The 144,179-nt window shown below is 35.4% G+C and overlaps 1 protein-coding gene and 1 long non-coding RNA gene across 4 annotated transcripts; both read left to right on the top strand.

The window, feature by feature from the left end:
- Window positions 1-62,782: 62,782 nt before the first annotated feature.
- SYT10 (synaptotagmin 10) lies at window positions 62,783-129,284 on the top strand. Of its 3 annotated transcripts, XR_009617348.3 has the most exons (8): window positions 62,785-63,601; window positions 81,698-82,055; window positions 96,121-96,688; window positions 118,234-118,354; window positions 122,187-122,358; window positions 125,115-125,244; window positions 127,745-127,882; window positions 128,250-128,347. XR_009617348.3 is itself a non-coding variant. In XM_060657945.3 (7 exons), exons 1-7 carry the CDS (start codon window positions 63,451-63,453, stop codon window positions 128,319-128,321), a joined length of 1,572 nt encoding a protein of 523 aa, XP_060513928.2. In that variant the 5' UTR covers window positions 62,785-63,450; the 3' UTR covers window positions 128,322-129,284. The 3 variants fall into 3 exon arrangements, 2 of the variants coding, with proteins under 2 accessions (XP_060513929.2, XP_060513928.2); XM_060657945.3 differs by lacking the exon at window positions 127,745-127,882 and having other exon boundaries at window positions 128,250-129,284; XM_060657946.3 differs by lacking the exons at window positions 125,115-125,244; window positions 127,745-127,882 and having other exon boundaries at window positions 62,783-63,601; window positions 128,250-129,284.
- Window positions 64,000-65,122, top strand: LOC132694535 (uncharacterized). The gene is made up of 2 exons (XR_009617349.3): window positions 64,000-64,394; window positions 64,937-65,122. It is a non-coding gene; the product is annotated as an uncharacterized LOC132694535 (long non-coding RNA).
- Window positions 129,285-144,179: the final 14,895 nt, after the last annotated feature.

Genomic DNA, 144,179 nt, shown 5'->3' with positions numbered 1-144,179 from the left:
TCAATAAATTATATTAATTCTGACCTTTTCTGCCTTCTTAAACACATGCAACTAATTTGCCTAAAAGCTCACTTGGCAATCTTGACTTCTGGAGGTTGAATTCCCTCAGTTAGCTCTGGTGAAGACACCAAAACTATAGTTCTTTAGTTCATTTAGGGTCCGTTATACAGTTGTTCTCACTTATCCACAGGGATATCGATATGTTCCAAGACTTCCAGTGGACACCTAAACTATGGATCATACCAGACCCTGTGTATACTATGTGTTTTTCCTATACACACATAGCTAATGATAAAGTTTAATTTACAAATTAGGCACAGTAAGAGATTAGCAACAACAGCTAATAATAAAACGGAACATTTAGAACAATATACTACAATAAAAGTTATGTGAATGTGGTTTCTCTCTCTCAGAATATCACCCTTTTTGTGATGTGAGTTGATAAAATGTCTCAGTGATGGCATTAAGTGAGGTGAATGATAGAGTGTTAGGCTACTATTGACTTTCTGATAGTGTCCTCAGAAGGAGGATCACCTGCTTCCAGACACTGGTGGACCACCACTAACTGAAGCTGGGGAAAAGGAAACCTTGGATCGGGGGCGGGTCGGTGGGCGGGGATGTCTAGTGTATTTGCTATTCTCACACCTGTGTGTCCTGAAAAGTTTACCCCTTTCCAGACTTTCATTTGTAACCCTGACAAGGCTGAGAGAAGCCTTTTGGAAGTGTTGGCCATTCTTACTAATTATAGAGACCCATATTCCCACTTGACATTGCTCATGAGGATGCCTACTAGGACTAAGTTCTTTTGTGTACCTTACAAAATAGTGATTTACCTCCCTCTTGTTAGAGAATGTTTGCCAAGCACGTTTCTGTAAGGTTACTGACCTTTTGGCTCATTCATTCAAAAATTATGCACGTGCACGAAGTTTAGTCCTGAGAAGAGGACCCTCATGCAGCCCACTAGGTTCTTAGAAACCATACTGCCCAATGGCCAGTATCTGCAAGGCATGCCCTTACCTCTGTCTGAGCTCTTAACAAAGGGTTTTATAATCACACTCATAAGACTTTGGGGTTCATCTTTATGTGGATAGCATGCTCTCCTGATAGCACTCAATTAATCATTGTCCTGATGCCTTTCTTACTTTTAGAATTTTCTGTTAGAAGAGACTGGGAATAAAACATAATTTTATTTTCTAACCCAGCAAGTCCTGGCTCCTTTAAATTATCTTTAAATTCCTTGTAATGAGTAAACAATTACTTTGTTACATCATCTCTCTCCATCTGTATTATATGATTATCAACTAAAAGAAACAAGTTGACATTTTTGACATTATGTCTGGAATTTTTTTTAGCCAGATCCATTAATTGAGCAGGTGAATTTCCTATTTTTCATGTTACTTCAGGTGAGAGGTTTCCTATATTTTCTACCGCAATGTAATAAAGAATGTCTAAGATATCTCCTTTGCTCACATATTAGGCACCTGGGCCAGGGTGTAGGGAACAGCAGAGGCTAGATGAACATCTGATCCTCTCTTCATGTCTTTTCCACATGGAAGTCTGGGCTTCCCCATAGCACAGTAGTCTCAGATAGACTTATTTTGTGGTAACTGTCTTCCCCAGAGAGACTATTCCAAGAGATGGTAATTGGAAGCTACCATTTTCTTAAGGCTTGGGTCTAGAAACTACCATGGAATCATTTCCAGCATATTCTACTTGTCAAAATAGAGAGCCTGTCCAGACTAAATAGGAGAGAAAATAGATCTCTCAAAGGTACAAGTGTCAAAGAATTTTTAGCTATCTATAATCTACAATATTTAATCTATGACCTCCCCTCTCCATTTCACTGAGTTTTAGAGGTCTGTATCCATCCATGTAATTGGCAGCTCCACATGGACATCTCAAAAGCATCTGACCATATCAAAAACCAAACCATCTGATGTTTCCAAAAGCAGTAAAGGGCTCTGTCACTTACCAAAACCCTGAAAGTCACCTTTGACACTTCTCCCACAAACTTTATGTAATGCATCACCAAGTTCTGATGATTTTACCTCATAAATATCACTATTTGCTATTTTAATCTATTAAGCATACATTTTACAGTTCAGATTTCTTAAGAATAATCATTCAGATATAAAAAGAACAGTAAAAAATTAAAATCACCCTCTCAGAACTGCCTATTTTTTGTTTACAAATCTTAAGCCAGCAAGGACCTACACATCTCTTCCCCTCCACTTTAATTAAAAGCTGCATAATTTTAATTAATGTCTTATAACCATATGAATAAGAAAATTGTGGGAGGAAGAAAAGATGGTGTTTTTCTATAAAAGAATAAATTACCACTTGTCATCTTTGGGACAATGAAAGCATACTCTGTAATACAGTTTACAGAAATCTTTAAGATATAGGACTGCCAATTTCAGAAAGCTGAAATTGTACCACTGAACTTATGTAATTTTAAGGCATGACCTCAATTTTAGTCTTCATTTAGATGATTTTGTTTTTCTATTATACTGTTATGCAGCTCAATGTTTTTTTCATTGGTCTTGGGAATGCACTGAATTAGACTTACTTCTGGCACTGGAGAGGACATTAACCATCCAACAGTTCAACATTAATCTCCCTTCCTTCTGCCAATACATTTCTTACCAGGTTTAGGTCTAGTTTTTGATCCCTGGCCTACACTTTTCCTCTATGATGGATATACTGCCTTCTAACTCTTAGGGAGCAAGGGTATCTCAACTGCTATTAGGTTTGTCAAATCCCTAATATACCTGTCCACAAAATGGAATTTTCTTAGTTTAAAGGAAATTAATATTAAACGTGTGTGTGTGTGTGTGTATATCTAGCTTATTACATAACAAAATCTCTTTATTTCTTTAAACTTATTTAAATTTATCTTTATATTTAAACTTATGTTTAAATTTTATTTTTTTTAATTTATAAGTTTATTAAAGATTATACCTTCAGTTTAATTTTTTATTTTGTTTAAATTTATGAAATATTATGCTTTCATCACAAAAATAACAATAACTGCTATTAAATGATTACTTTGTGTCTAGAACTCACAGAATATTGCAATATCTTCATTATGCTATCATTTTTACAAATGGAAATACTTAGCCTTTAAACAACTTTCACAAGTCACATAGTAAATGGTGATCTTGGAATGGCCATTACAAGGAGTGCTTTTCATCATAAAACACAGAGTCCCACAAAATTACAGGGCATTGTGTGTCTGTCCTAGCAAATCTCACCATCTGCCATGTACTTAAATTATTAGAACACATGTTTTTCTTTCCAATGTATTTTGGATTTTGGAGTCGAGGACTCCCTACTGTATAGCTTTTTCACATTGGGAAGTGATTAGCCTCCCTATTCCTCATTTCTCATGTATGTAAAATGAGGGGGTTGAGCTAGAAGTTCTCTGTGGTCTCTTTAGGTGCTAGTATTCTGTTATTTCTGTGACTGTGAGCTCCTTGAAAGGAAGTATTTACTAATCTTATATTATCTACAATACATAGTTGAGCGCATTGCACCTAGTAGCTACTCCACAAATGTCTACTGAGTGCAATGAGTAGATTTTAGAATGTCTAAATAATTAGCATTTAAAGTTAGAAATCCACTTATAAATACATGCATTCATCTTTTTCATTCCTTACTTACTTGAACAATGCAGTCTATTAGGCACATTATTATAAAAAGATAAAGCATTACCTCTACCCTCAAAGAGTTTCCACTTAAAATAATAGCCTTTGATCCTTTTTACAAATAACTGATATGGAATTCATAAAAGAATCAGAAGTTAGTCTTAATGAGAATGAGTCAGCAGACCTAAAAAGAAATTTTAAAACGCTTCTTGTTGTCTTTTCCATCTCATGTTGGCTTGATTTTCTTCTGTGTTGCTCAATGCTTTGAAGACAACTCAGAGTTTATCAGCTCTAGGCAAATTTTCAGCTGTGTATTGAACTGGGGAACAAGAAGGAAATGCTAGAAATGAGAAGACATGAATTTTTCTTTTCCTAGGCACATTTTCTTTTAAAGATATTGACACGGCTATCTGTGTAGGGAAAATTATAAAAATGGTAAAGATTTATTTTCTATAAGCCTGGGATATAGCCTCACTGTAGGAATAACCTTGGTTTATTTCTAATATAAGTCAACTTACAGACCAGGTTAAAAATTTTAAAGCAACAACAGCAATTGCTGAGTCGAATGTTACTGCACTTCAATTACTTCTACAATTTTTTTTTATCACCAAGTTTAGTAAACAAAGGACCTAACTAGTGCTATTATTGACTTATCACTGGTTTTTGTTCTGATACTTAAGATTTTCATGCCTTAGTTTTGTTACTTATAAAGTGAAAAAATAGATGTCATTTTATTGCACAAGTATATAGCAAAAGCACTTAAACTATTCTGTACTAAATAAAATATCTGAGCAAACAGGAGAGTGTACATAAATAACTGGAAAAATTATTCAGACCTAATGTTACTTGAAAATATGACTTATTTGAGGGAGGAAAATTGTAACTCCACTCAGCTAATTCTAGAAGGGCCAAAAGTGCCAGGATATCATTTTGTCTGACCCAAGAATTTCCAATGCAATTGAATTTTAAGGATAGCTTTCATTCCAGGAGGCCAGCATTACCCTAAGATCAAAACCAGAGAAAGATATTATAAGAAAAGAAAGTACAGATCAATATCTCATGAATATAGATGCAAAAATCTTCAACAAGTTATTAGCAGAATGAATCCAACAATGTATAAAAAGAATTATATACCACAACTAAGTGGGATTTATACTAGGTGTACAAGACTGGTTCAACATTCAAAAGTCAATAACTGTTGTTCATCACATTAACAGACTAAAAAAAAAAATTACACATTATCATATCAACAGATGCACAAAAAGCACTTGACAAATTCCAACACCTATTCATGATAAAAACTCATAGTAAACTAGCAATAAAGACAAACTTTCTCAATTTGATAAAGACTCTCCACAAAAAATCCTACAGCTAACATCATACTTACTGGTGAGAAATGTAAAGTTTTCCTACTAACATCAGAGACAAAAAAAGATGTCCCCTCTCATCACTGGCTTTCAACATTGTACTGGAAGTCCTTGTTAATTGCCATAAAGCCAGAAAAGGAAATAAAAGGCATGTAGATTGAGAAGAAAAACATAAAACTGCCTTTGTTTACAAGTGACATGATTACCTATGTAACAAGTCTCAAAGAATCAACCAAAAAACTCCTGGAATTAATAAGCAATTAGAACAAGCTTGCAAGATACAAGTTTTATTTACAAGAATAAACTGTTTTCCTATATACTAATAATGAGTAAGCAGACTTAGAAATTAAGAACACAATACCCTTTACATTAGCATGCGAAAAAATGAAATACTATGGAATAAATCTAAAAACACATATACTAAACTATATATATATGTACAAAACTCAAATGAATTAAAGAACTAAATAAATAGAGAAAAGTCCATGGCCATTGATAGAAAGGCTCAATATTGTCAACACGTCAATTCTTCCTAACTTGATTTATAGATCCAATGCAATCACAATCAAAATCCCAGCAAGTTCTTTTGTGGATATCAACAAACTGATTCTAAAGTTTATATGAAGAGGCAAAAGATCTAGAACAGCTAGCACAATATTGAAGGAGAAAAAAAAACTTAGCATTACTTCTTTACACTAAGACTTAAAATGAATCTAGAGTAATAGAGACAAAAGAGCCCAAGAGCCCAGATATTTATATATATATATATATATATATATATATATATATATATATATATATATACACACACACACACACACACATATAGTCAACTAATCTTTGAGAAAGGAGCAAAGTCAATACAATGGAGCAAAGGCAATCTCTTCAACAAATGGTGCTGAATTAACTGGACATCCACAGGCAAAAAAATAAATCTGGACACAGACCTCACACCTATTACAAAAATTAACTCAAAATGGATCATAGAGTGTAAAATACACTATAAAACTCCTAGAATATAACATAAAAGAAAACCTACATGACTTTGGATTCAGTGATGTCCTTTTAGGTACAACAACAAAAACATAATCCATGAAAGAAATAATTAATAAGATGAACTTCTTTAAAATTAAAAACTTCTGCTCTGTGGAAGAGAGTATCAAGAGAATTATAAAACAAGCCATTGGCTGAAAGAAAATATTTTCAAATGATATATCTGATAAAGGCTATTATCCAAAATATATAGCTCTTAAAACTCAACAATAAGAAAACAACCCAATTTAAAAAATGGGCCAAAGGCCTTACAAGACATCTCACCAAAGAAGATACACAGATGGAAAATAAGCAAATGAAAAGATACTCCACATCACATGTTATCATAAAAATGAAATGATGAGATACCTATTAGACACCTATTAGAATGGCCAAAATCCAGAACACTAACAACATCAAATGCTGGTGAGGATGTGGACCAGCAGGAAATCTCATACATCGCAGGTGAAAATGCAAAATCCTACAGCTATTTTTGAAGACGGTATGGTGGTTTCTTATAAAAGTAAACATATTCTAACCATACAGTCTAGCAGTTGCTCTCCTTGGAATTTACCCAAAGAAGCTGAAATTTTACATCCACTCAAAAACTTGCACACAGATGTTTTATCAGTTATATTCTTAATTGCCCAAACTTGGTAGCAATTCAAATGTTCTTTAATAGGTGAAAGGATTAACAAACTGGGGTGCATCCAAACAATAGAACTAAAAATAAATGAGCTATCAAACCATGAAAAGACACGAGGAACATTCAAGAAAGAAGCCCTACATACTGTATGATTACTGCCATATGACATTCTGGAGAAGACAAATAAAAGATCAGTGGTTGGGAGGGCAGTGAATAGGCAGAGCACAGAGGACTTTTAGAGCAATGAAATCTATTTGTTCAAACCCACAGATTATACAAAGTCAAGAGTGAATCTTGAGGTAAACCAAAGACTCTGAGTGATGATGACATACAAATGTAGGTGCATTCTTGGCAAAAAAAGGTGCCATTCTGGTGAGTGATGTTAGTAGTAATAGTGAAGATTATGCATGTGTGGGGGCAGGGGACATATGGGAAATCTCTGTATCTCTTGATTTTGTTGTAGACCTAAAATTACTCTAAATAAGGAAAATCATTTTTTAAAAAAAGAACATCTTTGACTCTTTATTTCCATGGTATCTCAATGTGCCAAAAAAAATCCAGTCTTATCAGATTATGATTATAATTTTTTTTTCTATTCTGTAATTGTTATTTATTTGGGGCTGGTATTGGCTAGTATCTTTAAAACTGTTTTTAAGTCTCTGCTCTGGCTATTCTATTTGCTCTCCAGAGAGCAATTTGTTCCCATGGAGTAAAGTAAGAACTGTGTGAGCAGCTTGGCTTAATATTATGTTTTGCTCTATTTTGATCATAGTACATCCATTAAGCAAAGCAAAAACGACATTTAAAACTTGTTGCCATATACATTTGCCTGCTGTACAATTTGCATAAATTAGATTTTTTTAATACAGAAGTTTCTCTGCTTCAGTTTTAAATATGTGAAGAACTTTGATTTAATTAAATGTGTGACTCATCATTCTGAATTTATAAATGCCCACTTTTTCAAACAACAAGAACATTAAAGATGTTCTTTCTCCACTGAAGGACAATAAACTATAAAATTCACACTGATGTTACAACATAAATAAAAATTCATTTCATCAGTGGAGTCCAGAGAATGGATAGAAAATTATACTAAAATTTCTATTATAAATTATTATTTTGCAAGATCACTAATTCTTACCTCCCCTGCAGACCAATACAAAAATTAAATAAAATAATGATACAGTTTTCTTTCACTTAAAATATGTTCATTATAAAGAGAAGAAATTTACAGTAATTATTCAGTATTCTTACTTTGGTTGTCTTTTTTTTATAATCAACCACTTTGTCTTAATCTGAAGCTGAAGTCTTCAAAATAACTTTAGTCTCAAATTTATAATACTACACAACCATTACAACTGCCTTACTAAAAACAAAAAGACTAGCTTCTTTATTGAATACTCATAAAAGCTTGTTATTTGAGCCATTAGAAGTCTTGCTATCTCTACTAAGTGCAATGAAATAAAGGAGCTTTATCTTTATCATCTGGCTTATGGCAGAAACAAAGCTAGAATGCTCCCATATCATACATATTTTAATGAACTTGTACAGAACAAAAAAGAGTGTCAATTTCTGAGCCCTGACAAATCCATTTATTATGTGTAGAGACAGAAAGATTTAGTTTATTAAAGAGCTGTTAAATTTTTTATCATAGCTGGATACCTAATCCATATAAATGAGCAAGCTACATTGTCACCAAATTATAATAGGTTACTTGCATTGTGTTTTGAAAGAACAAAGTAGTCATTTTGAAAATTGCAATAGAAACAGAAGTTTCCACAAATTCATTATAGTGTAAAATACTGTCTTAAAAAATGTTGATAAGTTCATCAGTTACTCATGTCTAATCATCTTATGTAAAACACAGGACATGTTTAAAGCTGTTTTCCATGCCTTGAGTACTTCTTTGCATTAGAATTTTTGGTTGTTTTTCCATGATGTGCTCCAGTGCCCTCTGCTGAAAGCTAAGATGAAGTTGCTATTTATTTAATAGATGATGGTAAAATTTACTCAAAACATTATAAATTATAACTTTTATATGAAGTTGATTATTCCAAGGTGTTGTACAGGTAATAACACAAATAATGCTGGTGATTTAAGGAATTTTATTAGGAAGGAAGTAGATGGGGTGCCTAATGGCTCAGTGGGTTAAGCAACTGACTCTTGATTTCAGCTCAGGTCATGATCTCACAGTTTGTGAGTTTGAGCCGCGTGTGGGGCTCTGCACTGATGGTGCAGAGCCTGCTTGAGATTCTCTCTCTCTCCCTCTCTCTCTGCCCCTCCTCTACTCTCTCTCTCTCTCTCTCTCAACATAAATATTTTTTTTTAAAAAGGAGTGGCATTCATCATATAAGAAGCACCTGTAACTATTTAATACAGATGTCTTAATTATTTTATTATCTTTCTCTCCATAGGAATTTGGTCTCTTGTGATTCTATGTATTGTTACTTATTTGCACAAACTTCTCTACTATATACATTCATCATAAAATGCAAAACTAGAAATTACCTTTAAATTATCTTGCTTACAGAGAGGTGTCCTCTCAAGCTGTTAACAGTTTTAGAGCTTATTCTGTGAATCCATTAGTATATTTCTTTTTTACTTATTTCAATTTTTCTAGCTTTTTTTAAACTTTGGAGTATTTTTATGCATAATTTTCAGGTGTACAACATTACAATTTGCCACCTGTATACACTACAAAGTGATCACACCCAAACATCTATTACCATCTGTCACCCTACAACTGACCCCCTTTTTTCTCACCTCCCAACCCTTTTCCCATCTGGTGGCCACTAATCTGTTCTCGGTATCTGTGAATTAATTTTGTTTTGTTTTTGTTTTTGTTTCTTTGCTTTTGTAGAGATAAGTGAAATCATATGTTATTGGTCTTTATCTTTATGATTTATTTCATTTAACATAATATCCTCAAAGTCCATCCATGCTGTTGAAAAGGTCAACATTTCATTCCTTTTTATGGCCAAGTAATATTGTATTGTATACAATAATAAGTATACCAGAACTTCTTTATCCATTCATCCATTGATGGATATTTAGGTTATTTCCATATGTTGGCTAGCGTAACTAATTCAATAAACATAAGGGTGAATGTATCCTTTCAAATTAGTGTTTTTGTTTTCTTTAGATAAATACTCAGAAGTGGAACTGCTGAATCATATAGTAGCTCTTAAATTAAAATTTATGAAGAATCTCCATACTGTTTCCCACAGTGAGTGCACCAATTTGCAACCCCACCAACAATATACAAAGGTTCCCTTTTCTTCACATCCTCATCATCACTTGTTATTTCTTATCTTTTTTAAGGTTTATTTATTTATTTTTGAGAGAGACAGAGACAATGTGAGTGGGGGAGAGGGGCAGAGAGAGAAAGGGAGAGAGAGAATCCCAAGCAGGCCCATCGCTGCCAGCCCAGAGCCCACAGCAAGGCTTGAACTCAAGAGACAAGGAGATCATGACCTGAGCTGAAACCAAGAGTTGAACACTCAACTGACTGAGCCACCCTGGCACCCTCATTTCTTGTCTTTTTGATAATAGCCATTCTAATATGTATGAGATGATATTTTGATTTGCATTTCCGTAATAGTTAGTGATACTGAACATCTTTTCATGTGCCATTTGGTCCTCTGTATTTCTTCTTTGGAAAAAAATATTCAGATCCTCTGCTCATTTTTTATTAGGTTGTTTGTTTTTTGTTGTATAAGTCTTTACATGTTTTGGATATTACCCCTTAGTGGGCACATGATTTGCAAAAATCTTCCCGCATTGAGTAGTTTGCCTTTTCATTTTGATGATGGTTGCCTTTGTTGTGCAGAAGGTTTTTAGTTTGGTATTGTCCCATTTGTTTCCCTTGCCTTTGGAATCTGATCCACAAAAACACCACTAAGACTGATGTCGAGGAGCTTACTGCCTATGTTTTCTTTTAGAAATTTTATAGTTTCAGGTATTACATTCAAATCTTTTAATCCACTTTGAGTTAATTTTTGTGTTTGGTGTAACACAGTTGTCTAGTTTCATTCTTTTGCATGTGGCTGATCAGTTTTCCCAACACCATTTATTAAAGAGGCTGCCCTTTCTTTATTGTATGTTCTTGGCTCCTTTGCCATCCATATATGTGGGGGTTTATTTCTGGGATCTCAATTCTGTTCCGTTGATCTGTGTGTCTTTTTTTGTGCCAGTACCATACTGTGTTGATTACTATAGCTATGTAGTATACTTTGAAGTCAGGAAGTGTGATACCTTCAGCTTTGTTCTTCTTTCTCAAGATGCTTTGGCTTTGGGATCTTTTGTGGTTCCACACAAATTTTAGAATTATTTCTAGTTTAGTGAAAAACGCTGTTTGTGTTTTGATAGAGATTTCATTGAATCTGTAGATTGCTTTAGGTAGTATGGGCATTTTAACATTAATTTTCCAATCCATGAGCACTGAATATCCTTTTATTTATTTTTGTCTTCTTCAATTTCTTTCACCAGTGTTGTAGTTTTCAGTGTGCAATTCTTTTACTTCCTTGGTTAAATTTATTCCTAGGTATTCTATCAGATGAAATTGCAAATAGGATTGTTTTCTTAATTTCTCTTTCTGATAGTTTGTTATTAGTGTATAGAAACACCACAAATTTTGTATTCTGCAGCATTACTAAATTCATTTATTAGCTCTAACAGTTTTTTGGTGGAATTTTTAGGATTTTTCTATATTTGGTATCAGGTCATCTGCAAAAAGTGACAGTGTTATTTGTTATAAATTATTTTTAATCCATTGCTTTTTCAAATAGTTTATACTAAGTATTTTTATTTTAGCACTTATTTAAAACTCTGTTGTCTCAACTAGAAAATAGACATGACATGTGTGTTGTATTTAGTTCTGCACCTAACTTCAAAATGTCTCCAGTATCTTATACTACAAAGCAAAGATAGAGTTCATGAACATCCACCACAGAGGACTCTTCAAGGGAAAAATGAGATAAAAGTTAAATCCTCTCACAAGTTATAACATAATACTACAGTATGATGGATACTATAATCTGCTTCCCTTAAAACAGGTAATTCTATATTGTTTTGGATAGCTATCACGGACACCAATTGTTGTTTTCAGGCAGATTACATTTGCACTGGACACTTAAAGCAAGGAGAGCAGAAAAATGTACTGATCGCATTTGAATGATCCAGTTATTTTCTACATGAATCCCAAATAGCCATGCATAGAGAAATGGTAAAATAGTTGTCATTGAAACTTCCCATATAAAAGGTATCAAACTTATTCTGATCTATTTAATATAACATCTGAATGTAATCTCTAAGTTGGAATATTTAAAACATCATCAAATTATTTCCCAGAATGCTAGCATTAAAAACAGTATTCTTAATTGTGGTCTATCTCTTAACCTCTTACTGTTCTTTTTAAAGCAGAATAATAAACAATAATATATTCAATTTTTATTAATAAGGTAAATACCATAGTAAGCAGTACTAAATTTTAGCAGTTACATTCAGGTTTCAAAGCAAAGTTTCCCCTTCTGAATTTCATCTACTTCCACAGACATAGATATAAAGAGAGAGGGAGGGAGGGAGGGAGAGAGAGAGAGAGAGAGAGAGATGATATAGATATAGATAGGATATAGATGATCAAGATAAGATGGAGATAGAGAAATAGAGATGAGAGAGAATGAGAAAGAGACAGAGGCTGGAAAAAATATTCCCCATAATTCTAATTTCATAATCCAAGGGCAAATGCTACTACATTCCAATTTCTCATTTAATCTATGACTATTACAGCCATATCATTAAAATAGTTAACAAAAAGTTTAGATGCAGTTGGGTCCAGCCCAGAAAATGGAAAATATCTACATAGTTCCACAAAATAACTTTAATATAGAAAAATGGTTACATAAACTTTGGAGTGTCGAAAGAACACAAGAGGGATGCTTAAATAACTCAGAGATAATAACTGTAGCAATCAGCTCTGACCCTAAAACTGGTGGCATAAAAGAATAGATTGGAGTTCAGAGGTGAGGCTTTGTGAATTAGGTGCTCAGATTTTTGATGGAGAGAAGGGTCTTGGGTGCTACTAGTACCTTAAGAACTTGAAAGAGAGTTCTCAGACTTCTGAAGGAGAGGTAGTGGCACCACTAAGCTTTTGCTGATATCTTTAAGGGGATACAAAAGAGTGATTCTAGAAGTCCCTGAAAGAGGCTGAAAACAGGGGCCAACTGCCCCTGCTGGGAGTGAATGCTGCTCTTCAGGTGTCAGTGAAGGAAGATTAAAGCAGGAGGAAATACCTTCTACCTGACTACAGTCCTTTGGCATAATCATTCTTAGTCTTAGCTTCTCATGAGAATCATTTAATCTTTTTTTTTTTTAATGTTTAATTTATTTTTGAGAGACAGAGCGAGACAAAGCATGAGCAGGGAGCAGCAGAGAGAAAGGAAAACACAGAATCTGAAGCAGGCTCCAGGCTCTGAGCTGTCAGCACAGAGCCCAACGTGGGGCTTGAACCCACAAACACAAGATCATGCTCGGAGCTGAAGTCAGACGCTTAACCAACTGAGCCACCCAGGCGTCCCAAGAATCATTTAATCTTAAAAAGCCCGATACCCAGTCCTCACCTGCAAATAAAGAAATCTGAAATTGTGGACATGGAAGTTAGGCACTGATAGTCCTCAAACTTTCCCAGGTGATTCCAATACACAGCCAAGGTTAAGAAGCACTGCCCTAGTGCCTCTTATTGGCAGAAGCCTTCTGGCAAATGAGTCTGGGTAATAGTTTGCAGTCATTGCTCCAGAACCACAGGAAAGAGAATATAAATGTAAATTTGGAGCAGAGAGATAATAGTTAACGAATCAGTAACAAGGCGACCATTTTTTCCTGGTAAATAAACACAGATAATTTACATAAATAGTAATAAAGGAAAACTTTCATAATGTGTAGCAACATGTTTAACATATTGTACAGGATCTGTCATAATGACTCAATTTAAAACTCATATAATCCTCAGACTAGAATATTTGGAAATACATTTTATGACATACTGACTCAAACCTACATTTTAAAATTAGAGAAATCCAGGAAAAGTACTTAAGATGTAATAAACATGACTATAATAATTATCTTAGTTTCCATCACATATCTCTAAAATTAAATAATCTGTCATACAAGTCAACTTTTAAAAATCTAAAATATTGGCACTTTTCAAAATAGAAGAAGCCATAGATCAATGGCTCAAACAATAATAGTACAGAAATAACCAAAATAATAATTATTATAATATTGATCTTTAAAAGTTTCAAAAATGACATTATCATTTCCCAAAATATTTTGGGGTACTAAACAAGTAACCCCTCCAAGTCCTTGGATATAAATGAATAATATTGCCATTAGGAACACATGCTCCAAATTCCACACACACTGAATTAAAAATAGGCAAAAAGATATAATGACACCCACAAGATTAGTTGAATGTATTGGTAAATCTTAAGAAGTAACGCATCATTCTAAGTGGAGTTTGGTCAACCAGGATTCTAGATAATTAGTCAGCAAAGTACTTAGAGTTGGTACTTGCAAATGTCTTAAATTACTATAAAACTATTTGATCTCATTGACTTCATTGCATAGACCCCGGAAATTTAGTCTATTAAACATAAAATCTTATTTGTAGCTTCCATTGTTTGGAGCCTATGAGAATCCCCTAAAAGAAAATCCTACCAATAGTTTAGCTTCCCATGTAGTTTTTCTGGTATAAAGAATATACTGCTCAAGATGATTCACTGGGAATTATTTGTGTCATTGCAAATTAAAATAAATAAATTGGCATTCTACATTACACACTAAAAAGTCATGATTTTGGTGATAGTGAATCATTGAGCCACTCAGGACCAAGATTCTAGGCTTGAAAGACCATCCCTTGGAGATTCCTGAACCTGCTGACAGCCTCTGCATTTAAACACCTTTACTGATAAAGTTAATTATTTTAAGCTTTGATTAATAGTGTTTTAAGCTTTATGCAGGTGTCCTAACATAGTATGTCATTTTCTTATCTCCTTAGTATATTATAAATGACAAGAGGTCAGATACTCTCCTGTACAAATCTGTAACATAGATGGAATTACAGAACAAGAAGAGATTTCCCAAGTCAAAGTCTCTCTTTTATGAAGTGGTAATCTCTCTGATGTCATATATTGTGGTAAAACTTGAATGCAGGTCTTTAATTCTACTGGCCATTTATCAAAGTGAATATATCTTTTACCAGATGATATATAAATTCTTGTTGAGAAAATGAGTGAATATATGAAAAGATATCAGTGAAATAATGAATGAAATAAGATAAACATTTTAAACTCACACAATATAGAAATTCAGTTCCCATAGCGATAAAATTTAACAAGCTCCCGAACATTATCATTCATGACCCTGTCAGCAATTATTGTTTAATCATATATCAATTTACTTTATAATACATAGCATAGATTATTCAATCTGAATACCAAGTAATCTTAACAATTTCAGATAAGACAATATTTCTTGAGCTTGATATAAAATGTGAGACTGGAATTCTGTTATCTTTTCAACTGCCTGTCTCCTTGTTAGCCTGAGAAAGTTAAGGGCAATAGAAATAATGCTATTTCCATTCAAAATACATTACACACTTATTCTTTGATGCATTATTAAAATAATAATGTTATTATTGTAATTGTTAAAATTTTGGTATAGGCATAGGTGTTTAAAACTTTAGGTCCTCTTTTGAAGGAGAACCACTATAACAATATTCAGCTAAAAAACATCTTACTGGAACACAATAGAAAATAACAATTCACAAAATTTCAGCCCAAGTTTTACATTTCATTGCAAGATACTTGGCAAGATATGTTACTGAATGAAATATTTTCTGTCCCCTTTTTACATATAATGGGTGCTCAATATACCTTAAATTTAAAAAGATAATGTTAATTCTTCCAGGTTTTTCTTATTAAAAATATGTATTTTATTTTTTATAAAGTAGGTTATATTTTACACAAAAAGATAGTAATTCAATAAGTGCTATTCTAATGGAATGAATAATTTAAAATGGTGAGAGATAATCCATACTTGTTATTAGTGATGAGCTAGTTTTTTTATATCAATCCTCTCATAAAAAACAAAATACTTCATAAAATATCATCAAAACTCCTTTAAAAATTAATGAGGAAACAGAATAATAAAGAACCATCAGATGAACATTAAGAAAAATTAAGACCCTAAGGAAAATTGGTATTGCAGAATACCAAAACTTAGATTGATGAAGATCTTTTTCTCTTTCTTTCAGTGCTATATCATTGGAATAACTAACATGTTGTGAAAATTCAGAGAAAACTGCGATTCATTGCTATGGGTAGAGGACAGGAAATTGCAAAATATTATAACAGGTGGCTTTTATGTGGGTCTTCAAGTATAGGCAAATCTTGAAAACTATTATGCTTGGTTTATATAACACATAATCATAGAAAAATTACCAAATGTTGATCAGCAAAGAGACTTAGTCCCATAAAAAATTTGCTAATCCTACTACTTAGAAAAAAAAAACATTTTTTCTAGTTTTATTGAGAAATAATAATGTATAACAGTGTATTAGCTTAATGCATACACATAATGATTTCATAGATGTACATATGGTGAAATTATCACCATAATAAGTTTAGTTAACGACCACCACACATAGTTACAAATTTTATTTTTTGTGATAAGAACGTTTAAGATTTACTCTCTTAGCAACTTTCAAATATATAATACAGTATTATCAAGGATAGTCATCATACTGTATATTGCATCTCAAGAACTTATTTATCTTATAACTGGAAGTTTGCACCCTTTGACCATCTTCAGCCATTTCTTCCACTGACCACCCCCACCCCAAATCTGGCAAAAATCAATTTGTTCTCTGTATTCATAGGTTTGGATTTTTTTTTTTTTTTGGTTCAACATATATGTCAGCTGATACAATATTTGCCTTCTTCTGTTTGAGTTATTTTACTTAGCATAATGCTGTCAAGGTTCATCCTTTTGTCACATATGACAGGATTTCCTTGTTTTTGATGGTTATATATAAAATATTTTTTTTGTCCATTCTTCAATCAGTAGACACTTAGGTTGTTTTCATGTCTTGGCTATTATAAATAATACTGCAATGAACATGGGGATATCATTTAGAGATAGTAATATTGTTCTTCCAAATATATAACTAGAAGTTAAATTGCTGATTCATATGGTAGTTCTATTTTTAATTTTTGAGGACTCTCCATACTATTTTCCATAGTAACTGCACCAATTTAAATTCCAATCAACAGTGCACAAATGTTCCCTATTGACTACATCATCACCAACACTTATCTGTTATCTTTTTGATAATAGCCATTCTAACAGGTGTGAGGTCATATCTCATTGTGCTTTTCACTTGCTTTTCTCTGATAATTGAATGAAGTTGAGCACCTTTTCATGTACCCGTTGCTTATTTGTATGTCTTCTTTGGGTAACTGTCTATTCAGGTCCTCTGCCATTTTCTATTCAGATTGCTTTTTGCTGTTGAGTGTATGAGTTCTTTATATATTTTAGATACTAGTTACTTACCAAATATATGATTTGAAAATATTTCCTCCCACAGGTAGGTTGCCTTGTCACTTTGTTGATGGTCTTTGCTGTGCAGGAACTTTTTAGTATAATGTAGTCATACCATTTATTTTTGTTTTCGTTGCTTTTGCTTTGGGCATCAAATCCAAAAAATTCATTAACAAAACTTATGTCAAGGAGTTTACTCTCTCTGTTTTCTTTTGGGGTTTTTATGGTTTCAGATGTTATGTTAAAGTCTTTAGTCCATTTCGAGTTGATTTTTGCTAGTGGCTTAAGATAAAGATCCAACTTCATTCTTTTGCACATGGCTGATCAGTTTTCCCAACACTATTTATTGAAGAGACTATCCTTTCCTCATTGTGTATTCTTGGCTCATTTGTTGTAAATTAGTTGACATAAATGCATGGTCTTATTTCTGGGCTCTTTATTTTGTCCCATTAATGTATGTATCTATTTTTATGTCAATATTACACAGTTTGGTTACTAAGAACTGTAAAAAGCTTTGTAATATAGTTTGAAATCAGAAAGTGTAATACTTTCAGCTTTGCTCTCCTTCCTCAAGGTTATTTTGGTTATTTGGGGACTTTTCTGGTTCCACACAAATATTAGTATTTTTTTTTTTCTATTTCTGTGAAAAATGCCATTGAAATTTTAATAGGCATTGTATTGACTCTCTAGATTGTTTTGGGTGGTATGGACATTTTAACATTATTAATTCCTCCAATCATAAACATGGAATATTTTTCCATTTATGATTATCTTCTTTATTTCATCAGCGTCATAGTTTTCAGAGTACAGGTCCATCACCTACATGACTAAATCCATTCCTAGGTATTTTATTCTTTTCAATGTGATTGTGAATAGGATTGTTTTATTAATTTCTCTTTCTTATACTCCATTGTTACTGTATAGAAATATAAAAAGAAAGAAAGAAATGCAATTGATATTTGTACATTAATTTTCTATTCTGCAATTTTACTGAATTCATTTTTTAGTTCCAGTTTTTTTTTTTTCATTTGTGGAGCCTTTAGGGTCATATCATCTGCAAATAGAGATAGTTTTCTTATTCCTTTCTGATTTTGATGGCTTTTCCTTCTTTTTCTTGCCAATTGCTGTGGCTAGGATTTCCACTATTATGTTGAATAAAAGTAGTAAGAATGGGCATCCTTGCCTTGTTCCTAATCTTAGAGGAAAAGCTTTCATCATTTTACTTTTGAGAATGATGTTAGTTGTGGATTTATTATAAATGGCTTTTATTATGTTGAGGTACTTTTTCTCCATACTCAGTTTTGTGAGAGTTTTTATTGTGCATGGATGTTGAATTTTATCAAATGCTTTTTCTGCACCTTAAAATGAACATGTGATTTTTATCCTTCATTTTGTTGATGTGGTGTATCACACTGATTGATTTGTAAGTGATGAATTATTCTTGCATACCTGGAATAAATCTCACAGCATATAATCCTTTTAATGCATTGTTGAATTTGGCTTCCTAATATCTTTTTGAAGATTTTTGCATCTATGTTCATCAGGGATATTGGTCTGAAGATTTTTTTTGTTTTGTTTTTTTTATTTTTTTCTTACAATGTCTTTGTCTGGTTTTAGTACCAGTGTAACAGTGGTCTAGTAAAATGAATTTGGAAAAAATCAAAAGACAAATCAAAAATATCTTGAGATGAATGAAAATACAAACACCAAAACTTACAAAATGCAGCAAAAGCAGTTCTAACAGGGAAGTTCATAGTGATAAACACTTATATTAAGAAAAAAAAAGTTCAAATTAAAAAAACTAACTTTACACATCAAGGAGTTAGAAGAAGAAGAACAAATGAAGATCAAAGTTAATAGAAAGGGGGAAATAATAAAAATCATAGTGAAAATAAATGAAATAGAGACTAAAAAGACAACAGAAAAAAAACAATGAAACTAAGAGCTAATTTTTTAAAAAGATAAACAAAATTGACAAACCTTTAAAAGCTAGACTTACCAAGAAAAAAAAAAAGAGGACTCAAACACATAAATTAGAAATGACAGAGGAGACATTACAACTGAAAACACACAAATAAAAGAAATCATGAGACTACTATGAACAAGTACAGTACCAACAAATTGGACAACCTATAAGAAATAAAAAATTCCTAAAAACATACAACCTATCAAGACTAAATCATGAAGAAATAGAAAATCTGATCAGATCAATTACCAGTAAGGAGATTGAATTAGTAATCAAAAACCTCATAACAAAGAATGTCCAGGAACAGATGGCTTTACTGGTAAATTCTACCACATCTAGGAAATAATTAACACCAATTAATCTGCAACTCTGAGGAAGATTATCTGATAAAGCAAGATCAAGAATAGATTCTTCAACCTCAAGAAAAGGTGGGCTTTAGTATTGGTGACCTCATGGAACAAAAGACATAATTCAAAGCCCTTGCCTATGCCAGGAAAGGTGCTATTGCTTCCCAATTGGTTGAGCTTTTACACTCCATATTACAAAGCCAGAGTCCCTCACTGAATAGCCTAGCATACTGCGCAACTTTATCAGTTTGCACTGCTCCTGAGCAAGAGACAGAAAAAAAATCTGCATATTTGCTACCATTCCATTCTCTCTGAGCTTCTGCAAGTGAACACTGTTCTAGGCCTAATACGTGTGCTGCATTGATACTTGTCATATTTAATAAACATGTGACTCTGCTCAAAATTATGCAGTCCTCTCCCAAATTCTCCTGGGGTTGAAGAGAAGAATGTAAATTCTGATTTCAATTCTTATTATAAAGCTACAAATCAAGGTAAAGGGATAGATCAACAAAACACAATTGATATACAACAAAGTTTGAGTACATACAAAACGAAAGATGATATATGGATAGAAAACAAACACATGTAATAATGCTAAATATTATTAGACATTAGGGAAAGACAAATTAATATCACAATGAGATACCACTACAAATCTATTAGAATAGTTAAAATGATACAGATGGTGAAAACCTGGAACTTTCATAAATTGTGATGATAATGCAAAATGGTATAGTCAAATGGAAGCATTTGGCAATATCCTATATAGTTAAGCATATCATTACAATATGATCTTACAATACCATATTTAGGTATTTATACAAGTATAATGAAATTTATGTACATGTTAAGAACCGTATATGAATGTTTATAGCTCTTATATTCATAATTGCCAAAAATTATGAACACCTCAAATGTACTTTGACTAGTGAATGGTTAAACAAACTGTGTACCTCATTCAATGTAATACTAATCAGCAATAAAAATGAATAAACCATATACAACATCATGGATGGGTCACAAATGCATTAAGATAGGCAAAACAGGACAAACTCAAAAGACCTACATACTATCATTCCAGAAAAGACAAAACTATAGGAACAGAAAACAGATTAGTGTTTTCCAGAGCCTGGAACTGAGAAAGGAACTGACTATAAAGTGACAAGAGGGAATTCTTGGGGGTGTTGGCAATGTTTCATATCTTAATATTGGTGGTGGTAACATGGCAGTATATGTTTATGAAAGGTCATAGAATTCCACACAAAAAAGGATGAATTTTACAATATAGTGATTATACCTCAAGAAAAATAAAGCCATAAGAGTCTGCCAACATAACCAATTTTCCACCGAAGGACTGACCAAAAGAAATTCTTAAAGGTTTACTTTAGGCAGAAACAAAGGGCTGATAGAAGAATCTGAGCTGCAAAAAAAAATAACTGATGTAGAAAGTTATATAACTACAATTAAATGAACATTGACTGTATAACACAATGTATTTTGTGGGATTAAAGATATCTAATGAAGATGCATCCCAACAATAATAAAACATTTGAGAGGAGTTAGTGGAATAGTCAACATGATCTTCTCAGGGGAGGGTAAGGGAGAAAGTTTAGATTTTAACAAGTATTATGTTTTAATTTCTATTATACTTAAGAATAACAAGAAAACATGTAACTTCAAAACTTATTAAAGAATTAAAATGACAAGAAAAAAATTATACAATCTGTTCAAAAGGAGAAAAATATAAAAAACAATCCATAGAAGTAGATGTTTTACTTTTAGCAAAATATACGATAACACAAACCATTGTTCCTACTGTAGCAAAAAAACTAAAGAAATGGCGGGGCGTGGGGGGGGGGGGCAGGTAAGAAAAAAACAAAACTTAATGACTAGAATTTAGTAGCTATACCCTTCACTGTAGAGCAGAGAACTAATGTTCCTGCAAGCTGAATTACTCCACTGAATCAAGGAATTACTAGCCAGAGTTTTTAATGACAGTGTGAGTCGATGGGATGAACTGAAACTTGTAGAAACTGAAAATACACAGCCAATTCCACCATCCCACTGATTCTCCCCAATAGTACATTTACTAAGAGTGTGGGAAAAGTTGAATGGAAACAAAGCATTAAATGGTTATAACAAGTAAATATTAATTTCCTGATTTTATATGGATGCATTGTGTTTATAGGGGAATATCCTTTTATAGAAAATACATACTAAAGTATTGGGGCATGATACGGCATCACGTGGGCAACATATTCTATAATGTCTTTCTGAAGTTCATTATTTTGTTCTTACCATTTTTTGTAAGCTTTGTATTGTATCAAAATAAAATTTAATATTTTTAATTCATTGGATGAGTTAAGAGCTGAATGACGACCAGAAAGCTCTAAGGTAGCTCAATAGAAATTATGCAAAAGGAAATACAAAGAGGAAGAAAGAACGAAAACTCAGAACACCAGAGATCAATAGAACAATATAGAATAGTGTGATAGAGAGACCCAGAAGGAAAAAAAAATGACAGAGAATAAAATAGAAGAAATATCAGAAGAAATAATGACTGAATATTTTCCAAAATTAATGAAAGATATCAAGCTCCAAACCTTCAAGAAATTCAGCAAATCTGCTACGGGATTAAAAAACACACATGTAGTCATCATCATAAAACTGCTGCTAAGCCAAAGATAAAGTGAAACAAGAAAAGACATTACATTAAGAAAAGCAAAATTAAGATTAACAGTAAAAATAGTGGAAGGCAAAAGACAAGATAACAGCATCATGAAAGTACTTGGGGGGGGAGGGGTGCGGGGAATGCCCAAGCCTAAATTCAATATCCAATAAAAAATATAATTTAGAAATAAAGTGAAAAAACATAATGATGGTGATATGTCAAAGGGACATAGGAACCAAATGAAATAGTACCCTTTGGCCAAAGCTAGAATAATTTCAGCCAAAAAAAATAATGTTTGGGTTATAACCAGAGTATAAAAAAGTCCCCATGATCCAGACTGATATAAATAAAAGATTAAATAGGTAAACAGAAGAGAAAAGACAAATCTTCCATATGGAAGTATTCTCCCATAAAGAAGATTCCAAATAATTCGGAAAATAGAAAATACTGTGACTTTGGTGAGGTAAGATAAAACTCCCTAATCCTTCATGTTCCTATGCAGCTTTCACCCTAATAGAAAACTTAGAAGAGGGAGGTTTTAAGAATGAACTTTGATTATTGGAGTTACTTCTGGAGATACAGTTCACACACACCCTTTCCCCCACTGCCATTCTAAATCTTCCTCCCCTTAATTATTACGTTAGCAGTTTCAGTTGACTTATCCGGAGGTATAAAGCAAGCCTTCATTCCTGCAGGGTCTGAACCCTTGTAATCACATGCTTCTCTGGTCTAGTTACATGTGTTTGGCCACAATGACAGTGGGTCAAGATAGTACCAAAAGGCACTCAAGTAGATCATGCAAGTAAATGCACATGGATTCCTCCCTGCCCACATTGTATAAAAACAATCCTACCAACCTCTGTTGATCAATTACTCAAATCAGAATGGTGCCTCTTCTTGTCTGCTGTTCAATAGATATTAAAAGTACAAAGTTCCCTGGGAAGCCATAGCTTGTGGCTAAATGGTTACTTGCTCTTTCTGGGCAGTGTCCTCTTTAGGAACCAGTACGTTCAACCCTCAAGAGCCCAGAGTTGCAAGGATGAAAAACAAAAGGGGCCTGACCACTCTTATCTTTGAGAGTGTTGTTAAGTAGGGCCAGTCTTCCACCCCTTGTTTTGTAGCCCTATTTATTGAGACCATAGGATCATATTAGAAGCCTCTGATTCAATTCATGTACCACCTTCTAAAGGATAGCATCCCATTCTCTAAGAGTGTAGTCTTCAGGTGGTCCTTTAGGTGTGCCTTTAAAAGGCTTTTCCAGAATTCTATGAGGTCAGCTACTTCTGAATAGTATGGTATGCGATAATGACCAATGGAGCCCATGGTCATGGATCCACTCTTACACCTCCTTCAGTATGAAGTGGGTCCCCTGGTTGAGTGGTGTACTCTATGGGATTACATACTCATAGATTAAGCATTCCATACACCCTGGCTAACAGTGTTGGCTAAGGCTTTGTGTAAGAGCAAAAGTCATACCTGGCCTATGCATCTATCCCTGAAATGACAAACTGCTCACCTTTCTAAGATAGAAGGGTCCCATATAGCCAATTTGCTCCGAGTGCTTGGTTCAACTTCTCAAGGTATAGTGCTCTATCAAAGACAGCCCTCAGGTTGAACATTTAGAGGTTGATTGGCCTTGGCAAATGAGAACCTATGCTGTTGAATTCATACATAATCTCTACCTTTTCCACTGTGGCCTCTATGTTCATGTGCCCATAATGCCAGATACAGGGTAACTTGCAATAAATACTGGCTAAACTCAACAAACTCCATCATTCTGTCTACTGGTTCATTAAGTATCTCTCCTAGAAGATGTATACCTTATTAGAACGATATTCAGAGAAATTAATTTATAAGTTAGATTTAGCTTATAAAAGAAATATCATAATTTTTGAATAGAGAAGTTACTTAAGTGTACATTAAATTTAATAACCTTACAGACAGAATTTTATATTATTTTTATTTTTTATAGTATCATAATCTTGTAAAAACAGGCAATACATGTATGATTCACAGGTTCATTATAGCTACATTCTGGAAAAAAGCATATTCTCTAAACTTACCTAAGATTTGCAAAATGTTTTGGGTTATTCAGTTAGTCTTATGCAGGGTATTAAAAGCAAAGATGAATGTGATAGTTATAGGCAGTATTCAATACTGATGAGATGTAGACACATGCCTCATCTTAGCTAGCTTTGCTACTTATCCTGTGGTCACTCACTTTAATACCAGTATTGTTCTATTTAACAAGTGATTTTGGAATCTGCTAAGAAGATTAAAGCAATAGTGGCTAAGGATATGGTCTTATATCCAAATATTTATTTTGTTTATTAAAAAATTATACCTATCTGGCCAATTAATACACACAGATACATAAATCAAAGTGTGGCCATATGCTTTTGGGAATGCTACCATTCAGAGTTTTTTCATTAAGAAACAGTATCTATAAAAGGTGATCACTTTGTTTTTGTTTGAATTGTGATTAAAACATATTGTATACAAACACACACACAAACACACACACACACACATATATATAACTTGAAATTTATCATTTTAACCATTTTAAGTGGATAACTTTATTTTTCATTAACACTCTTTGTGTGATTTTTAAAATATGCAAAGAAATATAAGAAATAATGTAATAAATTACATGAACTCATTACATTATCTTAAAATAAAAAGGATTACAAATAAATTGAAGCCTTGTATATTCTACTCTGATCTCATATTTTCTCCTTCTCAATATATATGGAACTTCTTAATTTTTCTCATAACCTTGTATTACTTTATGATCTTACTACAATGCAAATATACTTAAGAATTTATTGTAATGTTTGACTGAATGTTACTATTACATAAATTATATCATTGTATGTAATCTTCAACTGGCTTTTTTTTTTTTACTCTCTATATATTAGTGATACGGTTCATTCCTCTGCAATGTATTTTAATATTCAGTTAACCATATTGCAACATATTTGTTTTGCTCATCTGGTAGGCATTTATTTTATTTCCATTTGTTGAGATTACAAACACTGATACTTTAAACATTCTTAAAAATATCGATTTGAATAGTACTAGAGTCTGTGGTATATGTCAAAGACAGTTCTTCCCATGTCAAAGGGTATATGAGCCTTCAAATTTATTAGTCTTTTCCAAATTTAGAGTTCAAATTTATACCAGGAGTGTATAAAAATTTTTTGTTGCTCCACGTTTTCACCACCACTTATATTGACAGACTTTTTAAACTATAGCTAACCTAATGAGTCTGAAATGTGAATTATTGTGGTTTAAATTTGCACTTCTCTGATTAGGATGGTGTAGGTCATTTTTTCATATTTTATGGCAATTTATGTATTTTCTTTAGTGACATCTGTTTAATAGTTATATTTTAATATTTTAATATTGTAATATTATATATAATGTATAAAAATATTTGTCATATTTTTGTGTTGAAAACAATTTGCTTTCCAGTATAGTTATTTGTCTACTTCTTAAGAATGTCTTTTGATGAATGTGGGGGTTTTTAATTTTTATTTTAGAGAGACCGAGAGAGCATAAGTGGGTGAGGGGGGCAGAGAGAGAGAGAGAGAGAGAGAGAGAGAGAGAAAGAGAGAATCTTAAGCAGGCTCCATACTCAGCACAGAGACCAACACGGGGTTCAGTCCCATGACCCTGAACTCATGACCTGAGCCAAAATCAAGAGTATGACACCCAGATGACTGAGCCATCCAGATACCCCAATGAATCTGTTTTTTAATCTAATAAGAGTTATCAAATATTTATTTAAGGTATTGTGCCTTTGTGTGATGTCCTTTCCCCATTCCAAGGCCAGGAAGATAATTTCTTATATTTTCTTACACAAGTCAAAAAGCTCTGTCACATTTAAACTTTAATCCATTAAGCACTGACTTATTTAATGTTTATTTATTTTTGAGAGAGAGAGAAAGAATGGAAATGGGGAGGGGGGTACAGAGGATCTGCAGTGGGCTCTGTTCTGACAGCAGAGAGCCCAATGCAGGGCTCAGACTCACAATGAGATCATGACCTGAGATGAAGTCAGATGCTTAACCAACTGAGCCACCCAGGCATCCCAAGCACTGATTTTTTTTCACAAATAGTATCCCAGTGCTATTTATAGTAATATTCAACTTTTTTGTACCATGTGCAATGCTACCTCTGTTACATATTACATTTCCACATCTTCATAGGTCTTTTTCCAAGCTATCCTGTGTTATTGGATCATCTGTAACTGTATGAATAACACTCCTATATGTTTAAAACAAGTCTGAAATCTTTGGAACAAATCCCATTTTCTCTGACTCTCTATCTTGTTCTCTATTCTTCTACTAGAATCAGCATTAGAATAACCCATTAGAAATTTGACCACATGCACACACACACACACACACACTTGAATGAATTTTATATGAAATTGGTTAAATTTTTAGTTCCTTTCGGGCAAATTTGATATTTTAATGGGCTCCAAGTCCACAAACATGGTATGTTCTTACATTTAATTAAGTCTCCTTGATTATCTTCATTTTAAGATTAACTCATTAAATGTTTTACAAATTTTGGGGGCGCCTGGGTGGCTCAGTCGGTTAAGCGTCTGACTTCGGCTCAGGTCATGATCTCATGGTCTGTGAGTTCGAGCCCTGCGTTGGGCTCTGTGCTGACAGCTCAGAGCCTGGAGCCTGCTTCGGATTCTGTATCTCCTTCTCTCTCTCTGCCCCTCCCCTGCTCATGGTCTGTCTCTCTCTGTCTCAAAAATAAATAAAAACATTAAAAAAAATAAATGTTTTACAAATTTTGTTAGGGTTATTCCTAAATATATTTTCCATTCTTATTATTAATGGTATACTTAAAATTATACATTTTTGGTTCTTTACTTGTTTTATGTAGCAATGCCATGAATCTTTTACACTGTTTCTATAATAATAAAAATAGCTAACATTTATATAAAACCAACCACATGAAGGCACAATTTTAGATTCTTTACTCAAATTAAATCATTTAAGTCTTAGTAACATTTATATAATTATTATCTACCTTTTTTAAAAAGTAAGCTCTATGCCCAACATGAAGCTTGAACTCATGACCCCAAAATCAAGAATTGCATGCACTACTGACTGAGCCAGCCAGGTGCCCTTATCTACTTTTTTTTTTTATTACAAAACTAACACAGAGAATTTAAATAATCTTCCCAAAGCCACGATTACACTTGTGTTGTCTTTCACTCAGAATAAGTAATTTCAGTGAACTCCTTATTGACTCTAATAATTTGTTAGTCTCTTCTGGGTTTTCTTTCAGACAATTATATTATATATTCATAACATATTTTTCTTTTGCTCTTCATACCTTCTGTTTGTATTTTCTTGTCTTATGATATTGCCTAGCACCTCTACTACAAGGTTAAATAAAAGTGGGGAGTGCAGACTTCTTTGTCTCATTTTAAATGTAAGTTTAATTTTTCCATGAAAATTCATTTCTATTCCTAGTTTGCTAAAATTCTGTTTTTAATCATTAGGTTTTATTGATTTTTTTTGTTTATTCAAAAAGTATTTTTAGAGACAAATTAAAATGGAAATATGTTTCAAACTACACAGAATGCAGCAAAAGTGATTTTAAGAAGGAAGTTCATAACATTACAGGTGTACCTCAAGAAACGAGAAAAATATCAAATAAACTATTCACCTACACACCTAAATGAAGTAGGAAAAACAACAACAATAAACAAAGCCCAGAGTTAGCAGAAAGAATAAGATCAGAACAGAACTAAACAAAATAGAGATGAAAAATAGAAAGGATCAATGAAACTAAGAGTGGGTTCTTTGAAAAAATAAACAAAATTGACAAATTTTTAGCTAGACTCACCAAGAAAAGGAAGGGGAAGGGCTGAAATAAATAAAATTAAAAATGAAGGAGATGTTACAACTGATATCACAGATATACAAAGGATCATAAGAGACTACTAGGAACAATTACACACCAACAAACCGGACAAGCAAGAAATGGACAAATTCCCAGAAAAAGACACCTTCTAAGATTAAATCCTGAAAAAATAAGAAATTTGAATAGATCGATCAATTAATAGTAAGGAGACTGAATCCTCCAAAATCTCCCAACAAAGAAATTTCGGGATCAAATGGCTTCACTGATGAATTCTACATATATAGAAATTCACATATATAGAATTCAAACATATAAAGAAAAATTAATTCCTATCCTTCTCAAACTCTTCTAAAAAACTGAAGAGAAGGAAATGCTTCCAAATTCATTTTATGAGGCCAGCATTACCCTGATACCAAAACCAGGCAAGAAATACCTAGAAATAAATTTTACCTAGAAATAAATTTTACCAAGGAGGTGAAAGACCTGTACACCGAAAACCGTAAGACACTGACAAAAGAAATTGAAGAAGACACAAATAAATCAAACAATATTCCATGCTTATGAAGTGGAGGAATTAATAATTCTGTAATTTCCATATTAATCAAAACAATATACAGATTCAATGCAATCCCTATCAAGATGTCAATGGCATTTTTCACAGAAAAAGATTGAACAATCCCAAAATTTGTATGAAATCACAAAAGACCCTGAATAGCCAAAGCAATCTTAAGAAAGAAAAAAATCCGAAGACACCATGATCCCTTATTTCAAACTATATTACAAAGCTCTAGTAATCAAAATAGTATACTACTGGCACAGAAACAGCCACATAGATCAATAGAACAGAGAGCCCATAAAGAAACCCATACATATATATTCAATTAATTTGTGACAAAGGAGGCAAGAGTATACACTGAGGAAAGGTTATTCTCTTCCTTGGGAAAAATTGGTAGTATTTGGAAAACTGGAAAGCCTACATGCTATATCACTATCTTACACCATAAACAAAAACTAACTCAAAATGAATTAGATTGAATCTAAGACCATAAAATTCCTAGAATAAAACAGGGGGTCAGGACCTTGACATCAGCCTTGGCAATGATTTTTTTTTATTCCAAAAGCAAAAGCAACCAATATAAAAACAAACAAGTAGGAACACATCTAATTAAAAAACTTCTATACAGAAAAGGAAACCATCAACAAAATGAAAAAGTCACCTACTGAATGAGAAGAAAATATTGCAAATCACATATAAGTGGCTAATGTCCAAAATATATTTTAAAAACTCACACAACTCAATAGCAAAAGAAAAAATCTGATTAAAAACTGAAAAGAAGCTGAATAAACATTTTTGCAAAGAAAATATACAGAAAGTCAATTAGGCACATGAAAAATGGCTCAACATCACTTATCATGAGATGATGCCTTTCTCTCCTGTCCTGCAACTCTCATTGTACACATGTTGGCATGTTAATGCTATCCCACAGTCTCTTATGCTCTGTTCAATTTTCTTAATTCTTTTCTTTTTCTACAAGCAGATTGGATAATTTCATTTGACCTATCTTCAAATTCACTTCTTCTACCTTTCTTCTATCTGTTCTTATCTGTTATTGACCCCACTAGTGAATTTTTATTTCAGCTGTTGTATTTTTTCAACTCCAGAATTTCTGATTCTTTTTTTAATATAATTTCTATGTCTTTATTGATATTCTTTATTGGTGAGACATCATTATCCTGATTTCATTTAGTTCTTTTCCCATGGTTTTTTAGCTTTCTTAGCAAATTTAAGACAGTTGGTTTAAAGTACTTGTCTAATAAATGCAATGTCCATGCTTCCTCTGGGACGATTTCTGTTACTTTTTTCTGATGATGTGCCATATGTTATTTTTTCTTTGCAAACTTAAAAAAAAGCACGTTTGGTTGAAAAAAATGGGCATTTAAATATTATCATGTACAAAGAACGAATTTAATTTAAAAAGATAATCCATAGGTCATTGCAGATTGGCTCTGGGTTGGGGGCACTCTTTTAACACTTGGCCAAGCATTTGCAACTCTGTCTTAGGCTTCACTTCCCACATGTGCTGAAACTAAAAAGAAGCCAGCAGTCAGTCTGTGGTCTTTTTAAAGCATGCATCCTACCCTGGACATATGTATGGCTTTCTAATTTCCCTGGTATATTGAGAAAACCCTTAGTCCTTAAAGATTCTCACTCCCCCAATTTTTCTATAGCTTTCCGTGTTCCTTATTTTTTGCCCACATGACAGCAGCTTATTCATTTGACTTCCAATGTTTCCAGGGAACATCTGTGTAGTCATTCTATCTATTTGCCCCTGAAAAAGTTCCAAGTTAGTAAAAAACAAAGGAAGGTTATGCAGGTCCTTCAGGGAACCCACAGACAGGACAAAACAGACAAACATAATCCTTTGGGTATAATGTTTGCTCTGCTTCTTCAAGGATGAAATACCTACACTGAGAATGTGAACTGCCATTTTTTCCAATGTTTATTTATTTTGAAAGAGAGAAAGAGATCATGCAAGTAGAGGAGGGACAGAGAGAGAATCCCACATAGGCTCTGCTTTGTCAGCACAGAGCCCACTGCTGGGCTCAAACTCAAAAACTGCAAGTTCATGACTGAGCCAAAATCAAGAGTCAGATGTTTAACCAACTGAGCCACCCAGGCATCCTGCTGCCATTTTCAAGACGGCCACTGCTGTAGGGAAGAAAGTAAGTTAAAATACAAAAATTTATCCCACCTTAAGTGTCCCTTCTGGTTAAGCATTAACTGGATTGCTATAAATTTTTGTCTTCCAGAATTCTGATAGGGTTAAATCTCTACCAAAGTTTTTCAAATAGCATTTCTTCCTTTACTAGTAAAAATTACACTGCTTTTTTTCTTTAATCTATTAATGTGGGAATTACATTGCTATATTGTTTTTCCTAACGTTAAACCATTCTTGAATTACTAAGATAAATTCAATTTGGACCTGTCGAGTTTCCATTTTTACTTACTGCTGATTTGCTTATATATTCTTTTGCATAATGGGACCTATGTGAATGATTAATTGTGGACTACAATTCTTAATTCTCATGCTCGTTGTATATAGTTGTGTAGCAAGGTAATACTGGGCTTGTAAAATAAATATGAGAGAGCTTCTACTTTTTAAATTCCGTGGAATTTATAGAAATTTTTGGATTACATGGTGTATTTTGAGTTTCTGGATTTTTAGATCTTCCTTTAACAATATTAAACTTTTTTAATCAGGCAGTTAACGAAAAGGCAATCTACCAAAAAGGAGAAGGTGTTTTAAGTTAAGTGTGATCCTTTCAAGATTAGTTTTTTAGCATTGCTAGGAAGGGCAAAAATAGCTGCCTTTAGTATTGGGCCAGTTTATCACTACTATAAATATTTGACCCTATGAAGGCCAAGGTTCAAAATGCACCTTCAGACAGAAACATAGGGTATTTCGCAGGGCTCATCTCTTGTTTCCCTTCTTTCAGGAAGAATGGTCTTTTGATGCCTATTGCCCAATATCTGAAAACAGTTATTTCATATATTTTGTGTGATTTTCTAGTTTTTCCTTTTTTTCCAATAGGAAGACAAATCTAGTAGCATTTACTCCAACATGCCAGAAGTAGAAATTCTCTGTTTCACTGCATTTTTATTCTTCTATTTTCTTCTTTCTTCTATTCACTGTATTTGTTGTGTTTTCTTTTTTTCTTTTGGTAGATACCCATCTTATAGGTTTTGAGTAATTTTTCCTATTTTTCATATGCATTTGAGATTAAGTATTTCCTTTGTTGTACTATTTTGGCTACATACAAGCATTTCAATAAGTGGTATTTTCAATATACTTTTTGTTTTGCCAATACATAACAGAAACTATTTTTTAAGTATTTTTTTAATTTCCAGTTAGTTAGCATACAGTATAATATTAGCTTCAGGTGTACAATATTAAGTGGTTTGACACTTCCATACAACACCTGGTGCTCATCACAAGTGCACTCCTTAATCCCCTTCACCTATTTAACCCATCCCCCAACCACCACCCCTCTGGTAACCATAAGTTTGTTCCCTATAGTTAAGAGCCTGTTTCTTGGCTTGCCTCTCTCTTCCCCCCACCCCATGTTCTCTTGTTGTTTTTTAAATTCCACATATGAGTGAAATCATATGATATTTGTCTTTCTCTGACTTATTTCACTTATTTAGCATTGTTGCAAATGGCAAGATTTCATTCTTTTTGAGGCTGAGTAATATTCCATTGTATATGTACACCACATCTTTATCCATTCATCAACCAATGGACAAATCCAATAATACATTTAAAAAATAATTCACCATGATGAAGTGGGATTTATTCCTGGGTTTCAGGTGTGGTTCAATATCTGCAAATCAATCAATGTGATACACCACATTAATAAAAGAAAGGGAAAGAACCATATGATCATTTCAATATTCTTCTGAATATGTTATCATGTGCATTAGAAATTCTTTGCAATGTAAGGCATTTGGATATATATTATCTTTAACATCGGAAGTTTCAATTAACTGATTTATAGTTGAATTACATCTGTATGGTCACCAGTTTTTGAAAATTTGAGGCTTCATTTATGGCATATTAATCATTCAATTTGGTAAATATTTCATGAATACTTAAGAAGGATATGAGCTGTTCAAATTTTAATTACATTATATCTACTTTATCAAGCTTATTAATTTTGTTCCATATCCTTATTAATGTGTGCTTGTTTCATCAATTAGATAGGTATGTTGAAATCTCACATGATGATGGTTAATTAGCACACCAATGTTCATAGTTATTTGAATTTTTTCTCATATAACCTGAGATTATGCTATTATAATCTTAATGTTCAGAAGTAAATTATGTTCAGGGAGGCCTGAACCTGTTGAAATTATAGTTTGACCTTTCCTTAACAGTCTTTGCTATAAAACATATTTTATATTGACATAGCGATACAAATATAATTTTAGTGTTTAAAAACACCGAATATTAAGTAGTACTAACTTATTCTCACCTATTCACCAGGTCAAGCCTTGTATAAAGCCTGATTAGGGGAGACTATGACTATGTTTTATTTAAGAGTAGAAAAGAGATTATTTTCCCACTATAAATATTATATCCTCAAATGTCAGACTCTTGTATCCTCCATCTTGGTATTGAACCAAAGAATATTTATCAGGCACTGACACAAATGCATACACATAGAGTAAGACACGCATAAAAACACCATTAAAAATATCTCAAAAAAGCAAAAGAGGATCTATTTGTATTTCAGTTAAATATCAGAAAATATGTCACATTTGTGGTCAAATATTCAGATTTGTATGTATTGGGTTATATTCAATAGTACCCATGATCTGTTGATTATCTGCCATACATCAGACATTAAACTATGCATTATACACGGATGACCTCAGTAAGTGTGTACACTTCGGTAGGTTATTTGGTTTTATCTCTGCCCCAATTTCCTCATCTTTAAAAGAACACAGTAATATCAATTTGTTTTCTGAGTTGCTTTTTGGTATTATAAATTTATTAGTAATACCCTTTTCAGTGAGTTTCCCTGAGGAGAAGAGAAGCCTGTGTAAGTTAAAACAAACAAACCCTAAGTCCTGTAATACTATACTAAAGGCATGTGAATCGATAAGGGGAAAAAGCAAGCATTCAATAGGTAGCTTTTCTTCTTTAAAAAAAAAAAAAAAAACAGTGCACACACGTACACAAACATACACAAACACACAGAACTAACAATTTTATCTTTAAAAGTGTTTCCAAGTAATGAGCATACTGATAAAAGGGCAATTTAATAACAACAGTAACTGATGGGCTTCTAGCCAGAATTTTATTGATCTACTTGCCTACAAAAGTAAATCTCCCTTCACACTACTCATCTGTTTGTTTTATTACAGTACTTATAAAATTTTTCTCTTTTCTAAATGTTTTTATATCTCAATAATTAAATGTTCTCCTTTACTTGGTCTTCAGATTTAAAATATCCATGCAACTCATAAGAGCACTTTATATTAGAAATAGAACATAGCCCCTATTAAATAAAAAATTAATTATTACGCTTACTGTTTTTCATTTTCTGTATCTTATGATTGTGCAAAGTATAGCCTTTGTCTGAGTTTCACTTTTAATTAAGCTTTGTATATTTTTCAGACTCATCAACAAAGAAAGAAAGAGCAATCATAACACTGGTAAGAGCCAGCATATATAGCACACCAGGCTTGAAATTAGTGGTGACAAAGATAATTAACAGATAATGTCAATGCAATGAAGTGTTGTCACAAGATAATGGCCTCCTGCTGCTATATAAATGTTGAAGTGGAGCCAATTTTTCAAAAACAAATGTCAAAGTTGAGACAGGAATTTTTATCTCATAAAATAATAACCTTTAAACAATGTTGTATTGCAATAATTTATTTTGGATACATTATACCTTGCTCTAAAAATGCTAGAAAAAGTAATTATTTTATAATAGGGATGCTATAATTGTGTCCTGACCGTTATTTGTTATTATATTCAATGTTATGGTTATTCAAAATCTGGCATTTTTATTTTTAACAATTTAGAAGTGTTTATTTCAGTGTATTTCCCAGCACAACTACTTTACATCTTACACAGTTAGCCTGTATAAGCTTTACTTGAAAAAAATGATTTACACCTGAGGGTCTAAGTAAAAAATAATGTACTAATTTATTATCAATAAGCATGCTGTACTGATAATGTTTTTAAATTCACTGTTACATTTTTATTTAATACCTTCAGTTGAATATTATAGTTTAATATGCCTATTTTTTAACTAACCTACATTTTTTTCTAAGGAATATATCTTTCCAGTTCTCATATGATTGGAAGTAATATCACAACCTCAAATGACAACTAAGTAATCATGTATGAATTATTATATGACTCATGAATTAATATCAGAAGCTATTGCCAAACTTAGAGAACTCTGTGTAAATTATTTGATCTAAACTTACTTTGTTAAAATAATTTTGTGCCAATTAACAATTTATTTTTTCTCAGCTGAAAACCCTTTTTAATAACTTCCTCTCATGCAATAGTGAAAACAATAATGTAACCTTGTAAACACTTTCCTTTGCCAGTTGGCACATATTAGGCTTTGTTAGTGCAGAGTGCTGCAGGGACCCAGCAGGAGTAAGGGTCTTTTCTTGGTTTCAGAATGCTCCTCTTGGTAAACTACTGCAGTGCACAACAGCCAACAGCACTTCTTGGGCAGTGTCCCCCAGCAGGCAGTTTTCCAATTCACATCCTTGCAGGAGGATTACCAGTAAGTTCCATGGCCCAGGACCCTCAGAGAACATTTTCACCATTGTATGAGCTACTGCTACACCCTCTCCAACAAAGTAAAGGGCTCAGCCTTGGGAAGAAGGTTCTTCCATATTTGTTCCTTCTTTCAGGGCTGTCTCGGCCAAAAAGGTAGGGGCTCCTCCTTATGACTGCTCTTCTATTCTTCAGAGTTCTCCTTTCCTATTAGTAGGTAGTCCATTATAATTCTTTACATTAAACCTTCCTTGCTAAAATTACTATATAGTTTCTATCTTTTTGACTGGACCCTAACTAGCACAACTTTCAGTTTTATCCCATCATTTAAAAAAAAAGAATGTACCAGAATATAGTGGATTTTTTATTTTCTTATTGAGGTACAATTTATTTAATATGAAATTAACCATTTAAAAATATGTCATTCAGTGCATTTAATACATTCTCAATGTTGCTCAAACACCACATACCTCTATCTAGTTCCAAGATATTTTTATCACCCCAAAAGAAAACCTTTTCTCATTAAGTGGTCACTCTCCATTTTCCCTTTGCCTCCTTCCTAGAAATCACCAATCTGCTTTCTGTTGTTATATAGGTTTACCTATGTTGATTATTTCATATAAATGGAATATACGTGACCTTTTGTGTCTAGCTTCATTCACATAATGTTTTCAAGCTTCAGCCACATAGAGACATGTATCAGTATTTCATTCCTTTTCAAGGTAACATTTCATTCTATGTGTACACATTTGCTTATCCATACATCTATTGAAAGACATTTGAGTTAGTTGTACCTTTTAGTTATTGTAAATAGTGCTGCTATGAATTTTAATATGCAAGAATTGGTATGAGTCTCTGTTTTTAATTCTTTGGGATATATACCTACAAGTATAAATATTAACCATACAGTAATCCTCTATTTAAACTTTTTGATGAATCACCAAACTGTTTTCCATTGTGGCTGCACCATTTTATATTCCCACCAGCAATGTACAATGGTTTCAGTTTCTCCACATTTTTGCCATTTGCTATTTTTCATTTATTTTTAAATTTTTTCACGTTTATTTATTTTTGAGAGAGAGACAGAAAGAGACAGAGACAGAGACAGAGCATGAGTGGGGGAGGGGTAGAGAGCGAAGGAGACAAAGAATCCAAAGTAGGCTCCAGGCTCTGAGTTATCAGCACAGAGTCCAACACGGGACTCAGACTCAGGAACCTTGACATAATGACCTGAGCTGAAGTCAGACCCAGGCACCAATTTTTTTATTTTTATTTTTTTTTATTTATAGCCATCTTAGTGGGTGTAAAAGAGTATCTCGTGGCTCCAATTTGGATTTCTCTAATGATGTTGATCATCTTTTGTGTTTCTTGGCCATTATATATCTGCTCTGGAGAAATCTCTATTCAAGTCTTTTGCTCATTTTTAAGTCGGTTGGAAGATTTCTTTTTATATTCTGGATAATAGACTTTTATAAGATAAATGATTTACAATATTTTCTCCTATTATGTAGGTTTTCTTCTTACTTTCTTGATAATGTCCTTTGATGCACACAAGTTTTAAATTCTTATGTAGTCCAGTTTATCTAGTTTTTCTTGTGTTGCTCATGCTTCAGTGTCATATTGAAGAATACATTGCCATATCCAATGTCATGATTTTTCCTTATGTTTTCTTGTAAGAGTCTTATAGCATTAGCTTTTATATTTACATAACTGACCCAGTTTGAGTTAACTTTTTGTGCACTGTGTGAAGTCAGCATTAACTTCATTCTTTTGTATGTGGATAACCAGTTGTGCCAGCACCATTTGTTGAAAGACTACTTCCTCATTGAATGGATTTGCCATCCTTGTCAAAAATCAGTTGCACACAGGGGAGCCTGGTTAGCTCAGTTGGTACAGTCTGCAACTGTTGATATCAGGCACATGAGTTCAAGCCTCACGTTGGGCATAGAGCTTACTTTAAAAAATCAACTGCACACAAATGTATGGGTTTAATTCAGGACTTTCAATTGTATTCCATCTATCTGTCTATTCTAATACTGGTACCACACTGTTTTGATTAACTGCAGCTGTATACTAAGTTTTGAAATCAGAAAGTGTGAGCTCCAATTTTTTTTCCTTTTTCATTATTGTTTGGGCTAGTCAGAACTCTTTGCAATTCCAGATGAATTTGACAACTGGCATTTCTAAATTCTGCAAAAAAAGATGTCAGAGTTTTTCTAGGGATTGCCTTCAATCTGTAGATCACTTTGGGTAATACTTCATAATACTTCATAATAACGTCCTCCAACCCATGAACCCAGAGTGCCTTTCCTTTTATTTAGGTGTTCCATAATTTCTTTCAGCAACATTTTATAATTGCTGTTATATAAGTCTCTTACCTCATTGGTTAGCTTTTTGTGTAGATATTTTATTCATTGGGTAATATTAAAAATAGGATCATTTTCATAAATTTCTTTTCAGATTGTTAATTGCTCTTGTATGGAAACACAACTGATTTTGTGTGTTGGTATGTTCCCCTGCAATTTTGCTAAATTCATTTGCCAATTCTATTAGTTATGGGGGATTTTCTATATATAGGATTATGTCATCTATAAATAGAGATAGTTTTACCTCTTTTCTAATTTGGATTCCTTTTATTTATTTTTGACTATTTGTCCTGACATGAACATCCGGTACAATGTTGAGTTGCAGTATTGAAAGCAGACATACTGGTCTTATTTCTGATCTTAGGGGGAAAGCTTTCAGACTGTCACCACTGAGTATGATGTCAGTTATAGGCTTTTCACAAATGCCTTTTATTATGTTGAGGAAGTTACCTTCTAATCTTAGTTTACTGAGTGTTTTTACTATAGAAGGGTGTTGAATTTTGTCATATGCTTTCTCTGAGCCAACTGAGATAATCATGTTTCTTTTTTCTTTTTGTTCTATTAATGTGGTTTTTCATTTTGATTTTCTCATGTTGAACCACCCTTGCATGCCTGGGATTAACTCCACTTGGTCATAGTGTATTGTCCTTTTTCACGTGCTTTTGGATTTGCTTTACTAGTATTCTGTTGGTGTTTTTGTATATTTATTCATAAGGGATATTAATCTGTGGTTTTCTCTTCTTGTGGTGTCTTTCGCTTTGATAATAAGGTAATGCTGGCCACATAGGTTATGAAATATTCCTCTGTCTTGTAGTTTTTGGAAGCAGTTGAGAAGGGTTGGTATTAACTCCTCTTTAAACGTTTGGCAGAATTCACCAGTAAAGGCATCTGGTCCTGGCAATTTTTTTTTTTTTTTTTTTTTTTTTTTTTTTTTTTTTTTGCAGGGAGGTTTTGACTACTGATTGAATCACTTGATATTTGTCCTGGATCTGTTCAGATTTGTTACTGCTTTCTCAGTCAGCTTTGATAATTTGTATGTTTCTGGGAATTTGTCAATTTCATCTTGTCTAATTTGTTGATGTACAGTTGTTTATAGTATTCTTATAATCCTTTTAATTTCTGTAAGGTCAGTAGTAATGTCCACTCTTTCATTTCTGATTTCAGTTACTTGCAGGTTCTCTGTTGTTTTTTTTCCCCCTGTAATCAATCTAGCTAAAGTTTTGTCAGTCTTGTGAATCTTTTTCAAAGAACTTATTTTGTGTTTCATTGATTCTATTGTTTTTTTTTTCTGTTTTGTTGACTTCAACTTTAATTTTTGTCCATTTAATTTGCTCTTCTTTTTCTAATGCCTTATGGTGTAAAATTGGGTTAAAGATTTGAGATTTTTATTCTTTTTCAATGTCCTCATTTAAATGTATAAATTTTCTACAGAACACAGCTTTCACTGAATGCTATAAGCTTTTGTATACTGTGTTTTTGCTTTCATTCATCTTTAATTATTTTCTAGTTTTTCTCATGATTTCTTCTTTGACTAATTAGTGAAGAGTGTGTTTCCAGATATTTACAAATTTTCTAGTTTTTCTTCTATTATTGGTTTCTAGTTTCATTCCATATGGTCAGAGAAGATACTTTACATGATTTCAATCTTTTGAAAGTATTAAAACTTGTTTGGTAGCCTTTTATATCATGTTTCCTAGACAATGTTCTTCTACATTTGAGAAGAATGTGTATTCTGATGTTTTTAGATAAAGTGTTCTATATATGTCTGTTAAGGCTAGTTGTTTTATAGTGCGTTTTAAGTCCTCAACTTTCTTATTATTCTTCCATCCAAATGTTCTATCCATTACTAAAACAGGGGTTTTGAAATTTCCAATAATTATTGTACCACTCTCTATCTATTTTTCCCTTCAATTCTGCCAGTGTTTGCTGCATATATTTTAAGGCTCTGTTGTTTGGATATGTTTATAAATTTTATATCGTCTTTATTGATGTTGATGTAAACTTTCCATTTCATAATAGCTACCTTGGCTCTCTTGTTCCCATTTGCATCCTTTTTTCCCATCCCTTCACTGTGAACTTATTTGTATCTTTGAAGCTAAAGTGAGTTTCCTGCATTGTGTGTTCGTATTTATTTATTTAGAGATTGTTTTCATTTATTTTTTTAATTTTTTTTTTAATTTATATCCAAATTAGTTAGCATATGGTGCAACAATGATTTCAGGAACAGATTCCTTAATGACCCTTACCCATTTAGCCCATCCGCCCTCCCACAACCCCTCCAGTAACCCTCTGTTTGTTCTCCATATTTATGAGTCTCTTATGCTTTGTCCCCCTCCCTATTTTTATATTATTTTTGTTTCCCTTATCTTATGTTCATCTGTTTTGTCTCTTAAAGTCCTCATATGAGTGAAGTCATATGATATTTGTCTTTCTCTGACTGACTGATTTCACTTAGCATAATACCCTCCAGTTCCATCCGTGTAGTTGCAAATGGCAAGATTTCATTCTTTTTGATTGCTGAGTAATACTCCGTTGTATATATATATACCACATCTTCTTTATCCATTCATCCATCAATGGACATTTGGGCTCTTTCCATACTTTGGCTATTGTTAATAGTGCTGCTATAAACATTGGGGTGCATGTGTCCCTTCGAAACAGTACACCTGTATCCCTTGGATAAGTACCTAGTAGTGCAATTTCTGGGTCATAGGGTAGTTCTATTTTTAGTGTATTGAGGAACCTCCATATTGTTTTCCAGAATGGCTGCACCAGCTTGCATTCCCACCAGCAATGCAAAAGAAATCCTCTTTCTCCGCATCCTCGCCAACATCTGTTTTTGCCTGAGTTGTTAAGGTTAGCCATTCTGACAGGGGTGAAGTGGTATCTCATTGTGGTTTTGATTTGCGTTTCCCTGATGACAAGTGATGTTGAGCATTTTTTCATGTGTCGGTTGGCCATCTGGATGTCTTCTTTGGAGAAATGTCTATTCATGTCTTCTGCCCATTTCTTCACTGGATTATTTGTTTTTTGGGTGTTGAGTTTTATAAGTTCTTTATAGATTTTGGATACTAACCCTTTATCTGATATGTCTTTTGCAAATATCTTCTCCCATTCTGTCGGTTGCCTTTTAGTTTTTTTAGATCTATTCTGTCAATGTCTATCTTGAATTGGTGAGTTTAATCCATTTAAAGTGATTACTGATTAGAACTTCTCTATTTTGAAATATGTTTTCTGTATGTCTTAACTTTTATTGTTTTACAATTTATCTAATACTGTTTTTTTCTGTTTGATGATTTCTGGTGTATCATTTTGATTTCGTCCTCATTTTCTTTTCTGTATACTTTTAGTAATTTTCTTAATGTTTTCCTTGGGAATTACTATTAGCAACATAAATTAGAAGAGTCTATTCTGAATTGATACTAACTTAGCTTCAATAGCATTCACAAACTCTGTTTCTTAGCCCCATGCCCCCTTTATGTTATTACTGTCAAAAGTTACATCTTTGTACATTGTGTGTCTCTGCTAATGATTACAATGATTGTTTTATGCATTTACCTTTCAAATCATATATGAAAAGAAAGAGGTGTTACAAACTAAGAATACCATAATACCTACTTTATATTAACCTGTGTAGTTACTTTTACTGGAGCACTTTATTTCTGTGTATGCCTTTAAGTTATTTTCTACTATCTTTTCATTTCACCATAAAGGACTCCTTTGACATTACTTGTAGGGCAAGTCTACATCTTTTGTTCCTCTATTAATACTTTTTTTCTCTGTAAGATAGTTTGCCCAGATATGAACTTCTTGGTTGACAGGGTTGGTTTTTTTTTCCTTTTAGTAACTTAGATATGTCATCCACTATCTGCTGGTCTGTATGATTTCTAATGGTAATTCAGTTATTAATCATATTCAGGATCACTTGTAGATGATGAGTCATGTCTCTCTTGCTGCTTACAAGATTGTTTTTGATTTTTTATAGTTTTATTATAATGTGTCTCACTGTTAACCTCTGAGTTCATTCTATTGAAGTTTGATGAACTTGTTGGATTTGTAGATTCACTTCTTTCATCAAATTTGTGAGGTTTTCAGCCATTGTTTCTTTATACATTCTCTCTAACTCTCTCTTTTCCTGGGGCTCCCATAATGCTGTGCCAGTACACTTGATAGTGCCCAAAAGATTCCTTAGGCCCTGTTCATTTTACTTTTTTTTTTCTCTTTTATTCCTCAGAGTGGATAATTTCAATTGTCCTATATTTGAGTTTAATGATTTTTTCTTCTGCCTACTCAAATATATTATTTTTTCCCTTTAGTGAATCTTTTATTTCAGATATTGTAATTTCTTCAGCTCCAAAATTTCTATCTGATCTCTTTCTTATAATTTGTATGTCCCTATTGATATTATCTATATCATGAGACATCAGCCTCCGGGGTTCATTTAATTCTTTAATGGCTTCTTTTAGCTCTTTGAGAAAATTAAGACAGTTGACTTAAAGTACTGTCTTATAAGTCCAATGTTTAGGCTTGTTCAGTTATGGTTTTTGTCCCCCCCTCCCCTTTATTCCAGGAAGGCCATACTCTCCTATTTCTTTGTTTGCTTTTAATTTTGTTTGCTGAAAAGTTGACATTTTGCATATTCTAATGTGTGAACTCCAGAAATCAGATTTTTCTCCTTTCTGCCTCCCCCCGCCCCGAAGGTTTGCTGTTGTTGCTTGTTGGGGGCTACACCTATCCATTCACTTAATGACTTTTCCAAACTATTTTAACAAAAATTGTTTTCTTTGTTGTATGTAGCCACTCATTCTCTGTTCCATTATCTCAAGACTTAGCCAGTGACCTGACAGAGATTTCTTTAAATGCTTAAATTTAGCATCATTTTTCTTCATCAAGCACTTCCCTGGTTGCTGTAAATTTTTCATAAGTTTCTAGGTTTCTAAAAAGTTTATTCTGTTTTTGCCAACTTAATGAGTTTCAGTGGAGTGAGCTCCCTACTCTTTTCCATACTGTCACTTTTATTAAAGCATATTTTTAAATGTTTTACCCAAAAAATGACAAACTATTAAGATAGAATTCATGAATTACAAATAGAAATGACTATCATACTTGAATTTATAACTTATTTATGAACATATTCCTAGATAATTGACAAGCTTTGTTAAATCTTTGAATCCTATAATGTGAATCAAGTTATTTTTCTATGCTTACCCTATTAACAGTAGCCATTATGTTTCTGAAGATCTTTTTAGTAGAGTTTAAAAGTAGTAACATTTCTTGAGCAGGTGTATTTTAAAGAGATCTTATTCCAAGTATTGTTGTACATATTATCAGAATTCAAGGATACAGTATTACATAACATTTAAAAAATTATAATTATATAAAAATTGCAAAAAATTGCAAGAATATTTTAAAGGAGGTTACCATTTTCTATGCTTTTAATATAATGATGAATATAAAATTTTACCTGGTATGACCAAGACCAAATATCTTAAAATTGGGGGCTGTAAGTGATTGTAAACACCTAAATTCTCCCCTAAAGAATCATACTGCATTCCAGATATGAGAAATCCACCTAAAGAATAATAATGTCACACTGCTAAGACTAATATACCAAATTTTTTTCCCCTCTACACTTCATTTGACTTCAAATGAGAAATAAGCTCAAAAAGAGAATTCATTTTATAATAAATTTTTAACATCTTAATTCCATTTTAGTTTATACCGCTATTCAATTATTAATTAGAAAATTGCACATATATAGTAAACACAATTTTGTCCATTTACCAACATTCACATTACAAATTTAAAAAAAGAGAGATATGTTTGAATGTATTATACACAAAAAAATAAAAAGGCAATGCAAAAGTAATTATATACATGTATAAAATGAGAATATTAGAATGGGTGTATTCTTGAATTTTATTCTGCACAGCTGATTTGTCAATGCTCTTCCAAAATTCAGCTAATGAAAAATAAGCCATTTGTATTTGTTCTCAAAACACTGTTTGCTTGTTTTTTTCCCCTCCAAGAAAGCAAGCAAATTAACTCAAGGAAAAAAAAATCTAGATACTAACACATTTGAGTGTGTGTGTGTGTGTGTGTGTGTGTGTGTGTGTGTAGAATGAAAAGTCAATTTAAAAAATAAAAATATATCACCAAACCAGAACTGATATATGCCAGGGCTTTACAAAGTCCTGAAGCAAAGCAATCCTTTAAGAATCAAAGAAAATATTCGTGTCAGCCTGGAAGAGTCGAGTTATATAGAAAGTCCAAAATTAAATTGGTGGCAAAGTGAACCTAATAAAACTGAATAGGAATGTATGTGTAGGGACACTTGAGGGTGGCTTAACTGGTTAAGCCTCCAACTTCAGTTTAGGTCATAATCTCACAGTTTGTGGGTTTGAGTCATGCATCAGGCTCTCTGCTGTCAGCACGGGAGTCCACTTCAGATCCTCTGTCCCCCTTTCTCTTTGCCCCTCACTGCTCCCATGTGCTCGCGCTCGCTCTCTCTCTCTCTCTCTCTTAAAAATAAATAAACATTAAGAAAAAAGGAATGTGTGTGTAGAATGAGAAGTTGGGCACATAAAGTGGGAGCAGGGTAGAAAATCAGTTGACTTAGTTAAAAGATGCAAATTTTAAAGCTTCTCTTTTGTGACTTCTATATTCTTCAACACTGGCCATGGATCAAAGCCACCTGTAGCACTTTGTAAAAATTCAGGTTTCTGGAATCCCCCTCTGAGAATTTTATTCATGAGTCTGTGGTATAATCCAGGCATAAGTATTTTAGGAAGCCTTGCAGGGAACTCTGATGAATACCCAGAGGTGCATATTGCTAATTCATCCTCTATATGTTTAATGAAAAAAATATATATTTAATAGCTTTACTTTTATATATCTGTGCCCATTTTATTAGGCAAAATTCTAGTCTCTACTCTTTGAGACTCCATAATGGTAATATATGCATGTTAAGTAAATTTATTTTGTGGGCTACTTAAATTTTATTCAATGATCAAATAAAAACTAGGAACCGGTAGATATTTTATAGCCTTACAGAAGAGTAATTGCATCTCTTCAAGCCCTAAAATTCAGTAACTACTCAATGTAAACTACCAAGTTTGCCCTAACCTCAGAGTCTTTGCCTAGAAAGTCAAATAAAACCTAATGTATATTTAATTCGTTTCCTATTGTGTCTGACATGTAAGCAGAAATGTCTGTGTCCTGGGGTGCCCAGGTGGCTCAGTTGGTTGGGTGTCCGACTTTAGCTTAGCTCATGATCTCGTGGTTCTTGAGTTTGAGCCCCGCCTCAGGCTCAGTGCTGAGGGCTCAGAGCCTGAAGCCTGCTTTGGATTCTGTATTTGTCTCTCTCTGTCTCTGTGTCTGTCTGTCTCTCTCTATCTCAAAAATAAATAAACATTAAAAAAAAACAAAAAACGAAATGTCTATGTCCCCTCTCATGGCCTGTTATGGCCACTTAGTACAATGTCATCACAAGCACCAGGATTTTTGCTCCTTCTTATAACAAATAAGATTATAAATGTGATGAAAAAATTGAGTTTTGACTCTGTTAACAGCTTGAGTGTAGCCACTGTGGATATAATAGGGCGACCTTAATTCTAGGTCTGAAAGGATAGTAGGATGATAGTGAAGCCAGTCTCTCTTAGTACATTGTGACCGTAAGTCTTAGGCTTTCCCACCCAAGAACAGATTTCCAAGGAGATGTTACAAGTATCTATCGCTCTTAGAAGACTGAACTTTTGTTCATGGAGTGGAAACTTCACAGATTTTAGCATCTGAATAAACTACATTTAAATTCTAGCCCCACTAGGTCCTAGCTGGGTAAGCATTTGGAGTATTCAATGGCAATATTTTGCATTTCTATAGCCACTGAGTGCCAAGGGCTATCACGGTTCTCTTTACTTCTCAAGACACAGTCATTAATGCCTTCAAATCTAATGAGATTACAGAGTCAATTCCAGAACACTCAGAACCAATTTTAAAAATTCACCCTAAAATTCTCTTTTTCTAGAACCATTCTTGGTACCAAAATCTGTATTAATCAGGATTCCAACAGACAAATAGTACTTGTAAGATAGATAGATAGGTAGGTAGATAGATGATGATAGATAGATAGATATAGATAAATTAAGAAGGGAGAAGACAAAAAGATTTGTTTCAAAGAATTAGCTTACATAATTGTGGGGACTAGCAAGTCTAAATTAATTAATTAAATTAAATACAAAATAATTAATTTAATTTAAACCTGAGTACTACAGCCTAGTCATGTTGACATGTAAAACTAACCATAACAGAATCCTCTCCTTGGAAATGACAATAGCAACTTCTGGGTAAACCATAAATCAACCAGAATGTCTTCATGAAGCTCATATCTTCCTTACAATGTAATATTATGTAATTTGTTGCACATAATTATCATTCTGTTGAAATCATCTTTTATGTTACATCTATGTGTAATTAATATTTGTATCTTTGTTTCCATAGTTATATTTTATAAAATAAAAAAAAAAACCTAGGGAAAATGTCATCAGCAGGTATATCGATATTTCAATAAGGATAGGCACAGAGTGATAGTAATTTTTGTCACTTTCCAAAATACTCTTCAATGAAATTCTGATGTAAAATTATAGGAAAATATGCTTCTACAAGTTCTTACATTATGTTAAGATTCATCCTAAATGTAAGAAGTATATTCCATCTCTTTAGTGACACCTTGTGCCATGCTACAATTCTTCACATAATATTATAGGAAGAAGAATCCTACTTCTACATAATAATATACTAACTATAACATCCAGTAGTAATTTCATTTAAACATTTTCAAACATAGAGCATTATCTTCCAATTTCAATAAGCATGTATTAAAAAAGTGGTTAACTCTGTGAATGCAGATTTATTCTTTTTGATACCTACAGTATCACCAAATCCTGAGATATTACCTGGCATAAAGAAGATGCACAATTAATTTTTCAGTTTTTTAAATATAACAGCTTTATGAGAAATAATTCACACACCATAATATTCACCCTTTTAAAGGTGATAATTCAGTGTTTTTGAGTATAATCACATAGTTGTGCAAATGTCACCACTAAATAATTTTAGAACATTTTTAATCACACCAAAAAGAAACCCCATATCCATTAACAATCCTTTCCCATTCCCTCATTTTTGTCTCTTACAAGACTCTGAGAGTCAGTAATCTACTTTCTGTCTCTATGGGTTTGTGTACTCTGAACCTTCCATATAAATGGAATCATACAATATGTGGCTTTTTGTGACTAGCTTCTTTCACTTAGCGTAATATTACAAAGTTCATCCATATTGTGTTATGTTCCAATAATTCATTCATTTTTATTGCCCAATATATTCCAGTACAAGGATATACCACGGGAGTTTATCCATTCATGAGTTGATAGATGTTACCAGTTTTTGGCTATTAGAAATAATGATGCTATGAATATTAATGTACAAATTTTTGTGGGTGAACATGTTTTCAGTTGTTTTGGATTGATTCCTAGGAGTGGAATTTCTGGTCATATTGGTAAACCCTATGTTGAACATTTTGAGAAACTTCCAAACTGTTTTCCAAAATGGCTGTACCATTTACATTCCTTACTTATTTTGTTCATTGCTGTATCTCCAGCACTTAAGATTGCCTAGCAGGTCTCATACCTATATATATTGAATGAATGAATGAATGAATGAACATAGTTTTCCTACTTATTCACAAGTTCTCACTATAACAAATTAGTGCCAATCACTTATTTAAAAGAAGTTGTAAACAGGCATTCCTAATCTCATTGTTATTAGTTAAGGCAGAAGGGAATCTCAGATAGTTACCTACAACTCAGGAGCACATTGTCTCAAGGATTAATCCTCCTGAACATTATTTTTCTCAAGAATATAGGAATTACACATTCAAAGTAATTTATAGATATATGACATGATTTATTCATAATTAAAACAGCAAATCAGCTCAGTTGGTTGGTATATATGCCAATAAAACCAAGTTGATAAGCTTGAACCCCATAAACGGTGGTTTTCTATTTGTTTAGGTCCTGGCCACATATCGCATTCCTTTCCCTTGGCAGCTTAACATTGCCAAAGAATATGTTGAATGCAACTACATCAGCAGAAAACATTAGCTTTATTAAAAAGGTGCTTTCAGTTTGTTGACAGTTTTAAGAGACCTAGCTGTAATCACACAAGATTCAGGTGTAAGTATTCAATATTCAAGGGTAATATACACCCTGTGTACTGTGGATACTTAAGTTAAAACAAATCAGAAGTATGTTCTTATTTTAAATTCCTAGTAAGTTCATTGTGTGCCCTCATTTTGCTATTAACTGTACAAGGAGTTATGCATGTAGATCCACGAAGCATAGACTCCTTAATTATTAGACATTGATGTGTTGCTGTATTTTGAACACCAGGCTGGCACTTGTTTCCATTTGAAACAATCAGCATACTTAAATATTAAAATCACTTAAATATAAAGTACAATTTATTTTCTTAAGTAATGTCAAGTAACGTATAATCTCACATGGAGAAACAAGTTTCATTTAATATTTTCATGATGTTACTTTCATCTAATTTAAATATGATTAGGACATTTATCTAAATTTATCTTGAGGTAGTATAATGAATATAGTGAAATGCAGTTCAAAGCAAAGCATTTAAGGAAGATATGCATGGATGTTCTTATGATCAAGATGGAAAATGTGAACTCTATGAAAGTTTACAGGAGACTACAGGCTACCATTTATCGAATTCCTATAAAATATTCAGCATTGGGATCTCAGCTTTACATACATTATCTTATTTAATCTTTACACCATAAATAAAGTGTTCTAATCCTCAGTTTATAGAGAATAATTCTGAGGTCTTAGAAGTGTTATTGCTTAAGAATGCTAAAGGAAGAAGCTGGGATTTAAGCCTATGATGTCTCCAGAGCCCAAACTTTTAACTACTAAACTATATACTTTCTTCCAAAAACTGTAATCTTAAGCCCCTTTGTACAAAACTTCAGATTTATCCTAAATAATAATATTATTGTTATATAAATCTTTTTTACATTACAATAGTAATATATAGTTGTTAAAAAGTTGCATAATACATATAAACTAAAGAATGAAAATAAGGGGCACTCAGTTGGTTGAGCATTCAACTATTGATTTCACCTCAGTCACAATCTTGTGGTCATGAGATCCAGCCCCATGTCGGGCTCCATGCTAAGTGAGGAACCTACTTAAGATTCATTTTCTACTTAAGATTCATTTTCTTTCTTTCTTTCTCTCTCTCTCTCTCTCTCTCTCTCTCTCTCCTTCCCCCAGACCCCCAGAGCCCCCTCTCTTTCAAAAAAAAATGCATGAAAATAATCCAATTGTATCTGTGTTCAAAGTCCAACTATAGAGAACAGAATCCTTTGTGCCAGTGTAAACTGAAAGAAATTTTACTCTTAAATGGATTACAGAATTATTGTAAAGTGGGCAGAAACAAATTCTAGGTTGTGCTTTCAGAAATGAATCCTACTGCCATACCATAGGTAACTATGGTCACTACTAATGCTTCAAGATTAGTAGTCATTACGCAAAATCATGATGTCCCTGCCAGGACTAGGTACTGCTCCACAATCTTGGTACCTGCTATACTACACAACAGCAAAATAGATGTCCCAAGAAAAGCTTCTTAGCAATCACATTACAAGTAGCCCAACAGTGGGACCCTTGATGATGCTGCAGCAAAAAAATCAAATGCTTCTCTGACTCTACTTAGAAAATGCCAAGAGTAGTAGAACTATAACTTCTGCCTCACCTATAACTTTGAGATATCCTGCAATGACATGGTCTTCATGGACATTAATAAGATACAGAACCCAAGCTACATTGGAGTTTAAGAAATGGAATTTCTAACTTTCTTGTCTTTACAAAGAAAGCCTCTGAGGCTTGGAAGGTTGGAAGAGATGTTGGGTGCCAGCCATCATAACCACTAAGCCTAACACTGGATGTAACCACTGTGAGCATTTTGTTACTTTTTTTTACTATTTATAAATCAATAAATTTGTACCTACTTCTCTATAATCTGATTTTTTTTAATTGAATACCTGAATGGTGTTCAATTTTATGGATATACACAATCTAATAAAAGCTCCATTTTGAAAATGTAGATTGTTATAACAATGTAATGTGTTTTAATATTACAATGTTACAGTGTTTCAGTAAGTATTTTTGTGGCTACCAGCACCTGAGTGGCTTAGTTGGTTAAGAATCTGACTCTTGATTTCGCCTCAGGTCATGATCTCATGGTTGGTGAGATTGAGCTCGCATCAGGCTCTGAACTGATGGCACGGAGCCTGTTTGGGATTCTCTTTCTCTCTCCTCTCTCTCTGCTTCTTCCCTCCACTTGTGCTTTCTCTCTCTGTCTCAAAATAAATAAATATTCAGAAATATTTTTGTGGCTGACTCAATTAACACATTTATGATATCTTCCTTAAGATACACTGTTAGAAGGGAATTTCTAAATAAAGTATACAAAACATTGTAATGCTGTTAAATAATTTAGAGAAATATGGTATCAATTTGTTTTCTTACCAGCAATGTACACAATTACCCAGTTTCCTCCAAAATCTTGCCTACACTGGACCTTATAATTTTTTATAAAGATTGTCATATTGTTAAGCTTTGCAGTTATTTGACTATTAATAAAGTTATTTTACATGTTAATTTGTCATATGTGTAGTTTTTTAAATTCGTATTTCCTACTTCATTAAAATTAAACTTTTGTTTTAACTGATTTATAAGAGATCTTTTTCTATTGAGATGTCATTATTATGGTTATTAGCCTTTTTCTTGCATATATACCACACACAATTTCCTCAGTTCAATTTTTATGGTGTTTTCTCAGTATACTTTTGCCCTCTATGTTATGGTCTCAATTTTTATAGTTCAATTTTGAATTATAAAATTCTGTAACAGAAATTTTCATTTTTTATTATTTTTGAATTTTAAATATTTAAAATCAAATTAGGTCCATTGTGACAAATCAGCATTTTTACAAAACATAACAGCTTTGGTGAGATCTAATTTCCATACCAGAATAGTCATACTTTAAAGAACAGAATTCGGTGGGTTTTAGTATATTCATAGAACCATGCAAACACTACCACTATATAATTTTAAAACATTTTCAAGTGAAAATGGAGAAATCCCATCTCTGTTAGCAGCCACTCTCCATTCCCTAGTTGTCTCCACCCACCCACACCCTAGAAACCACTAATGTACTTTTTATTCTATGTATCTATATTCTAGACTTTCATGTGAGTGGTTATCATATATGTTCTCTTTCATGACAGGGTTCTTTAACACAATCTTTTTAGGGTTCATACATGCTATAGAACGTATCAATAATGCATTCCTTTCTACTGCCAAATAATATTCCACTGTATAAATATACCACCTTTATCAATTAATGGACATTACCATTTTCTGGCTACTAGAAATAATGCTGCTTAAACAGCAGAGTACAAGTTTTTGTGTGAACATTTGTTTTTAATTCTCTTGAGTAGATACTGAGTAGTGAATTAGTAGATACCTAATAGGAAGTTCCAAACTGTTTTCCCAAGTGACTGCACAAATTATATTCCTACCAGAAATGTATGAGGGTTCTTATTACTCCATTCTCTCCAATGCACGTTTGTCTTTTTGGTAATAATTATCTTACTTAATTTGAAGTGGTATATTATTGTGCTTTTAATTTTCATTTCCCTAATGGCTAATGATGTTGTGCATCTTTTCATAGGCTTATTGACAATTTGTATATCTTCTCTGGAGAAATATCTATTCAAATCCTTTGCCTATTTTTTAATTGGGTTATCTTTTGATTGTTGACTTGTAAGAGTTCTTTATATTCTCTGGATAAAAATCCCTTTATATACGCTGTACAATATTTTCAAACATGTCGGCTGCCTTTCACTCTCTTGATAATTTCCTTTGAAGCACAAGTTTTAATTTTCATTAAGTTCACTTTACCTATTTTTTTTTTTTCAGTTGTTGATTGAGCTTTTGGTGTCATTTAAAAAAAATCATTGTCAGGGCGCCTGGGTGGCTCAGTTGGTTAAGCGCCCAACTTCAGCTCAGGTCATGATCTCATGGTTTGTGGGTTCAAGCCTCGCGTTGGGTTCTGTGTTGACAGCTCAGAGCCTGGAGCCTGCTTCAGATTCTGTGTCTCCCTCTTTCTCTGCCTCTACCCAGCTCACACTCAGGCTCTCTTTCTCTCTCTCTCAAAAAAAAAAAAAAAAAAAAAAAAAAAAATCATTGTCTAACCTAAGGACACAAAAATTTATTCCTACATTTTCTTCTAAAAAGAAGAATATATATTTAGGCTTATGATCCACTATGAGTTAATTATTGTGTATGATGTGTGAAAGAGGTCCAACTTCATTCTTTCATATGTGGATACCACTTATCCCAGCCCATTTATGGAAAAGACTATTCTTTCCTTTCTGGGGCTTTCAGTTCTATTCCATTAATCTATACAAGCATCTCATTGTCTGAATTGCTATAGAGCTTTTAGTTAATTTTGAAAATTGGAAGTGTGGGTCCCCTAATTTTCTTCTTTTTCAAGATTCTTGTGGTTATTCTGAGTGTATTACATTTCCATATAAATTTTAAGATCATTCTATCAATTTTGCAAAAAAAGCAGCTGCGATTTTTATATGGATAACATTAAATCTGTAGGTCAAATCTTTTGACTCATAAACACAGGGTATTTTTCATTTATTAAAGTCTTTAAATTCTTGAATAGCAATGTTTTGTAATTTTCAGGGGTCAAGTCTTATACTTCTTTTGTTAACTTTATTCTTAAATATTTTATTTTTTTGATGCTATTATAAATGAAACTGTTTATTTAGAGTGTTCATTGCTAGTGGATAGCAACACAATCTTTTAAATTATTGGTCTTGTATCCTGCAACTGTGAAGAATTCATTTATTAGCTGTGATAGTTTTGATATGGGTTCCTTAGGATTTTCTATATTTAAGACCATGTCCTCTGCAAATAGATATAGTTTTATTTCTCCCTTTTCAATCTGGATGCCTTCTACTTCATTTTCTTGCCTAATATCCCTGGCTAGAACCTCTAGTACAATATTGAATAACATATGTCAAGAGTGGATATCCTTATCATTTGCTGATCTCAGGAGGAAAGCATTCAGACTTTCACCCTTAGCTGGGGTTTTTCATAGAGCTTTTTATCACCTTTTGGCAGTCCTCTTCTATCCCTAGTTTGTTGAATGTTTTTGTCATGGAAGAATATTGGATCTAATGTTTTTAAGTTGACATTAAACAGCCAGCATTCAACATTGATAAATAAAACATTTAATCAAATTACACAACTACAATTTAGGTTTAAAAAATGGCATTATCGTAAAGTTTTCTGGTTTTCTTGGTAGCATGTGAATTGATTTTGAAGTCAGTTCAAAAAAAGAAGTAATCCCAAAATATTGTGAGTAAATGTAACATTATGAAAATTAGTGATAATCCTATAAAAACAACTATTCAGAAAAACAGTATACTCCTTATTTTATAAGCAGATTCTATGTTCTAGGACTTACTCTTTAATGTTTACAGCCAAGAATGGTACAAATGCTTCTGCAGAAAATTTATTCCACAAGTTAAAATTGAAATATTATGAGAATAATCATCATCAGAAAGTTGTTTCTAATATTCAGCCAAAGTTGTGTTCCTGGAATTTACCCCATTTACCCTAGTTCTGCTTCCAAGAGTAGACCTACAATAACTTTATCATTTCTTCAGCTGGGAAAAGTATACTTAACATTACGACAATTGGTTCTAGTGTACCAGATTAGAATTGCTTTTTTTCTGGGTAAGCTTTCTTCCAAGAATATGTCTTGGAAAAAAAAAAATTGCTAAAAACTTACAAACCGCTAATTTTATCATTTATAAATTGCATGAGTATTTGTTCAATGAATGAATAAATTGTAATCATGGTGATTTACAAAACATTGAATCACTATATCCTCCCTCTGGAATTTCCCCAAATAACAAATAATGTTTCAACTTTCTGAAGCTTAGGAATTGGCATAGCACTTTTTTTTTTTTAATTTTTTTTTCAACGTTTTTTTATTTATTTTTGGGACAGAGAGAGACAGAGCATGAACGGGGGAGGGGCAGAGAGAGAGGGAAACACAGAATCGGAAACAGGCTCCAGGCTCCGAGCCATCAGCCCAGAGCCTGGCGCGGGGCTCGAACTCACGGACCGCGAGATCGTGACCTGGCTGAAGTCAGATGCTTAACCGACTGCGCCACCCAGGCGCCCCTGGCATAGCACATTCTAAGTGACTATTTTAAACTCGTCAGTCACATAAACCTACTTATAGGCTTTTGTACAGTTCATTCAGTCCCTAAAAACTAAATTATTTCATTGATACTCTGCCTATCATTGTGCTCAGTTCTGGGGATGTAGTGGGTGAAAAAGTCAGAGAGATCTAGTTCTCACAGAGTGTGTACTCTACTGAGTGGAAGATAGATTATAAACAAATAAGCAAGATAATTTCAGAGAGGGGCTATTGCTACAGAGATAATAGAATAATATGATTTGTAACAACTGGAACCTCCTCAATGCATAGAAATTGGAGAATATTGTCTAAGGAGGACTTTTAGGGAGGTTAATGATGTGCTTGTGAGGTAACAACATCACTTATCTCTTAAGAAAGGTGCACTTTTTAAGGCTTTTGTGGGTCTCCTTATTTTACTTATGAATGAGATGTCACATTAAGAAAAGCCTTGACAAGGCTTGTTTACATATCAAATAATTCAAATCCAAAGGATGATGATGATAACCTGTATTTGCACAGTGTTTGATAGCTTTTTTCGTATTTTCACATTCCTTGCCTCTAATGTGCCTCAGGACAATCCTTTGATGAAAGTAAAACACAGTATTATTCTAAGGTTTAAAAAGAAAAACTAAGTTCAAAGAGATTGAGTAAACTATATATCACACAGTTGGCAAGTGATGGAATTTAGACTAGAACTAAGGTTTTCTACCTAATGCAATACTCTGAATTTTTGTTATTTTAGATTGGTTATTTTGAATTGATCAGGTATGATTATTGGGGAAATTACTTTTGGTGTAAATCTTTAGGAATACTTCTTGATTTCAAACAGGCCACCAGAACAATGATTCCCAGTATGTGATCCCAGGGACAAGCAGCGTTGTTGCATGGGAACTTATGGAAATGCAAATTCTCAGACTCCCCTCTCAAACCTCAAATTGGAAACTCTGAGAGTGGGGCCCAACTATTTGTGGTTTAGCAAACCTTCCAGATGATTCCAATACATGCTATGGTTTGAGACTACTAAATTAAAAGGTAAGAAATGGTTATCCCCAAGGCACCTGGGTAGGCTCAGTTGGTTGAGTGTCCGACTTCCACTCAGGTCATGATCTCACAGCTGGTGGGTCAAGCCAGGCAGTTGGGCTCTGTGCTGACAGCTCAGAGTCTGGAGCCTGTTTCACATTCTGTGTCACCCTCTCTCTCTGCCCCTCCCCCACTTGTGTTCTGTCTGTCTCAAAAATAATTTAACAAACAAAAAACCGTCTATTCCCATATTCTTGTGGTTTTTGGTTTTTTTTAATTGACAATACAGTAAAACTTTGGTTGCAGGCATTATTCATTCTGGAAACATGCTTGTGATCCAAAGCACTTCCATATCAAAGCAAATTTCCCCATAAGAAATAATAGAACCACAGATAATTTGTTCCACAACCCAAAAATATTCATACAAAATGATTATAATACTGTAATATAATACAAAATAAAGAAAACACAAAATATAAAGAAATGTAAACAAATTAACTTGCACTTATCTTCGAAAACTTTCATGGCTGGTAAGGAGACAAGAGAAAGGAGGGTTATTGTGTAGGATGACTTTCACTATCACTAACAGAATCACTGCTATCTATTGGCTTAATGAAATCTCTTTCTTTTCATGAAATTTTATCAAGGAACCTATGCAATAACTTAGAATGAAGCAAAGCATTCTTAAGCGTACTCTTGAATGGAAAAGCAAATGACTGTCCATAGGAGCTTTGAAGTGACAAAAAATACACTAGTGCCAGTGTGGGCACCTTCCAAAGTTCTGAAAAATCACTGATTTCTGCCAAACACCACAGCCGAGACGGAGCATCCAAGCATGGGAGACAATCACCCACAATCCCACAGCAAGAGAGACAGAGAGAAAGACAGAGAGAAAGACAGAGAGAGAGAAGAACCATAGGCTCAGTTGTGATCATGTGATGTTTGGCATCACGTACTACTCGTATTGTAAGACATCACTCATTTATCAAGTTAAAATTTATTACAAATGTTTGCTTGTCTTGTGGAACATTCATAGAACAAATTACTCGCAATCCAAGGTTTTACTGTAAATATGTTTAAACTTTAATTTTAACTTCATTTATATACATAGATAAAATTATTGTATTGATAAAAATATGACGGTTTAATTTCAAGATTTTTAGTGAAATCTGAAAAATTTCACACAAAATAGTAGCAAGAATTTGTAACATCTATCTTTGTAAGCAAGAGATCAAAAAATTATATCGTATATATCTCTGGTAGGAATGTGATTTCATACATCAGAATTCTCTTCCTTGGGAATCTAGATCAAATAAATAAAATCCTCGGTATGTAAGTAAATATTACAAGGAGGTTTACTGCAACATGTAGTATATACTACTCTGTACAGAGTACAGATCTCTGTACAGAGATCCACTGTAGTAAATAACTAGAAGTAAAGTGAATTCCTATCAGTTGGGAAATAGTTGAATAAATTATGGTATATATTGAATAATTTATAGCCATTTAAAATAATTAGTTAAGGTTACCCAAGTGAACTAGAGAGACTGTCATTACAGTTGGGTAAAAACTGCACCTTTTTGGAAAATAGACAATGACAGAACAGCACCTATGTATACACATGTCCATCCATGTGCTTATTTAATTATATGAGAGAGATGAAGAATATGACAAAATGCATTGTAAGTTCTTAAATGGCATAACTATTGGCACAGGGACTGATTGCTAATGTGAAGTAGATAAAGGTCATAATTTTATAATTATATGCTTTTATCAGTTAGAGAGCTGTCTGGACGAATAGCCCTTTAATCACATTCTGCCTACCCTACAACCATGTCATGATGATAGATAAGAAGCAACATACTACAATAGTGAAGAAGCTAAATTCTGCAACCTTAAGGCCTTTAGTCCAAATCGGGCTTTACTACCAACAGCTATATAGCCTAAGAAAGGCTACTTAACCTCTCTGTGGCTCTTTTTTTCTTTCAAGTTTATTTATTTATCTTAGAGAGAAAGAGAGAGAGTGCAAGTAGGGGAAGGGCAATGAGAGAGGGAGAGAGAGAATCTCAAGCAGGCTCTGTACTGTGAGCACAGAGCCCAATGCAAGGCTCAAGCCCACAAACCTCTAGATCATGACCTAAGCCGAAATCAAGAGTTGGACACTTAACCAACTGAAACACCCAGGCACCCCTATGGCTCAGTTTTCTTACCTATTAAATGAGAACATAATTGTACCTATCTCATAAGTTTGTTGTAGGATTTAATAAGTTAATGTATCTACAAAGCTTAGTACTATACCTATCACTGTTCTAAATGAATTAACCTAAGAGTTACTATAACAATCAGCTTACAAAGTATTTAGTTTTATACAAGTTACACATCAAACAAAAACTATCACTGTAATTATTAAACCATATATATAATACATATAACAGACCTGTACAAAGTAGGTATTCAAGAGTTACTGTTTGTCCCTAAGGTACAAATGACCATCTTCTTCCTTCTCAAAGGACTACTACCACTCTTCCTTCTCTTCCCTCTTCTCCCAACTTCCTTGGAAATGGAAATTTATCAGTTTCTACTATACCCTCGTATTTCTTCAACAAGTAAATAAAGGCTTTTATTTCTGATAACTAGAGGGAAGAGGGTTAACAAAAGACATACATTAATTTATTCAGCAAATGTTACTGACTATTACTGCTGACAGAGTGAAGGCTCTTGGAAAGGGCAGTGATGAGGGAGGACAGGTTCTCTACCTACCAATTTATATCAAATTAATTATTTACATCATGTTATGTGACACAAAGGAGAAATAAAGAATGAAAAGAAAGCACAAGTCAATGAATTCAGAAATGAACAAAAAAACTAGGCAGAGGCCAGGACACATTAGAGCTCTATAGGCCACATTCAAGGTATTCGATGTATCTAAAGCACAAGGGGAAGGGACACTGGAAGGGACACAAATCAGAATTGCCTTTTTAAACAGTTATACATGATGGAGACGCCTGGGTGGCTCAGTCAGTTAAGTGTCAGACTCTTGATTGCAGCTCAGGTAATAATCTCATAGTTTGTGGGATTGAATCCCGTGCTGGGCTCTGTGCTGATGGCATGGAACCTGCTTGGGATTCTCTGTCCCTCTCTCTCTGCCCTTCCTCTCTCTTTCTCTCTCTCAACATAAAAACAAAAAAGATTGAAGACAACCTTCAAACAGTTACACATGATGGATTGAAAATGTACATGTTTCCTGCCACTCCTGAAAAGACACTGAAATGATAATAGAGCAATAAAAAGGTAGAAGTGTAAAAGGACAGACGGAATAGGAAAGGACACAGGAGATGACGCAAGGACAGAAGATGTCAAACGATTCACCAGATGGAAGCAGTGAAGGAGTAGTAACTGCCTTACTGAGCAGAGGGAGCTGAAACCTCCAGAGGCAGATAGCAATGAGAAGCTGGCTTCTCACCTCACAGAGTCTCAGAAAAACTCAGAAACGGAGTTATCTTGTACTGATTCCACAGAAGATGGCATTAGGGAGAAAGGCTAAAAAAGGAGAACTGTCACTCTTTTTTTTTTTTTTAATGTTTATTTATTTATTTTTGATGGAGAGAGACACAGAGAGAGAGAGAGAGACAGAGAGAGAAAGAGAGAGAACAAGCAGGGGAGGGTCAGAGAGAGAGAGGGAGACACAGAATCCGAAGCAGGCTCCAGGCTCTGAGCTGTCAGCACAGAGTCCGATGTGGGGCTCAAACCCACGAACCATGAGATCATGACCTGAGCCGAAGTCAGATGCTTAATGAACTGAGCAACCCAGGTACCCTAGGAGTGTCACTCTTAAGATGTCTCAAGGCTCAAGTCTCCATCCACACAACTCCTGTGGTCTGGTGATTACCCTTACCCAAACTTGCAAATAGTTTTCCCCTGGAGATAGCAAAGGAAAGTCTCCAGACCTAAGGCACCAGAAGTATAAGAAGGCAGAACCATGAGAGGCCCCAGATTGGAAAATAAAAGCAGGCTGGGGCACCTGGGTGGCTCAGTTAGCTAAGGGTCCAACTTTGGCTCAGGTCATGATCTCACAGTCTGTGAGTTTGAGCCCCACATCAGGCTCTGTGCTGACAGCTGCAGAGCCTGGAGCCTGCTTCAGATTCTGTGTCTCCCTCTCTCTCTACCCTTCCCACATTCACACTCTGTTTCTCTCTCAAAAATAAATAAACATTAAAAATTTTAAAAAAAAGAAAAGAAAAGTAGGTAGCCTTTAAATATTGCCCCACATCCCTAGTAAAAGATTAGATAGCCCTCTCTGATATTTGGGGGGTGCTCCAATTCAAAATAACTTGAATCACCCTGCAGTGAACACCCTGTTTTTAAGCCTTACTAATATACCTAGAGCTTCAACTCCATATTTTACTGGTATTTATATTTGATTATTTGGATGAGCAAACATCTGAGAAATCTTACAACATGAAAAATGACAACAACAAAACAAGTTATTCAGAGAAAAAAGATACAAGACAGAAGCACAGATGGGGGAGTTAAAAAATATATAATACGGTCAGAAAGATAAGAAGAGATTATAGTATGCATGAAATAAGAAACAAGAACAACTACTAAGCAAAAAACTATGCATATCTTAAAACTACAACAGTTGAAATTGTGATTTGATAGAAGGCTCAGAAGAGAAAGCCTAGGAAATCTCCCAAAAATTAGAGCACAAGGAGTAGGAGGTGGTAGAGATGCAAAACTGAAGAGAAATGAAAATTAGAGATTCAATCTTAGCGGCCAAAAATTCAACATAAAAGAGTTCCAGAGAGGGACTACACAGAAAAACAGAAGGAAGAAAAGAAATAAATCAATACAATTTCTCAAGATTGCAGGATTCAAAAGTGAGTCTGTTTGAAGTGCTGAGTATCCATCAGGACGAATGAACAAAAGTGAGCACAGCCGATAGAGAAGACACCAAACCTTCCAGAGAAGAGATGAATCAGGCTAATCAAAGGATCTGGAGTCAGAACAGAAATAGACTTCTCAGTAGCAATATGCATCCATGCAAATGAGAAGTTTGGAGTCATCTTTCCAGTTGAGAGTGAGTGGTGATGCCACTCTTCAACTTAAGGAATACAGGAGCAGGCCCAAGTATGTACAGGCGATGAGAATTGGGCTCATAGGAATCTGAGCTGTAGAACACAGAAAAGTAAGGTAGGGGAGCTTTAAATAAGTTACTCGTCTCTCACCTTCATTCAGACTGAGCTCAGCTGTTCTGAGATTTCCTCATTTACCCACCTTCTTAGTGCCTGTCACGGAGATCAAGTAGTATTTGAAATTCTAGTCACAGGAATGATTCCCAGATTCCCCTTACTTTAGGGAGATCTCTACCTGAGAAGATAACTCCCTCCCCTCCATATTTTGAAAGAGCCATAGGGAGGGGGAGAAGAAAGAAATGGAAAAGGATTGAATAAGGAGGGAAATCACAGTATTGACCCTTCAGAATTACCCCTGAAAGAGGATGGCTTAGCTTATACGGATGGGAGCGCTGGGGGGCCTGTTCACCTCTACACCAATTCCTCCTTGTCTTAATGCAGGGATCATTCAGAAGGAAGCTGTGTCAGAGACCTGCCTGTATTTTTGGACTATTAATGCCTCATATATCACTTAGTATAGCAACTGGTGCTTAGTAAAATCAATCTCACCTGCTCTCCCCTCCTTTACTGTTCAGCAACTCCTTCGGAGTGTGGGTGGGGAAGTAAATGCAAATCTGTATTGCTTGGTTTACTTGATGGGTAGGCTCTTGTTAGTTCAAATAGTTGGCAAAAAATTTTTAAAGATTGTGAATTGACATTCTTGTCATCTCATCCTTCAGCATTGAAAATAATGACCTTGAATGCAGTTTCTACATTCCCCACACCTCTTACCGGAGCTGTTAATAAGTGACAAGAAAAACTGGTTTGATTCATCTGCTAATGAGCTGTAGAGATGGTCTAAAGATCAAAGAAAAAAAGCAAAACCTTAGGAGATTTAGATGAAAGCAAAAATATTTCAGACAAAAAAATTCAGAAAAATGAACATACAGGTGAACTGCTTATTGTGGAAACACGGGGAAGAGTAAGCAAGAGGCGAGGAACAGGATAAACAAATACGGGGAAAGTTATTTTCATAATCTGTTTACCTAATAATATTGAGCACTGAAATCAAACAGTAGAGGGTCATGAGAGAGATCTGCATTACTCCACTTAAGCAATTAGAATCTAGGTAGTATAGAGCTAAATTACTCATTTGGACTCCCACATAACAGTTTGCTCATACAGTAAATATGAAAGCACAGCATTGCATTGCAGGTTGTTCTACAGGAGGGTGTCTAGACTGGAGGACTGGGAGGCAAGGACAGCTGGAAAGGGCCTTATTAAAGTGTGTTTACATTGCTCCAAACATACAGTAGATATTCAATATTTTTTGACAGTGAAATTATTTTGAAATAGTCAATTTTATCTAAAAACCATCCAAAGCAATGTGCATAAAAACAAAAAGCAAACGAAACCTTCAGATTTTAGTTTGTCTTGATTCACAATAAAAATACTCCTAGTTATACCAATTGTCCTATGAATCAGGTCAAAATGATTCAACTAGTGAATGCTTATCTACTGTGATTCTATGCCTAGTATTTATAGTAAGTTTACCACAGTGTCCTTACACAGGAAATGATTTATCATAAACTGTCTATATAAATATGCCCACAAGGTCAGGATATTCCACTTCGAAAATAAAGAATCCTCACCTAATAAAGGTTAAATCAATCTTCAGGTTATAAGCGAGTATCAAACTCTGCCCCAAAACAATTTAAAAACAATGAAACCCATTTATAGTAAATGTGAACCCATTTACTATAACCGTGTGGCCCATACTTATTAACACTATTTTGTAGTTGTAGCTCCATGAGTAAGCCCGTTCGCCTTAGAGAAGTGTTGCAACAGAAGAGTCCCAAGGCTTCATTTTACAGATTGAAAGAAGGATCTAAAAGCAATTTCTTCAAGGTTAAGCACAGGTGTGTGTGACAGATATGAACTTAACCCTTCTCCCCTTTAAACCCAGGTCTTGTTGTTGTTGTTTTCAGTATTCCAGTGCAGAAGTGATAAGACAAGTTGTGCATTCTTAACTGCCAATTACGGATTAATCGACAGTGAATATTAATACAAGTAAGATTTCGTTTTGTGAAATACGTAAGAGAATTAGAAAACAAAGTCAAAGGCAATAAATTAAAATCTGCTTATTCATAGTATTTATGCATCAAGAAAAACTGAATTGGATAGATAGGAAATGTATCTTACGGTGAATTTCAGTAATAGCAATAAAAAGAACTCTGGAATTAAATTTTGTCTCTAAATCATCATCGTTAGAAATCATTTTGAACGTGCTTTCCAGGCACACTTCTCTTTCTCTGTAGACATCTGACTTGATTATTCGCCTATTCGTTTTTAAAATTTAACTTTTTCAGTTTGTCTTCAGTTGTAACGACTTTTCAGAAAAGTAAAACTAGACAGACCACGGAGAGCCACACACATGCAGTAAAGTTGGAGAGACAGGAAGCTGAGGGGCAGACGGAGGCTGGGAAAAAAGTACGGAGAAAACGAAGATTTCTCTATCCCCCTCCCCGCTGCATCGTGCACCTGCAGCCCAAGCTGGGGTCCCGGCAGGGACGAGGAGTCGCGCCTCTTGCAAGGCCACCTCGGGCCCCTGACTGAGCGCGGAGGGGGCGCTGCGGGTGCCTCAACCGGTCTGCCGGCCCGCGCCGGGCTGCGATTGGACGCGCCGCCGCCAGCCACCAGCCCAAACACTAAAGCGCTGGGAGGAGGCGGGGGGAGTTCTAGCGAGTCGAGGGCTTTGGCTTTTTCACGTCTCCCCCACCCCCTACCCTTCCTCTCCGCACTCCATGCCGGGTCTCTCTCTCCAGCTCGCCGCGTCTGGCTGGCTCCCGCCGCAGGAGACTTGGCGCAAACCTAACCGCCGCCGCCTCGCGCGCTTCCAGCCCCAGCCTCTCCGCCTTCCCCTGCGCCCCCCGCTCGCGCCATGGGGCCAACCTGCGGCTCCTAAGAGTTGCCGCTGGGAGCAGCGCGCTCTCCCGCCCATTTCCCCACGAGCGGGCGATGGCTTAGGGCGCCAGAGGGGCCAGCCCAGAGGTACCGGGAAGGGGAAATTCGGCCGGCCGACTGGGGAAAAAGAGGCCAACCATGAGTTTCCACAAGGAGGACGGAGTGAGCAGCCTGTGCCAGAAGGCGCTGCACATCGTCACCGAGCTGTGCTTCGCGGGCCAGGTGGAGTGGGAGAAGTGCTCGGGCATCTTCCCCCGGGACAGGGGCAGCCAGGGCGGAAGCAGCACAGGTAACCGGGGAGGGCCCCCCTCGTGTCCGCGCGCTCCGCCGGGACCCCGCGCGGCGCCAGGGCGCCTGTGGGACGCCGCGCCTTCCTACCTCGCTCCTCTTTCCGCTCAGCTCCCGGACACCTGGAGCGTGGGTTCTTCGGGTTTTGTCGGCTCGACTCCGCCTGCCCGGCTTCTTCCACCTCCCCGGCGTGCTCCGAGCCCGCCGCGCCGTCCCTCGCTCGCCGCCGCTCTCCCACGCCTGCGGGCTCCCTTCCGGGGTGGCGAGGCGAGGCGAGCGAGGGCGGCGGCGCACAGCCTGTTACCCAGCGCTGCCTGCGAGAGCCGCTCGCCGGCGGGACTCCAGCTGCCGTCTCTCGTGTCGCGGGTCGCGAGCTTGGGGAAGGGGCCGGGCCGGAGAATCCCTGCTTGGACGCGAGAAACCGCCTTGCAAATAGGGTTGCCTTGGCCTCCGGGAGCGGAAAGGCTCCGGGGGCGGGGGAGGAGGGGGTGTAACTCGCGGCTACAACCTGTCGAGCTTTTGACAGTGTCCGAACCCCTAATTAAATGTGATCTTGGAGGGTTTCGTGACAGCGTTGGCAAAACAGGGATTCTTTTTTGAGGCGACAACCAAGGCTCGGGTCACATATAAAGTGGAGGAAAGAGAAAAGATTAGAAATTCTTTCTACACACATGCTGTCATGCACACCCCAAGCGCGGGCATCCTCCCTCTCCCTTCACGAAACTTGGAAGAAATGGGGTGAGATGGAGAAGGACACCGACCGTCAGAAATCTGGAAGTGGAAAGAAGCCTCAGGTGACAGGTTTTTCTCCGAGGGTTGAGGGGAACCGTATCAGAACTAGTGTTTGGTCACTCCTGGGGAAAGGGTTTTAACCACCTGCGCAGTGCTTGGTTAGTGTAGCCTGTTGTCCGTTCACACGAGCGAGAGGGACTCCAGAGTTGCGGGCCGCGTGATTTCGAGAGTCCCTTGTGACGGTCGCTTGTGGCTTTGGGCGACCAACAAGCACTGCTTTCGGGATTTTCGGCAACGGGCTGGAAGATCGCCATCTCTTCTGTAGGTCTTGTTTCTTCCCCTTTGCTTTCTGTCATTTTTGTCCTCGTGGCGGGGCTTCGTGGCTTGAGGGCAGCCAGGGCAACAGGTGAGAGCTGGACCGCTCAACTCAAGCGGAGCGCGACTGCCCACAGCTCTGCGGACTGGGGAAGGGGGCCAGGAGGGCGCACTGAGTGAATCTCTCCCAGCCACCACCACCACCACCAAAGAAAAGGGAGAGGAAGGGGAGGTGGGAATAGATGTGGTTTAGCTTTTCCCTACCATTATTTAAATGGACTATCTGCAGGGTTTTCAAATTCTCTGATCGTGGCAACCGGAACCAAGAGAGGCTTCTTTTCTGTCTGCGGTTGGCAGAACCTGAGAGATGCTGCTACTTGAACCCTGGAGCGGAAGGGTACATGATTGGTGCTGTCCCCATGCTGGACACTTAGACGTTTTGTGCATATACAAATAAAACAGTCTTTTTTCACTTGTTCAGTAGGTGTTGAATTCCAACGAGTGTATCAAACAACTATTAGTGGAAGGAACTGGGTGAACACAGTGTATATGTGTGTCACGTGCATGGTTGCTAAGCATGAGATAAATACCCAAAATAGTGTGACCTTAAAAGTCCTCTGTGTTGATATTGGATAAACTCTTCTGAAACATCTTTAGCGATCGACATTCTAAAGATAAGACTCCGAGAAGGGGGTATAGTGGAAGAAATTAAAGTATTTAAATTTAAATACCTGTAATTTGGTCATTTAACGGTTGATGCTGTGATCATCTGTTTGTGATCATACAGCAAGAAGTAGTCTCCTGGTTCTCAGATTGGCTGCTAATGAGGAAAACTGTGCAGTCGGAAACCAATTGCTAGCTTATAAATCTTTCTAAATATACAACCATATAAACTTAAGGTAAAACACAGTATATGAATTGCAGAAAGGGTGTTGAGCGTGTCCTAAGCCCACAAGAGGTAGTCGTAGTTCCCATTCCTTTTGGCCTTTCCCTTGGAAAGAAAAATTGGGGAAAAATGAGTCTAAAACAATTTCATGGATATTTTTCTTCTGTAAAGAGAAAATATATGCTATTCAGATGGAGTATTTGATTTAATATATGAATATATTTTTAGTGGCTACCACTAAAGAAGACATTCTGTAAGGTTGTATGAGATCTAAAGATGCACAAGATTACTTTACATTTTCCATTTGTAAATCTGTACAATTAGAAATAAAATACTTTAATCCATAAATAAACTCCCAATACCAAAAGATATCTGCAAAATGGATTCACATATTACCTACTGAATCTTTATATTAGCCACTCAGCTTCACATTATTCTTTGTAGTCGATTTTCTTGTAACTTAGCACTTGTGCCCTTTATTCTAGGTCTCTAAATATATGTGCTGCCGAAGCGAGCAGTAGGTCTCTAAATAAAAACACTTCCAGTAGGTGACCCTTCTACTCACTGTTTGTTGAATAGGAAACACATTATTGGTAGGAGGGCATCTACATTGAATGGCACAGTGGTTATTTACTTTGAATGTTAATCAGCACTGCCCATATGGTGTCAGTTATTCAAAGGGTGAAGTGACAATTACAGGCTTCCAGATTGTGTATATTTTTAGATTCCTTCCCATAGGAGTAGAGGGGGAGAAATTCTGGTAATCCCAATTAAAGTCATTCTACATTAAAGAACTTATGAATCACACATATAAATAATATATTCTCCTACCAGTGTTTTAAGTGCCAATAAAGAGCGGGCTCCACCATCCTCTTTACTGTAACAGCAGTAGCAGAAGCATCAGCAGTGTTATTGGCATTAAGGATCTACCAATCAAGTTGACTAATCCCATATTTTCTTAAGATTTGTGACGAATTAGACTGCATCTGCCAACACCAATTAATTTACTTTTTTGGAATAGTTTATTAGAGACATTATTGATGTCAGCATTACTAGCACACTGGAAAGTTCATCATGTGTAATTTTTAGAAAATCAAATGTTTGCCCTCTCTTTACCTCTGACCCCCACCCCCACCCCCAATAGACATGTCACCAACTAAATTCATCTTTGTGCACAATATGATTTAATACTTAGGGAACATACAAAACAATATATCAGCCAAAAATGTTATTTTTCAGATATACCATGACTAATACACATAATAGTTTTGGAACTGCATTTGGGTTCATTTCCGGTCAGTCTTTAATTGCTGCCCCATATCCAAATGCTTATGAGGTTTTAGGAAAGTATGTTGCTTAAAAGGCAGGCCTCATAAACCATAGCTAATCAAACCCCCTGAAGCACATAGTCACATCACAATTGTATAGACCTAACCTTAATTTAAATATTTTCAATAAACATTTAATTCATCATTGTTTTGATTTTGCATTTTAATACTTTTAATTTGGGACTAAAAATTCTAAAATAAAAGTTTAAACAATTTCTTTCTCAATTTCTATGTGTATTCCTGAATTTTGTAGATGTAGGGATCAGTAGGTATATGGCAAAGAATTTCTTTGAAGTTACTTGACTAATAAAGGAGATTGCTAAGTAAGATTTTTAAAATTACACTGTGATTCTCTGAGATTGAGTCATTTTAAGTCTATGATAAGGGCTTAAAATGAGTAAGGGTGTTTCGTAGGTTTTTCTCTACAGACACAAAGCAAATGATTACTTAATCTATAATTCTGGTACAACTACACACTGAGTTTTACACATTCTAATGATTGTATAAAGAGTTACAATTTAGAAATATAGTGGAAATTTTTCCTCAAAACTTGTAAATATGAGACAGAGTAATTGAACCATAATAAATTCAGATACACCCATATATGAAGAAGGATGTAAGAAAGGATTTTTTTCCTTCTCCCACATTGTCACTCCAATGAAGAATGCCACTCCAATCAAGAAAGTCTCATTTTTACATGATCATCAATACATACTATGCTTGGTATCATTTGTTCCCAAGGGAAATGAACAACTGCTTTCAAAGGCCAAGCCAGTGTCCGCAAACACCTACTTTTCTTAATTCTGAGATATCAGTATTTTGACAATATTGACAGGATTTGTTTTGCTTTCATCTTTTTTCTTCTTGAGACAAATTAAGATCTATATTTCTTCTTTTTAAAAAAAAATTTTAAGTTTATTTATTTTGAGAGAGAGGCAGGGAGGGGCAGAGAGGGAGAGAAAATCCCAAGCAGGTTCAGCGCCACCAGCACAGAGCCCAATGTAGGGCTCAAACTCACCAACCAGGAGATCATGACCTGAGCTAAAATCAAGAGTCAGATGCTTAACCACCTGAGCCACCTAGGCACCCTTATATTTCCTCTTAAATGAGCTGTGAATCTCTGAAATCAGATCCTTACAAGAATGATTTTATATATAAGATCTATAGCTGTCCATTTCATTCAAATCCCATTGTCTTTAAAACTTAATCATTTTGTTTTATGGAAAAAATTAGTTATTATTTGGATACATCTACATTCATTTACAAGATTTTTTTACAAGATTCTGGCAGAAGATAAACATTATCACAAATGTTTATTGGAATCTCTAATGCCAATTAAAATTATCTATATTTTGAAAATACAATTGTGTTCTTCCTGATGTATACATTAAGTCAGTAGAACATAAGCTCTTTGAGAGCAGTGGTTTGTCTACTGTCTTATTCTCAGTGCCTAGAAAAATCTATGGCTCTTAGTCTCAATAAATATTTGTTGGATTAATGAAAGAATGAATGAATTAATAAATTCATCCTCAAGAAGCCACAGAACAAAAGGCTTGAAATATCAATGAACTAAATTATGAGTTTTGATTAATTACAAGAAATCGTATTTTGTTTATGATAATAGCAGAAATTAGAGCATTTTAGGTATTTAAAACCTAGAATATGAGCAAAATACTCACAAAAAAGCAACTGAACATCATATGGGTATCTGTTGACTTCCCACAGAGTGTGTTCAGGTAGAGCTATGATCCAGTGGCTAAATTTGTAAGTGTTGTGTAATAAATGTATTAAGTTTATGCAAGTTCTAGAAAAGTGGGAATATCTACTTAAAATATCAATTTATAATAGTAAAAGAAAGCTTGTTTGCTTAAGTAGAAACTAGCATGGGGAAGATAATCATCTTTTTTCAAATGCCTATTAGTCATTCCAGTTACAACTAGAAGTCATTATTTTGCAATGTTGAAAACGAAGGCAGGGAAAGTTAGCAACTTCCCCTCAAATCAAGCTAGTTAATGAAGCAGCAAGGATAAAAACCCAGGGTTCCTTAGGTTCCACAAAAAGTAAGCATAGGAAGATTTCCTAGGGGCATCCTTGGTGCCACAGGGCACTGGAACAAATGTTTGTAAAAAATAGGCTCTTACCTATCATTATACCGTTGGCTATAATTAGTGATGTATTGGAAGGTATTAAGATTTCTCAGTGTGTAATTATGACCCAAATTCCAAAATTTCCTTTTGTTAGATATACTGTCATACAAGCGTAAGACACAACATTCTTTATTTTTCTTACTTGAGTACAAGCATGCATATAATTAAGTGTACATGAGAGTTAATTCATGAATGCTTAGCTAAATATAATTGATTCATTTGAACAGTAAAATCATGTAAAAGATTTTACTGTGTTTGAAATGCACAACTTTGAATGCATATAATTATAAATATAGCTCCTTCTGTATGTCCATAAATAAGCCTATAATGAAAACAGATATTAAATTTCTGGTTAAATTATTTTTGTTACTTTGTCATTAGAAAAATAATACATTAAAATCAATTTTTGCTTTATTTTCCTACCATTTTTTGGGTATGTAAGTTTAGTAGTCAACCATCTATATATGTCATTATTAAAATTCAGTGCTATGATATCAAAGAAAACTAGGCCTCCTAATAGGAAGTGTTATTATTAAAGTTAAATAAATTATGTTGTTTATTTGTAATTTGTACAATACTGATTTTCTCTGTTGGTGGAATATCCAGCACTGGCAAAGTTTAGAAACAGTCCCTGACTGAAGCGATGGCTTCTTGTTATTATATAATAGTTTTCTTTTTCCTTATTTTATTTTATTTTATTTTATTTTATTTTATTTTATTTTTTAATGTTTATTTTTGAGAGAGAGAGAGAGAGAGAGAGAGAGAGACAGAGTGCGAATGGGGGAGGGGCAGAGAGGGAGAGGGAGACCCGGTATCTGAAACAGGCCCCAGCCTCTGAGCTGTCAGCACAGAGCCCACCATGGAGCTCCAACTCGGGACTGGTGAGATCATGACCTAGGCTGAAGTCGGACACTCAACTGACTGAGCCACCCAGGTGCCTCTTTCTTTATCATTTTAAATATCCTAAATGACTACTGAAACTGTAAAAGCTGACATCAACATGACTTAGGTAGACTGTCTGAAAATAAAGCTGTATCTATATATCTATATCTATATCTATATCTATATCTATATCTATATATCTATATATATAGATATATATACACACACACACACAGAAATACTGTATATGTATACATAAAATCATAAAATTGTTCTGTGATGCCTCAGAGCTAGAAGGGTAGAATGATGAAGGTGGGAGGGACTGATACTACCTTTTTTTCATCTGGGTGGATCCTGAAGTGTGTTACGATCTGCTATTTAACATTCTGTTATGGAATAGAGAACATTACAGTCAATTTAAAAAACCTTGTAAATGTCAATGTGTTCATACTGCAGAATTATTTTAATCAAACAATGAGGACTATAGCTTACAGTCTTTATTATTCCCTTAATTCTGTTTCAATAGTCATAGATTTATAGGAATAATGGATAAAACAATATTAAGCTTATTATCATTTCTAATATGTTACAATATGAATTGTTACTATATCTGAGAAGTGGTTTTAACATTATGCTTTTATTCAACAAATATTTATTGAACACTTAGGTAAAAGCCACTGTGCCAGACATAAAATGTACTTGTACTAGGCGGCCTGGGTGGCTCAGTCAGTAAAGTGTCTCATCCTTGATTTCAGCTCAGGTCATGATCTCACGAACCATGATTCCTCCATCAGGGTTTGCACTGGTAGGGCAGAGCCTGTTTGGGTTCCTCTCTCTCTGCCTCTCCCCCGCTGGGTGCATGTGCACACGTGTGCCCTCTCTCTCTCAAAATAAATAAATAAACTTAAAAAAAATAAAATGTACTTGTACCATTAATTAAATGCTGTACATAGTTCAAGTTATTGTAAATGTAGAATTAATAGATAATCACAGATTATAAATTATTTACTCAATTATGAACATGTGTAAAGATTTTTTTATAAGTTAGGATACTTTTATATCATATTGAATACCATATTTGATTGAATCTAAGATGCTATTGATTATAAGATGCACCATTATTTTATGTGGTACCAAAAAGAAAAAGAAATGTCACTAAATAAATTATAACTTGATACTTTGTTATCACAGAGTTTTTATTTCACATTTATGTCGAGACTTCTTTTAAAACAGGCATAAATTGTTGAAATCATATATCACTCTTGTACAAACATAAAAAGTAAAATAAAAGACATAAATGGGTTAAAATAAGTTTAAATTTGACCATGATTCTTCTGAATGGCTTTTTGATTTCAGAATTGGTGACACCATTGTTTTTCCACTCATTATTAGGCTCTGTGCCATCAAGAGTGCTGTCAAGAGTGGTAATGGTGCATTTTTTCCCTTAAAAGAATTCATAAAAGATATAAAGGCCATTTGGTGTTGTGCTCTAAGCTACCTGTACAATTATGTGCAATGTTCGCAATGTTGGCAAACTCACTGACTCACTGCCTTCTCCACCTATCCCCCAAAAGTTTGTCTTGTAAGGTTTAGTGCTAGGCTTTACTGTTTTCTCCACTGTTTTGGTTTTTTTTTGGTTGTTGTTTTTTTTTAAGCCACTTGGACTCATTCTATGGCTTTTTATATTGATGCCTTTGTTTTGCACATACACAGAGAAAATTATGACATACTTACTTCCTAGCTATTAGTGATTGTAATAAGCCATTGATACTAAAATATATTCAGATTTCAGAAAATGTAAATGTTTTAAAATATGCATATTATAATCAACTCAATATAGTATTAATACAAAGTTTTTATCATTTATTGAAATTCAAGAAAAAGGCAAATCAGTACTGTTAAAATGGAAATTATAAGAAGCATTGTTGCAAGGATAATATGTTGATTGATTATGTATTGGATATATAGATGAAAAAGAGACTGCTAGTTATTTCCAAGTATTCATTTCCCCCCTTTTATTTCACAGTATCAGAATCCTTTATTTTTATTTAGATACATAGCAGCATTAAAATAACTTATTTTTTTTTAATTTATAAATGACAACTTTTCTCAGCTTTCTTTCTGGTTTGCTGCAGCCACATGACTAAATCTGACCATCAGAATGTTAGTGGCAGTGATGTGTACTACTTCCAGGCTGTGCCCTTAGAATTAAAGGACAGACTCTCACCTTCCCTTTCCCCATGGTATTCTACCACCTAACTGCCTGGAACATGGGCATGGTAGCTTGCCATCTTGGACATTAAGGAGAAGGCAAAAACCTTTGAATAGCAAAGCACAAATATAAAAAAAAAAAAATTAGGACTCTAGACACCTTGAACCTGATGTGTATGCCCTGGCCTGCTTATGCTGGAATAGTTAATTACATGAGAGAGAAATAAACTTCTTCTACCTTGTTTAAGTCACTGTTAGTTTAGCCTCTTGTTATAGAAATCAGAATTATGCCCTATTATAATATTAGAGTTGACCCTTGAACGACACAGGATCCAACTGTGTGGATCTACTTATATGCAGATTTTTTCTAGTACAGTACTCTAAATGTATTTTCTCTTTTTTATAATTTACTTAATAACATTTTATTTTTTCTAACTTTATTGTAAGAATACAGTATATAATATAACATATAAAATATATGTTAATCAAGTGTTTATATTATTGGCAAGGCTTCTGGTCAACAGTAGGCTATCAATAGTTTTAGGGGAGTCAAAACTTATATGGCAGTTTTCAACTGGGTGGGACTTGGTGCCTCTAACCCCCTCATTGTTTAAGGGTCAACCACAACATCATCTGAATAGGATAAATAGGTTAACTTCAAAGATAATTCCAAATTTTTATCTTAGAAACAGTTTCCCTCAGCTTTCTTTGAGTAAGAGTTGTTGATTTGGGGCACATGGGTGGCTCAGTCAGTTAAGCATCCGACTTCAGCTCAGGTCATGGTCTCATGGTTCATGGGTTTGAGCCCTGGATTGGGCTCTGTGCTGTGTGGAGCCTGCTTGGGATTCATTCTCTCTCTCTCTCTCCTCCCACCCCCACTCTGTTCCTCCTCTACTCATGCTTTCTCTCTCTCTCAAAATAAATTAAAAAAAAAAAGAGTTGGTGATTTGGGTTTTATTCCCCTTCTTTCTCTATGGAATGATGCCGTAAATATGGTCTATGTTCAGGCAATAATGGGAAGAGACCAAAGAACAAAAGGCTTGAAATATCAATGAACTAAATTATAAGTTTTGATTAATTATAAGAAATCATATTTTTGTACATTTTGAAAATTAAAGAACTAGAACTTTAAAATTAAAAAAAAAATGATACAGAAACCACAGATAAGAATATCAATTAACGCAGTGGTGATGGGAATGGAGAGCACACCAATTGGTCTGTGCTTTTCTGTGTGATCATATCCATCTGTGTAGGTAGTAGACAATTAGATCTAACCCTTTTTAAAAGCCTCAGTGAATAGGACCATGCAAATGTTATGGTCTGGTTACATAGACTTTAGCAAAGTTCTGCTTTACACAAGTTTCTGAGGAATTAGCATTTTTTGGCTTACTCTTCTCTCTCTTTTTTTTTTTTTTTTTCCTTTAACATTTATTTATAAGAGACAGAGCATGAGCAGGGGAGGGGCAGAGAGAGAGGGAGACACAGAATTCGAAGCAGGCTCCAGGTTCCAAACTATCAGCACAGAGCCCGACACGGGGCTCAAACTCACAAACTGTGAGATCATGACCTGAGCCGAAGTCGGACGCTTAACCGACTGAGCCACCCAGGTGCCCCATGGCTTAATCTTCTCTTACTGAGAGTTTTTCAGAACTGGGTCACTTTATTTTGAATTATTAAGACACAATGAAAGAATAAAATCTTTATACCAAAAGTGAGTCAGAGACATCTTGACAGATAAGTAGACAGTGGTAAAGCAATGGTTATGCATATTTATGTAATCAAGCCAGGGTTTGAGCAATTTTAAACCTGATTATCTGGGCACCTAATCTAATATCTGTAAATTTAATTAACTCTTAATCTTCCCAAAATATAATAAGGTGAATGTTATATAATGAATTCTTTTTAACTATTCAGAGACATTGAAAATTTGAGATAGGGTCTACTCATCAAGTTTGCCTATTGCAAGGGTAACTTCAAAGGCCCTGCAGAGAAGGCAAGCAAAGCCATTTATATTCATCACCCTGGCCTCCCCATGGTTGACCTTTTTCCTCCAGTGTTCTTTTCTCTACCTAACCTCCCCAGTCCCCAACCACAAGTTCCTATGCCTTCATCTTTCTCACTTGGAAACTCCAGTCCTTTCACCTTTCTACTTCTCTATGAATTCTCTGTCAATAGATATGGCACCATACTTAATGATGCATCATTTCATCATTGCAATCGCTTTCTCCTTTGAAATATATTACATCTTCCAGTGCTGTGAGGAAGGGAGACCTCATTCATGAATAAATTCATCTGCTTCTCTATCCCTACACCAGAGCAATCAACTATTTAGGAGGTTTTAAAACCAGGCAAGCTAGTATCCAATGTCAAAAGAACCCTCAATTCTGAACAGAAATCCTGTGTTTTCCTATTCAATTTTCTCCTGTTCTCTACAATTCCTATTTTCAAACTTCCCCCCACTATATCTACATCATCCAAGCTATTCCCAAATATCCCAAAGTAACTGGCAGTTGACCCCAACTCCTACTTTGGAGAGAAAATACTACTTATAAATAAGAATTCACTTGACTTTCTACCCAAGACCTAAAAACTTCCCTGATTGCAGAACCATCCTCTTTTACTTGTAAAGGAAAAAGTGAGGCAATTCTTTCACCTTTGCTTCGGACCCCATCCATCCATTTTCACCATTTATGGGACTTCATTTAATTATTCATTTGCTTAACTTTCTATGTCTTCTTGCGTGCTGATTCCTTCCCTTAAGTTTTAAAACATGCTTGAGTATTGCACATCCTAATAAAACACCTCCATCACCTCCACGTGCTACTCTTTCCTCCTTTCTCTTTCCTCCTTTCCAACATCCAGTTTCCTGAAGGAATGGTCTACTCTCATAGAATCCACTTCCTCACTCCTATTCATTTATTTAACCACATTAATGTACTTAATATAGCCTCTCCTTCACTAATCTCATTGAATTCACTAAAACCTACTTGTTAATGTTAATAGTTACTTATTCTAATTGAACTTACTTTAACGTTTTTATGTTGATTACTTCTTAGGATATTCTCCTCCAGGGATGTCTTGGTAGCTGAGTCAGTTAAGTGTCTGACTCTTGATTTTGGCTCAAGTCAAGATCTGACAGTTTTAAGATGGTGCCCCCAGTCAGGCTCCTTGCTGAGCGTAGAGCCTGCTTAAGATTCTCTGTCCCTTTGTCCCTCCCCCCTTCTTATGCTTTCTCTTGCTCGCCCCTTCTCTCTCAAATATATATATGAAAACACATTGACCTGAGTTTGTTTTTTCATACTTTCTCAGGTTTCTATGCACACAGGCTCTTTGTTCCTTTAAGTTCTTTTTCTTTAAATATTGATGTACTCAGGTTTCTATCAAATTTTGTCTTCTCTTTCCTGGATTCAGATTCCACTATTAAAGGAAGTCCTTCAATTTCATCTTTAGTTGCAGTCATGCATTACCAATAACTTCCTCAAAATTTCTACTTGCATGAGCACAAGTACTTCAGACTTAGTATGACCAAAGCTGAAGGCATGGTCTTCCTTGCTTCATCATCCTGTTTGTCTCCCACTAACTCACATTCTTATCCTTCAGTCTTCACACTCCTTAACTGGAACTTTAACTTCCAGTTATCTCCTGAATCTGCTTTTCTCCTCATTTCAGCAGCCCTCATTCAGAACCACTATAATCCTTCAATTAATGACTATTATCATATGTTAACTAGTTTCTCTTCTTCTAGTCTGACCTCCACTCTTATCTTCTCCTTAGCCAGAGTGTTATTTCTGAAATGCATTTCTGACCATTTCAATATCTTTATTTAAAAATGTTTCTGAGGTTATTTATTTTTCTTTGAACTAAGTCCAGACTCATAACATTTTTCATACCATGGTTAAATGTGAGTCACAATCATAAAAAAAATCATTTAAAACATTTTGATGACTTTATAAATTCTCCCAGATTCTTCCTTATTCTTTTGATAGTCAGATACTTTTATTTTGCTAAACAAATTTTGTTGAAAAAATTTATGTCATAAAGACCTAAGTATTAAACAGTTCATTTTGTTTTTAATACCTTTACTGGTTAGCCATAATTACAATAGCAAGCAATGCAAAATATATAAAATACAATAAGCTTATTTTTATAAATTTAGTTTTATTGTTTCAGGATAAAATTCTAATTATCCCAACTTCTTTCACTTTTTGCTGTTGAGAAGAAGGAAATCTCTTTTTCCCTTTGCTGTATGCTTTTGAATGAAAGGAGCTGCAAGATAGGAATCTTGGCCCACCCTCATCTCTGAGAAATGACTTACCAGTTTCCCCCTTCTTTGATGTATGAGCTTCATATCCTCAGGAAACAAATATTCTCTACTCCTCCATGTAGTAAATTTTATGGGGTCCAGTCCTCATGGGGAATACCAGTGGTGGTGCAGCCAGGCTTGTGACTGTATGGTGAAGTCTAATTCAATTCAAGGTGGCAGATTAGCAAATCCACTTTCTGATAGACCTAAGCTGATAGCTGCCTGTATTTTAATTGCTGCCTGTTTGAACATGTGTTTGCCTCTCAGTTGTTTTGAGCACATATGGACAGGAAAATGGAATGTTACTTGTTAGCTTCCTGAAACATTAATATTTACTTAGAAATGCTGGTGTTCATTTTAAACAAATTCACTCCTTTCAGTACCAGTTGTCATCAGATGAGTCTCTCCTCTTGTTACTAATCTGTGAATCACCATTCAGTCCATACTCAATCCATAACTATGCCTCTTTTCTCCTCAGTACTCTTGTTTAAAGAAGAATAAAGAGTTGATAATGACAGCAAACCATCACTGCACTTACTATCCAAATTAACTTTATATACCTTTATATACTTTATATACCTTTATTTAAACCTCACAACATCCTATGAAATAAATATAAATACTTCTATTTTTACGAGACTCTTAAAACCTAAACAACTTGCCCAAAGTCCCTGTGGTGGAGCTGACATTTGAACCCAGATCTAAACTGTGCCAGGGTACAAGCTATATTATATTATCTTCCTGGTAGAAGGATTTCTGCATATTCCTTCTAAATCACTCAGTTTTTAGTCATCTAGCCACCTCAAAATCTACAGCCTTTTAAGTTCTTTTTCAGGTAATTCCCAAAATGTGGATTCAATAGCTCCATAAACATTTTTTGACCATTTGATAAATACCAGACATTACAATAGGTGAATAAATTTGGTTTCTGCTCTGAAGGATCAAGGAATGAGTTTATGTGTAGGATGGGAGCATTTGGAGAAGCAAAATAAGTACAGATGTGCAATCTCTTATCCACAATCACAAAACCTCAAAATCCCGAAAACTGACAATTATTTTGTAAATTGTAGCATTTTGGCATCAACACCCTATCTGAATTGGCATTAAGCTACTTATAATCTTCAGTGATCCCACTCAGTGTGACTAATTCATACATTTCATTTTAGATGTATCAATGTGTTTGGTTACTCAGTGTTATCCCAGATAATGTGTACTATATTGCCTTTCTAATATTCAAAAGAAAATAATTTTTGAAACACATTGTGTCCCAGGAGTTTTGGGTAAGAGAGTGTCAAAAAAGAGGTACTATTTGGATCTGATTGTTGAATACAAATTTGCCAGGAAGCCAAATGGAGGAAGATAAATGCAGTGGAACTACACGCAACAGCCTGAACAAAATCACGAGAGAGTAATGAGTGGTCAGGGGAAGGTGTACAGGTAGGAAAGTGACAGAAGAATAAAGGTGACCAGTTCCCAGGGGTAAAATCACAAAGGTGCTGTGGAATGCCTTACAAAGTTTGGATTTGTCCCAGATGGCTAAGAGGTGATATAGAAGAATGTTAGGCTAAGAGAGGTAAGGTGACCATACATCTCAGTTGCCAGGACATGACTCGGTTTCTTCCTGCTACCCAAGCATTATTGATAACACAATTTTTCACTTTCACAAGTAATTTAGTTTGGGTGAAATAGTTTATGGGCCCCTAAATGGTAGAACCAGATAATGATTTTAGAAAGAAAATTGTCAGTAGTAGGGAAAATGGAATTAGGGTCAGAGATTTCCACAGGACTTTTTCCTAAAATGAGAATAACCTTATGAATGCCAAAACCTAGCATGTAGGAAAAATGGCATAAAAGAATGTCATCACATTTTTGTGGGTGAGTAAAAGTTTTCTAATGCCTATAAGTAAGAAGGGAGGCATTTTCAGTTGTGGACTGAAAACAAACTCCATCCTTTCTTCTACCTCACATTGTCCTGCGGTTTCCTTATATCTTGGCTTTTGGCTCCAGCTGAGTTGAAGAAGTTAACTGAGTTAAAATACCCAGAAAAATATAACATAAATGGAGCTGAAAATACATAAATATTATGAATCCATATTTGTAGTATTTATGCCTCCATTTAAAATAATTAGGAAGCAAGGGGCACCTGGGTGGCTCAGTCGGTTAAGCGTCTGACTGGCTCAGGTCATGATCAGTTCATGGGTTTGGGCTCCACGTCATCAGGCTCTGTGCTGACAGCTCAGAGCCCGGACCCTGCTTTGGATTCTGTGTCTCCCTCTCTCTTTCTGCCCTTCCGCCACTTGTGCACATGCACATGTTTTCTCTCTCTCTCTCTCTCAAAATAAACATTAAAAAAAGTAGGAAGTATATTGATGTGTTTTTCATTTTTTCAAGTTACGGGGCTAATGAACAAATTAATAAGTAAAAGTAAATTACAAAATATAAAATATGATCATACATTCTTCACCAATTGAATATAAATGGGAAATATATTTAATGGTTGCTTTAATAAGCAAGTAGAAAATGAAGGAAAATATTAATATCTATGTATCACAGTATGTCAAATTAATTTTTATCTTATAATTAGGTAGCATTAAAAATTTGGAATTATTTCAATTTCTGAATAGATTTCCATTAGGTACAAATTGGGAGTTTCAACAGAACCATTTTATCTTACTAATCAGGAAAATGTAAATTAAAACAAGGTATCATTTTCCCATCATATCAGTGAAAATTAAAGTATAACAGCTTTTCTCTGAGATTACAGGAACTAGTATACTCTTAGGATGTTTTTGTTATAGACACTCTGGGATTCTTTTGGAAATAGCTAATAAAATTAAATATGTGCATAACCTATGACCTTGCAATTCTATTTCTAGACATTTACCTTAGAGAAACACTCACAAATATGTACAAGAAGAAGGGGCAAAGGTGCTCATTATAGCTATGTGGTAATAGCAAAACACTGGGTATAATCTATCCCATAATATCCATCATGGGGAAGTATTATGGAATGCTATGTGAGATGAAGTTAGACCCCAAGGGTCATTGAATTAAAAAGTAAAGCAAATTGAAGAAATAAATATGCAGTAAGCCATTTAAGGTTTTTTTAAAAAGTTTTGTATGGGTTTTTAAGAAGTATCTTTATTAGTGCTTGGGCTGGACAGATATACCCCAAACTGGGATCAGTGGTTGCTTCTAGGGAGGGGTAGGAAATCTTGAATTTCCAGTAGTGGTTAAAGGAAATTAGATTTATTCTTTATTAGTTTTTTAGGCCTTTCATAGCAAAGTACCACAGACTGGTAGCTTAAACAATAGAAACTTATTTCCTCACAGTTGTGAAAACTTGATGTCTGAGATCAAGGTATCAGGAGGGTTGATTTTTTTTCCGAGGCCTCTCCCCTTGCTTATAGGTGGCCACCTTCTCCCTTTGTTTTCACATGGTCTTTCCTCTGTGAGCACCTTTGTCCTAATCTCCTCTTCTTACAAGGACACCAGTCATACTGGAATAGTGCCTATTCATAATGACCTCATTTTGCCTTTATGACTAATTTAAAGGCCCTATCTCCAAATACAGTCACATTCTGAGGCACTAGGGGGTGAGGATTTCAACATAAGAAAATGGAAAGGATTAAGGGACAGACACAATCCAGCCTATAACATATTCCTAACATTTTTATTTTAAACAAAAGAAATTGGATTCATATTTATATTGAGGCTAAGCAAAGTTGTAAAAGAAAATGACAAGATTATTTACATCTAGACAAATTTCCCTTTACAGGAAATCTTTTTAGTTTTTAAGGGTGCTGTAACACCAGATTGCCAACATTGGTTATCCTAGGAAGGTGAAAATGGAAGTAGGTAGGGGGATATCCTTAACTTTTTAAAAAACAGACTTGACTGTTTAGAGCAGCTTTAGATTTACATAAAAATTGGGAAGATAGTACAGAGTTCCCATATACCCCACACCCAGTTTCTCCTGTTATTAATATTTTACATTAATATGGGTTATTTGTTGTAATTAATGAAGCAGTATTGATACACTGTTACTTAAAGTCCATACTTTATTCACATTTCCTTAGTTTTTACCTAATATCCTTTTCCTATCTCAGGACTCCCATCTAGGATACCACATTACATTTGGTTGTCATTGTCTCCATAATCTCCTCTTGGCTATGATAGTTTTTCAGACTTTTTATTTGACAACCTTGGCAGTGTTGAAGAGTGCTGGTAAGATATTTTGTAGAATGCCCTCCTACTGGAATTTGTCTTATAGATTTCTAATGATTAGTCTTGGGTTATGGGTTTGGGAAAGAAGACCACAAAGGTAGAGTGCCATTTTCATCACATCATATTAAGGGTGTGTACTATCAACATGATTCATTATTGCCAACAGTCACCTTGATCACCTGGTGAGGTCTCTCCAACTATAGTTACCCTTTTTTGCCCCTTTCCATACTGTCTTCTCTGGAAGGAAGTCACTATGTGCAGTATGTGCACTATGTCCACACTTGAGGAGTGGGAGCTGTGGTCCACCTTCTTTAGAACAGAGTATCTATGTATATTGCTTGGAATTCTTCTGCACAAGAGATTTGTTTCTTTTCTCTCATTCATTTATTTACTCAATCTTACTAACTTTTTTTTTTACTATATTTCTTTGGATCATTTTACATAATGAGCATATATTAATTTTGTGGTTATTTTGAAATAAGGATATTTTAGAGATACTTACATCATTAATTTGGGACGTTAGAAAGTAGGAACATGCAAGGTTATCAGAAAGGACCTAGGGAGGTTAAAAATATAACTACCAGTGTACCTCTTCTCTGTTAGTAACGTATTATTCTTATTTAGACTATAGAAAGTGGTTTATACAAATATTTGATACGATTCCCTGCTTAGAAAGTGAGAAGTTTACATCTTTAGATAAAAGATGAAACAAACAGAAGCCTTCTTATTGTGTGCATTTTCTGAGTTTCTTAAGTTTCATAACTTCATGGCAGGTTATAAGTTGCCACCTTTCATTTTGCAAACTCTTGGACCCCTTGTACTGTTCTTTGAAATAATGTGCATATATCATGCCTTTTCTATACACAATTGGGATTCTTCATATATCTCCTTTGAGAATTTCCAGGCTTAATTATTAATCTTTCCTCCCTAACTTAAAAGTAAATTTTGAAACTCTAAAAAAGAAATCTGTTGATAATAACCATAATGTAAATTATCTCACTGTTTCTGCTCTTTTATGTACACTATCAGTGGATTAATATTTCTTTACATTGTGATTTTTTTCCAGATATTTCGGTCAGCTTGTTAGCGGTGGTTGTCAGCTTCTGTGGCCTGGCCTTGTTGGTTGTCTCACTTTTTGTCTTCTGGAAGTTGTGCTGGCCTTGTTGGAAAAGCAAACCTGTGACTTCCAACGTCAGTACCCTTCCACAGAGCATTTCAAGTGCTCCTACTGAAGTCTTTGAGGCCGAAGAGAAAAAAGAAGTTAAAGAAAATGAAAAGCCAGCTCTAAAAGCTGTTGAGCCTGCTATAAAAATCAGCCACACTTCCCCTGATATCCCAGCAGAAGTCCAAAATGCTTTAAAAGAACATTTAATTAAACATGCACGTGTGCAAAGACAAATTACTGAACCTACATCCTCATCCCGGTAAGAAAAGATCAAATATATAAAACTCTGCGTGCGTGTATGTGTGTGCTTGTGTGTGTGTGTGTGTGTGTGTGTGTGTGTGTGTGTGTGTGTGAGAGACTTTGTAAGGGGAGAAAAATGGAGATGAGAAAGGAGAAAAGAAAAACAGGAGAAATGAGAATGACATAAGAAACAGAGCATTGAATAAAGAGGAAAAGGGCAGGACAGTTAAGCATCCAACTCTTGATTTCAACTCAGGTCATAATCTCGTGGTTCATGAGTTCGAGGCCTACATCAGGCTCTGAGCCGACAACATGGAGCTTGCTTGGGATTCTCTGTCTCTCTCTCTCTCTCTCTCTCTCTCTGCCCCTCCTCTTCTCATGCTAGCTCTCTGGCTGTCTCTGGCTCTCAAAAATAAATAAATAGGGGCACCTGGGTGGTTCAGTCGGGTAAGGTCCAACTTGATTTCTGCTCAGGTAATGATCCCACAGTTCTTGAGATCAAGCCCTGAGTTGGGCTTCATGCTGACAGCACAGAGTCTGCTTGAGATTCTCTCCCTTCCTCTCTGCCTCTCCCCCATTCACTCATGCACACATGTTGTCTCTTTCAAAATGAAGAAGCATTACAAAATTAAATAAATAAACCTTAAAAAAAAAAGAGGAAAAGGGTAGGACAGAGGAAGTAAGGATGAGGGAAACTGAGGACAAAGGAGCCAGACAGGGAGCAGTACCATGAAGGGGTTTTAGTAGAATTTAAGGTCTCAGTAAGATAACATAACTACTGACTATTATTTGTTAACTCTTTCCCTTGAAAGATCATTGCTTGATAGTTGCTACTTGCAGTCTCAGTGTAGTTTAAGTCAACCAATAAAAATCAAGAAAACAGCTACTTGCAATGTCTGTCATGAAATCATCTGGAAGTTCACAATCAAAATTGAGTAACAGAGATTAATATTGAGTCTCCAGTTGTTTAGTAACTGCATTGTCCCCATGGAACCACTGGAAAATGCTATTTGAACACATATAGGCCAAGCCATATTGGGCAGAGTGTGGTAAATGCCACAGGAGTTTTGGTGAATATCCTGAGCACACTAAAGAGTGTATACAAAAGGAGGGAAATGAGAGCCTCTTCATGGAGATATATTTTAACTCTGCTTGGAAAAATTAGTAAAAGATTGCTTGAATGAAAATAATTTGCTATAATGTATTTCAAATTGTGTTAACTGTAAAGGAAACATAGATTCTTTTTTTTTTAATTTTTTAATGTTTATTTAAAGAGACAGAGCATGAACAGGGAGGGGCAGAGAGAGAAGGAGACACAGAATCCCAAACGGGCTCCAGGCTCTGAGCTGTCAGCACAGAGCCCAACGCGGGGCTCGAACCCGGGAACTGCGAGATCATGACCTGAGCCAAAGTCAGATGCCCAACCAACTGAGCCACCCAGGCGTCCCAAGGAAAAACACATTCTTGTGAAGAGTCATTTTTTTTCTATTAAGGATGGTCTTCAGTCCTTAAAATGAATGACAAAGTAGTGGTACTGGTTTTTCTCTGCTTCTCAGAAGTAACAACTAGTTTTACCCGAGGGCAGAGGAAAATCAGTGGTTTGGAAAGGCAAATATGGTTTCCTGCTAAGTAACTGACTTCCTAATCTTCCCTTTCTACCTCTCTAAATCTAAGTAACATCTACGCTTTCTGACATGACATACTTTTGTAGGTTTAAAAATCTGTGAAATTGAAACACTGTGCATGGATCATGTTTGCCACTAGGATTGAAAGAATATTCAGTATATCTTTTGTGAAATAGAAAAGAATTGTATCAGAGGGGCCTGGGTGGCTCCGTCGATTAAGTGTCTGACTTTGGCTCAGGTCATGATCTCACACTCTGTGGGTCTGAGCCCTGCATCGGGCTCTATGCTTACAGCTCAGAGCCTGGAGCCTGCTTCGGATTCTGTGTCTCCCTCGCTCTCTGCCCTTCCCCTGCTCGTGCTCTGTCTCTCTCTGTCTCAAAAATAAAAACATTAAAAAAATTTTTTTAAAAATAAAAGAAGAGAATTGTATCAATAAATAAATCCACCTCTTTCTGAAATACATTCCAGACAAACAAGTAAGAAAAACTGTTACTTTGGGGATAAGGAACTTTGGAATAAGGAGGATGGATGGAGGTGTCTTTTCCACGTTATGCTTTTCTGTGCTCTTTAAAATTTATAACCAATGTATGTCTCATAGTTAGTTTTTCTGAGCAGTGGCATTTAGGGTCATTTTTAATTTTTATGATTTCTATGTAATATGAATATATGTTAACTTAAACTTATCTATTATGGTTATTTAACTGAAATAATTATCCCCTATGCCACTTTTAAAAACATTTATAAGAGGGGCACCTGGGTGGCTCAGTGAGTTAAGCATCCGACTTTGGCTCAGGTCATGATCTCATGGTTTGTGAATTCCAGCCCCACATCAGGCTCTGTGCTGACAGCTCGGAGCCTGGTACCTGCTTCAGATTCTATGTCTCCCCCTCTCTCTGCCCCTCCCATGCTCATGCTCTGTCTGTATCTCTCAATAATAAATAAATGTTAAGAAAAATTAAAAATAAAAAAATATTTTTAAGAAAAACTGCTTTAAAACTATCTGATTGCTTGATTATCACTACTCTCATCACTGGCAACGGTGGCCAAATACAGTATTTAGTAAAGCCTTAAAGACACTCAGAAGTTTTAGAGTAAAAATGTTCAATTAATTTACAAAACATTTTTATTTATTTTTTATAAAACATATTTTAAATATTGACAGCAGTATGTACATCAATCAGCTTAGCACTCAGAATCATTAAGCTCTTTTAGTTGATAAGTGCACTTTGTCCCCCAATCTTAAAAAAACATAAAGATTAAATTACACATACATTGTATTTTCTAAGAGAAAAAGTAGAATACAAATTCATAGTTTTGCTAGAACTTTGATATTTCATCTACCTCTTTGAATTTCCTTGTTTATATGAGTGGCTGGGGAAGGAAGAAAGATTTATTTTTGAGCACTTGCAATTTGGTCACTATGCCAGGCACCCTTCCTGCTAATCCTGCCGACCTGCATGAAGTAAGTGTTATTAATTATTCCCATTACTTGTGAGTTAACTCAAGGCCCAGGGAAATTTATAATTTTGCCTAAAGTCATGCAGCTGGTGAAAGTTAGAATTCAAATTTATCCAGATTGATGGTTTCACATTTTAAGCATTAAAGCCAAGGGGATATATAGTTTTTTACAATCAAAGATGTTGGTTACAGTCTGCTGAGGACAGAGAGTTTGGGGGTTGAAGAATGAGGGCATCTTCCTTCTCATTCTACTCAGAAATCTAAGATTGTACGTGGTTATTGTGAATGACTAGAGTCACGATTTTAATCTCTTTGGCCTTGAGATGAATTCCTTGCATAAAACTTGATTATACTTAGTTCTCAAAACCCCTCATCTACATTAATTCCTTCATCATACTAGAAATTACCTTTATGTGGAAGGAGGAGGAAATTGCTGAGTTCATTATGCAGCCCACTTGGACACAGATTGAGGGCACATTATCATAAATCTGATTATTCTGCTCAAATCTTAACTTTTCACTGAAATGTAGCAAACTCAAACCACACACATACACACACATGCACATGCACACAATGAATTGGTTTTGTCACCTTATTAGGCTATGCCAGTTCCAGTCTGCCATTGGGACTCCCTTTTACTCGGCTCAGACAGTAGCTGACAAACATCTTACCCTTTCAAGTCTTATTTGTCTCTATATCTTAATAACATTTTGATTGGTTCAGAAATTAACAGCATTGCTGGAAACTGGAACATTTTCCAAGTTCTTATCTTCCTTTTCAAGTGCCTAGACACTTGGCCACATCAGCTTGCCAGCAGCCAAATGACTCAGGAGGCATCTCTGTATTTCTTAGTTATTAACATTATTCTAGCATGTATCTTGATTGATTGTTCATTCATTCAATAGTCTCATTCAGTAGATATTTACTAATGGGTATCATCAGTGTCTTATACACACCCTGTCCACCCTGCAAACTTAAGGGAGCAGGAAAAAAATTTACAACATAATGCAAAGATAAGACATGAAAGACCAACTTCAGTATCAGGAATTACAAGTATAGACTGTGGTGGAGAATGTGGAATTCTGAGAACAGAAAAATTATTCCTAGTATGAGGCTTGGAAAAGGGCCAATAGGCAAAGGCTAAAGGAAATGAAGAATTCACATAAATGGCAATTGGGAGAAAGTTTGCATCCCAGATGGAAACGTTTTATGTGAAAAGACCTAGAATAGGAAATGTTGCCATGAAAGTGGAATTTACTTGATCAGAAAACAGAGTTCAGTGGAGGAGTAAAATAGAAGAGAAAGTTGGCTGGACTCAAACTATATAAGGAGGCCTTGAAACCATGGGCAGGATACTCAAGGTCTGCCCTGTCAAAAATATTTGCAGCAGAAGAGTCCCTTGGATAAAGAGCTGTGTTCTAGGAAAATTAATTTGGCAACAGCTTATAGGACAGACTAAAGAAAAAGACATCTATTTGGAAACTAATATAGTAGTTCAGGCATGATAAAAATCAAGAAATAGCAAACAATAACCGAAAGACAAAAACCTGAAGGAAGTTGTAAAGGAAGAATCTAAGATCCCTTATAAAAAACACTGTGACATTTTAGTCATTATGAGTGTAGCCTATACCTTTTAAAAGCCTGCCATTCAGGGGCGCCTAGGTGGTTCAATCGGTTGAGCGTCCGACTTTGGCTCAGGTCATGATCTTGCCATTCGTGGGTTTGAGCCCCATATCAGGCTCTGTGCTGACTGCTTGCTCAGAGCCTGGAGACTGCTTCGGATTCTGTGTCTCCCTCTCTCTCTGCCCCTCCCCCACTCGCACTCTGTCTCTCTCTCTCTCTCTCTCTCTCTGTCTCAAAAATAAATAAACATTTAAAAAATAAATAAATAAATAAAAGCCTGCCATTCAAACAATTACAATTTGATGATACCAAGCTACCATTCAAGCATTATGGTTCCATATTCCCCCACACATAGAGCTCTATGCTGCTTTCTTAGGCAGAAAACGCCAAATTCACTTGTGTATTGCTCTTGACACCTAGACAAAGTACTGTAGGAACTCAGGTTATATTTGTTGGTCTAAAAAAAAAATCATTAAATGAATTTGATGACCTCATCCTATTGATCCAAATGGATACTTCATGATTGTCCACCAGAGGAGTGCTTGATCTTTTGACTGTCCCCACCTCTCTGCATCTGCATTTTGGCTTTTGTGCTTCCTTCATCTGGGATGGTGACCTCTTTTTTATCTACTGTAAGATGTTTAAGGAAAATGCATCTCAGAGTCTACCTTCTCTGCCCAATTATGAGCTATTACCCTTTATCATTTGAAGCCATAGTTACAATCTAGCAATTATCTATTGTCCTAATATTTAGCTCTAGCTATTTGCCAAACTCGATGCTAAGTTCTCAGGAGAACAAGGCTGTGTAGCCTACTTTTATGCGCTCCTAATTTCTATCACTGTGTAGATAGAGAATAAGTGTCAAGTGATGCTTCTGATTGGGGTCGTCTCCACTTCTCTGTGCTCTTTTAACAACAGCATCAGGTGGTGAAATAAACTGCCCATATTAGAAAGAAGTTAATGATGGTATACTCCCAGGGATGAGTTTGAGGGCCAATTTTCTGTGCATTCATTAATGGTATAGAGAAGAGGTGAATAGTAAGTGGAAAGTAATTTGTTGAAGATGAGGAATTATATAGGTTAGCCACTGTTAGGATTCTAAATACCTACTGAAAAATAATTGGGAAACCTAATGGCAGAGCCAACTGAACATTAACAAAAGCAGGAAAATGTGCATAGGAAGAAATTGTCTTATATGTGTTCATGGACTTACAATCAGCTATGTATGGTTGCTTACAAAAGTAATTTTTAAAATCATTATATAAGAGAAATGAAAGAATTATATAAAAATACATAAAACTGGATTGTATAGTTTTCTTTAAGAGATTTTTTTTTTCAATTAAATTCCTCCTAAAAGCAGAAATTGCAATTATCCATTCCAGGGCACTGTAAGTAATGGAAAGCAAGATGTTATACAAAGGGAGAGTATAAAAGATATAAACCTAGCTAGGATGTCAAGAAGCAGTATTTACCCAAAACTGAGAGAACTGAGAACTATCTCTTTGAAATAAAATTTCATGAAACATGCTGTACATGAAACCATTTCATGGTTTAACCATTTAACCATGAAATGGTTAAATAACCCTTTTCATGAAACATGTATTTGATAAATACACTAACTTCTTTTCTGAAGTGGGATGGCTCTTTGAACCAAGGTCAAAGACAAAACCTTATAAAATAAATTCAAACTTGGAGAGTTTGTTTTCTGGCACTGACAAATACCATCTCCTCTTTATAAGCACTAATTATGAATCGATTGGACTCTTCTTTATAATACAGAATATTCTTGGGAAGTTTGATTTCATGAGTCACAGGAATATTAGGGTAAATTGTTTTAAATTTTTTTTAACGTTTATTTATTATTGAGAGACAGAGACAGAGCATGAGCAGGGGAGGGGAAGAGAGGGGAGGAGACACAGAATCCAAAGCAGGCTCCAGGCTCCGAGCTGTCAACACAGAGCCTGACGCAGGACTCGAACTCACAAACTGTGAGATCATGACCTGAGCCGAAGTCGGATGCTTAACTGACTGAGCCACCCAGGCGCCCCTAGGGTAAATTGTTTTAATACAAACTCCAATTAACATTTCCTGAGTCTCAGCATATGTTATTATGAAATTCATGAAAAGGTGAATAATACTTAGTCTCTGCTGTTATGAAGACTACAGTCTAGCACACGGGTTGAGGAATGGAAGACAGATGTGGAAACATAATTTCAATACACTGTTTGCAGACGTCAGGAAGAGCATAACAGACTGAGAAATGGAGACTTGTAAAGCAGGAGAAAAGCCAAGAGGTATAACTTGGAAGCCAAGTGAACAGAGTATGTAAATAACCAGGAATGATTAATTGTTAAGTGACCCTAATAAGGTCAGTTGGGATGAAGACCGTGAATTGCCCTGGGAGCTTAGCAAAGTGGGGAAGACATTGTTCACATTTCTAAGTGGTTATGGTGGAGTTGGGCATATGTAAAGCTAATTAGAATATGTTTAAATAGGGGCGCCTGGGTGGCGCAGTCGGTTAAGCGTCTGACTTCAGCCAGGTCACGATCTCACGGTCCGTGAGTTCGAGCCCCGCGTCAGGCTCTGGGCTGATGGCTCAGAGCCTGGAGCCTGTTTCCGATTCTGTGTCTCCCTCTCTCTCTGTCCCTCCCCCGTTCATGCTCTGTCTCTCTCTGTCCCAAAAATAAATAAACGTTGAAAAAAAAAAATTTTTTTTAAAAATAAATAAAAAAAAAAAAGAATATGTTTAAATAGAAGGAAATCAATTAGACAGTAAACAGACTGTCCTCAACTCTTTCAAGGAGTTTTGCTACAAATGTGACAGAGAAACAGTGTAGTACAGAGAGAGGAAGTGGTGTAAAGAAGTTTCCTTTAAGTTGGGAGAAACAATAGTGTGCTTTTATACTGATAGGCAGTGATTCAACAGAGAGGGAGGATTAATGCATTAAGCAGAGGGAATAGTCTTCAAGGTAACATGAGAAAAAATGGGATTTAGTATATAAGTGGAGGGACTGGCTTCAAGGCAAAACATACAGGTACAAATGCTGATAAGAGGGTTGATGATAGTGGGAGTCTGCGGAAGGTTTCTGCTCTTTGCTTCAATTTTTTCTGAGTGCAGTGGAAAGTTTGGTCCTTAATGTAGACTAAGAATGAAGAAGGTGGTGATGGAGGTTTGTAGAAAAATGAGAAGGTATGAAATAGTCGTCTTGTGAATCCAGGAGGTTGAGAGGGAGAAGGGATTGCTATGCTACATTAGAGTTTGCATGAGGAATGTGGTCACAAATTTAAAGTGGAGCAGTGAGGGGCACCTGGGTGGCTTAGGTGGTTAAGCATCCAACTCTTGATCTCTCGTGAGATCAAACCCCATGACAGGCTCCATGCTGATAGCTGATAGCATGGAGACTGTTGGGGATTCTCTCTTCCCCTCTCTCTCTGCCCCTCCTCCACTCAAGTACATGCATTCACACACGTGTGCTCTCTTTCTCTCTCTCTCTCTAAATAAAAAATAAAGTAGACCAGTGAGAGTTGTTTTATGTATTTCTCCAATTGCATTCACTTGCACTTGTGCAGGTGTAGAAATGATGGAGACTTGAATTCAACCAGAGCCACAGTTTTGTCCTGCTACTAAGAAGGTAGGGAGCAACAGGGAATAGGGGATGTGTTAATGAGAGTGACTACTGATTAGCCATGAAATTAAAACTGGGTAAAGAGAGGGAAATGACATCAGGGAAGTAGGGATTATGAAATGGTGGTATAGACAAATGGATTGGAGGTTCTGGTGAATTGGAAAGGTTGTCTGAGTTGGAGTGTAAGAGGGTCTGAGCTAGAAGGATAATGGGTGTTGATCAGAGAGAGGCATGCGTGACACTGGGATTCTGGAGAGTTTGCAGCTAATGATGACAAAATCTATGTACATGGTAGTAGCTTGAGTAAGTAAAGAGCATCATGGTAGAAGGGGAGTTCAGGGAACCTAGAGGCCACAAGGTGGGAAGAGACATGTGCATTGCTAGCAGTTAGAACAAAAACATTGTCAAAGGCAGTATTTTAGTGGAGCAGGAAATGAAATAATGACGACTTAAATGAGAGTGATGTAGTAATCAACAGACTACTAACAATAAGTAGTAATGGGGATATGACTTGCTGACTTGAGCTCCAGCACTGGGAGAGGTGGATGAAGGGAGAATGGTGTCAAAGAGGTAATGGAGAACAAGAGGAATATACGACTGCCTGGCCTCCAGGCCAGTGGAACAGGATTGCAGGGAAAACATCAGCCACCACATGAGAGGGGCACACAGGAAACATGTCCTTGGAGAAAAGTCATGTTTCTACTGAGCAATAATGTGAGAACATTCAAAGAAGAGATTAAGGATATAGAGGATTTTGCTGATGTCCAATTTTTATTTATTTACTTAAGTTTTATTCATTTATTTTGAGAGACAGTATGTGAGCAGGGGAGGGGCAGAGAGAGCGGGGGACAGAGGGAATCCCAAGCAGGCTCCACACTGTCAGTGCAGAGCCCAACGCAGGGCTCGAAGTCACAAACCATAAGATCATGACCTGACGCGAAATCAAAACTTGGATGCTGGTGGACTGAGCCACCCAGGCTCCCTTCCAATTTTTATTTTAAAAATTCATTGTGACATATTATACAACTTAGTCTGCCTTCGTATATGTGGTGCTCTGCCTGTTATTTTTGTGCCTGTATTGAGTGAATCCTTGTTTCGAATTGAATAGAATAGGAAACAAATAAAGATGAAAACTTACTTTACCAGAAACTTGATTTAGTCTTACTTTTCAAGACTTCTTAACTATGAAATGGGGCTATAACCTTTAATATATGCTGACAGTCTCTGATACAAACTTTGATACCAACAAAAAACAAGGAAAGATGAATTCCATATAAACATATTAAAATAAATCAATAAAGTGCTGCTAAATATATTTTTGTTGTTCCTCTCTGATTTCTCAAGCAATATCTAAGGTAAACTGAACAGATGGTAAAGGCACTACAGTTAAGAGTAGGAGGATAAAGGTTTCCCACTTAAGGAGAAGAGAACTGGTAGGTGCTGAGAAGTGAGTTAATCAGAGAGTCTGTGTTGTCCAGGGCAGTGGCTGCAGGACATACTCCCACAGGAATGACTTTGTGCCATCTGTGCACCCCCAAACAGCAACCCTAGACTTGAGATTATCAGAACCAGAGAGTTCAGTATGGCATTTGCACCTTAGCTCCTTGTATCCTGAATTGTAATGATACTATCAGATGAAAAATTACAGTTTTCAGTCATCTAATATCTCACTGGGTCTTCACAATGTGAAAGGACTCTTTTATAGGTAAGGAGCGGAAAGCCCAAACAAGTTAAGTGACTTGCCCAAAGTTGCTCTTATTTTATAGGGAAGCTGGGAGCAAACTGTCTGATTCTAGTCCAGCACTTTGCCTACCTCATCTCAGTGTTAGGATCTTCAAGCACTTTCTTCTGGGTAGTAGGGAAAAGTTGGCTTGGTTTCCAGTGAAATTCCAGGACTCTACCCACACGTCAACCAGAGCAGTGCTATCTTTACATATTCAACTTCTGGCTTCTGATTTCGTTGAAGGAAGGGATCTGTTGGTAATAAATATTTGAAAATCACCATGGTAATGCATGCTATTCCTATGGCATTAAGTTAAGTTTGATCTATCTAGCTGCTGTCAGATATTCTAGGCAAGGTAGGGAAAGTTTTTCCTTCTCTATTGGAGAAATAGTTGGGTGGTGCCATCCTAGGTTTGAAGGGTAAGAATGGGCTCAGTAATAGTAAAATGTCCTATACTTTGATTGGCTGGATATTTGTGAGACTAGCCACTTATCATATCATTCCAAAAGAGAAAAAGGAAAGGGGGGGGGGAGGGGAAGCAAAAAGAAAAAGGTCTGTTTTATTATGGCAATAGTTTAACATTGTAATAATTAAAGCTTCTCTTAACTGACTAGCTAAACTATGACTTAGAATATGCACTATTTACCCTATAATTAGGGCACTGGCTTACTAGAACAAGAACATTACTAATCTTTGATTCTTGCCAGAGGGGCTTTACAGCTGTACAATTATATTCACAGACATAAAGAAAGTGCTGATTTTTAGGGAGAGGTTAGAAGATTAAAATTTTGTTATATCAAAAAGCATGAGGGTAAAATTATGGAATCAATTTATAAGAAATAAGGAATTAACTTTTGGGGGAATTTTGCTTACAAAAATTTTCTTTAAATATCACTACAGGGGCTCCTCGGTGGCTCAGTTGATTGAGCCTCTGGCTCTTGATTTTGGTGAAGGTCATGATCTCATGGTTCATGAGATGGAGCCCTGCATCAGGCTACATGCTAGCAGCACAGGGCCTACTTAGAATTCTCTCTCTCTCTCCCTCTGCTCCTCCCCCCCATTCATGCACATGCTCTACAAATAAATAAGTAAAGGGGCGCCTGGGTGGCTCGGTCGGTTAAGCGTCCGACTTCGGCTCAGGTCACGATCTCATGGTCCGTGAGTTCGAGCCCCGCGTCGGGCTCTGTGCTGACAGCTCGGAGCCTGGAGCCTGCTTCCAATTCTGTGTCTCCCTCTCTCTCTGCTCCTCCCCTGTTCATGCTCTGTCTCTCTGTCTCAAAAATAAATAAACGTTAAAAATAAATAAATAAATAAATAAATAAATAAATAAATAAATAAATAAATATTTTAAAAATGAAAATCATTACATAAGGGAAAGTGATTTAGGCAGAAATATTTATTCAACAATATATTCTAAATTGCTTAAGAACACTGAATATATAACTAAATTATATTAGACCCCTTTAATAATTCAGAACATATACTACTTGTATTCTTTTTAAAATTATTCTTATTTTCACAAATACTCTCCAATGGTGGCCTGACCCCAATTTAAGCCCCTGATTCTATATAAGGAATAGATATAGAAGCTTAAGGAAAAAATGATATTCCAATACCAGGTTAGCACTAAAGAATATCAAGAATTAGAATGGGATTAGCTATACCATTTTTATGGTATTTAAATAGTTGTTTAATATTTCCGTCCTGAGAATAGAAAATAAGCTAATTAAACGTAAGAGAGTAAATTTGGAACACCTCAGATTATAATTCTGATTTTACATAACATAATTTACATAATAAAATTCCATTTTATTAATATACATAATGATATCATGAATAAAATTATTAAAGAATCATAGAATGATAGAGAATCGTAGAAATTGTGTTAGAAAACAGAAGTCTAACATCTCAACCTGAGGCATAAACCTTTTTCTTCAACATCTAACTTTGGTTTCTATACTTCATGTACACCATTTTGGACAGCTGTAGATATTTTTATTTATTTTTTTTATTTTAAAAAAATTTTTTTAACGTTTATTTATTTTTGAGACAGAGCACGAACGGGGGAGGGGCAGAGAGAGAGGGAGACACAGAATCGGAAGCAGGCTCCAGGCTCTGAGCCATCAGCCCAAAGCCCGACGCGGGGCTCGAACTCACGGGCCGCGAGATCGTGACCTGAGCTGAAGTCGGACGCTCAACCAACTGAGCCACCCAGACACCCCTGGACAACTGTAGATATTTTTAAATGCTCCCTTATATTAAGCCAAAGTCCATCTTTACCTGTAACTTCCATAGATTCTTATTAATTCTGCCATGACAGCCCTTTAGAAATTAGAAGACAGATTCCTCTCCTTTCTAGGTTCAACATCCTCAGCTCCTCAAATTACTGCTCAAATGGTAACATGGCTAGGTATCTTACTTCTGGATATTCACTCATTTTTTTTTATCCCTCTTAAATCAGTCCTTATGTGTGCATCAATGAATCAAGTATTAGTTAAACCAATGTCCTCAGTATTACTTAGTGTTTACTGTAAAAAATGTAGATCTGATGTAACAGACAACAGAAGTGAATACAGGATTTTAAAGTAAGTGCTAGATAGATATTAAGTGTAAGAGAGAGCTGAAAGGAGAGTCAGGCAAAGACTAGTATAGAAAGCAAAACAGAAGTTGATGAGGATCTGGACTGAGTAGCAATAGAAATGGAACAGAATGGACGAGTATATGGAATGTTTCAAAGCAAATATCAACTGGATTTCGAAAATTGAGTAAATCTCATGAATGAAGGAAATGTGATTCAGAGCATACTGCAGATTCCCAAGCACAAGTGGCTGATAAATATGTTAGAGCTATTGTCTGAGATTGTGGAAGGGAGAACTAGTTTGAGAGCAAAAGGCAGAAAATGATTTTGCTTGAGTTTGGGGAAAAATTAAGATATCCATTTAGAAATCTCCCTTAGAGATGTGTAAATATGGGACTAGAAGTTTACATATCTAAGATATATGCAGGGAAACACCAGATTTAAGATGACAGTTACAGTTCAAGAATTGATGATTAGTCTACTGGAGAGACTAAGGAGAATAAAGAACTAAAGACCTGGGACTAAGCCTTGAGGAGACACATAAGTTGACACGGCTCATACCAGAAATCACAGATGAAGTAGAAGAGAAGCAGATTTTAATGCAAGTCACATTTACAAGACAATGGTAAGTTGATATAGCTAATGTTTCAGAAATGTTGACTAGATGAATAGTAACAGTGATAAAGGAAAGTCAGTTTGAATTCTAAAAAACTCTATTAGGTTGGACCCAAATTCTAAAAGTGTATATTTTTAATCCTTAGAATTTCTGAAGCCCACTCCATGTTGAAAAAAGGAAAATGTACTAATTTTGGCTGTCACCACTATATATTCTTTTCACAAGTAAATATTCATTTAGTTATCTTAAGCATTAGGAATAATTCCTTAAGTATTAGGAATAATTAAATAGTATTAGAATAGGTGGACTTATGTTTTTTATTGTAATGGGGCAGTCACTGAAAACACAAAATTCATGAGATGCAAAAAATCTAGATATAAAGAAACCAGTCATCAACATGATTTGTCTACACAAAAATTACAACAAGATATAACCAGATGATTTATGATTTGTGGTATTTTGTGGAATACTAAACTTTGTAACTGTGTTTCTTCACAATTGTTTTTAATTATGTCCTTATGATTGAGAGTAAAAATTCCAAAAGTTCATAAAAATGTACATTTGAGTGTTTCAGATGTTTCTATAATTTTAGAAGTCTTTTCCTTTGACTATTGCATTTCTGGTTTTTCGAAAGTAGCTCTGTGTGTGTGTGTGTGTGTGTGTGTGTGTGTGCGCGCGTGTGCGTGCATGCATGTGTGTCCATCCGTTTTTCTATTTATACAAATGCAATGCTTTCATTATCCTGGGGTGGGGGAGAGTTTATATGCCACTGTATAATGTTGTCGTCAAAATGATCTACCTAAATTATCTTGTGTGTACATGTGTGTATATACAGCCACAATTCCTTCAGGAGACACCTACCAAGGCAAATGCAGGTTTCCAGTGTTGATTTTAGCATGGGCACAGAACCAGTTTTACAAAGAGGAGAAACAACAACCAGCATTGGGAGGATAAAACCAGAGCTCTACAAACAGAAATCCGTTGACTCTGAGGGCAACAGGGAAGAAGATGTCAAAACCTGTGGGAAACTTAACTTCACCCTCCAGTATGACTATGAAAATGAACTTCTGATTGTTAAAATTATCAAAGCCTTAGATCTCCCTGCTAAAGACTTCACAGGCACTTCTGACCCTTATGTGAAGATGTATCTTCTTCCAGATAGGAAAAAGAAATTTCAGACCCGTGTGCACAGAAAGACTTTAAATCCTCTATTTGATGAAACTTTTCAGTTTCCTGTAGCATATGATCAACTAAGCAACCGAAAACTACATTTCAGTGTATATGATTTTGACAGATTTTCTAGACATGACATGATTGGGGAAGTGATTCTTGATAATTTGTTTGAAGTCTCTGATCTCTCCAGGGAAGCCACAGTGTGGAAGGATATTCATTGTGCTACCACAGTAAGTAATAATTCCACCAAACTATTTTTTTTCACCTGTAGTAGTATATAAAACTAATTATCATTCAACTTATTGAAATGAGTTTACAAAGTTACGGAATTTATGTATTAAGAACGTGCAAAGGTAGGATTTGATTACGTATGTAATAATAATTTAGGCACTTACATGATATTAGTGACTATGTAAATAAAAAAACCCAGCTCTTGTAAGTTAACAAAAATAGTAGTTCTTTTCTTTTGTAAAATGTTTATTTTATAACCTATTCCCAGCACTCAGTTTCCTCATAGTTAATATTGAGTGACTTTCATTATTTCAGATATTGTTCCTCAGATCAAACCTAAAATGTACTTTGATGATATTTGGAAAAGCCCTTGGTTTAGTCTAAAACAGCCCATTTCTTCAGAAGGTTTCATGGAATAGACACAATTACAGAATTTGAAATGTTGAATGAGCAGAAGTGATTGTTTATATTAGAATTTTTGTTTTACAATACAAAACTCTTTCTCTTAATATAAAATAATAACTTTAATATTGAAAATTTGGAAAACAGTAAAAAACATAATACAAAATAAAATACTCCATAATGCTACCAATTACATATAATATAATGGTATATTGCTTTGTAAATTTTTTCCATACATGTTTTGAAATTATTGTTCAAACTAAGTTTCAGGGTACCTGGGTGGCCCACTTGGTTAAGCATCCAACTCTTGATTTAGGCTCAGGTCATGATCTCATGGTTTGTGGATTCGAGCCATGTGTTGGGTTCTGTGCTGATGGCACTGAACCTCCTTGGGATTTTCTCTCTCTCTTTCTCTCTCTCTCTCTCTGTCCCTCCACTCTCTCTCTAAATAAATAAATAAGTAAATAAATAAATAAATAGTTCAAACCACGTTTAAATTTTTTCCCACTGATTTTCTTTTATGTTACATTTGTTTTATTGTATAATGTTTAAATATATGATCTATTTACCTAACCATTCTCTTACTGTTGGACATTTGAGTTAGGCATAAATTTTGGTATACTAAAAATTGTTATGTTCTTATTTACACAAATCTGTTTTATTTAAGCTTATGTATCTAGGATAGAATTATGGAATTGGAATTAGAAAACTGGTCACTTAGGTTAGATTGCAGAATTGTATTGATTTGTTGGTTTTTAAATGGGTACATTTAATTTTTTACCACCAGGTTGTCTTTAAGTATTTACCATCTTTTGTCGAAATTTTACCAAAATTTATAAGCTTAAAATGTAGAAGTCCTTACTAGAGATAAGGGATAATTTTAAAAATAAGATAATTTTTTTAAAATATATTAAAAAATAAAAATAGGAAATTATATTTTAATACAGAGTAGCTCCTGTTTTTTAATTTTTTAGAGAGAGTATGTCAACAGAGGAAAGGGCAAAGGGAGAGAAAGAGAAGGAAAGAATCTTAAGCATGCTCCATGCTCAGTGCGAAGCCCAACTCGGGGCTCAATCCTACTACCCTGGGATCATGACCTGAGCTGAAATCCAGAGTCGGATGCTCAACTGACTGAGCCACTTAGGTGCCCCAAGAGTACTCCTTTTACTTTTTCCGCCATCAATGTTTTACTAATGAAAACCAGAATTTGGGGTCATTATATTTTCACTAAGAATGATATAGATAAGATCATTTAAAATTTTATACTTCCAGTTTGTTGAATTGCATCATCATAACATTCTCACTTGTTGGGTCTTTATTTCTTGGTTTCCACTGTGAAATTTATTAGGGAACAAAGAAGAAATTTTGAAACCGGATCATATTTCAAAGATACATTGGAGCTCTTTTAATTTCATGTTGTTTTTTACTTTATTACTTATATTCCTATAGTGGAAAATCTGCAAATGCAGATAATAGTTAATTGTTAGGTTATTTCTTTCTTGATGCCCCAATCTTAAACTATCCCTTCTTTTTTATTCATTCAATAAATATTTGCTAAGTGCCTAGTATGGGTTTAGCATGTTCTAAATATTTAAGGATGCAAAAAATTGTTTTAAAGCATGTTCTTGGGCCCATATGGAAAATCTAGGATAATTTCCCCATCTCAAGATTCATAATCTTAATCATATCTGCAAAGTCCTTTTGCCATGTAGGTAACATATTCATAGGTCCCAGAAATTAGGATGTGGCCATCTCTGGGGGTACCTTTATTCTGATTACCACATCTATACACATTTTCGCTTCAATATTCTGGATACAAATATAAGTGGGTAATAATAAAATATATTATTAAATTATTCTAGCCAAATGACATTTCTCTGTAACTGGAACATTGAGGTACATATTGTTCTAGATACATTTACGGGTTTTCTTTTAGGAAGATCGTAATGAAACCTACATTTCTTGACTATGGGACCCAAGTTCACAATATATGCTAGTATCATCTTTATGCGTAGCATAGTGTTTAATTAAAGCTTCTCGTCAGCTTTTGAAAAATCATTAAGCAATTTTATATTTCAGATTAATGAAAACAATATGGGTTGAAATTGCTTAAGTGACTATCTTTTCTTACACACTTTTAACTTCAAGTAATTTCATACAGAAATACAGAGCTTCCTACAAAGAAGGAGAAAAAAGGAAAGAGATAGAAAGAAATGTAGTCATATGCCCTCACTCACCCAAGTTTTGTAGAAACCTGCAAAGGTGATCCAACTATGTGAACAGAGATATAAAAGAATTTAAGTAACAGATAAAACATATATTTGAATTAAAATATTAGCTATCTTTATGTTATGAGACACTAATGATAAATATAGATAAATACCTAGTTAAGTAAACACAGATCTAGAAAAACCATTCTTATAATTTAAGGTTCTCATACTGAGATAATCATGTGTATTTTTTTTTCTATTTATTATTTTTTTTTTTTGAAAGAGAGAGAGTGTGAGCGCGGGAGGGGCAGAGAGAGACAGAAAGACACAGAATCTGAAGAAGCTCTAGGCTCTGAGCTGTCAGCAGATAGCCCAACACAGGGCTCAAACTCACAAGCCGTGAGATCATGACCTGAGCCGAAGTCGGACACTTAACCGACTGAGCCACCCAGGTGCCCCAATCATGTGTATTTTAGAGAGTGCCTTTATATACTACAAACGTCCAAGTTAAAAATTCTAAAATTTAGTAAAAAAAATTTTTGTCACCAACTTGAAATAGTTGATATATCTTTAATGTTTAATGAATCTCCTGCTTTACTAACATCAATTGATGTAAATGCCATGGACCTCTTTTTTCTTCTTCAGGCCAATGACATAATTATTAATATAGAACTCTATGGAAATAAGAGTTGCTGCTTTTTTGTGATTGTTGTTTTTAATTATTTTATGTGTCTTATTCCAAAAAATTTTCATCTTAGAGTATCTGTCACAATTTTTTTTCCATATATCCAGATGCCTGTCCAAGGCCCTGTTCAAAAAAATCTTCCTAGGCCAGTTCATTAAATGAAATTGACTTTTTTCCTATGGCATTAGATTCAAACAACTTCAATTTGATTACATAAGAATTCACTGAATATCACCTATGTACAAAGTTTATACTTTAGTAAAATACAAATTTAATAAAATTTAATAAATTTGTATTTGATCAAGAACTTTAATAGAAGAAACAAAGAAATAAAGTATATGTTAATGTATAAATAATACTATATAACATTTTCCTGAAAACCTCCACAAATACGGTCTTGTTCACACATACATTCTCTCTCTCTCTCTCTCTCTCTCCTCTCATGCAGACTATGTCTAATATGAAAATGGTTTATAAGACCACCATAGGAGGATGATAGAATTCTGAATAAAGGAAAGGGATGTTCCTTGACAAGGAAACAGCATGAGGAAAAGGAAATAAACAAGACTAGCACGTTTTCAGGGGGAAAATAGTAGACTTGTGTGGAATATGAGATGAAGAGGGACTAAAGGGAACCAAAAGTAGAATGTTCTGTTTAAACTACAATCAGTAAGCCCTTTAATGCTGTGGGAATTTATATTTGTTTTTATCAGGAGAATAAAACTAGTGGAGCTATCATCCTATATGGCTTCAGTGTGTACAGTGGGTAGGAGTAAAGGATCATGAAATGGAGGGGTCCAGGTAGGAGTCTAGATTAAATGAAATAGAGACTGGAGTAGGCTGGTAGCCATGGAAATGGAAAGAAGCTAATATCTGCCGATGGAAGCGCTGTCTGTAGCACATATTTATACCTTGTCTGAGTAGATGTCTCATGTCTTCCCCTTCCCTCTGAGCTGGAAGACAGAAATCACCTTGTATACCTCTTATATTCTTCTCAGCATATATGAGCACTTAGTGATTAGTCGATAAATACCTGTTGAATAAATTAACATAGCAAATTTTCACACAAGGTCAAGTGTGAGAATGTTTGTAAGTATAAATCTGCCACTACCAGAGGGAAAAAACAATGCAGTATTGTACCCTATTGATTACAAATTAATAAATATTTTCTTAGTTCTATTTGTTAACATCAACTACCTTCTGTAAGAAAAAATGAAAAACTTTGTGGCATAAATTCTTATGTAAAATAAAGCAGGAATATTTTATTGTCAAAACTCCATCAGGTTGAAACATATTTTGTACTCACAATTTAATTACTAATTATGTCTATACAAGAATTAACATTTTTATCAGGAATCAGAGTTTTTTAAAATTTAAGATTGAATGGCAAAGGAAATAAAAAAAAAGGTATGCCTTAATTCTTTACAAAAAATTAATTTTCACTTTAGGGATCATCCTACTACATATCGGAAATATGGCAAGCCAGTCATCTCTTGCACTAATATAGAAAGTTGGCAAAAATGGTAGAATACGTTTGCAATGTAGGCTTTATACACATTTACTTTTTAAGCTATGTAAAAGTGTATTTTTCAAATTTTTAATTCACTTATTTTCAAAAAGTCAATCAGTATAAAGACTGATGTATTTTGAATATTTAAATATAGTGATCTCATGCACACTCAAGAAGCCACTGAAAGTATAGCTAAAGAAAAGCTTGTCTTTATTTTTTTACTAGAACTAACTTTATCTTACATATTTATTTACTCATCTATTCAATGAACATTTTTTTTCAGCACCAACGATGTTCTAGACAAGAATTCTCACAGGAAAAAAGGGTATATGCACATAACCACACTGACCTAGTTTACAGCTATAAAGTACTTGAATCTATTATCTTTTAACTAAGGATCTGTCAAGTTTGAAAGAAACTGTTATGTTCATTGTACCAACCAGAGTACTAAATGTACTAGCTGAGCTTGAGTTTGAAGTAATGTATTTTAATGTCCGTGACTAAAATTTCTTTAAATGTTTAAAAAATTGTTTTTAATTTGTTTTCTTATTTCTAGTGATATATTTTTAATTTTTCTGAGCATCCTGGGTCTATCCCAGGATCAAAATAATGCTGGTTTTTGTTTTGTTTTGCTTTGTTTGCATTTAGCTATCAATTCCCTTTTAAAGTTTGCTAAACTATGGAATAATGGGTTAGCCAGTAACATTTTAAAGAATGGCAAAATTCCAACCTTCTTCTAAAGAAAAAACTGTGGTGAAAGGCAAGGTGGGAGAGAGAAGACCTTTTTGGTCAGGGGCTGTCCCGCTACATCTCCGGAGTGCAGCAGGCAGGATTATAGTCATAGGCCTGCAGACTGGGACAGTGAACCCATATCTGCTCCTCCTTAAGCATTCCTAATTTTCTATTTCATCTCTGGAGTGTCACAGATACCACATCTGTTAATGGGCCACCGTTAATTTATTATTAACTTACATGATGCAAATAAATCCTATAAACCTATCAGATCTTTTAGTCTGATATCAGATCATTTTGCAAGAATATATAGGAAGTATCTTTGCTGCAATATAAAATCAAATTAAAATTAAATTCAAAATAATAGAGTCTATCATAGACTGTCAAAAGATTCTGTGAGTTCCCAAACCTTGGCTCTTCTTGGCCTTAACACCTGCTCAACTCCAAAAGATTGTTGAAGGACTCTAACGCAATCAAGGAAACAAACAAAGCAGGAACAGACCCATAAAAACACAACAAACTGGTGGTTGCCACAGGGGAAGAGAGTGGAGAGATGGGCAAAATGGAGGAAAAGGAAATAAAAATAAGGAAGTTTGTCTCATGAATATTTGGAGTTCAATAAATCACCATAGTTGTTTATATTACTTTGACAGTTAAGTCACATCTGTGTACATTTAGAGAGCAAGGCTTTAGTGTTTGGTCTGTTTTGACTACCTTTGCATTTTACATAAAATACCTCAGGCAAATTGGCCTTAAAATAGCTCATAACAATTATATTAGCCTTTTATTATCAGTTTAAGCAGTAGATTCCTGTAATATTGATTATAGTATTTTGTTTCACACAGCAAAAAAAGTTAATGCATATCCAATACTTAAATTTATGCCACCAGTTTTAGTCTTAATTCAAAACTGAACCCACACTTTCTAAATAAATACAGCATTGTTGGGTGAGCACAGTAAGACATTTTGAGTAATTAAAAGAATATCACAGATTGGTAGCCAAAGCTGACCATATTTTAGTCATAACATTTGGGGTTGCTCAAAAGGCAAGATAATTTTTTTTTGCCTAAATTCATTGCATCCACATAATTTCCAATTTAAATTCCTACCTTGCTCAACTTGTAAAGATTATAATGCTATCTAACTTCTCTATCATCCTTGGCTCTCTTCCTCTCCCTCTCCCCCATTCCCCTCCTCTTCCCCTTTTCCTGGCCTCCCCTTCCCACCCCACCCCCTTCTTTCCCTCACCCTCTCTGGCTGTTATTGGAAGGAGAGTAGCCCAATCACTGAAGAATTTAGGCTCTGGGACAAACTAACAACCTTTGCATCCCTGCTGTGTCACTTATGACTTTGAATGAATATATGGCTTTGAGCAAGTTACAAAGTCTCTCTAAGCCTTAATTACCTTATTTATAAAATGGGAATTATGAGAAGGCAAACCACAGTTTGTTGAATAGAGTAAATAAAATAAGTGCTTAGCACAGAGTCAGGCATTTGTAAATGCTCACTGTATGTTAGCTGCCAAAAAGTTATTACAGAATGATACAGGATATGGTTTTGGTTGTTGATGTCACTTACATATTAAATAGGAATAGAGATCTTGGTGCAAAAAATGGTTATGTCTTAATATTATGGTTGGAGATAGTTTTAGGTGGTACGCTTTTCTATTTAGGGTGGAAAGTTTTGTGTAAGAGTTAATTTAAATCTTTTTAGTTACTGTATGGTGTGATTCAGTGAGTATATGATTTTTAAATGAAGTATACACTTATAATGTTACATCACACACCTCTCATCTGCACCCTGACTTGATTCTTCCTTTTACACTGGGCACTTCTCCTCTTTGTTCCTTCACCAACCTGTACATGTGCTTATTAAAAAGTGCATCTTGTAAAACTTCAGGAGCTAAAGATGCTACATGTAGTCCATGTGTCCCTTTAGGTTCACTCTCTACTATTCTCCACCCTGTCTGGTACCTCAGGGGGCTGGCCTATTAGGGCTACCGACACTGTTGACACTGTTCTTGGAGTTCTGGCAAGAGACATTAGGGCAGGAGGAGAATGTCATTTGGATGTGTATTCTCTCATCTTTCTCTTGAGAGGATGCCTCAGGCTGGCCGTGTCCTTCACCTGAGGGCACAATTTCTCTCAAAGCAGCCTTTGCTTTTCACCATTTTTTCCTTCCAAGTCCAGGTAATGGTTCTCCCTCCCTTGTCCTTTCAGACTTAGAAGTAGGTCATCATGGCCTCCCCTCTTCCCAGCAGCCAGGTGCAGTACCATCTCTGGTGGTTTTCTACCCCTGCTCACATCTCTGTAGATAGTCTATTCAGTAAGCCCTCTGGAAATAGTCTAATTTGTGTGTGCCACCTGTTTCCTCCTGGATCCCTGACTGATAACCTAAAGAAAAAAAAAAAAGATTCCTGATTACAAACAGGTTAATTTCTTGTAACCTTGGACTTTGCCTTGTGTCTGAGCTATTCTGTGTGTTCATTGCCTTTAGTCCTTCACAAGCTTGATAGTTAGACAAGGCCTTCAACTGCAGCAAGTGAGAAAGAACCATGGCCATGCTAACATCCTCTCATTTTTATACACAGAGAATTGCAAAGGAGCTCCTTAAAATGGAATTTCACATTTCATCACAATTGAGAAAGTCAGAATTTCTGCTTCTTAAAAATCAAGATTTCAGACAAATAACACATTATTTATTAAGAATAGTCTGAATGGGGCGCCTGGGTGGCTCAGTCGGTTAAGCGGCCGACTTCAGCTCAGGTCATGATCTCACAGTCCGTGAGTTCAAGCCCCGCGTCGGGCTCTGTGCTGACAGCTCAGAGCCTGGAGCCTGTTTCGGATTCTGTGTCTCCCTCTCTCTGACCCTCCCCCATTCATGCTCTGTCTCTCTCTGTCTCAAAAATAAATAAACGTTAAAAAAAAAATCAAAATAAAAAAAGAATAGTCTGAAAAAAACTCTATGTTAATAAGTTTCAAAACATATTTATGTGCCTAATTTCCTACTTAAAAAATTTTAAATAGAAACACTTATCAAATATTATGCATGTCCCTGGTTTTTTAAGTAAAATCTACTGAATAATTTAACCTTTTCTTAATAGTGGTGATCTTTATGACCATCAGTTGTTATAATAAATTTAAAAAGCAAATTTTTATTTCTGTCCATTACTCTTCCATTATAAGTACACATGCTTCCTGCATTCCTTACCTTTCCAATTTGTTGCTTTTAGGTTTCTAAAAGAATATTTACACTGAGAGAATTGTGTACAAATAAAATCAATGTCCTAAATAATGACCTGAGATCTTTTTCTCAGAGTAAAATGCTTGAACTTACAATAGGTCAGAAGACTTTTCATATTAACTTAAAAATTCTGGTGTGTGTTTGGAGTAGAATTTTGAGAACACTCATGTCTAGATCATGTGATCATATTTTAGAATTGCTAGAAAGTTCAATTTAATCCTTTAATTTTATCATCTAGAAAATGAAGGCCAAGGAATGTTAAAAAAAAAATCACTTATGTCCATCCAGCTGGTTAATAGGAGATCCAGAACTATATTTTAAATCTTTAATCAACTCTTAGTCCAGTGTTCCTTGTCTTGAATTATGTTGGAGTGTTACTGTTCTTGGAATATACTAAAAAGAAATAAAGAGAATTTCTTTTCAATATGGGAGTTCAACTTTTGGCTTACAGAGTTGAAATCTCAAAATATTTACGTAGTTGAATTAAAGAAATTTTTAATATGATACTTATGACAAAAATATGCTTAAGGCTTTTAAAATTTATAATCTTGTCAAATCTGTCTTGTTAACAACTTTTATTAAAATGCATGGAGAGCTAAACAATGACTCTCTTGGCCTTATTCAAAAGGAACAGTTGCAATCAATGTTATTTCAGGAAATTTCTAGGCCATTTTTCTCCTCTTAGATGGAACTAGTGAAAAAAAATCCATATTTGGGGTATAATTGAATTTTACCACTTGTGTCTTACTGTATTTTAATGTTTGGAAGTTGCAAAAGATAAGGAGAAACTTTTCAGGGAGCTTCTGGGTGGCTTGGTCAGTTGAGCTTCCAACTCTCGATTTCAGCTCAGGTCATAATCTCATAGTTCCTGAGTTTAAGCCCCGCATTAGGCTCTGTGCTGACAGTTCAGAGCCTGGAGCCTGCTCAGGATTATCTTTCTCCCTCTCTCTGCCCCTCCCCTCAAAAAAAAATTTAAAAAAATGAATAAAAAAGGAGAAGGTTTTCAGCCCCATGACATTCTAGCAACATACCTGCATCTGTTGTAAGTTTTAGGAATTCATTATAGTTCTAAAGGTACCATTGAGTTAAATGTGTTCCTTTTTGCACTTTACTAATTTAATTATTATTAACATGCTCTTATATAGTGAAGAGAATATGCAGTTGACTTTTAAATGTGAATGTTTAAAATATTCTCCTCCTTCACTATAGTAGACTGCATTAAACAGTTTCCTATAAATCAGGTAACTGATTTCCTAATTTCTAAAAAATTTTTTCAAGGAAATATAGTTACTCATCTCTTGGCTTTGAAATCTAAGGCCATGAAAACAATTTAAAATTTTTTGTCCTGGCTAGTAAAATTTGAAGCATTGTTTCTGCTGGGGAAGATTAAGAGGGAAAGAAAAGTCTACAGGAACTTAAGTGAGTGTAGTTTCATTAGAAGCCTGGCTCTGCTGCCTTCTGGCTCCATTACTTTGGGTAACTTTCTTAACATTTCTGAACTCGTTTCTTTGTCCATATAAAAAAAGGTGTATAATAATATCAACCCAACAGGAATATTTTGAAAATGAAATGAGATAATAAATGTGAACTTCTTGTACAATTTAAAGTTGCCAAGTGTCATTTATCCCAGCATGCTGTAATCTTGCACACAAACAGCTGTTTGTTATCCACTTGATTGCTAAGAACCCAGTTTCTTCCATGTTTTAAATTTCTTACCCTAATAATTAAATTTCCTAAGTGAATCACCTTCATGTTTTTTTTAAAAAAATGAATGAGATAGTTTTCCTTTACTCTTTTCTTCAATCTTGAACTTGAATAAAATAGGATAGTATCATAAAAGACTATACCATGGCATATGTCAAATTCAGTCTTTCTATAAATTTAATTCACTAAACCAGAGATTTTACTGAGTATCAGTTTTACTCATGTCTTTAGAGTGCCTTTAAATTTTTAAATACTCTATGCACAGTCCCACACCCCATGGTAAGTAAAGGATGCTTTACAAGTACAGGCACTTATCAAATACCAATCTACAAAAGAGTCTATAATCAGAAGCAGAAAATTATGCCCAGTCAGGCTTTTGTCAGAGCAGGTCAGATGTTTAACTTATAGTCTATCTACAGAGTAGCAGGTATGTATGATATATTGCACATCCAGAGAAAAATAATGAATAAAAGAACATTTTGTGATGGAAGTCGTTACCTACCCCATCCACTCATAGAACAGGAATCTTAAATCCACCATTTCATCTAACTCTATTGAATTCTCCTTTTTACCAGGCACTCTTCTGGATGTTTTAGAGCATAATCTGTCCCCACCATATAGGGCTACTTTGTAGAAAAGGGAGGCAGGTAATAATGGAAATATGTAATATGTCCAATGAATGAAATGCTTTGTGAAACAGAGGCAGAATAAAGGACAGTAAGTGGCAGTGGGGCAGAGTTGCTGTACAAGGGTGGTCAGAAAGGGCCTCTCTGATGAGAGTGTTAGAAGATGAGGGCCGGATCTTCTAGAGCCCTCAGGCCATGGAAAGAGCTTTTACTTTTACTCGGATTGACCTGTGAAACCATTGATGGCTTTTGGTCAGAAGTGAGCTATGGTGTCACTTAGCCTCAGTAAGATTTCTGACTACTATATGAAGAACAGACATGGGGGAGCTAAGGTTGTTTTGTTTATAGCGGATTATGCTGAGAGACTAAGATTGTTTTTTGCCAGTAATTTGCTTAACATAGGTTCACTGTGGGAATTATAATTTACAATAATAGTTCACAAACCAATAGCATACCAGATAACATCTTTTAATATGCCAATAAAGAGATACCAAGTCAATGATAGAATAATTACAATATTGCTCCAGGCAAAGAGGAGATGAATGAAATAAAATCCACATTTAGCTGAGGTATTCCTTTCTACGAGTTTGTTCTTGGTATTCAACCCTTCCAACTAAAATCTGGGTATCAGTTGCTGGCCTAGTAGGAGCTAGGACCATGTAGCTAGCAGGAGGCAGCACCAATATTACAGACAAGATGGGCTTCTACGAAGGTTATTACTCAAGGGACACAGCTTATACCACTGCCTATGACAAGTAGCCTTGCCAAGTCAGAAACACCTGTCCCTTCCTGACACTGCTACACAGTTTAATGGCACTGCCAACCAAGAGTAGCCTGGCCATGGCAGGAGGAGGTGTCTCAAAATCTACAGACAGCTATTTAGATTAGCCAAGAGTAGCCCAAACCCAACACTCTCGAGTTACTGGTCAAACCTTGGTTTTTAAAGTTTGAAAGTCCATCACGTGATGGACACCCTTGCCATTACTCCACTATCAGTGATATAATGGTTCTCTACTCCATGTGCAAGAGTTTGGCAAGAAAGTCTTAATATCTAACTGCAGAACAATTTCGTTGAAACAAGTTATTCAAAACAAATTCAAACTACAAACAGTGCTGTCCAAAACAAGCTTTCAGGGGTGCCTGGGTGGTTTGGTTGAATGTCCAACTCTTGATCTCAACTCAGGTCTTGACCTCAGGCTGGTGATTTCAAACCCCACATTGGGCTCCACGCTGGGCATGTATCCTACTTAAAAAAAAATCAAAACAAAAACAAGCTTTCAAAACATTGGTTTGAAATCACAACAAGTCAATACACAACGGGGGGTGAAACCATGTAAAGTAAGGTAGTTTCTTAAATAGAGAAGCCAAGTTCCTTCAGTCCAAGTGTCTATGTACAATGATACTGAGAGGGATGTCCTTAATTAGGAATTTTAGGAAGGTATTTAAAAGCTTCAAACACTCTAAGGAGAGCTGCATAGTTTATTACACAAGTTTCTATGCCACTATCTATAAACAGTCATCAAGGTTTGAGAATAAGTCACCAGTTCCTCTCAGCAAAAAGTTTAAGGTATCTCTTAACCAGTATTATAAAGGGAAGAGTTCTTATCAGATTTGTATTCTCTTCTTATGCCCCAGGTTGCTCTTGTCCCAGTGTCTACAACGGACTATCCCCTCTTTGTTTCAGGCAGCTTATTATACCCGTAGATATGAAATTTGATTTGTTAAATCCAGGAAAGGCTGTTTTAAGGTCTCAGCTCTTTTCTACAACCTGAGCACTTTGTGGCTTCTAGTAGCTAAATCCAAGGTTGTGTTGGATAGGATAAAAGCTAAACCATTTTGGCAGGCAGAGTTACTTCCCACCCAGATTGGGAGCTGACAGTGGTTCCCCACTGAGTAGAAACATGGCACTATTAAATCGCATCCCTGGCAATAGTAGCTCTGCATGGTGACTATTGATCACTAATGCTCATTGGGGTTTGTAATCATTCCATCTCTAACACTGCCATGTTCTCTGCCCCTTTCTGCCCTGACTTCAGCAAAGTTTCACCTGGACTTTGTGCTATGGCCAAGCACAATGCTTAATATGATATTGTATTACTGAAAATATATTATTGAAAAGTGTATTCCTTCCTTCCTGCAGAAATATGAGCAGGTCCTGCTAAAGGGCACCTGGTAAGCATTTTCTCTGTCTTCCAGTGGAGATGGTGGAAAATAATCAATAATGAAAATGTATGTAAAAATCCAGGAGTTCAACCAGGTGCTGTGGCAGAACCTTCCTTTGCCTGTTCCTTCCTCCACCCTCATTCAACATGGTGAAATTTGGTTTAATCACATCACTGGGAAAAGGAGGCAGGGCAGGAAGGAAGTGTGTGAAAATTGTGGTTCTTTGAAAGAAAAGGAGAGAAGTGGAATAGAAACTGGAGAAGATTTACAATGTTAATTACATTTCCTAATTGTATTCTATCAAACAGCTTCCTCCTCCTCCTTTGCCTCCCAGAGTCACGAGACTGCTTGTGCTGGCAGGTTGGAGGAGATGGCCAGATGTGCAAGGAAAAAACACAATTTATACACCTTAAAGATACATTTGATTCTCAAATTCCAATGCATGATAGAATTATAGCAAACATAATCCCAGATCACTCCAGAGTAGAAGGATCTTTGAAGAAATAAAGTTCTTTTTTGAAAATGTTTTTATTTATTTTAAAGAGAGAGAGCGCAAGCAGGGGAGGGGCAGAGAGGGATGGGGGATAGAGGATCTGAAGCAGGCTCGGCTGACAGTAGAGAGCCCAATGCAGGGCTCAAACTCACAAACCATGAGATGATGCCCTGAGCCAAAGTCAGATGCTTAACCGACTAAACCACTCAAGCGCCCCAAGAAATAAAGTTCAATAAAACCAATAGATAAGTATCCTCTAGCTTTAGCTCCCCAAGCCCTTAGTGTATCTTTAGATGGCTCAAAACTATTAGGACTATTTATTGTACCTCCAGGGCCACCGTATGAACATACCCTACAGTTCCTGGGGGCCCCACGCACAGAGTCCACAACACCCATAAACTGTGTCTTTGCTCACTTGTTCTCTGATTATGGAGTAGCCTTCACTCCTTCAAATGGTAGGTGTCCCTACTATCACTGAAGTCATGACCCAGCCTGATGCTCTTATGATTTATTCATTCAATAATTTTTTTTACTGAGCATCAACCTTATTCCAGTCACTGACCCCAGAAACATTGTTATAAACAAGAAAAGAAATGGTATTTTTTTCCAACATCTACTATGTGTCAGACTACAAACTGGACCCATAATATATCCCTTTAAAATTTGAATGCAACCCTTCCAGGTAATTGTTATTAGCCATGACAATGGATCTCATCTTGACTGCAGAAAAAAATCAGGGTTGATCTAAGTATTGCTGAGGAGAGGTCATTTAGAATAAGGCCCAGTGTGTTGCCATTTAAATTATCCTGTGACCTTGCCAGAGCCAGTGGTCTCTGTTCACCTTTGGTCATGGCTGGACACTTCACTTCTCACCTCATGGCCTCTTTTTGTGCTGCTCCCTCTGTTTTTAATTCTCTTTACCTTTGGTCATTCTTCAAAATTCAGATCAAAAGTCACCTACCTCTGAAGTTCTCCTAATTCTCATGAGAAGAGTCAGATACATTCATTATCCAGTATGGTCTTTCCTCATGAATCCCCAACCAGATCAGCCCTGATCTTGTTCTTGAGCTTGAAATGGAGCTGGTAGCACTAGCTGATCCTTTGTGGTCTTTCTAATGAGGTTCTGTTGGGTCTGTAGCACACAAGGGCTAAAAGGGCCTATTCATACATTCCTCAACATGCCTGAATTATATATTCTATTTAGCCCTCATTTTACCAGTGCTTAAAGTTACAAAATTTTAGAGCTGGAAAATAAACTAGTTTATCTCTTGGAACACCCTCATGCTATACCGAAGAAACTGAGGTTAAGTGAGCTTAAGTGGATTGCCCAAGGTTGGATTCCATGATTTTCTCAGGTGCATGGATTGTGTGGGTCAGAAAGAAATAAAGATTTTATAGTAGTTTGAATGCAGCAGACCCACTCTGGGTCTGCACTGCACCGTAGCTTCATTTTGTGAGCAGGTGGATGAAACACTGGTAATTTAATGAAGAAGCTCATTTTGATCTAGTAACACATCGTTTAACAGTGTGAGGAAAACCATCCGTTTTCTTACCAACCAGGAAATGTGAAAGGCAGGCTGCATTTAGGGTGTTAAGTGGATGTGAGGACTGCTGTCACCATGGCAACCAAATGTTTGTTTAAAATTTTCTTTTCAATAAGTCCTAATGATTCTTACTTCCTAATAGATCTCTGAATCCAGACCTTTCTTCAGCCAACACCTTCACACACCTGTTTACTTCAATGGCCCCTCTCTTTTTTTCATCCTAACCTAGTCTACTCACAACAAAGAAATGTTTTTCAAATATTATTTACATTACTGTCCTTATTTTTTTTTTTAATTTTTTTTTTCAACGTTTTTTATTTATTTATTTTTGGGACAGATAGAGACAGAGCACGAACGGGGGAGGGGCAGAGAGAGAGGGAGACACAGAATCGGAAACAGGCTCCAGGCTCCGAGCCATCAGCCCAGAGCCTGACGCGGGGCTCGAACTCACGGACCGCGAGATCGTGACCTGGCTGAAGTCGGACGCTTAACCGACTGCGCCACCCAGGCGCCCACTGTCCTTATTTTTTGAGTGTCTGTTTATGCCAGGCACTTTACATGCATGATACCTACCTTGTGAGGCAGATGTTATTATCCCCATGTTGTGATTGATCCGAAGTTCAAGGAGGTCATGTATTTTTGACACGTAGGAATTAGTACATGGAAGATGTAGGATTTTAACTCTGGTTTTTCTAATCTGGAAACTTATATGCCCTTTTCATTCTGCCAAGCTCCCACTCCTTCTTGTTACTGGTACCATAGGAGCCACAGAATAAGCTACCTATAGCCTTATATGACCTCCAACATGTTACCAAATTCCTTATTTCTCAACATAAGCTGCTCATTCTTATTTGTAAATATCAATCATAGTACTCACATACAACACTATTCCTCTTGTTCTCTGTCAAATCCCACCTCTTTAGACTCTCAAACCCCAACATGATGTTCACCTCCCTCCAGGAGTGCTTCCCTTGGTTATGACATACTGTAGTTACCAAGCCTTGAATCTGCCTCCTCTCCATCTCTGTACTCAGTTGCTACAGTTTGACCTTACTATTAGCTCAGTCCTGGAATAGGATTGCCAATGACTTTTATTTTTATCTTGGAGAGTGGTACGTGGAAAGAAACTTTATAACTGTGACTATGTTTATGAGGTTAACTATAGCCAATTATTAGAAAAGGATCTTTATCTACCCAGCCCTATGTCTGTGGAACCAGGATAAAGAAATCAAACATACGGTCCCTGACTCAGCCTCAGTGTCAGACTTTTTCATAAGCCCTTCTCCCAAGTATACAGTTAAAAGATTGTCATTGTGAATGTTCCACCAACTACATTAGTGTGTATGAGAATGGTCTTCTTACCCGTAAGAAATTTTATGGAACACTATCCTAGACTTAAAGCAGGTTTTCAAATGATTATTTGCCCAAAGATACAATAGTTTCTCAAAGATTAATATGGGAAGTTCATGCTTATGTAGAATTGGAATAAGTGAGGTTACCCACAAATAAAATTTTCAGAAACTCAAAGCCTTTCTCATTTTAAGAAACTAAAACCCCAAATTACCACGTCAAACATTTTAAGGAATTTCGATAAAGATAACTCTAAAAATTAGTATATACTTCTCTACCTTCTTAAACAGAACATATGGAATATTTTTTTCTTAGCTTAATGACTCAAGAGTCATCATTTTGAATACTAATTATTGTTGAAGTTTATAATAAAATGCTGTTTTTAAGTTTCTAAGACATTATTAGTGTTAGTTCCCCTTGATACAAGATGATTCCAGATTGTCATCGTTTTTAGAATGTTTCCTTCTTTCTTGTATGAATATTGTCTCTCTAGCCATCATTTATTGCTGCCTTCACCAGATCAACTCTGTTTCCCCATCTCCACATTTCACGTGTGAGTTTTGACCTGCTATTGATTGATATGCCAAGTAAACATTGTTAGAATTTTGTCTAAAATAATAGTAAATGGGTGTTGAATAAAAAATGAAGTAGAATCCTTATTTAAGAGAATTTCATCAGATAACTGTGTTATATTTATGCCATATGTTCAGAGACCTTCCAACTTATTTCCTGATTCTTTGCTGGACACTGAAGGGTTCAGATTGTTGGGGCTGAGTGTGGCCTTATAAACTGCAGTGATCTGGGGCAGAGAAGAGGCAGGAATTAAAATACACTCAGCTCCCTGGAGTGAGGCCATCAACACGGGGACAAACTCTGTCAGGGTACTGAGCATTAGTGCATGCTAGTTCACAGGACTATAGCCAAAATCCGGAGTTCTGCCGTTACATTTGTTAGAGGACCTTTTTAAAGGTTATATGGCCATTTACCTTCATTAAGTTCATTTTTCATACTTATCTCTTAGATCACTTCCAGATGTAAAAAGTTCTAGAATATTGGTATTTATCTTAGAGAGTATTCTGCCCTTTACAGTATATGAGCAGTTTCAGTTCTTTTACATTCATACTTCCTGAAGGAAAAATCTAGTCTAATGAAGACTAACTTTTGTGCACTTGTTATGCATGCATATTATACATTAAGCATTACCACCCAGTCCATTCCAGTTTCCTTAAAACCCCTGACCTCATGGAGTTTAAATGCTTCAGGAGATTTCTTACTACTACAGTAGGCAAAAAGCCTGCTAGCTTGTTGTACAGAGCTGCCTGGAGATGTTCTTTAATCATGCTCTTTGCTTTCAGTTGATTTAGGCTAGTACTTTGGTCAACTCCTCAGTTTAACCTCTATGTTTACCAATACCCGTTAATAACAGATAGTCAAAATTATGTTGCAGCTGGATCCATAGAAAGGACCTTTGAGAGATGGGACCAAATATGGTAAAACTTTCTTTGTTCCAACCAGTAAGCATGTGATATATCTAGAAAAGTAGACAAATTACTTCCACAGATTGTCTTATGTGTAAAAGGAAAACCATATCAATCACCACACATGAAAGTGTTTCGTTAATCCCTTTGATTTCTCTGTTTGTGTACCTTTGTCTGTTTGTGGTACATTCCCTATTGGACTCTAAGCATTTCATCTATGAGACCATGTCTCCTGTTACCTTCCAGCTTCTCCATCACCATCCCCAACTGATAATTCCTGGAAGGAGATATACACAGTGAGAGAAAGGGGGATGGCTGTCAGGTAGAAAACTTTAGAGAAAACTCTACCAACTCAGGCAGGTGGGGGGAGGGGGCAGTGCTCCTGGGTGGCTCAGTCAATTAAGCTCCTGACTCTTGATCTCAGCTCACTCAGGTCTTGATCTCAGGGTTGTGAGTTCAAGACCCATGTTGGGCTACATGCTGGGCATGAAGCCTATTTAGGAAGGAAGGAAGGAAGGAAGGAAGGAAGGAAGGAAGGAAGAGAGAAAGGAAGGAAGGAAGGAAGGAAGGAAGGAAGGAAGAGAGAAAGGAAGGAAGGAAGGAAGGAAGGAAGGAAGGAAGGAAAAGAAATACTTGGAAAAAGAGACAGAAAGAGAAACAGGAAGAAAATAATCAGATAGAATAGGATCAGACTTAATTTCTCAGCCTTTCAGAGCCTACTGTTTTCCTTCTCAACTGACATCTCCAAGGACAGAATCATGCCACATCTACTTGGCATCTACGGCACCTACCAGTGCACCTAGCAAATAATATTCATTAACTGCTTGGTGGTGAAAAGAATGAATCCTTTGTAAGAGATTATATTCTTCCTGTTTTTCATCAGGCCTCTCCTATTGGATCTTACTCACTATTTGGGGTCTGTAGCAATCCAACAGCCCAGAGGAGACCCAGTTGGATATATCTTTGTTTTCAAACACATATTTTTTACTAATGTTCTTAAAAAATAATAGCTGCTTTCCTTCAGTAATTTTTTTTTCATTTATCTAGTACTTACTGAGCTTCTCGTATGTGTAAGGCACTGCTCCATGTGATAGCAATACAGCCATGAACAAAACAGCATCTTTTATCATATGCCAGACACTATGTTGAATGCTCCGGACTCTATTTACATTATCTCATTTAATGATTAACACCACTGTTGAGTGAGTATTTTTCCCAATTTAAAAATGAAGCTTCAGAGATTCAAAGTTGAATTAAATGTCCTGGATCTCACAGCTAGGAAGTAGAAAACAGGAGTGAAACACAAGGTTAACTGGCTGTAAAGTTTATGCTCTTAACTACCAAGCTCCACTACTTCTAGAGCCTGGATAAAGAAATCAGAATTATAGAAGTCAGAACCTAAGCTGGAAGAATAAGTCCAGTAAATGTGAATAGTTTGTCATGAAGAATTTTTTGGAACCTGTTTCTATGGGCCTGGGTACATAAGCAACTTATTTCCCACCAAATTAAATCTACCATATATTGTCTCACCAGGGATGATTTGATCAAATCCTGTAAACAGCTCTTTTGGAAGCATCTTAAATGTGCATTGTTCACACTCATTTTCATTTGTCCACCATCTACGCAGCCATGGAGAGGAAATATATCTATATCAGGGTACTGGACACAGTTCAAATTCATATGTGATACAAAGCAGATCAATTTTTGTCCATATTAACTAATAATCTTTTCATTCCTTCCAAAAAATGCACTGAGAGCCAGCTATGTACCATGTACCTCAGAAGGAAGTAGCAATAAGACAGACAAGAACTCTGATGTCCTAACCTTAAATATGGGAATCAGAGAAACAAAAAATGAATTTAAAAGATTATTTCTGATGATAAGTGCTGTGAAAAAATGTAAAGGGTCTGTGAATAGTTGAGCATAGGATAAGAAGATGGAAGGAGATGCTATTTGAGCCGAGTCCTGCATGGTGAGAAGGAGTCATCCACAAAAAAGACATAAGAGAAAAAAAGAAAATGCAATTGGCAAAAGCAGGAACAAACTTCATTTGTTTGAATAACAGAAAAGAAAAAAAGGCTTTTGAGTCTGCATCAGAGTAAGCTGAGAAGAGAGGCAAGAAATAAAATTAGAAAGATAGGTAGGATCCCTATGACCCAGGGCCTTATATGTGTCACCTTGTAATGCATTGTCCAAACTAAAGACATATTTAGTAATTGAAAGGGATGAAAGGGGCTCCTGGGTGGCTCAGTCAGGTAAGCGGACTCTTGGTCTCAGCTCAGGTCATGATCTTACAGTTTGGGAGTTCAAGCCCCGTGTCAGGCTCTGCTCTGGTGGCGCAGAGTCTGCTTGTGATTCTGTCTCTCCCTCTCTCTGCCCCTCCCCCAGTTCATGTGCGCATGTGCGCTCTCTCTGAAATTAAAAAAGGGGAAAAAAATTAAAGGGGATGTTCTTTTTTTTTAATTTTTAATGTTTTTATTTATTTTTGAGACAGAGAGAGACAGAGCATGAGCATGGGAGGGGCAGAGGGACAGTGAGACACAGAATCTTAAGCAGGCTCCAGGCTCTGAGCTGTCAGCACAGAGCCCAACGCTGGGCTTGAACTCACAGACTGTGAGATCACGACCTGAGCTGAAGTCGGACGCTTAACCGACTGAGCCACCCAGGCGCCCCGAAGGGGATATTCTTAATAATTACACCAGGAAAGTAGGTACAAACCCAGAATTTCCCAGATATACCAAGATTTATAGTTACCCCACTTACATACCAGGAGTTTGAAGTTTCCAGTATAGTTGTGAACCCTTAGATGGTTTTAATCAGAAGAGTAAAATAATTTGATTTGCATTTCATAAGTGATCATTTTGGCTCCTTCTGAGATTGATCAATTTTAGAGACTGATAAAGTAATCCTGATACTTGCCTGATACTCCTAGAGCTAAAAAGAAAGTCACTAATTTGGATATACTTTGTAGACTTTGTTGACAAGACATGGATTGGATGTGTAAGGGCAAGGGAAAGAAGGAAGAAAAGTGACTGCTGGGCTTTTGGCTCCAGCCTCTGGTTGAATTATGACATCATGTGCTGATTTGGGGAAGACTGACAGAGGAATTGGTTTCAGAAAGTGAATGGCAATGAATGGAATCAGCAGTCTGGTTTTGACTATAATAAGTTTGAGATTCCTGTTAAAAACACAAGTGGAGATGTCAAAGGAGCGACTGGACTATACTCCCTTTTTTTACTCTGTTTAGAACAGCTTTTGGCAATGTCATATGTATCCGTAATAAAACAATTTAGAATGACATTCAGATATTCTATGAAAGTGATTTTTTACTCAACATCTTCAATTATATTTGGTTTTCACTATCTGGTGCTTGAAATTACTAACATTACCAATTGCCTTTCTAGGAAAGTATAGATCTGGGTGAAATCATGTTCTCCCTTTGTTATTTGCCAACTGCTGGACGTATGACATTGACAGTCATCAAGTGCAGAAATCTGAAGGCTATGGATATCACTGGGTCATCAGGTATGTACACAATTGGCCACTAGGTCAAGGGTACATTCTCAAATTCCAAATAAAATATTTCATATATACAGAACTATATGGCTGTTGAATTATTGAGTTCATTTGTCTATAGTTCATTTGGACAAAGTACTCCAAATCACCTGTTTTATTTATATTATCATTTCACAATTTTTAAAAGATGTTATCAAATAGATTGACTATGAACTTGGATTTTCATTTTTTCTTTCTCTGCTGATCTAGTTCTTTCTCAAAAATTCATAATTTACCGGGGCACCTGGGTGGCTCAGTCGGTTAAGTGGCCGACTTCGGCTCAGGTCATGATCTCGCGGTCCGTGAGTTCGAGCCCCGCGTCGGGCTCTGTGCTGATGGCTCTGTGCTGATGGCTCGGAGCCTGGAGCCTGCTTCTGTTTCTGTGTCTCCCTCTCGCTGCCCCTCCCCCATTCACGCTCTGTCTCTCTCTGCCTTTCAAAAATGAATAAATGTTAAAAAAATTTAAAAAAAAAAATTCATAATTTACCAATCACTGCCCTACTTCTAACCAGTCAGTTGGCTTATAAAAGAAGATTCTTGGACTTCAAGCTTGCATTACCCTACAAGTATGAAAACACATTTAGACTTAATTTATCTCCCTCACCTGATCTATAGAGAAATAACAAGTTTCCAAGACCATCATGTGCATTTATTCTTACCACCTTTCTAAATAAGAATTGGGGCAACAGTAGGGACTGAAAGAAATAATAAAGTAACGAAATGCTTCTTGAAGTTTCTTAAGGATGTTCTTGGAGGAAATTTCTCTTATGCTAATTTTGATAAAGAGGTAAAGCCACACCATTCTCTTTTATCCCTTTGTTTATTTATATATATATTTTTTAAGTTTTTTTTATTTTTTTTTTATTTTTCTCAACGTTTTTTATTTATTTTTGGGACAGAGAGAGACAGAGCATGAACGGGGGAGGGGCAGAGAGAGAGGGAGACACAGAATCGGAAACAGGCTCCAGGCTCCGAGCCATCAGCCCAGAGCCTGACGCAGGGCTCGAACTCACGGACTGCGAGATCGTGACCTGGCTGAAGTCGGACGCTTAACCCACTGCGCCACCCAGGCGCCCCAGTTTTTTTTATTTTTGAAAGAGAGAGACAGAGCACGAGCAGGGGAGGAGCAGAGAGAGACAGAGACACAGAATCTGAAACAGGCTCCAGGCTCTGAGCTGTCAGCTCAGAGCCCAACGCAGGGCTCGAACTCACAAACCGTGAGATCATGACCTGAGCCAAAGCCAGATGCTCAACCGACTGAGCCACCCAAGCGCCCCTATCCCTTTGTTTAAATCACAACAGTCTGGAGGGTTATATGTTAACTAAATATGTGAACTCTGGCACAGGTCTATGAAGGGAAAAATGGTAAGGATAGAAGAGGGAGGTCAGTAAGCATGTGTTGAATTAAACAAATAAAAAATGGTAGTGGAGATACAGGAAAGGATGACCTAAGGAAACGAATCTATAACTTTATGGTTCTACAGAACAAAAAAAATAAACTAAATTTGCAACAAGCTTAAGGGATAGAGCTCCAGGATATACTAAGTGAATAATAATAATAATAATAATAATAATAAAAATAAAAAGTGAGGTGCAAAAATAAATACAAAAATCATGTTCCTTTCTGTGTAAGAATGGGGAACACTACAATATATATTTATGTTGTTAATATTTGCAAAAGAAATACCAAAGTGATACACAAAAACTAAACGGTGGAGAGAGAGGTATGGGAACAGATGGGAGGGAGACTTCCAATTGTAAATTTTTCTCTATCATCTTCACTTTTAAACTATTTTGTGAATTATGTTTTCATCTTTTTTAATTTGCAACACATAATTGATATATAAAGGTAGAAATAAAGTAAGTAAATTTCACATTTGTTTTGGTGAAAAAGTCTTGGGACAGTAAATGTTGAAGAACTGCAAATTATTGTTTATTCTACTCTTTCCACCATGTATCAAAAGAGATCAAATTTTGAGACAAGCAGACAGCATCAAAGTTATAATTAACTACAAGAGTACTTTTTGTTTATATGAAGCTTTTCATCAGAGGAGTGCATGCTCGGAGAACACCACCTCATTAATTCTCACAGGAGGCTTGTGAATCAACTAAGGAGCCAGTAAATTATCCTTGTCACTAGTAGAGAAATGTGGTCAGAGACATGATGGGGGTGGTGGAGGATAAATCATGCCTTGTTCCCATTGTTAATGAGAGGCCTAGGCCTGGGGGCTCATAGACCAAAGAGTATCAGAGAAGTGAGTTTCTTCCTTAGAACATACTTCCTATTAAAAAACTGAAAAATAAATGGGAAGCAGTCACTGAACATTACCATTTTACTTTGTTTTCCTTTGCATAGTCTATTTCTAGTCAGAACATATATTTTGCCCCTTGATGGAAATGCTTATGAAATATACACGTACATTTTTCTAGCGCTTAAAAGGTGTTCATTTGCTCAAATAAATTTATACTGCCATGATTTTGGCTTATTCTAAGGAAATGAGACGTGTTACTCCATAGATGGAAAGGAGAAAAAACAAGAATGAATGTAGAGCAGTCACGGATTTTCACCAGATAGCATTCTCACCCCAAGGCCAACACCCCCTCCCAAAACCACACCTGCTTCTCATAAAAAGGTACAAAAGTAAGGCTTTTACAGAAACTTTCATATGATTCTCCATAATTTTCTATAATACTGGGCCAGTTTTTCTACTTAAGGTGGCAGAAGTAAGACTGGAGATGAGTCAGTGGGGGCAGAACTTGTTAACATTTATTTGACCCCTTTGGCCTATAAAAATATACTCCAACTAAATTTTTCTCTTCCAAGTCGGCATCACATAGGCAATGTCATATCAATAGGTTTCCTTAAGAACATCTTTAAACCAAATATTGCCTTTTTTTTATTGTATACTATTGTATAATACCAAATACAATGTAAATAAATATAAATACAATGTATTTAATGTATTTGTAGTGATCTCTTCTTCAATCTGAGCTCCTTAATCAAGCACCAACATGCTGACTGTAAAATTAAACTTCTAATTTTAGTACCTTTCCAACAATTGAGGAAATTCTAACTAATGTAGTTTTTGCTTTCTAATTTCTACTTATGGTATCATATATATACATATATATATATATACACATATATGATACAATATTGCTCTTCACAAATTTTACTCTTATCCTAAATCATTTGAAGGAAATTAACTTTAATGCAATTATTCTTACTTGTTAGGATTATATTCCCTAGAAATCACTTTTAACAAAATATGTCCTCAAATAGCTGTGACTAAAAGACACATTATAGTTCTGGACTGGCTCTTGATAAACTAGTAGGTTTTCTCTGTTGTATTAAAAATGAAATTAATTCTTTTCTGATTCTTTCAGGATAAATTCTTACATTTAAAGTAAGAAGTCATGGGGCGCCTGGGTGGCTCAGTCGGTTGAGTGTCCGACTTCCGCTCAGGTCATGATCTCACAGTTCGTGGGTTCGAGCCCCGCGTTGGGCTCTGTGCTGACAGCTCAGAGCCTGGAGCCTGCTCCGGATTCTGTGTCTCCCTCTCTCTCTGCCCCTCCACTGCTTATGCTCTGTCTCTCTCTGTCTCAAAAATAAATAAAACATTAAAAAAAATTTTAAAATAAGAAGTCTTAGTCTATTGCCCAAAATAAGTCATTCGAATTTAAAACATAATACTACAAGGCTTACTATACTACTTTCCTTATTTAGTTACAGTTACCTACAGTTTGATTTATGTCTTGTACTATTACTTTCATTTTAATGAAATTACCTCACTACTCCTAGATCCTTATGTCAAAGTGTCTCTGATGTGTGAAGGTCGGAGATTAAAAAAGAGGAAAACAACGACGAAGAAAAACACTCTAAACCCTGTGTACAATGAGGCTATTATTTTCGATATCCCTCCAGAGAATGTGGACCAGGTCAGCCTCTCCATTGCAGTCATGGATTATGATAGGTATGTGTATTTCTCTCACTGAAGAACAGCCCTGTGTGGTCATATGTAGAGCAAATACAGTTTTTCTGGTTATTTACTGCTACAACAACGGTTTTAATTTAAACTGGAAGAGGGAAAATTTATTCATTCAAAATTTATTTTTCCCATGTTATAATATTTCTTTTTTCTTTTCCAAAAGAAGTCATTCTTAAGTTGAAAGACAGGACACCTGGGGCTGGTGTAAGGGTGGTGCAGAAGTAGTATGGAACCCATTACACAAAGCACTATTGTGATGTCCTTTTACAGTAACAACAGAAATTACAACCAATCAAGTTTGTTTTCCCAATGGGGCTGGAATATGAATTTAGTAATTCTTTTTTTTTTTTTAATTTTTTTTTTTTAACGTTTATTTATTTTTGAGACAGAGAGAGACAGAGCATGAACAGGGGAGGGGCAGAGAGAGAGGGAGACACAGAATCTGAAACAGGCTCCAGGCTCTGAGCGGTCAGCACAGAGCCTGACACGGGGCTCGAACCCACGGACCGTGAGATCATGACCTGAGCCGAAGTCGGACGCCCAACCGACCAAGCCACCCAGGCACCCCTGAATTTAGTAATTCTTAACCAGGCTCTATCATTAACTGGCTGTGTGAAAGGGCAAATTATGTAATCTCTTTGGGATTCACTTTTCCCATTTGAAAGACATTAGCATATTACAGGACCATTAACAGTGAGTATTAAGAGTGGAAGGTGAATAACGGCCATAGGAAGACAGCCTTGATACCTTCACGTCAATCTTAAAACATGCTTTGTGGATAATTCTTCCAGCTCACACACTTTGAGTCACTTCTTTCACAAAATCAATGGCAAACTCCCAAGTGCACATCTGAAGTTTCTTCCTGCTTTAGCTCCTACTTTATTATCCCATTCTTGCCTGGTCTGAAATGTTACCTAGCTCTATGTACCCCATCCCACCCATGCTTCACAGCTTCACAGACACACACACACACACACACACACACACACACACACACACCCCTTTTAGAAAAGAATACTGTATGTTTAACCTACAAAATTATCAGCACACAGACAGTGTCTTACTACATTTATTTTGTTCTAATATATTCAAAAAGAGTGCTCCATTTTATGGTATGATTAAAATAGTAGTAACCAGAACCCTGTAACCTAGAGAAATTGATATGCTATCCTCTGGCTCAGAGGAAATGAAGCACTAAAAAAACAAAATGTTTTATACCATCTATCTGCAATTAGTTTATATCACAGCTTATGGGAAAAAATTTTACTATTTATAGAGAGAGAAATCTTGAATTGGTTAAAATTTCAAACTCTAAAAATGTTGCAATGTTTTCATCAGAAGCCCTTGTTCTGTTTTACCAAAAAATTACTCCTATTGATTTAGCACAGCAGTGACTGCAGGTAGATACAAGTGAGTGTTTGTCATGCAGACAGTTTTAGGGAAATGGATGCTAACAGTATATAAAACAGAAAGATTTGAAAAATTATTCCTAAAAATACGCTTGTTTGCGAAACTTTATATGAAAGAACCATGATACTAAGCATTCATATCTACATCAATGACAGGAAGAAAGTAATGAAAAGATCTTAAAATTATCTCAAAAGTCTCCTTAGAGATGTCTGTCAAAATAACCCTATAGAAACGCCCTTAAATTACATTCCATTCTAGGAGCACCTGGGTGGCTCAGTCGGTTAAGCATCTGACTCTTGATTTTGGCTCAGGTCATGATCTCACAGTTAGTGGGTTTGAGCCCTGCATCGGGGTCTGTGCTGACAGTGCAGAACCTGCTTGGGATCCTCTCTGTCCCATCCTCTCTGCCCACCCCCTCAAATAAGTGAGCGCGTAAATAAATAAATAAATAATAAATAAATAACATTTCATTCTTACGCAACTTAGCACATGCACACTTGAGTCAACTGTCTTGATTCATACCCTGCCTCTGCCTCTTACTAAGTGAGTAGGGGTGGGTCCCTTAACTTCTCTGGGTGTTTACTTTCTTTATCTGTAAAATGAGATGACGATAATGATACTCATGGTCATGGTGTGAGAATTAAGTGAGTTAGTACATTTAAATTACTTACAACAGTGTCTGGCACATAATAAGCTCTCAGACATATTAACTATCATTGTTATTTTGATTTGTTGCTGTGAAAACAGGACAGGAATAGAAAATAGGAATGTTGTGCAGTGTGCTCTGGTGCCATGCAATAATAAATCAAATGCTGTAATAGCCCTGCCCTGTTTAATTGTAGTATAAGCAGTAACATACGCTGACATATCACTTAGAGTCAATTAAATATGGTCATTTATACAACAAAGTGGGTACTGACCTTTTGATAAGAAATCTAAGCATCATTATAAAACATTAAGCCTTGTGGAGAAAAAATGAGAGCTGATTTATGTCACTTAAAGTTGATAGTACTGCTTCCAAATTCAACAGTACAGGTAAGGAGCAGTGTTTCTCATTCTAGTTTATTGTGACATGTGCTCAAGTTACAGAGAACTAAAATGGTTTATGTGTGCTCCTTTTACAAATTCATATTTGAATGCTGATCTTGTGTAGTAAATTTTGTGTACTTAAGATTTTTAATTTGACCTAAAGTAGTTTAATCTGCAGAATCATTTAGAGCCCGTTACAAAATCCAGTGTTTAAATCATATGCTTGAAATTCTGCTAAGATGTATGAAACTCCATTTATCTTTGAATGTTGGAATGAAAGTGTGATATCCTCCGAATTGTAGGGTAGGACACAATGAGGTCATAGGAGTGTGTAGAACAGGACTGGACGCTGAGGGTCTTGGGCGAGACCACTGGAATGAAATGCTGGCCTATCACCGAAAACCAATAACACATTGGCACCCCTTGCTGGAGGTATGCTGTGATTCCCTGACATCTCCTCTCTCTCTCTCTCTCTCTCTCTCTCTCTCTCTCTCTCTCTCTCTCTTAATCTCTTTTGCTTAAATATTATTTATCTGCCAACATTTGTCTGAAATTTTATATATTCATCTATTTTTTTAAACAGAGACTGCTCTTACTTCTGTCCCACATATTCTATCATCCAGTATTCAGAGTTTTGTGTGCCTTGTTGTATTTTAGAAACCACTAAACTTTCTGCGTTTGATATTCCTTTGGACAGTAAGCTCATGAAAATTGCAAGACTGTCATTATCTTTACATAGCCTGGAAACTTCTATCAATGAGTAATAGAGCAAGCAAGTAAATTTATTGCTAACTGGAAACCGAATTTTGCTGCTTCTCTTTTGTGACAACAGCTACCTCACCTAAACATCCCAAGAATCCTTAAATAGAAGTACTATCTTCTAATACATCTGTGTAAAGGGACAGGTATATCTCCCAATACTCTGGTCAGGAAGTGAAAGTGCTCACAAGTATTTAGAATGTTGAGACATCAGCATGCCTGAGTTCAAAGCCTGGCTCTGCTTTTTGACTGTCTATTAGAGAACTTTGGACATGTTACTGTAACCTCTCTACATTTCTGCTGTTACTCTGTAACAGTAGTAAACTCAAAGAGTAAAACTAAATAAAATGCCAAATAGTAAGTGCTTAGCAGTCTGACATAATGTTAGCTCTGATTACAACTAACATTAATAGTTATATTAACCAGAAGTATCAATACCAGTTTCTATCAGGATTTTTAGGCTTTAAGTTACTTGTCAGTACTTGATACACTGAATGTTGCTAGATGAAATGACTTTCTTTCTCAAAGATGATTGCTGGAGCCTCTTGAAGAGTCACAAAGTAAGTCTTTTATGTGACCTGAGAGATAATGCAGGTTGACAAAACGTTGTGTGGTAGATGATGGAATTTATGCAATTTGATAAAAATAGTTATGACAGCCACATAGTAAATGAAAAATACTCTGCCCTATGTTCACCAGTAAGATTCTGCTTCTTATCTGGCACTAAGTCCTGGGTTGAATGAGAAAGGCAGCACAGTGTAATTAACTAAATGTCAGAGGGTCCAGGTTCCTTTCATCTTAGTCACAAAACTGTGACCTTGGCTGTTACTCAGGACATTATAGGGAAAATCTGATGAACCCTATATGAACAGTGCATGTTCAGGCAACAGAAGTGAACTGTTATCATAGATATCTGTTTATATATATTAATGCTCTTAATCTTTACCTCATTTCATTTCATATAAATCATAAAAGATACACATATACAAAAAAAAATGCACATTCATGCAGCACTTTCCCTCAAAGTACAGACATGTGCATTCTAATTCAGCAAGTCTTGGGAAAGTTGTGTTTCATGTCAACAGTGTGTACTGTCTAAAGTATACTATACTTTTTATTATTTGATCACTATCCATTTTCCTGCTTCTCATCTTGTTTTTACTTAAAATTTGAAAAGTGAATATTAATTCTAAGAATCTAGACATGAAAGTAAAGTTTGCTGGGCAGAGAACCACACTGGAAAGTGATGTGGGTTCTAATCCTTGCTTCTCTGGCTGTCTAATCCTGAGCAAATCACTTATTCTATCTACAGCCGCATTCCTGCATATTTAATGAAAATAGAAATGCATGCCCCTCCAGACTTCACAAGAATTATGTAAGGAGAAAAGAGATAGTATGAGCAAAAACTTTTCACTAATAACAGGATAGGGTTTGTGTGACCCAAGGTATATTATAATTACTTGTAAGTGTTTAATAAGCAGCTCTACATTTATCTGGTGAAGGGGAGCTATGGAATAGGCATCTGTTTGTGTCTCAGGACATGTGAACACTTTTCAGTCATTGTAGGACATACAGGAAGAACAAGCTACAATCTGGGCATCAGAAGAAGATCCCTGATATTTTTCTAGCAGCTGAGTATCAGAGGACAAATGGGACTAAAGACTATGTAAATATACTTTCTCCAGCAAGTAGCTCCTTTTTTCCAACTCCTGCACCTACATTCATTGGTCAAACAGAACATATGGACTAGAGACCTAAGAACTGGCTGGATTTTGCATTTTGGGAAAGTGGTGAGTGTATAACTATGTCTTTTGTTGCCAGAGGAGGGATTAAAATAATAAAGGAAGAATTACTCGAAAACAGGGTAAGTTGGCGGGACAGAGACTAAAGCATCATTTAGAAAATCTGGCTACTTCTACCTAAATAATCAAAAGTTTATCCTGTTGTAATTGAACTTTTTAAATACATGTAATATTTAAGAACCATGAGAAATTATTCTTCAACCCCCGTGGCTCCCATTTGCCAAAGTCAGTCCCTGTTGTTTCGTTAATGACCCTGATAAAAATCACCTCCTGCCTTAGAACAAGTGCAATGCGGTCTCTTGTGCCTTGAGCCTTCTTGCGCTTACCTAGCAAGTGTCCTCCACTATCACAAACCATTAATTATTTTGCAGTGAGAACATTCATAGAATGTGAAATGAATCTCTAGTCATGAATAATTGTGTGTACAGTGTTGGTCTGCATGCCATTTTGTACCATGCTGTGTCTACATCTCCGTGAGATGTCTGTGCCCCATCGTGCTGCCCGAGAAGGTGAGTTCTGGAGGGTGGGGGTATTTATGTATATCTTCTCCTCAGAGACTGCATATCATGGGTGAATATTCACTATTAAAGGTAACAACAGGGGCACCCTGGTGGCTCAGTTGGTTGAGCATCTGATTCTTGGTTTCAGCTCAGGTCATGATCTCACAGTTCGTGGGTTTGAGCCTTGCATCAGGTTCTGTGCTGACAGTGCAGAGCCTGTTTGGGATTCTCTGTCTCCCTCTCTCTCTGGCCCCTCCCTGCTCATGCTTTCTCTCACTCAAAAAATAAATATACATTTTTTTAAGAGACAGCAACAACTACCCACTCTGTTATTTTTTTGCACTAGATCATGCATTATGAAATTATTGTCTTTCAGTTACCTGGCCGGGCAACCAGTTTTGATAGTCAAGGATCCTGTCCATCTCCCAAACCACCTTCCACACCATAATGCCTCCAGAATAAAGACCATTTTAATAAGGACCCAGGACCATGTGCTCATCAGATCAGAAAAAGAGTGGAAGGTTTGATTTCCTCATTTAAAATATATCCTGATAATGAACAAACTTGATGTACAATTTTTCATTTGCTTTTTTTTTTGTCCCTTCTTTGACTTTGGACATCTTAATATGTTTTACTTGAATACAAACAGTCCTTACTTTAATAAGGCATTTTATTCTTCATTTCATATACCTATTAGCACAAAGGTGTTTTAATAAGTTGCAATTCTTTGCATAAGAAATACATTCTTTTAAAAGAATCCATACTTATCTAAAATTAAATATAGTTTATGCTGCTATTGTATAAAGTAGCACATGTCACTTATGTATGGTTTTGGTTTTGTTACAATGTTTATCTCTAGTCCCACAGATGGTTCCATATAGACTTTAATGGAAATTTTGAGCTTAAACAGCATTAAATCCTTAAACAATCAAATTAATGTTACTTATCTGATCATATATTCTTTCAATCTCAGAAAATTAGGTCCTTAGTGAGGTTTGGCTCAGCTAAACTCAAAACTTTGTCTCTCAAGCTCATTCTTTGAAGCATACACGTAAAGCTGTAATTTAAAGAACAATTTTGAATTAAACTTAAGGAGTAATATTTAGTAGCTGGAAAATGGAGGTTGAGCCATTTGGGCTACCATTTTATACTGTCTTAATGTTACAGTGGTTCAAACATCTGTTGAACTGTTTAACTGATATTTTCAAAATTCTAATAATCTTTATCTCAAATGTAGCGTTAGTATTCCTAAGTCAATAGAATGAGAAGTCATTTATTTTTTAAGTGTTTGTAAAGTTCTCAAGTACTGTGACCTGTATATTTTATGACATAAAGGTATTACACAGATCCTGTATTTCTGATAGAACATACTACACCAAAGGTACAATAAAATGTCTGTGCTTATTGTCAATTAGATTGTACATAGTAATGGTGACTTTTAAACCCAATCAGAAACTAATCACTAGAACTGGGTATTTTCCTAAAGAATGGATGACTTATTTTTCAGAAAATTCTATACATATACCATAAATAACATAACTTCCACATTTAATAGAAATAAAAATAATTCTAAAGGCCCAGACCCACAATCCTTTCATGAAAGGTATTTGCCTTCATAAGGATCAAGGATCAGGCCAGGAGTTGTAAAAACTATGCAAATGTTTTTACATGACAGAACTTTCTTTTAAATCAGGTCAACTTTTTATTGTCTCATTTCTGGACCCTATCTGAAGGTATCCATATTGAATGACCTCAACCGTATTTTTGAGATATATGCAATGGATAGTGCATATTTCAAAGCTATCTCAAGATAGGAGGTTAAAAGAACAAAAAAGGCAAGAAAAATCTGTATTTAGAATGTAAAAACACATTATCAGAATGAGAAAATTTTATCAGTAGTTATAAAATTTTGATTTTAGTAGAATCCCTTATTTCTACATGTTAAAAAAAAATTTAAGCTGTGAAATTTTGATCATGGCATCTCTCATCTGATGGCATTACTGTTAATCAAGATGTAAATATTTTACACATTAACATTTTAAAGGCAAACACAATTCCCTAAAACTTTTCAGAAATGCCTGTATCTTCCTAACAAAAGAAATTATTTCTAGCTAATATTAGCTGATAAAAAATAACAGAAGGAACTTGTTTGAAAATAATTGTCTACCTTATGAAGTTTAGAAGAACCATTTGCTATACACAGAATGACTGAAGATGATCCTTCAATTTTGGAAATCTTTGTTTCACTAGGAAATAAAAATTGTCAAATGGGAAGACAAGCGATACTCAATAAAATAACATTTTTGCTGACAGATGTTTTATTAGTAGATATAGCTGCAGCCTATAAGTAATTAGCGACTGTATTTCCTTATATCTCCTATAATAATTATTTTCATCTGAAAACATATTTTAAAGGACTTTTTATGCATTCTTAGGAGCTCCTGCTTTTCTTTGCCTCCTATGGAGAAAAAGCCAATGCTTGTGATGAAAACAACACAAACCTGCCAAACAGGAGACTTTACTATGGGGATTATAGATAAAATCTGTTTTTAGGGTAGTTTTTAAAAACTGTTTCCTAGGGATTAGAATAAACCCATCATGCCAAGTATTTGTTAATCCTGTGAGACAGATGAAAAGAAACTTTACCACAGCTCATCTTTCATGCAACGCATGAGGGACGTTTACCCTCCTATTCATAAAGCGTGATCATTGAAAATAATACGTCTTGTTGCAAAAACATAATCCTACCACTTTCAACACAACACACCCTCATTCTACACAGCCACACACCGATTCAAACTGATCCTCCTTCTGCTTGTAATTGAAGATGGAATGTTTTGAATTTCAGTATTTAAAATTAACATTTTAATGACAACACTGACCCATTATGAAGTTGCAATTTGGGTATATAATGAACACCTAATTTCAGGGACTTATTCAGGGACTTGTCCAACATAAGTCTAGGAAAAGGGAGCAAGTGTTGATTCATTTTGTAACACTGATTTTCTTTTTGGTTTTTAATTTAATTTAATTTATTTTATTTTATTTTATTTACTTGTGTATTTTACCTGATTCTCTAAATAATCAGGGGAATGAGGAAATTGAATATGAAAGAACATTAATGTTTGTGGAGTCTACAGTCTTCTCACCAAAATCTGAACGGACAATTCTTTTTACACTAGTTTCTTAATATTTTTCATGACAATTTTAATCTTCTTTGTAAGGCTAGCCCTGTTTCTGATACTTTGTTTTACATGTAAAAACTCATGATACGAATGCATTCACAGTTCAGTAAAAACTATCATTACGACTATGTCAGGGAACTAGAGACGGAACGCAGAGCCAAGCATCCACTTTCTCATGCAGTTTTGGCGAATGTGCGTGTGTTCTAGTTACTGCAGGGAGATCACAGTTGATCAAAACTGACTCAGGTTTTAGATAAAAGCAAATATATTTGAACCTATTTGGTTATGATACTTGTCATTTCCACCTTGTTTATTCTCCTATAATTTTTATTATTTTAAGATTTTGCAGACTCAATAAAGAACAATCTCGTAAGACTTTACCTTAATGATGAGTTCCTTTAAAAATGAAAAAAGCTAAACTTTCACTCCCTTCTCAACTTCTGCTGTCCATAAAACAAAATATAACTTATTTCAGAATGGGTTATCCAAAGAGCTGAAGGCTATTGCAAACAAAGGGATACAAAATCTTAACTTTGAACACATAGTCATTTCTTTACCTCTTTAAGGAGCACTTGATGTCATCTAAGTGCAGTACGTATAGTTTCATGGAATGGCATTCCATTTTTGCCACCTTAATTGTGATTATTACCAGGTAACTTGACTACCTGAGAATTAAGACAAAAAACAAAATAGACTTGATAAGGATTTCAGAAAGTCATTCAGCCTCCACTAAATCTAAAGACAATGTAGAGATCTGTTTTAGTCACAACTTGTTCTTGCAGCAGCTCTGGTTATCCTGATGTACTTCAGTTGATCTAAACTTTCATAGATTTTAGGCTAAGAATTTATTGCTGCCAATAAGAGATGATGCAGAAGTATGCAAAGTAAAGTAATTTAAAGTTAAAATCTACATGGGGCCCCTGGGTGGCTCAGTCAGTTAAGCATCTGACTTCAGCTCAGGTCATGATCTCGTGGTTTGTGGGTTCAAGCCCCGTGTTGGGCTCTGTGCTGACAGCTCAGAGCCTGGTGCCTGCTTCGGATTCTTTGTCTCCCTCTCTTTCTGCCCTTCTCCCACTCCTCTGTCTCTCAAAAATAAATAAATGTTAAAAAAAAGTTTTAAGTTAAAATCTATGTAACTAAATGGTAGTTAAACACAGATGTTAAAGCACATGGAAATAAAGATTTTGAATGCAAAATCAAAATCTTCTTTGTACTTTTAACTTTTGGTGGAATACAAATCTTCTAATACTGTCCAAAAAAATTCATGACACAGAATTTTAATAGTTCCTCAGTGACATGGCTCAGGATATGATTCATCTGAACCTACTAAGACCCATTCTTCAAAAGAAAATAGTGAGTTTATACTTTACATAGGAAACAGAGCTGATTAAACTAAATTCTGTTTCCAATGTATTACTTAGTGATGCTCTTTAACGTAAGAATTTTCTATTTCATTAAAATGCTTTTCCTATATTAACTCAATTTTATGTTAATTACAGTGAATAATAATTTAATAAAAGACGCATTGATAATACTTGTCATCCACCATTAACAGTTAACCAAAAAGATGTGTATTTGAACAGTGGCAGTAAAGTAATATTCAGCTCAAGTGTTTTCTCATCAGAGTAAAAAGGTGTTTTTTTCATTTTCACCCTGCTCATCATGAAGGTGGGTAACCAGGGTTTGATTTGATGGCATGACAATACCATGGTATAGAAACTTCAAAAAGAAAGAACTAAATTAAGGACTGCAATGAGGCTTAAGTTATTGCATGCAAACATTTTGAATACCAGAAATGGTGTTTGAAAAAATAAGTAGGTGTTTAAGAGAAAAGATAGGCTTCTTTATGCTTGAGATGATTTAAATACACTCCTACAAGGAGGAATTGATTAGAGTAATTCTATTTTTATCTATATTGAAATACTGGAAATGACTATTGATAGATCTATTGATAGATACAGTATCTATCTATTGATAGATACAGATGGCACTTGATGTGGAATTGTTTTCATCCCCAACTGACAATAATTGCTTCTAAGCTCACCTGGGTATAAGAACTCTCTCCGAAGAACAAACTATGCCTGATCTTATGAAAGCATAAAAAAATATGTCATTTTCTTTAGCAATTTTGTTGTGATTTACATCAACCGTGCACAGAATCCTATTTACTGTACAGGGTGGTGGATTTCAATTATTCAACTTCATATTTTTGTTCCCTCAAAAACAATTTAATGGATAATGAGGCATATTATAAAAATGAATGAAAAATTCTTAGAGAAGTAAGTCTCAATGTTGGAAGGTTAATGCAGATTTTTGTTTTTGTTATATATTTCAAAAAAATTTTTTTTATTTTTTTTATTTTCCCAGTCCAAACATCAATACAGAGTTTGGCTATGATTTTGCTATAGAATAAAATTTGTGAACCAAAAACAACAGAACACTATAATCACCAAGGCTAGCTAAAGAATCGTTCTTTATAAAAATTGAATGATTTATTCTATTTGTATCTATATAGATCATTTTGTGGGTTTATTCTTTTCCTTAAAAAGACATTTTAAGCCTTCCACTTACTTTTTTAGATTTATATTCAAGTTAGTTAACATACAGTGTAGTCTTAGCTTCAGGGTAGAACCCAGTGGGGCACCTGGGTGGTTCAGTGGGTTAAGCATCCAACTTTGGCGTAGGTCATGATCTCGCAGTCTGGTCCGTGAGTTCAAGCCCTGCGTCAGGCTCTCTGCTGACAGCTCGGAGCCTGAAACCTGCTTTGGATTTTGTGTCTCCCTCTCTCTCTACCCCTCCCTCCCCCTCTCTCTCTCCCAAAAATAAATAAACATTAAAAAAAAGGTATTTTTAAAAAAGGAGTAAAACTCAGCAATTCATCTCTTACCTAACACCCAATGCTCATCCCGAAAAGTACCATCCTTAAGGCCCGTCGCCCATTTAACCCACCCTCCCCACCCACCCCTTAAGCTGCCCATTTAAAAGACACAGGAATCTCCATTAGGAATAGCTTCATTAATTCTATCCCTATATAAGAAAGAAGCAGATAAACCAACTTGAATATACAACACATTTGCATTTATAGTTTTTTTATAAACAAAAAGTCCAACACAGTTCACGTCATTTGCATCAACTTTTTACTGACCCTTCCACCTGAGAGAAGTGATGGGGTTCATCTGCAAAATATGGGTAAGTTATGGAACACAGTGAGTGAGACTGTCTTTCAGAATGAAGAATTGAGAGGTCAAAATAGAAAAGAACCAACTCACATTTTAAATGTGATGATTCCACTAATGAATAGTCCAAGATATTTGCCAATTATTCTCAACTGCCAGAAAACATAATTTTTTTCAATGCACACATGATATTGAATAATTTAGATCCATCATATTTGATCTTTTTTTGGTATCCTTCAGTCATTGTTCATAAGGTGACTTTTTAACTGAAGTTTGTGATGTAATACGTAGCCATTGTTCAAATCAATATCTTTGACTTCTGCATTATAGAACAGAAATTTTAAAATCTTTTGAAATTCGTGTTTCGGGTTTTTGTACATGGTAACCAGCCAATTGTGAAACTTGACTGCATATAATTGTATTACTTAGAACAAATATTTTGCAACCACTTTTAAAAGATGTTACACATTTCAGTATTTTTACAATGTCTTCTTTAGAATGTGTGAATATTTGTCAGGTTCAGATGAATTATGTAACAATGAAACCTCAAGCTGTTATGAAGTGTACAGTTTATGATTACTTTTGTAAAAGAAAATGGAAAAGCACTTGAAATATAATTTTACTGTTTCCTATGTATTTTGAAAAATAAATAAAGTGATTATAAATTATTTTTGTTTGTCCTCAAAGGAAATACCTTTTTCAGATTTCATTGTGAGACCTTTCCTTTGATAAAATTTTCTTTAGCAGTCATTATTTTTGGCACTCCAAAGAAAGCAGTGTAATTTATTTATCAATAATTCACTAACTCAAGCAACTGAATATACCTTAAAAATGTCAATACACACAAATTTTTCTTTCACAAAACTAGTAATGTACAGTCCTAGATTATTTCCATTGAGGAGTAAGGAAATAATCATTACCTGAGTGTTAAAGAGGTAAATACTAACACATATTAGCTACGTTTGTTTCACATGCAAAAAAAAAAAAAAATCCCCATAAATAGAAAGTGATCTAGCTGCTGGAGTATACCTATTATTTTGTTCATTTGTTCATTTTGTTTTTCCTCAGATTTTCAAAAATATTTTCATAAGGAACAACATAGGTGTTGCATCTAGTTTTAGGTGGTCAACAGAGCACTTGACTCAAAAGGAAATCATGATCAATGATAAACTGGATGTTCTATACTAGAATCGTTGTTCAAAAAAAGAACCAGCTCATAAGAAGCAGCAAGTAAATCAATCTATGCCTCTGGATAGAATGTAGGATAAAGAGTTAGTGATGTGACCTGTCTGGCCTTGCTTAAGTTTCTACACCCAAAAGTGTGTGGAGCCCAAATGAAATCTAAGTTGCTTCTGAAAAGAACAAATGGCTTTTTCTTTGTTAGTATTTCCAAATATCTCCCCAACAAATGTTTAGATTTCTATTCACATTGATTTAAAATTTAATTTCCACTAACAATATACGATAGTTTCTAAGTACTCTAGTCAGTACTTGTGGTGTTATTAGAATCTTTGCCAATTTTTTTTAATCTTTGCCAATTTGAACATGACAAAAATGATATCTCTTCAATGTTTTCTTATTTCTTTTTTTCTAGTGGTATTGATCACTTTTCATAGGTATTATTTGAAAATCTGGATTTCATTAAGATTTTCCCCATACTCTTCCTTATTGATTTTCAGATATTGTTATCCCATTTTTAAAAATTTTAATTTTATTTATTTGTGAGAGAGAGAGAGGGTATGAGTGAGCAAGGGGAAGAGAGAGAGGGAGAGAGAATCCCACGCAGGCTCTGCACTGTCAGCGTGGAGCCAGAAGAGGGGCTGGAGCTCACCCAATGCGAGGCTCAAACTCATGAACCATGACATCGTGACCCGAGCCGAAGTCGGGCACTTAACTGACTGAGCCCCCCAGGTGGCTATTATCCCTATTATCCCATTTTTTTAAATGCAGACAAATTTTTCATTTGATCACATGTTAAACATACCTCCATTCCGCTAACCACAAGGTATAATAATTAGGTTATAATCAGAAAAGCAATTTATATAATATATATGATTAAAAATAATATACATTAAAAAATATATGTGAGAAACATAAAGCAAAGTGCAATCAAAAGCTATCCTCTCTGAAAAGCATGAGTTGTTATTTGACAATTTGGGCTGTCACCACCTGTGTATCTGAAAGAATTTAAAAGCATTCAATTCATTAATAAGCAATTAAAAATTCATTTATGTGCTAGATTTGAGCAGTTTTGATTCTATCCACTCTCAGAAAATATACAACAGGACTATATACCCATCAATATCTACAGAGAATAAAGCCAAATATCTGAACAGTCACCACAAATAGGACACCTGACAGTTTCTGGTTTTTTAACCCACTTTTCCTCCAAATGGAAAAATCACCAAAAGTTCCAAATAGGAGTATAAATTATGTGAACAGAATCAGTTCCCACTGTGAATGCACTTAGTGAATCTAATTGTCAGCTTGTATGCACTTTCATGAGCAATTTTTTTTTTTAAATTTCAGGACAAATATGACAGAAAATTTTATCCTAAATGGGAAGCTATGCCTGAGTGAGCGGCAGGAAATCAAACCAGAAAGTAAAGGAACTAATACATAAAAATCATACCGAGAACACAAAACACAAACAAGCCACCCAATTGCACAGCTCCTGAGGGCATTGATCATACCGTAGTCTATGGAAGTGGTGCCTCTAGGAGTACAAAAATCTAACCAACTCAGTGAACAGCAATGGAGAAGCAGTGCTAAAAGCTATAGAGTTACTTCAACCAGAAACTGTAATTGAAAGCGAGGGTCAAGGATTAAGAGAGAGTTTTTTGGTTTTGTCTTGTTTTAAATTGGGCATATTGCCTAAAACATACAGCTCATGTATGATGCACCAAGCAGTGTGCTCTATCTTAGCCCTAATCTACACAAAATCCCTATGAAGTATTACTGTGACCATTTTTGAATGGAGAAATTGAGGTTCACATCAATTATGTAGACATACATACATTGAATGGTAGAACTACAGCTATGAACACATGGTTAAATCATTCCGAAGTCTGGGCTTTTATTCTCTATGTGTCATGAAATATAAAAACTAACATTTATGCAAATTAAAAAATGTTTAACATACGCTGTTTCTTTTCTTTCTTTTTTTTTTTCACTTATGCTGTTTCTTGATCATTACCACAAGGCGTGTGGGTTTTATCACTCCCATTTTACAGAGATGGTGCCTGATTGAGAGAGGTTAAATGAAAGCTCAAGTTCACATAGTAGGTGGTGGGACTGGGCCACAAATCTAGGTCTTTGGCCCTCAAACTTCATGCACAATTTATTACCTGATGCTTTTTCAGCAGAACACAACACTAAACATGCTATGAAACAAAAGAGTACTTATTGGGTTTTTGCCTCTGTAGATAAATCACCAAGATGAAAGATGTATAAACTTCATTGACTTTTACTTTACTCATCTATAAACTGAGATGAGTTGTGTCTGTCCGATCTACCAATTAGTTAATGTATGTGTCATTTTTATAATATGTAAACCACTATGCAAACAGTAGGTACTAGTTTTTGTCACCAGTACCATTCCTATCATTAATGCCTAATACCTTTGGATTCGACAAATATTTCTAAGAGCCGTAAGCTGGGTGTATGCGCAGATCAAGTTGCTAAAAAGGAGGGAGTAGATACCAAATTGACCCTGACCTTGCAAAAAAGGGCAAAGAAGGTAAGAGAAGGAGCATGATACATAGGCTCATGTCCTAGAGTCTTGCTATTCTTATCTCATTTCTAAACTATTTTTCCATTGCCACTATTTTAGTTCAGGCCATGAAACCTGTTATTTGAATTCTGCAAATCTTGCTAATTGGTTTAAAAACTTTCAGATTCTCACCAAACCATTCTCTACTACCCACTGCTATTAGGTCCACCTCTAGAAAACGCAACTCTGTACATCCCATATCCTTACACAAAACCTTAAATGAATCTTAAAGGGGAAAAGAATGGTTTCGGAACAACTAGAAATTCATTTTAAAAAGAATAATTTGAAAACCTACTTCATATCCTACATAAAAAGTAATTTCAGACATGTCACACCTAATTGTAAACCTTAAGCCTATACAGCTTCTGAAAGACCAAGCAGGATATCTTTATGACCTTGGGGTAGGCACCCCTGGCTAAGACTTTCCAGTTTCTCAGAAATAGCCCAAGGCAATTAGAGAAAATCTTAAAATGGAAAGATTTAAATTTCCTCCAAATTGATCTAAAGCAACTCAAAGTTTCAAAGCCAGTCTAATCAGAACCCAAATGAGTTTTTTTTTTAATTTTGTTTTAATAGAACATGATGAGGTGATTCCTAAATGTGTATAGAAAAGTAAAGGTCTATGAACAGCCAGACTGCTGAAATAGAAGAAGGAAGAGGAAGAGGTGAGACTTACTCTGAAAATATCATGGCTTATTCTGAAGCTATAGTGATTAAAGCAGTGTGACACTAGTGCAAGGTTAGACAAATAAACAAAACAAATGGAGCAAAAACTTGTCAAACAGATATGGAAATTAGATGTGTGACAGAGAGGACATACTAGATCGTGGAAAAATGGAACTATTTATTAATAATTGCACTTGGAAGAATGGTTATTCATAGGGAAAAATACAGTCCACATACTAAATTCAACTTCCAGTAGCATTAAATGTCAAAAACTTTCAAAATTCTATTGTAGAGTATAAATTTTTTAGAGACAGAGAATGACAGAGCATAAAATATGCTTGGTATTTTTTAAAAGACCAATGAATTCTATTACATCAAATAATTTAGCACCAAAAACAAAAGCAACAAAAGACTAAACAAGTAGGACTACACTAACTAAAAGCTTCTGCACAGCAAGAGAAGCCATCAACAGGGGCGCCTGGGTGGCTCAGTCGGTTAAAGTGTCCGACTTCAGCTCAGGTCATGATCTCGCAGTCCGTGAGTTCGAGCCCTGCGTCGGGCTCTGTGCTGACAGCTCAGAGCCTGGAGCCTGTTTCAGATTCTGTGTCTCCCTCTCTCTCTGCCCCTCCCCTGTTCATGCTCTGTCTCTCTCTGTCTCAAAAAGAAATAAACGTTAAAAAAAAAAATTAAAAAAAAAAAAAAAGAGAAGCCATCAACAAAATGAAAAGGCAACCTACTGAATGGGAGAAAATATTTGCAGATCATAAATCTAATAAGGGGTTCATACCCAAAATATATAAAGAATTCATCTGACTCAATAGCAGTAAAGCCAGTCAACCCAATTAATTGGTAAACAACCCAATTAAAAAATGGGCAGATGAACTGAACAGACATTTTTCCAAAGAGGACATCAAAATAACCAATAGGTACCTGAAAAGATGGTCAACATCACTAATCATCAGGGAATTGCAAATCAAAACCATAATGAGATATCACCTCACATTGTTAGAATGGCTATTATAAAAAGATAAGAATTAACAGGTATTGGTAAGCATATGGAGAAAAGGGAACTCTCCAGCACCATTGGTGGGAATGTAAATTGGCACAGCAAATATGGAAAACAGTGTGGAGTTTCCTCAAAAATTAAAAATAGAATTACCATATGATCCAGCATTTGCATTTCTGGGAATTTATCCAAACAAAAGGAAAACACTAACTTGCAAAGGTATCTGTACCCACCTCCTGCCATGTTCATTTCAGCATTATTTACAATAGCCAAGATATGAAAACAACCTAAATGTCTGTCATCAACAGATGAATGGATAAAGAACATGTAAAATATATATGCAATGCAATAGTACTCAGTCATTAAAAAAATGAAAACTTCCCATTTATAACAACATGAATGGACCTTGAGGGCATTATGTGAAGTGAAATAAGACAGAGCAAGACAAATACCATATGATCTCATTATATGTGGAATCTTATATATATACATATATATCATTAAGCATATTGTATCATTATACACACACACACACACACACACACACACACACACATACACACACACACACACACACACACACACACACACACTAAGTTCATAGATACAGAGAAGAGATGGGTGGCTGCCAGAGGCGATGGGATGAGGGTAGGGAAGGTGAAATTGTTGAATAAAGGCAAAAGGTACAAACTTCTAGTTATAAAATAAATAAATCATGAGAATGTAATGTACAACATAGCAACTATAATTAATAATATTGTATTGAGTATTTGAAAGTTCTTAAGAGAGTAGATCTTAAAAGTTTTCATCACAAGAACAAAACATGCTGTAACAATGTATGGTGAAAGATGTTAACCAGACGTAGTGTGATGATTATCTTACAAATATCAAGTCATTATGTTGCACACCTAAAACTAATATAATGTATGTCAATTATACCTCAAAACTTAAATAACTTGTCATCATCAAAAAAAAAAAAAAAAAAAAAAAAAACAACTTCCAGAAGTGAAAAGGAAGCTCAAATTGGGGATAAGATATTTATAACACATATGACTAGCAAACGGTTAGCAGCAAGTTATATTTTAAAAAATCTTGGGGTGCCTGGATGGCTCAGTCGCTTAAGCGGCCGACTTCGGCTCAGGTCATGATCTCGCGGTTTGTGAGTTCGAACCCCGCATCGGGCTCTGTGCTGACAGCTCAGAGCCTGGAGCCTGTTTCAGATTCTGTGTCTCCCTCTCTCTGACCCTCCCCCGTTCATGCTCTGTGTCTCTCTGTCTCAAAAATAAATAAACGTTAAAAAAAAATGTTTATAAAAAAAAAATCTTAAATCAATAAGAGCTTAAATAATCTAATTTAAACTGGGCAGAAACATGAAAACCATGAAAGGTGTTTTAATGAGGAATAAATGCATATGGGCAATGAACATATAAAAAGATCCTCCACCTTATTAGTCAAGGAAATACAAATCAATCCTGTAATGAGATAGTGATATATAGTATTAATTGACAAACTCACAAAGTCTAACAACACCAACTGTGAAGAGGTGGTGACTAATGGGATTCCTAATATATTTCTGATAGGAGACTAATAGTAAGAAAACTGTTTGGAAATATCTATGAAACACCTACCTACCAAGGATGGAGCAATCCCACCCTTGAGTATACACCCAGAGAAACCTTCCTTCATGTGCATTTAGTAAATAGGACAAGAATCTTTATAGAAACACTGTACAAAACAGGGGTCATAAAAGCAGGAAATGACCCACATGCCTATAGAAAGGGTGCTAGATAAAGAAAGTATGGCATATTCAACAACAAATTATGACATATCAGTGAAATAACTGAATTATTTCTACCTACAACATGGATAAATTTTAGTAATAAAACACTGACTAAAAACACTAAGCCTCTGAAGAATTTACATATACAATATTATATATATTTTTAATCTCTAAAGTATATTGTATCATTACAAACAGAAACTATGCACAAACTAACTTAGAGCAATAGAATAAAAACTGATAATTGAATAAGAATATACTATATACCAATGGCATAGAATTTAGAGTTTAGAAATGAGCCCTCATATTTATGATCAGCCAATTTTTGACAATTTTGCCAAAATAATTCAAAGAGAAAACAACAGTTTTCTTAACAAATAGTGCTGGGACAATTTGATATCCACATCCAAACAAAGTTGGGCCCCTCCCTCATGCAATATACAAAAACTAACTCAAAGTGGACCAAATACCTACATGTAAGAGCAAAAATGATAAAATTCTTAAAAGAAAACATAGACATAAATTTCTATGACCTTGGAATTAGCAACAGTTTCTCAAGTGTGAAAACAAAAGCACTAGCAATTAAAGAAATAAGTAAATTGAACTTCATCAAGATTAAAAACTTTTATGCTTCAAAGGATACCATCAAGAAAGTGAAAAGACAGACTACTGAATGGGAGAAAATATATGCAACTTATATATCTTATAAAAGCCTTGTGTCTAGATATATAAAGAACTCTTATAACTCAATAATAAAAAGATAAAGAACTCAATTTTAAAATGGGCAAGGGACCTTAAAAGAATTTCTCCAAAAAGATATACATATGGCTAATAAGCACTGAAAAAGAGGTTCAGCATCATCAGTTATCAGGGAAATGGAAATCAAAACCACAATGAGAGACCACTGCACACCCATTAAAATGTCTCTAGCTTAAAGTTTATTTATTTATTTTGAGAGAAAAAGAGTGTGAACAGAGAGAGAGAGAGAGAGAGCATGCGCGAGTAGGAGGAGGGGCAGAGAGAGAGGGAGAGAGAGAATCTCATAAACTGTGAGATCCTGACCTGAGTCAAAATCAAAAGTCGAACACTTAACCAACTGAACCACCCAGGTGCCCCTAAAATGCCTATAATTTAAAAGATAGACAATAACTGGGGCACCTGGGTGGCTCAGTCAGTTGAGCATCCGACTTCAGCTCAGGTCATGATCTCACGGTTCGTAATTTCAGGCCCCACATCAGGCTCTGTGCTGACAGCTCGGAGCCTGGAGCCTGCTTCAGATTCTGTGTCTCCCTCTCTCTCTGCCCCTCCCCCCACTCGCGCATGCTCACGCGCTCTCTCTCTCTGAAAAATAAATAGAAAAACATTAAAAAATTAAAAACAAGATAAATACTAACAAGTATTGCAAAAATTATAAAAAATTAAATGGAACCCTAACTGATGATTAATAGAAATACAAAATGGTGCAGCCACTTTGGAAAACTGTCTGGCAGTTCCTCAAACTTGTACACAAAAAGTTATCACGTGACCCAGAAATTCTACTCCTAAATATATCTCTAAGAAATATAAAAACATATGTCTGCAAAAAAAAACCTGCACCTGGATGTTCAGAGCAATATCACTCATATTAGCACAAAAAAGAGGAAACAATCCAGATGCCCACCAACTGATGAACAGAAAGATAAAATGTGGTGTATCCACCTCATGGAATATTATTTGGCAATAAATAAGAATGAAACACCAGTACACACTACAACATAGTGAACCTTGGAACGTTATGCTAAGCGAAAGAAGCCAGTCACGAAAGATACCAATCGGTATGATGATTCCATTTAAATGAAATGTCTAGCATAGGCAAATACACAGAGGCAGAAATTAGATTAATGGATGCCTGAGGCTGCAGTGGATGTGGAGGCAGGGAAGACGGCAAAAAGGAGCAGGGTTACTTTTAGGAAGATGAAAATGTTCTAAAATTGATTGTACTGATGAACGCGCCACTAGGTGAATACACTAAAAAAATGAATTATACACTTTAAATGATGGATTTGGTATATGAATTATATCCCAATAGAGCTGTTGCTATAAAAAGAAAGAAAGGGAGAGTGAATGACAAAAAAAAATCCAGGATAGTGTTTATTTGGAAGTGGGAGCTAGAGGAATAGATTAAGGACAAATAAATGTATAGGTATAAATAACTAGAAAGAGTCTAAGTCTTGATTGAGAGTTCATGGATTCTCTTTATGTGAATAATACACATATGCACCATACCTACAACCATAAAATAAAAGACGGCTTTGCATGGACCAATGAAGATAATTTGTCTACAAACGAAGCACTATGATTAACAGCATTCTGTGCAACTAAGGTCCATTTAAAAATTAATTTATTAACATTTATCCTGCTATATTCTATAAATCACATCCCCAGTCAGAAAACTGGATTAGTGGATCAAATGTGATTGCTTGAATCTGTTACACAGAGATAAAAATGTAATTTTATAACCTAACATAATAAATGCCAGAATGAACAGGCACTGATCTCTTTCAATCTCTCTTCTACCAGGATCAATAATTAACATCTGTTCATTCCCCCATGGTCCCCATTTCCCTCATGCTGATACTCCCTTTGGAATAAATTTGTTTCATTCTATTTACCACCACAGTCTCAGTCATTTTACAGACTACAAAGAAGTGAAAGCAAGAGTATAGATAGTAGCAGTGTTGG

The sequence above is a fragment of the Panthera onca genome, chromosome B4, assembly GCF_046562875.1.
Source record: "Panthera onca isolate mPanOnc1 chromosome B4, mPanOnc1 haplotype 2, whole genome shotgun sequence".
NCBI lineage: Eukaryota > Metazoa > Chordata > Mammalia > Carnivora > Felidae > Panthera > Panthera onca.
Note: the sequence above shows the minus strand (reverse complement) of the source record. Positions and strands in the feature narration are given on the sequence as shown.

Coding starts and splice junctions, on each gene's coding strand:
- SYT10 (XM_060657945.3), top strand. CDS start 63,451: ATGAGTTTCCACAAGGAGGACGGAGTGAGCAGCCTGTGCCAGAAGGCG. Junction 82,056..96,120: donor GAACCTACATCCTCATCCCG/GTAAGAAAAGAT, acceptor GTGTATATACAG/CCACAATTCCTTCAGGAGAC. Junction 122,359..125,114: donor GCAGTCATGGATTATGATAG/GTATGTGTATTT, acceptor TCCGAATTGTAG/GGTAGGACACAATGAGGTCA.